The 141096-nt window shown below is 49.6% G+C and overlaps 13 protein-coding genes and 2 non-coding genes across 15 annotated transcripts in view; 5 read left to right on the top strand and 10 right to left on the bottom strand.

Annotated features, from left to right (window-relative positions):
• Positions 1–687, bottom strand: part of EI90DRAFT_2914615 (Alpha/Beta hydrolase protein) — a gene marked incomplete at both ends in the record, with an annotated part of 2059 nt that extends 1372 nt beyond the window's left edge. Inside the window, 2 exons of the mRNA XM_039054528.1 lie at positions 67–242; positions 333–687. Of these exons, the coding sequence (XP_038918277.1) occupies positions 67–242; positions 333–687 (531 nt within the window). The remainder of the gene's footprint in view (positions 1–66; positions 243–332) is intronic.
• A 4226-nt stretch (positions 688–4913) lies between these two features.
• Positions 4914–6640, bottom strand: EI90DRAFT_3050209 (uncharacterized protein; the record flags this gene model as incomplete). Its single annotated transcript, XM_039059746.1, has 2 exons — positions 6556–6640; positions 4914–5047 (listed from the first exon to the last, which is right to left on the bottom strand). Coding segments are annotated over exons 1-2 (160 nt in total), but the record flags the coding sequence as incomplete, so codon positions are not given.
• Positions 6641–27047: 20407 nt separating this feature from the next.
• On the top strand, positions 27048–27931 carry EI90DRAFT_3050198 (uncharacterized protein; the record flags this gene model as incomplete). Its single annotated transcript, XM_039059745.1, is given in 5 exon segments — positions 27048–27088; positions 27140–27582; positions 27595–27700; positions 27724–27726; positions 27760–27931. A coding segment is annotated over 1 exon segment (281 nt), but the record flags the coding sequence as incomplete, so codon positions are not given.
• Positions 27932–28341: 410 nt separating this feature from the next.
• EI90DRAFT_461697 (uncharacterized protein) lies at positions 28342–29222 on the bottom strand. Its single transcript, XM_039067652.1, has 2 exons — positions 28868–29222; positions 28342–28708 (listed from the first exon to the last, which is right to left on the bottom strand). The coding sequence occupies exons 1-2, from the start codon at positions 29076–29078 to the stop codon at positions 28428–28430; spliced, it is 492 nt and encodes a 163-aa protein (XP_038918274.1). The 5' UTR covers positions 29079–29222; the 3' UTR covers positions 28342–28427.
• A 1210-nt stretch (positions 29223–30432) lies between these two features.
• Positions 30433–30505, bottom strand: EI90DRAFT_t105. Its single transcript has one exon. It is a non-coding gene; the product is annotated as a tRNA-Tyr (tRNA).
• A 19441-nt stretch (positions 30506–49946) lies between these two features.
• EI90DRAFT_t104 lies at positions 49947–50020 on the bottom strand. The gene has a single exon. It is a non-coding gene; the product is annotated as a tRNA-Met (tRNA).
• Positions 50021–67217: 17197 nt separating this feature from the next.
• On the top strand, positions 67218–67967 carry EI90DRAFT_3121263 (uncharacterized protein; the record flags this gene model as incomplete). Its single annotated transcript, XM_039063381.1, has 1 exon — positions 67218–67967. The coding sequence occupies one exon, from the start codon at positions 67218–67220 to the stop codon at positions 67965–67967; it is 750 nt and encodes a 249-aa protein (XP_038918273.1).
• An 8530-nt stretch (positions 67968–76497) lies between these two features.
• EI90DRAFT_2970197 (uncharacterized protein) lies at positions 76498–77534 on the top strand. Its single transcript, XM_039055679.1, has 3 exons — positions 76498–76516; positions 76595–76781; positions 76833–77534. The coding sequence occupies exon 3, from the start codon at positions 76917–76919 to the stop codon at positions 77172–77174; it is 258 nt and encodes an 85-aa protein (XP_038918271.1). The 5' UTR covers positions 76498–76516; positions 76595–76781; positions 76833–76916; the 3' UTR covers positions 77175–77534.
• EI90DRAFT_2870617 (Carboxylesterase) lies at positions 76598–76879 on the top strand (the record flags this gene model as incomplete). The annotated part of the gene is made up of 2 exons (XM_039053851.1): positions 76598–76781; positions 76833–76879. Coding segments are annotated over 2 exons (231 nt in total), but the record flags the coding sequence as incomplete, so codon positions are not given.
• Positions 77535–77767: 233 nt separating the features above from the next.
• EI90DRAFT_3288217 (uncharacterized protein) lies at positions 77768–80654 on the bottom strand. Its single transcript, XM_039067099.1, has 9 exons — positions 79994–80654; positions 79752–79934; positions 79497–79683; positions 79328–79448; positions 78922–79268; positions 78636–78830; positions 78409–78540; positions 78220–78333; positions 77768–78135 (listed from the first exon to the last, which is right to left on the bottom strand). Exons 1-9 carry the CDS (start codon positions 80291–80293, stop codon positions 77993–77995), a joined length of 1722 nt encoding a protein of 573 aa, XP_038918270.1. The 5' UTR covers positions 80294–80654; the 3' UTR covers positions 77768–77992.
• Positions 80655–81552: 898 nt separating this feature from the next.
• EI90DRAFT_2915191 (Carboxylesterase family-domain-containing protein) lies at positions 81553–83200 on the bottom strand (the record flags this gene model as incomplete). Its single annotated transcript, XM_039054538.1, has 6 exons — positions 81553–81725; positions 81819–82201; positions 82264–82384; positions 82433–82616; positions 82696–82881; positions 82940–83200. 6 exons carry the CDS (start codon positions 83198–83200, stop codon positions 81553–81555), a joined length of 1308 nt encoding a protein of 435 aa, XP_038918269.1.
• Positions 83201–83775: 575 nt separating this feature from the next.
• On the bottom strand, positions 83776–84802 carry EI90DRAFT_3050177 (uncharacterized protein). Its single transcript, XM_039059744.1, has 3 exons — positions 84582–84802; positions 84318–84503; positions 83776–84257 (listed from the first exon to the last, which is right to left on the bottom strand). The coding sequence occupies exons 2-3, from the start codon at positions 84417–84419 to the stop codon at positions 84189–84191; spliced, it is 171 nt and encodes a 56-aa protein (XP_038918268.1). The 5' UTR covers positions 84420–84503; positions 84582–84802; the 3' UTR covers positions 83776–84188.
• Positions 84803–85870: 1068 nt separating this feature from the next.
• EI90DRAFT_3050158 (Alpha/Beta hydrolase protein) lies at positions 85871–88484 on the bottom strand. The gene is made up of 9 exons (XM_039059743.1): positions 88361–88484; positions 88106–88300; positions 87840–88026; positions 87665–87785; positions 87239–87588; positions 86879–87085; positions 86647–86778; positions 86400–86513; positions 85871–86283 (listed from the first exon to the last, which is right to left on the bottom strand). The coding sequence occupies exons 2-9, from the start codon at positions 88190–88192 to the stop codon at positions 86138–86140; spliced, it is 1344 nt and encodes a 447-aa protein (XP_038918267.1). The 5' UTR covers positions 88193–88300; positions 88361–88484; the 3' UTR covers positions 85871–86137.
• A 2474-nt stretch (positions 88485–90958) lies between these two features.
• Positions 90959–91844, bottom strand: EI90DRAFT_3050150 (uncharacterized protein). Its single transcript, XM_039059742.1, has 3 exons — positions 91804–91844; positions 91196–91752; positions 90959–91140 (listed from the first exon to the last, which is right to left on the bottom strand). The coding sequence occupies exon 2, from the start codon at positions 91635–91637 to the stop codon at positions 91341–91343; it is 297 nt and encodes a 98-aa protein (XP_038918266.1). The 5' UTR covers positions 91638–91752; positions 91804–91844; the 3' UTR covers positions 90959–91140; positions 91196–91340.
• Positions 91845–105577: 13733 nt separating this feature from the next.
• Positions 105578–106215, top strand: EI90DRAFT_3014995 (uncharacterized protein; the record flags this gene model as incomplete). The annotated part of the gene is made up of 2 exons (XM_039056849.1): positions 105578–105776; positions 105824–106215. 2 exons carry the CDS (start codon positions 105578–105580, stop codon positions 106213–106215), a joined length of 591 nt encoding a protein of 196 aa, XP_038918265.1.
• Positions 106216–141096: the final 34881 nt, after the last annotated feature.

The following is a 141096-nucleotide window of genomic DNA, read 5'->3' as shown; positions in this document are numbered from 1 at the left end:
AACATCGCCACAACAGGGTTGCATGTCAGAAAATAGGGCTGAGTGTGCTGGAAGTACTACTTAAACCAGAAAAACACTCTGCCCGACGATCACCGATCCATTATACAGTTGTGATGCACCAAGAGTAAAAGCTCCTCCATGGATCCAAACCATTACAGGAAGTTTTGAGCCGAGGGCCAGGTTTGAAGGTCGGAAGATGTTGATAAAAAGGCAATCTTCTGACAAGTCAGAAGTTGTTAGACCTGTAGTGGTTGAAAAGGAAGTTGTTGTTATGCCTGTGGTCTAAAAAAAAAGTCATCCACGAGATCTGGGGGGAATCAAAACGAGAGGACATACGCTGGTCGGTTGCAGACAGGCTTTTCCGTACCTGGTGGCGTCTATCTTGTGAGTCGTATTCAGTTTCGGTGGTTGTGGCTTCGCAAACCTCAACCCGCCCAATGGAGGTTGAGCATAGGGGATGCCCAGGAAATAATCCTGGCCGAATTGAGACATGCTCAGACCTGTGATGAGACCCTGTGCTAGTTGGACCTGAGGCCCGATCAGGTTGGTGGGAGCTGGGACACCATTTCCCCAGCGAAGTACAGGCAATGACGGCTGCCCACCCGTATACAATGAAGGATGACGGACGGACGGCAGCGAAAACACCGAATAGAAGAGCGAAAGAACCACGACGAGAACGTTTCTCATCTGCACCTTCGTAGTCACCATTGTCAGCCCTGATATGACTTAGCTTCTGGAGACTGCTGCTGATGAACAACACACTGCGGTGTGGCAAAGCCTTTTCGCTTTCGCTGACTGCAAGTTCACGCTGTGATCCTAGGCTCTTCCGACGGAGAGGCGTAGGCAAAAGTAGCCAACACGGATGGAAACCAGATGGGAAAGCCCCTGGCCTTCTCATAGAGGTGATGAAGAAGAGAGCAGATTGTGACAACGGTGACCGATAGCCGATCAAGGAGTCGCGGTGGAATTCCCTGGATCAGGCTGGGTAGTAGGGAAAGAATATGCCCAACCGAGTGCAACGCTCTCAATCCAATCCTACCGCATCATGCCTCTCACCCCTGGAAACGCAGGGTCCAAGACCCTTGAAGACGCAAGTAGTGATTTCACCTAGTACTCGTGGCTCAATCAATATAAGTGGGTTGTTAGCCAACTTCGTGTACTGAGGAAATTTTACGGGAGAAGTTTTCAGGTGCCCGTAGTTTTTTTCAATTGCAACATTACAGTCAGGTCGGCCTTGCCCGTCGTTCGCTTACTCCATGCATCCTCGTACGTTGAGTAATGCTTTGTCAATCACTGTAAGGCTCTCTGCTGTGACTCTCTGTTGTCCGGCCTTCCTGGCTCCCATTCTTAGGAACCAATGAATTTGAATCTCAGCGTTTGGAAGCTGTTGGGATACAAGTCATGATCCCGGCCGACAGCAATGTGCTGTGCTAGCACTCAACATCCCACTAGCCTTCCCGACGCAACTGCGCGCCCTGTAGCACAGCCTATTAGTTAAACATAATGTATCATAGCGTCTGCCTTACCTCGGTGAGTGTAGCTGCCAAGCTACGTCCATATCGGGCTGGTTATAACTGTTGAAATCTTGGTTTTCTTGGGAGTTATAGTGCGCTGTGGCCAACTCACAATGTGATGTTGAGCTAGCGGCGCTATATTTCCTTTCTTGGTATTCCTGCTACCAAAGTCAGTGCGCCATTGAGGCGACTGCTTATAAAAGCAGTGAAGAATTTTTCACTTTCGTCTCCCTCAGTTCAACAACGATTGACTGAGGTGAGACTACGCTTTTACCACATGTTGTGTTGTCACTCATGTATCTTCATATGCCCTAGCGTAAAATGCTAGGTAATTAGTTCTAATCTATTAGTTCAACAATGATTGACTGAGCGTAAAACGCTAGCGTAAATTGCTAACATCCTAATAATAACAATCAACACTCCCACCAGAGTGCAAAATACGTCCTCCATGACTCGTTGTTCTACATTACGAGTCTGAGTTCGACAACGCCCTCTTTGCTCCCCGGACTGTCAGATTTCTAGCGACGTTGTACACGTCGCACATCAGCAAAAAATTGTTATGCTCCTGAGTGCTCCGGAGTATGGAGAGCACTGGGAGAATCAGGAGGAGATTGGCTGGTCCAGGAACAGCTCATTTCCTCTGGAGTTGGCCAGGTACTCCAGGGCACTCCCAGGAGGGCATGGAGCATTACTTTGTGCACAAACATATCCAGTAAATACAATTTAAATGCTTCAAAATGTATAGGGGTGAGAAGCTTCTGGGAGCTCCTGGAGCATTTGAAAATGAAAAGGAAAAAAAGAAGGAAGATTCCCCATGAATACCTCCTACCACAAGACTAACACAACAAGACACTACTTAACATTTAGATCAAACACTATACTATACATCAAGGACACTGAGACTCACCAATACACAGTCAAAATTTATGGCCTGATATATGATTAATCTGGCAACTTAATCACTTTTGGGCTTGCAGAATGTGGAGGAGGGGGAAATGGGGGAGAATGAGGGTGGAAATGAGGGTGGAAATGAGGGGGGGAATGAGGGGGGGAATGAGGGGGGGAATGAGGGGGGGAATGAGGGGGGAATGAGGAGGGGAATGAGGGGGGAATATAGAGGGAAATGAGGAAGATTTGAAAAATAGGGACTTCTAAAAAGTGAAAAAAATAATTAGGGAAAAAATAAAAAAAAAAAAAATTCAGGAACTGTAGTGCCTTTGAAGTGCTTTCAGGATATATAATTATTTGTGAAATTGAGGAAGAAATGATGGAGAAAAATGGAAAATACTTTCGGAGACCTGAGAAATAATGAGAACTGAATTGATGGGAAAGTCTGAAAATTGAATAGGAAAGTGAGGGGAAGCCTTGTAGCATTGTTATTTTCTGCTGTTCTAATTTTTCCTGATTCTTCTTGGTCTCACTCCCAGCTGCTCCTGGATACTCCTGGAAGCTCCTGGGAGGGTCCAGGAGCAGCTAATGGAAAATACTTTTGGAGACCCAAGAAATAATGAGAACTGAATTGATGGGAAAGTCTGAAAATTGAATAGGAAAGTGAGGGGAAGCCTTGCAGCATTGTTATTTTCTGCTGCTCTGATTTTCCCGATTCTTCTTGGTCTCATTCCCAGCTGCTCCTCAATACTCCTGAAAGCTCCTGGGAGGGTCCAGGAGCAGCTGGGAGTGAGACCAAGAACAATCAGGAAAAATCAGAACAGCAGAAAATAACAATGCTACAAGGCTTCCCCTCACTTTCCTATTCAATTTTCAGACTTTCCATCAATTCAGTTCTCATTATTTCTCGGGTCTCCGAAAGTATTTTCCATTTTTCTCCATCATTTCTTCCTCAATTTCATAAATAATTATATGTCCTGAAAGCACTTTAAAGGCACTATAGTTCCTGAATTTTTTTTTTGATTTTTTCCCTAAATTTTTTTTTCAACTTTTTAGAGACCAAAATTTTCCTCCCACTGCTCCTGGCACATTGCATACTCCTCACCACTCCCAGCTGCTCCTGAACCCCCTCCCAGGAGAACACTATTGGCTCCAGGAGTGCCCAATCTGCTGTTTTGTCTCCCACATGCTCCAGCCACTCCTGATGCTCCAGAGCATAACGGACTTTTGCTGATGCAGTGGTGGTACATATTGATCTCTCTTATGGCCTCACGGTAATGCAGGCATCCATTAGATGAAACCATGGCGTAGTACCAGGCAGGACCAAACTTTATTGGGAGTTACATGAGGAATTGTCGATACACAAGAACTTGCTCTTCTATAATTACTATGATATAATGCTCATTGTGTCTTCTTGTTCTATCTCCTACTCTGCCTCCTCTTCGTCTTGCTCGTATTCCTGGTCCATCATTGTGGTACGTCTACATGGGGCCGGGCAGTTCACGCATTCGAGTAGCGAAATGGTTCCAGCAAACACAGAATGGATGCCATTGGTGTTGCCGAACGGTCGAGGAGTCCATCTGTATGTCACATCACGATCCCAACACGTAGATTATCTTGGGCGCTGCAGGGCCTCAAGCCAAACTGAATTAGGTTCTTGTGTATATGTAGGGGTGGGTGCAAATTTGGACCAAAGTGGCTTGGCGCCCATTTAACCAACACTCTTGTATGTAGCCAATGTGTCATATCCATGCATATCCGATCCCGACCCGACTCCCGGACCTCCTTCACCACCTCTGGAGTCCTACCCTACCACTGTCCATTCCGATATTCACCTTCGGTCCTGACACCACACGTCCTCTCACCCCCCATGCCACCTCCACTCCTCTGTCCTTCTCCTGTCCTATCTCCGTCCACTCCGATACTCACCTCGGACCAAACACCACTCCTCTCGCCACCCTCCTCCTACTCCTCCTCCCACTCCCCCACTCCCTCCTCACAACACCTCCACCCTTCCATCATCCTCCTACCCTTTCCTGTCCACTCCGATACTCACCTTCAGACCTGACAACTCTCCTTTCCGCCACTCCTTCCCTCTGCTCTTTTCCCTCTGGTCCTCTTCTGCCGACCTCCTGCCAAGTTACGACCTTCCGCTGCTGTCCCGTACCTTGTACTCGGACACCGCTCGTACCTTTGCTCCAAGACTCCATCATAGCCCCTACCTCGGACTTTGACTCCACCTCAGCCTTAGTCCATTGCATTGGTGACCTCATACTACGTAAACACCATTGCCAATATTCCTCGGACTTTCAACCCCACCTCCATAACCTCCGTAAGCTCCGCAACCCCCAAGCTCCACAGATCATCTTTGGCACTTTTGCCGCTTGTAATGTATCTCTCACGTTTTCCCCTCATCCCTATTTGGACTGCTGCTTCTTCCCATTCTAGCCAGTTAGTCATCACCCCCACTTCTCCTCATCCTCCTGCCCCTCTGGGCCTCACCCTCCTTACTGTTAGAGATGGGCGGATTCAGATGACTCTGGAGTGGAATCGGAGACTTAGCGTGGAGGGACCTTGGCCTCAGCGACTCAAGCGGAGCGCTGTGCCATTGCTGTTTGTCCATTTGGTCCTTAATTTCACAGTAGGTGGGGGTCGGCAACAAGGTTGTGACCTTGTGACACTTACATAAGCGAAACTTGGCTCGATCGTGGCCGCGCTGTCCTCCCTCTCCCAAGACCTCATCTTTAGGTTGCAAACTATGTTAAAACTCAGGGAACAAGAACAAAATATTGATTGTCGGTTATCTACATGCAAAAATGACTGCATAAATGGGTCTTTGAGCCGTGTGTAATCAAGCACGATCACTCTCGATCTCCATCCAGCAGTTGCTGGAGCTGAGTACTTGCTGGCTATTCGTGTAAGCACTTTCTTCTGACCTTCAATATAAAGACACCAGCCTTCAGTATTTCCTAATCATCAGGATGAAGGTACCGATGAGTGTCAAGTTGCTGTTTGGCCGCTTTCTTGGATAGCCCGATGTAAGCCTACCCAAAGCAGCAAAAGATATTAGAAATGATAAGACTAAGTCGCGTAATCTCAGACTCTGACTAGAAATCTATGTATTATATGTACCTAAGTCGTGCAAGTCTGCGACGTGAGTAATACATGAGTTATAACATATAAAATAAAAGGTATTGTTCTCACCTCAGACTCTGACTAGAGATCTGAGGGAGAAAGTCCCAAAAAAAATTGCTCCCTTATATATGCGACATCACTGTGTGGCAACATCATCGCACAACGGAGTTTTGAGTTGGACAAAAGTGCCAAAGTGCCTCATAACGCCCCAAAGCGCTCGCCACACGACACCCACCAATTCCTTGATGTAAATAATGTTGATATTCTAATAAGAGAACTAGATGTCAAAGTCAAGTTAAGCGCGGGGTCGGTGAAACCCTGACACGTGATCCCTATTTGCGCCTATCGTGCATTTTGGGAAAGGTGAGTCCCAAATGTACCTTCAACCCCCTCCATTCTGCTCGAATTTTGGCATGCTGGTAGATGTGTTATGTGCCTAACATTTGGTCACTCAGATTTTTAAAATTCGGCTTAGTTCAAAAGATATTCCCTGTGCATGAGCATGTATTTTGTTGCATATCCCCATAGCTCTGTGATTACTGCATGTGACAGCCCCAAACTTCCGGGGAGTATCATAGCCACATTTGGATATTTTTACGTGCAGTCTTTACATGAGTATAGACATACATTGCACAGAGTTAGGGCTCATATCCATCTCAGCTTCAGAGCAGTGGAATGTACCTTTCCGCTACTTCAATTTGCTTCAAACTTGGCCTAATTGCTCTATGGGGGTGAATGCAGGTTTTGGTCAGTCAGATTTTCGAAAATCCCACTGATGCGTGAGAAAAGGTTGTGAATTTCCAACATACTGTAGTTATGTACAAACCCGCCTCAAAGTAAGTTCCCATACCACATATGCATTTTAATATTATTATCGGGCAATAATTATATAACACTTAGTAGAAGTTGTGTGGTTCAATGGAGTGGCTTTCGGGTGGGCGCAGTGGCCGTATTTTTAAATCACGTGCTACTTTTAATTTCTCGGACCTCTCCCTTCATTTGCCGACCCCCACAGTAGGTGAGCAGGAAGTCTCTAGGGGGCATTTCAGGTTGGTTTCGGACTGAACCCACGAGTATGTACAAGCGCCGATATATATAATGGAAGGGGCAAAAGCACAAGGAAACAAAGGGGAACCGAATCGGAACGAAGACGTCTGAACGGGGACAAAGGGAAGAAGGAGCAGAGCAGTACCGAAAGGTCATAAGGAAGGACCTGTGATACGTCCAAAAGGAGGTAGGGAGAGCAAGGCCCAGAGGGGCAGGAGGATGAGGAGAAGTGGGGATGATGACTAACTGGCTAGAATGGGAAGAAGCAGTAGTCCAAATAGGGATGAGGGGTAAACGCGAGAGATACATTACAAGCGGCGAAAGTGCCAAAGGCGATCCGCGAAGCTCGGGTTGTGGAGCTTACAGGGGTTACGGAAGCGGGGTTGAAAGTCCGAGGGATATTGGCAATGGTGTTTACGTAGTATGAGGTCACCAATGCAATGGACTAAGACTGAGGTGGAGTCAAAGTCCGAGGTCAGGACTATGACGGAGGCTCGGAGCGAAGATACGATCGGCATCCGAGTAGGAAGTACGGGACAGCGGCAGAAGGTCGTAACTTGGCGGAAGGGTGGCGGAGGAGTACCAGAGGGAGGAGAGAGGGGAAAGGTAAGGGGGAAGGGTAGGAGGATTACGGGAGGGTGGAGGCGTTGTGGAGGGGGAGTGGAGTAGGAGGAGGAGGAGTAGAGGTGGTGTGGGGGGTAAGGAGGAGGTGTGTTGCCAAGACCGAAGGTGAGTATCGGAACAGCAGCGGTAGGTTATGACTCTGGAGGTGAAGAGGGTGGAGGTCCAGAAGTCAGGTCGGGGTCGGGTATGCACGGATATGACAGAGTGGAGGTATGATCAGTGTCCAAGTTTGGGATATAGGATGGGAATGGGAGGTCATACCTTGGTGGAGATTAGTCAGGAGAGAGTGGAGGGTGGGGTCAGATCTGAAGGTGGAGATCGGAGCAGATGGGAATAGGTAGGACTCTGGAGGTGGTGGAAAGGGGTCCAGGAGTTGCATCAGGATTGGGTATGTATGGATATGACAGCTGGTGAGGGCAGGTGGAGTTGAATATGTTTCAGATTGGATCTTACAGCTAATGTACCTCATTTCCAATGGACACTGAATGCACTGAACAGTTGCTACAGCCAACATGAAGTTTGCATGGCATGATTACTGGACTCACAGTTTCAAACATATTCACAGTGGTTATCTATCCAAGACGTCTGTAATGTCCAGATGGCATGTTGGGATTTCCATCCAGGTGTCAGGATACTCTCACATTTGCCTGCTTTTCCTTTTCCTTTCCACTTTCCATTTTCTGTATTCTCTGCTTCTTCCATTGTTGTGGTTTGTCCAAGCTGTTGACTTGGTGGTGGTCAATTGGGAGGGATGTGTAGTGTGATTGACATCTGCCATGGCAGTGGACTGAGTGGGTTTCATGGAACCAAACAGATGTTTTCATTTGTTGGGGGAGGATAATGAGCCTGTATCTGCTGCTCCATCCATGGTAGATACTGGTCCTATGTTACGGGGATGGGGGAAATTTCCCATTCCTCGATCCATTCTTATAGTGGGATGACGAGGGTCGTGTCTAGTCTGTACCATAACGGGATATGTAATCGATGAGTGATCCCAGTCTTGCCTGGGAGCGGACGATCGAATTCCCATCGATCGCAGTTGGTGATGTAGTGAGCCATTAAGGGATTGATGATAGGTAGTCGGAGATACCAGGACAGACGGGTCAGCCACGGATACTTGGCGCTCCTCAATGGAGCGTACCGTGTGCGAGGTCGCGACTTGTGAGATGGGTGAGATCTTCGTATAGTTGCTATCGGGTACTTGGCGTTCGCAGTGCGAACGTACCGGTAGCGGGTTGATATCATAGGCATGCAATGAGGACTGACTAATAGGGCCTTCGGTGACTTGGCGTTCCCAAAGGGAACGTACCGTTGGTGGGGAAACATGATGACTTGCGAAGGAAGAAACAGACGGTGGATGGGCAGCTACTTGGCGTTTGCGTAGTGAACGTGCCGGCATCACGGGTAAGCAGGCCTCAGAGTATTCACGATCTCCATGATCGTGATGGGACGTCGTGTGTCGAGTACTGGGGGGAGAGCGTAGTGAGGAGGACCCATAGGGTACAGATTCCATAGGACGAAATACATGTTGAGAGTCTTTGACTCGCGACATCGAGTTCTCACAGCGAGGGCCGTTAGAGGACTCGATATAACCAGACATATAAGACATATTGAGAGCTGTACAATCACACGGGTTCAGTTGAGTCACAGGGAGGGTTGTTACAGAAGATGGTACACGAGACAGTTGTAGAGCAGTTGTTAGTTAGCGGGAACCGCCTTCGGCGGTTTCCGTACAAGACGCGTGACTATCTACAAATAGTAAGGTCGTGGGAAATCCTGCGAAACACAAATAACCTCGGCCAGCACCAAAACCCCAGTTGGGGAAAGCTTTGCACGAGGGGGGGGAAAGGGGTAGAACGGGTAAGGAGGATAGGGTATCGGGATAGAGGACGGAAGGGAGAAAGAGGGGAGGAATGATAATGAGGAGAAGTCTTTGACCATGTGATGGATATGGTCGTTGGAGACTCCGTATCCGTAACATCCTACATAGGAAATGTTTTTGATGACCCAATGTGTATGATTCATGGAGTTGTGTTTCCATTTAGCTTGCACATCAATATTCGAACCCAGTTGTGGAATTCTGGATTTATCAAAATGATGGTTAGAGTTGTGAAAGTGCAAATGCACTTTGAATCAAAGTAGAGTTTTGTCCTGTTTTTTTTTTTAGTTGCAGTGACTTTTCCATTGTACCTTTGATGACTGAACGAACCTTTGCACTATAAGCACCAATGTTGAGACTGAATTCTTGACCACTGGTTCCAGTTGCAGTCATGAATTGTCCTATGAAATGGGGTGTTGCTGTCATATCCATACAACTCCGGACCTCTGCTCCTGTTTCTGGACCCCCATCTCCTCCTCCAGAACTCCACTTCCTCCACCCCCTCTTCCCCCTGTTGGTTGTTGAAAGCCCACTCTACCTCTGGCTCCAACACAATGTCCAACATTACATCCGGTCCGACTCTGGTTTACTCTGGGTCCGATCCCAACCTCATACCTTCCAGACCAGAGTTTGCAATGCTCCATACCTCCGGCTCCAGACTCCTGTACTGGAACCCCATCGCACCTCCACCTCCAGAACTCCAGTCACATCTCCACCTCCAGACTTTGACCTCCTCCATCTTATCTCCTTGTACTCCTTATTACATTTCATTTATTACCTCTAGCCAATATTCCGGACTTAGACTTCTGACTCCGGACCTCCAGAACTTACTCCAGACCCTGCAGTCTCTACTGTATGGGGCCATTTAATCCTCTTGCTTATTTAGACAGCTGCTTCCTTTCCATATTAGTCAGCTGTCATTCCCCACAACCCCCTCCACTCCTTCCCCTCTTGGCCTTGCCCTTTTGGGAAGCACCATAGAGTTCCAACCCTTGGCCCTTGGGGTTGTCCCCTCATCCAGTCTCCCTTTGTCCTCCTTCCAGTTCCCTTTGTTCTCTGACTCCACTCCTGTATCGTTATATATACACTCTGTACATAGTTCCTGTACCCCCAGTCTGAAATTGACGACCATGATGACTGGATTGTCCCCCAAAGAGACTCCCCCTGCTAACCTGAAGTTAAGGACCACCTTAGACAACAAGCAGTGGCACAGCGCTCCACTTGAGTCGCTGAGGCCAAGGTCCCTCCACTCCTGAGTCCCTCAGGTGGGTGTGGGTGAACAGATACACTGTGCCATATAAATATAAAAAGCCTGGGAGGAGAGAAGGAGAAACAGAGACGCCTAGAGACCCTCAGCATCGATCAGGTAAGATGGAGCAGCCAATCAAAATGGTCCGAAACCTGGCTTCAGGGCAAACCGAGTCAATCAAATCTCGAAAAAGTAGTCCCTCAGCAATTATTTATTAGTTAGATTCAGGACGTGCAAGTACCAGCTTCTGTTTCACAGTCTGTCTGTCAGCCCCCAGCTTGGCATGCACCAGCGCTGCTCATGGCCTTGGTCCGAAGGCTCTATCCAAAACATTGTCTCTTGAACACTGTTGTCTCAAAGCCATTGATCGCCTTATCTGTCGTTACTTAGGGTGGCAGGGCACACCACCATTGTGTTAGAACTGGGCGAGGGCAGACGATTCCAGAGGGGAACTGGAGACTTAGCAAGGAGGGACCTTGGCCTCAGCAACTCAAGCAGAGCGCTGTGCCATTGCTGTTTGTCCATTTGGTCCTTAATTTCACAGTAGGCAAGCAGGAAGTCTCTAGGGGGCATTTCAGGTCGATTTTAGACTAAGCCTAAAACGAGTATGCACAAGCGCCGATATATATAATGGAGGGGGCAAAAACACAAGGAAACAAAGGGGATCTGAATCGGAATGAAGGTGTCCAAACGGGAACAAAGGGATGACAGAAGTGGAGTGGTACCAAAGGTCATAAGGCAGAACCTGTGGTACTGTCACGACCATGCATCCCAGCCCGTTAGCCACCCGTCCCGATGCTGCCTGAGCCCATTCCCGCTATGCGAGCGCGAGCACGAGCCCCGACCTCAGCCCTATCCTCCATGAGGACTCCCTGCTCACTTCCCCGCTTGCCCCTAGGCTCCCCTGCACCTGGCCGACTCCCCCACAGCCACACCGACCTCCCTGCCCTGAGTCCACCTCTGGCACCGACCTAGCGTGACTCCATGACATCGCCTACTCCGCTACGATACCATCGCCGCTATTGTGGCCCTATGCTCTTTCCTTTATTTATCTGTTATTGTTTGTTTTGACCCTCAGTCATTGCCAGCCGCTATGCGGCCAACCCCGCTCCTTCTTCTTGTTTGCTTCCGGACCCTTCGGCCTCCGGCCCGGGTCCGCTTCCATTCATTTCTTCCTCCTATATATATCCTGTATGATACTTTATTGTACCTTAGCTCTAATATTGATGTGACCACGACCCCTAAGTCCTGACCCCAACAAGGCAACCCCAGTGAGTCCGAAATGAGGGCCAAGAGACAGCTAGGGGGCACAGCACTCCCTTCAGAGTTGCTGAGGCCAAATGCCCTACCCCCGGGCCTTGTCTGAGGCATCGCAGCCATTGCAGCCAATAGCGGCCCGCATCGGCGACCTTTGGTGCCGACCCCGGATCAGTGTCTAACAGGTACGTCCGAAAGGAGGTAAGGAGGGCGAGGCCCAGAGGGGCAGGAGGATGAGGAGAAGTGGGGGTGATGACTAACTGGCTAGAATGGGAAGAAGCAGCAGTCCAAATAGGGATGAGGGAAAAACACAAGAGATACATTACAAGTGGCGAAAGTGCCGAAGATGATCCGTGGAGCTTGGGGGTTGTGGAGCTTACGGAGGTTACGGAGGCGGGGTTGAAAGTCTGAGGAATATTGGCAATAGTGTTTACGTAGTATGAGGTCACCAATGCGATGGACTAAGGCTGAGGTGGAGTCAAAGTTCAAGGTACAGAGGCTTGGAGCAAAGGTACGAGTGGTGCCCGAGTATGGAGTACGGGACAGCGGTGGAAGGTTGTAACTTGGCGGGAGGTCAGTGGAAGAGGACCAGAGGGAAGAGAGAGGAGAGAGGGAAGAGGGAAGGAGTGGCAGAAAGGAAAGTTGTCAGGTCCAAAGGTGAGTATCGGAGCGGACAGGAGAGGAGTAGGAGGATGATGGAAGGGTGGAGGTTTTGTGAGGAGGGAGCAGAGGAGTAGTAGGAGGAGTAGTAGGAGGGTGGCGGGAGGGGTGGTGTTCGGTCCAAGGTGGGTATCGGAGCGGATGGAGATAGGAGAGGAGAGGGACGGAGGAGTGGAGGCGGCATGGGAGGTAAGCGGAGGTGTGGTGTCAGGACCGAAGGTGAATATGGGAATGGACAGCGGTAGGGTAGGACTCCGGAGGTGGTGAAGGAGGAGGTCCGGGAGTTGGGTTGGGATCGGGTATGCATGGATATGACAGTATCCCCTTCTTAGGCCTGAACCCTTGAAGGCCTTAGAATAGGTCTCTGGATATACCTGCTACAATACCGGTGAAGGAGGTGATGGAACACAAGGAGCGTGATGAAGTATTGGTGTAACAGCAAAGACTTACATCAACCAGCTTGGGATCTTGGGGCAGTGTTCGATCAACGGGGAGAGGAAGGGAGGAGTGAAGTTCGACAGGACTTCGCGAGGAACTAGGTGGAATGAGGAGACTCAGAAGAGCGGAGTCGGGTCCGGGAATGGCAAGGACTCAATCGGGAATAGGAATGGGTACAATAGGAAGGGTTGGGTCACACAGATATAGGTAGTTGTCTGGCGAGTAAGAGCTGAAAGGTGAGTGAAGAGGTCGTGTAGACACGGTCTTCAAGGGGAGTTTCAGTCTTAACTTCCATGAAATTCCTAAGAGTAGAGGTCCGGGAGTCGTGGCGGAAAGTCCAGGGCAAGGTCTGTTCCAAGACCGGGCTTTGGTGGGTTGGGAGATCCTAAAGGAATGGAGGACTCCAAGGGGTAACACAAAGAGGCTGGATGGGCGGCTCGCTAGATGTGAGGGAGGGATCAAAGGTCCATGTGAAGATACGACAGAGGGCCGAGGCTGGCTCCATAGTATCCAAAGGAATGGAGTGAGGGAGTTCCCGTTTGCGACAACAATCTCAAGGCAGGATTGTGCTGTGCATGGTACAACTCAGTCACAGGAGGGATGATGAGATGAGATGAGTCCATGGAGTTCCGAAGAACTTGTGGGTCTGGAGCTTGCTCAGGAGGAGCAGAGGTCAATGTGGTGAGGCTTATGGCAAGGAGTGGAGGTGCTAACGTAGCAACTCATATGAACACTCAGCATGTCTGTCTTCCCGGGATGGGTACCGGAGTAGACAGAAGACAGATACCTAAGGAGGCCATAACCAGAGGACGGGGGAAGGTCAGAGAACAAACTCGGCATCCCTTTCGGAGTTGATAAGGGGAGGAACTCAAGGTTTGACAACACAAGAGTGGAGTTCCATGGTTGTGAGGGAGTCGGAGTTGTTCGGGGTACAAGCCGAAGGCTTGAGAAGGAGTACCGTGGACTGGTAAGAGAGGTCCAAAGGTCCAGAGTAGACACTTGGGGTACCGTCCAGGTAAGGTTTGTCGAAGGAAGGGAGTGTATCATAGATACAGGGTCGAGGGGTAGTCAATGTCAGGGAGGAGAGGTCGGTTGCCCACCTGAATGGGTCTTATGCATCGATGGAATCTCAATTGTCGGAGGTGATGGAGGTCCGAGGGTGTGCGAGGCACAGGGTGATGAAGGTGGAGGTTGGGTATGATGTTGAGTGTGTTTTCGGCATCAGAGACGGAGCTGACTCGAGGGTCTTTGAGCAGCTAGGGTTGTCTGTGGGGAAGATGTGAAAATACTTTTGGTGGAGACTGGTGTATATGTCAGAACCGTGCGAATCTTCACCGATGGTAGCTGTAGGCGACCGAGCATTGCCTGCTAGTGGAATAGGCATCCTACACACGACCGAGCTTTAGCGAGGAATAAACCCCACCGATCTCGAGGCCAAGGCTACTTAGGCGAGTGAGCCGGGATTTCGGCTTCAACGACTCGAGGAGGAGCGTTGCACCTCGTTCTCGATGCGGTCCCGATACTTCAGAAGGTCGGAGGTCTCACAGGGGACAGAGGTAAGCTTAGGGGGTGAATTCTAGTTGATTTCGAACTACAGTACAAGCATTAGTTACAAGCTGTATATAAGCGCCAGGGAACTGAATAGGGAATAAGTCGCCAGATCTCACGGAGATTGTGGGTGGAGAAAAGAAGGAGGAAAACAAACAAAGAGCACGTGTTCAAGACAGCGAAGGTCAAGCGTGACCTTTGCCGCGAGGTAACAAGGTGCGGCGAAACATGGGACAACAGGTCACAGCGCTCTGCACCGCTAGGTCGTTCAACGACAATCAAGAGAGGGGTTGTGGGGAGGTGGCGGGAAGTGGTTAGACGGCGACGGGCGGCGAGCGGAGTGTGCGGGGAGTGTTTGGGCGTGGGAGAGGGTCAGGGAGGAGGTCGTCTGGCCCCAGGGAACGCCAGGTCATGACAGTATAGCACTGAGGTAGATAGAGGCGGGGTCCATCCCCTTCTTAGGAATTAGACGTCCCAGCATCTGATCGACACAACAGGCTGGAGTCGGATCATCCAGAAGTGGAAGCTGAACATCATAGGAAGTGGAAGAGAGGTGTATGGAGTAACCAGAGGGTTCCGGAATACTTCCAAGGAACGATCATCCAGAGAACTCTCGGAGGTGAGCCCAAAGGCAGAGAGTAAGTGGAGTAGAGATGTGTGCGTGCCATGTGCAAAGGTTAAAAAGTTAACCAGTAGCAAGCTTTGGCGTAGCATACAAGGTTACCAATGGTGTAGGAGTCTTCCCCATGGTTAGAGGTAGACAGAGATAGAGTGCCAGCCATCGGAACAAGTCCGGAGGCGACAAGGAAAGGCGATGGTGAAGAGGAAAGAAAGCGTTCTCATACCTAGACAACGTCTACTCAGGTCCATTACTCAACAGAATCTCAGGGTGAGCAGACATCAGCCAGATACTTGAGCACAAGCTTATCCAATGGGGAGATGTAAAGACGTCAACAGATGGGATCCTAACTCAAAAGAGAGGACAGAGGGAACGGGTCAACCAGCGGAACTAGGTCCAGAGGCGACAGAAAGAGTATGGGGGAGTTGCGGTGGGGTGTCCGGTGTTTCGGAGGTACTGCTCATGATCTAGGCTCAACAGAGCACATAGGTGAGACAGCTATCCTAGCGGTGGAACACTGACCAAAGGCAATGAGGTGAGGTAGAGTCGGAATTGGAGTGTGAGGTGGTCAAACTGGGGTGTCTGAAGTGTCCGGGGTAATGTACTGCAGTACCAGTCGCTCAACGGAGCGAGGAGGTAGAGTACCAGTGTCCTAGGCAATAGACAAGGTCCATTTGACAAAGGCGATGTATGATACATCTTCGAAGTTGGTAAGGGGGTGTGTGTCAACCAGCGGTGTGAGGTCCGGAGGCAACGGAAGAGTAAGTAGAGGTGGGTGAGTTGGGTTGTGGAGTTCGGAGGTCCGGGCAAGGTGAGCTCAAGAACTACTGCTCAACAGAGTGCATAGGAGAGACAGGTTATGCCATGAGATGACCGAGACACTAGCCAAAACAGCCAGGGTGGCATAGAACGTCATCGAGAGAGAGGAGGACATGGTATCAACCAACAGTGTGAGGTCCAAAGGAAGATGGGGCCAGATGGGGTGGAAGCGGAGCATGGCTTGCTATCCTGGAGTAGGGTGCTTGGCATTACTGATGGAATTCCAGGCAGTGGGGAGTGCAATGGGGAATCGGGTGAGGCGCCTACCAACGGACGAAGTCCAAAGGCAAACTGGGGTGATATATCGCGGAATAGCCTGGGATGTTCAGAGTATGGACCAGGTAACTGCTCTTAAACCCCTCAACCAATGGGTCGAATTGTGGGCGAGTCAGTAGGTGTCCTAGAACTAAGAGACAGGGTCCAGCTATGGGTGACAAGGGGTTGTCCAGGGTGATTCGATCCAAAGTGAAGCGGATTGGGTAGGTCGATGGCCTGGGTACTGGTGTGCCAGCAGTGGGGAGGTCAAGGACAAAGTGTCCGAGATGGGGGTGTGGAGGTCCGGAAGGACCGAGAGGCAGGGGGGAAATGAGGGGCGAGGTGTGGGAGTGAAGGTGATAGAAGGCAGCTCCCAGGGACCTAAAAGTGGTGTCGGGGCGTGTGTCAAACGCGTCCGATGGTGCTGAAGGGTATGGACCAGACTGGTCTGTACAATGGAAGGCAGTTCCCATGCGACGCAGTGGATGGTGTGTGCTGCGAAGCGACAAGGGACTGAGGAAGAAGGAAGGTGGGGGGTGGATGGCTTACCTGAAGCCAAGATGGAGGGTGCAGTCGACTGTGGAAGGTGGAGGCAGTCGGGCGCCAGGTGCTCAATGTCAGAACTAGACAACAGCAATGGGGAGTCTAAAATACTGTTAGAACTGGGCGAGGGCAGATGATTCTGGAGGGGAACCGGAGACTTAGCAAGGAGGGACCTTGGCCTCAGCGACTCAAGCAGAGCGCTGTGCCATTGCTGTTTGTCCATTTGGTCCTTAATTTCACAGTAGGCGAGCAGGAAGTCTCTAGGGGGCATTTCAGGTCGATTTTAGACTAAGCCTAAAACGAGTATGCACAAGCGCCAATATATATAATGGAGGGGGCGAAAGCACAAGGAAACAAAGGGGATCCAAATCGGAACAAAGGCATCCGAACGGGAACAAAGGGATGTGTCAGGGCACACTCGCCTGACCCTGTGCCGCACCCCGCACCGTACTGCCCTACTCCGCTTTCCCCGCTATCACCCCCCATCCCTCCTTCCTCACTTTCCCCTCTTCTCTCTATTTCTATTCTACAGTCGACTTCCCTTTTCTCCATGTACCACTATGTACCTAACCCCGCTCCCCTGATCGCCGCACACGCTGCACACACTCCTCCCTACTGAGCAGCCACCTCTGAGATCTCCCGCAGAGACACCCGGGGAGATGCGGCTGTGTGCGGAGATGACGTGGCTTCTCCCACGTGACCCTGACCGCATGTATATAATAGCGCCTGGGGTGGGAACAGAAGAAGCAGCCTTCTTCTCAACTCCCACTTCAGGTAAGTACCATAGCTTTTCCCTTTCTAATGATAATACAACTTCCCACTTCAGCCTAAGTGGTCAGGGACGCTCACCCTGCGACGGGACCACCGCTATGCATAGCCGATACCTGTCCCGTCAAGTCCCTCACGCCAGGACCTCGCCGCTTTCGGAGCTGTCCCTGACAGGATGACAGAAGCGGAGCGGTACCAAAGGTCATAAGGCAGAACCTGTGGTACGTCTGAAAGGAGGTAAGTGTCATATCCGTGCATACCCGACCCCGACCTGACTTCTGGACCTCCACCCTCTTCACCTCCGGAGTCATAACCTACCGCTGCCGTTCCGATACTCACCTTCGGTCTTGGCAACACACCTCCTCCTTACCCCCCACACCACCTCTACTCCTCCTCCTCCTACTCCACTCCCCCTCCGCAACGCCTCCACCCTCCCGTAATCCTCCTACCCTTCCCCCTTACCTTTCCCCTCTCTCCTCCCTCTGGTACTCCTCTGCCACCCTTCCGCCAAGTTACGACCTTCCGCCGCTGTCCCATACTTCCTACTCGGACACCGATCGTATCTTCGCTCCAAGCCTCCATCATTGTCCCGACCTCGGACTTTGACTCCACCTCGGTCTTAGTCCATTGCATTGGTGACCTCATACTACATAAACACCATTGCCAATATCCCTCGGACTTTCAACCCCGCTTCCGTAACCCCTGTAAGCTCCACAACCCCCGAGCTTCGCAGATCGCCTTCAGCACTTTCGCCGCTTGTAATGTATCTCTCGCGTTTACCCCTCATCCCTATTTGGACTACTGCTTCTTCCCATTCTAGCCAGTTAGTCATCATCCCCACTTCTCCTCATCCTCCTGCCCCTCTGGGCCTTGCTCTCCCTACCTCCTTTTGGACGTATCACAGGTCCTTCCTTATGACCTTTTGGTACCGCTCCGCTCCTTCTTCCCTTTGTCCCCGTTCGGACGTCTTCGTTCCGATTCGGTTCCCCTTTGTTTCCTTGTGCTTTTGCCCCTTCCATTATATATATCGGCGCTTGTACATACTCATGGGTTCAGTCCGAAACCAACCTGAAATGCCCCCTAGAGACTTCCTGCTCACCTACTGTGAAATTAAGGACCAAATGGACAAACAGCAATGGCACAGCGCTCCACTTGAGTCGCTGAGGCCAAGGTCCCTCCATGCTAAGTCTCCGATTCCACTCCGGAGTCGTCTGAATCCGCCCATCTCTAACACACTCCAAGATCCTTTCCTGGTCCCAACCTTGGACTTTGACACCACTCCAGCTTAAGTCCATTGCATTGGTGACCTCTTTTCATGTAAACACCATTGCCAATATTCCTTGGACTTTTAATCCCACCTCCATAAGCTCTGCTACCTCCAAGCCTCATGGACCTACCTTGGCACCTTCACCATTTGTAGTGTATACTTTGCATTTCTCCCTCACCCTTATTTGGACTACTGCTTCTTTCTATTTTAGCCAGTTAGTCATCCACCCCACTTCCCCTCATCCTCCTGCCCCTCTGGGCCCTCACCCTCCTTACCTCCTTTTGGATGCACCATGGAGTCTAACCCTTGACCCTCAGTGCAGTTCCTAACCCATACTCCCCTTTGTCTCCATTCGGACACCTTTGTTCCATTTCAGAGCCCCTTTGTTTCTCATACTTCTGTCTCCCCTTTATATATAGACATTGTACATACCTGTTTGCTCCTCAGTCAGTAAATGACCTGAGCAACCTAAACCAACTAGAACTCGATGTGAACCAACTTGGATGCCCCCCAGAGACTTCACCCTTAGTATGTCTGAAATTAAGGACCAGCAGGACAAACAGCAATGGCACAGTGTCAGGGCACACTGTCATATCCCAGATCTTCCACCTCCCTCTGCTCTATCCCTACACAATGACCTCCACCAGCCCTCCCAATCTCTCTCTGCTACCTCCGGTCGATGCCAACAACCCTAGGACTACCTCCTCCTCCTCCTCCTCTCTCCCACTCTGCCACCCACCTATGTCCACATCACATCTGGACCTCTACCACTGTTAGAACTGGGTGAGGGCGGATGATTCCAGAGGGGAACCGGAGACTTAGCAAGGAGGGACCTTGGCCTCAGTGACTCAAGTGGAGTGCTGTGCCATTGCTGTTTGTCCATTTGGTCCTTAATTTCATAGGCAGCGAGCAGGAAGTCTCTAGGGGCATTTCAGGTTGATTTTAGACTAAGGGCCTAAATACAAGCGCTGGTATATAATGGAGAGGGCGGGAGCATGAGGAAACAAGAAAGATCTGAATCAGAACAATGGCATCCAAACGGGACAAAGGGAAGACGAAAGTGGAGCGGTACCGAAGGTCATAGGTCAGAACCTGTGGTATGTCCAAAAGGAGATAGGGAGGGCAAGGCCCAGAGGGGCAGGAGGGTGAGGGGAAGTGGGGATGATGACTAACTGGCTAGAATGGGAAGAAGCAGCAGTCCAAATAAGGATGAGGGGGAAATGCGAAAGATACATTACAAGCAGTGAAAGTGCCAAATATGATCCATGGAGCTCGGAGGTCACGGAGCTTACAGAGCTTATGGAGGCAGGGTTGAAAGTCCGAGGAATATTGGCAATGGTGTTTACGTAGTATGAGGTCACCAATGCAATGGACTTAAGCCAAGGTGGAGTCAAAGTCTGAGGTCGGAACTATGACGGAATCTCAGAGCAAAGGTACGAGTGATGTCCGAGTACAGGGTACGGGACAGTGGTGGAAGGTCGTAACTTGGCGGAGGTTCAGTGGGAGAGGGTGAGTATCAGAGTGGACGGGGGAAGGGTAGGAGAGTGACAGAAGGGTGGAGGTGTTGTGAGGGGTGAGAGGAGGAGTGGTGTCAGGTCCGAAGGTGAATATCGGAATGGACGGTGGTAGGGTAGGACTCTGGAGGTGGTGAAGATGGAGGTCTGGGAGTCAGATCGGGATCGGGTATGTACAGATATGACAACCACCATACCTCCACCTCCTCAGACCCCTTGTTTGAAGGAGATGGGCTTGCTCGTTGATGAATCCCAACTTGCCATTCCATCCTCCTTCCTACCTCCAGTACCTCCTTACCTCTGGTACCTCCTCATTCCTATCTTACCTCCAGTCTTGATAATCTTATTGTTTTATCATTTGATATTTTCTACAACCCCAATCTTCCGGACTACAACTTCTGGGCTCTGGACCTTTCCAGACGTCTTTCTCTGTAGTTCCCTGCTTGTTCATAGATGCTTTCAGACCTTGCCATTCAATTAGCTTTTATTTCTCTCACTCCACAAAACCTCAAACGTAATTCAAGCTTTTCGCCTATTTCTATTTGTCTTGTGGACTTCTTTCTATTTACTTCCCCTTCCCCTTGGTAACCTTTGTTTACCTTTGGATCCAATTGTTTCCACTATATGTACATGTGTACCCCTCTAGTATATAGTTCCCCCAGTTATAATATAAACAGTCTTCAGCCCTCCAAAACCTCTTCCAGGATGTCTATCACATCCCGCTCATCTGCTGCTCCTAAGAACTGAGTAACAGGCACTCCCAGAGACACCTTGGTATAACACCCAATGAATTGTGTGACGAATGATTGACCCTCGCTAACACCTCCTCCATTAAGTAGTGAGGGGGGGCCTCCAGCCCCCTTCTGCTGGCAGCCTCAGTTCCTCCATCACCAGCTCCCCTGACAAATTGGGGACAACGAGAATGTTGTAGGCAGGCACAGCTGGTACCATGGAAACAAGCCGATTATCGCGATTCTACCACCCATGTCAAGCACCCCACTTCCAAAACACATCTACCACTGTTCCAAATATCCCTTCCACGTTTTTCATATTTTTTCCGATTTTTTCAAGCCATTCCTGACCACGGACAACCATCAGTTTCCAAATTGGGCAACTGTCACCCGCATATTCCGCTGCTTCCTCCATATCTCCATCAATTCTCCACCGATCCGGACGAATTTGGTATCGTTGGAAAGCCCTTGTTAACACAAGTCGAACGATGTTAAGAGTGACGTATTTGGTTCAGCGGTTGAGTCGATCACCATGGTTCTTTATTTCCTTAACAACATCAATATTTCTTTGATATTACCTTTTTCTTATTTGTTCCTTGTGGATCTGTTTCTGTCCTAAACCCGTCGGATCATGCGGGTTTCCACACATACCTTTTTCATATTTATAGTTACCCTCTTCCGTGTATTTACAAAGAGGGCTCCCCCAACAGAGAGAGGTGCTCCCCAACAAACATGAAGTTTTAGAAGACGTTACCAGCACCCAGAGCGGTGAATATGAAGCCAAAGAGGCTCAAGATATAGTGCAGGGACAGAGTTCCCATCAGTTTGATTATCAGTGAGATTTACGAGATTATTATTTTTATCACATCACACCCAGACCATTTCTCCCCCCCCCCTTCCTCTTCATCCAAACCTCCCCTAAGCACTCCCAACTCTGTGGCCCCCTCTCTTTCTCGTTAGGGTGGTAGATCCCTTGCCCCCTTACAACATATTGGGCACAGCGCTCTGTTCCGAGTCACTGAAGCTGAGTCCCTTCAACACCCCATCACCCTTGGAGCTCTGCCCCACCTCCGGCCTGTCTCTGACCCACTGTCAGATGACCTGGAACACCGAGCTCCATCCGACAGCATTGCCTGGATAGCGATCGACCTATCCTCCAAGGAAAGATGTTCGTGACACACACCACACCACACCATGCTGCTCCCCTCCCTTTCCTCTTTTTTCCTTTCCTTTCCTTTCTTTCTTTCCCTCTATCTTTATATGGACAACCCCCCTTCTTCCTCACACCTGTAGTGCAGATGCATCCAACGCTGGGCACCCCACATAGGTACCACACCACCAGATGTGCTGTGCATTCCTACTTGTATCTCTCCTTTCTAATACTTGGGATCACCCATGGAACTGCCTGTGATAGCCTCACTCTACCCAAGGATGATGTGGCACTCCCCATGTGACCTGTTCTCACCTGTATATAAACTGAGCCAAAGCAGAACTGAAGAAGCAACCTTCTTTTCATTTCTGCTTCAGGAAAGTAGTCTAACTTAGTCTAGCTCTTCATTGTAATAACAACTCATTTCTGCTTCAGTCTAAGCCTGCAGGGACATCTGCCTGAGTGAGGGCTGCCCAATATACATTCCCATGACTCTGCCACTGTCTGGGCTGCTAGTGCCAGATGACACACTGCAACCCCCATCACTTCTGAGCTGTCCCTGACACACAGTGCTCTGCTTGAGTTGCTGAGGCCAAGGTCCCTCCTCACTAAGTCTCTGTTTCCACTCTGGAACCAGCTGAGACCCCCATCTCTAACACATTTTGTATTGTTTTTGTTAATTCCATGAACCTGTTGATCATTGCACCCTTAGCCCCTCCTTTCTTTTGGGAAGTGAGTAGGAGCATTCTTCACCCATCTCCATAGTAATCACTCCCACTTGCATTGCCAACCCTCCATTGAACAACCCAGAACCACATTAAGCTCCACCAGACTTCCATCCATGGCACATCTCTGACAGGCAACCACACACAAGGGGCAAACTATGTTGAATCACAGACTATAAGGACAGGACAGAAAGGGTTCCCCAGACCCATTTCTGTAACAATTACTGTTTACATGCAGCTGAGCTTATCAAAATCAAATGAGATATCAACACTGAAGACCTGACCAGTTGCAGATCCAAAAGCCACCAAAGATCCCAGTGAAGCCCAGGAAGATGGTTGATAATTAGGAGGTAGAGAGAAAATATATGATGAATCAACACAAAGCCATTGTCCATCCTTAACAACCACAGCAGACTTTGAAACCCCATTTTGGAACACAAAAGGGCCCAGGCCAGAATAACAAGAATGACCCTCAAGTGTCTTGAGGTGGCTCCCATTGTGAGGGTCCCACAGCCTGATGGTATGGTCATCTGATACTGATGCCAGGAGGAATCCATCTGGGGAGAAGGCCACAGATCTCACCTGATCAGAATGGCCCTCAAGTGTCTTGAGGTGGCTCCCACTGTGAGGGTCCCACAGCCTGATGGTATGATCACTTGATGCTGATGCCAGGAGGAATCCATCTGGAGAGAAGGCCACAGATCTCACCCAATCAGAATGGCTCTCAAGTGTTTTGAGGTGGCTCCCACTGTGAGGGTCCCACAGCCCAATAGAATAGTCACTTGATGCTGATGCCAGGAGGGTTCCATCTGGGGAGAAGGCCACAGATGTCGTGGAATGATAATGGTCCCCAAGTGTCTTGAGGTGACTCCCACTGTGAGGCTCCCACAGTCGGATGGTACCATCATCTGATGCTGATGCCAGGAGGAATCCATCTGGGGAGAAGGCCACAGATCCCACCCGATCAGAATGGCCCCCAAGTGTCTTGAGGTGGCTCCCACTGTGAGGGTCCCACAGCCTGATGGTATGATCATCTGATGCTGATGCCAGGAAGGATCCATCTGGGGAGAAGGCCACAGAGCTCACCCAACCAGAATGGCTCTCAAGTGTCTTGAGGTGGCTCCCACCATGGGGGTCCCACAGCCTGATGGTATGGTCACTTGATGTTGATGCCAGGAGGAAAACATCTGGGGCAAAGGCCACAGATCTCACCCAACCAGAATGGCTCTCAAGTGTCTTGAGGTGGCTCCCACTGTGAGGGTCCCACAGCCTGATGGTACAATCACCTGATGTTGATGCCAGGAATCCATCTGGGGAGAAGGCCACAGATGTCACACAATGAGAATGGCCCTCAAGTGTCTTGAGGTGGCTCCCACTGTGAGGGTTCCACAGCCTGATGGTATGATCACTTGATGCTGATGCCAGGAAGAATCCATCTGGGGAGAAGGCTACAGATCTCACCCAACCAGAATGGCCCTCAAGTGTCTTGAGGTGGCTCCCACTGTGTGGGTCCCACAGCCTGATGGAATGATCATCTGATGCTGATGCCAGGAAGAATCCATCTGGAGAGAAGGCCACGGATGTCAGGCAATGAGAATGGCCCTCAAGTGTCTTGAGGTGGCTCCCACTGTGAGGGTCCCACAGCCTGATGGTATGATCATCTGATGCTGATGCCAGGAGGATCCCATCTGGAGAGAAGGCCACAGACCTCACACAACAAGAATGGCCCTCAAGTGTCTTGAGATGCCTCCCACTGTGAGGGTCCCACAGCCTGATGGTACAATCACGTGATGCTGATGCCAGGAATCCATCTGGAGAGAAGGCCACAGATCTCATGCAATCAGAATGGCCCTCAAGTGTTTTGAGGTGGCTCCCATTGTGAGGATCCCACAGCCTAATGGTATAATCATCTGATGCTGATGCCAGGAGGTATCCATCTAGGGAGAAAGCCACAGAACCCACTCGGTCAGTGTGACCAATTAGAGTGGCAAGATGGGAAGGCCATTCTACCCTATGCCCAACATGAACAGTCACACTTGGACTAGGCACTTGTTGGAAGCCCTCTAACAGCTGGCTGTTGGTGGGAAGGGTTGGTAAGACAGACTGGCTGATGTGTGCTGAACTAGCTTCAATGATTTGTGCATTGGTCAAAATCATCTGGAAGGCTTCATGTAACACAGGGGCAATGTGTGCCAGGTGTGCTGTAGCCCTCTAGTTTGAGTCAGTATTATAATTAGGCAAAGAGTTAGATAACTAACCATCCAGGGAAGAATGTTGCGTAAATCTCTGGCAGCATCACCCACACAACCAATCATTCCCATCACCCCAATCCACCGCAGCAAAAGGCCCTTCCTACCACTCCCCCCTACACCAGTGAACTTCTCCAGTGCATCTCTAACTTTGTAATCTGCAATCTCAATCCGAAGCTTTCCTAGATGGAAGGTCCAAAAGCGGCATGCATATTGCACTTCTTCCCCCACCAGTGAAGTGAGCTTCACACCCAAATCCTTCACACCCACATTGAGTGAGTAACATGGCACAATTTCATCTACAGCAGGAACAAGCCCAGCAATGAGAAGGTTCATGCAGCGGAGAGCCATCCACCTCTCATGCTTCACAACATCAACTCTGAGCTGGGAGTCCTTGCACCGTTGTAAAATAAAATCAGGGAAGGAAGGATGGTAGACCTCAACTCTGCCTTCTGGCTGTGGAGGAAGTGGTATGATTGATTGGATGCGGGTAAGCATTGATGTGGAATTGGGAGCCATTGCAAAAGTGCCAAGTGCTTTTAGGGGTAATGGATTGTTGAGCAGAACAATGGTATGTAGAATATGGTAGAACTGGTCACGCATGCCAGGTCGAATTTTGGCAATGCAAGCAGACAAAACCGTTTCATACAGCTTGTCAAGTTCAGCATAAGGATCCACATCAACTCCATCAAAGTCATCTTTCAAGAGGGAGTCCAGTTGATACATTGGATCCTGAGCATCATCATCACCTATGAATTTGATAGCAGTAGCAGCCCAGATGAAGAGGCGGCCAGCTCTCCCTGCAAGGGCTAAAACCATGTCAGTTGTTGGCCATGGTTCTCGAACAGCATCTTTGAACCGTTCGCAAATGGACTTGAGTTCATGCTGAAGATATGACTCAATGTCCTGCGAAGCAATGTCCTTATCGACTTCATGAATCACAATCTTGTCCACATTCACCGCTCGGTTCAGATCCCCAATGAGGTGGGATTCTGGCCTGCTTGTCATGAGTATGCGGAGACCAGGGATGTCAGCACAGCCGAGAACAAGGCAGCGAAGTAATTCTTTCACTCCATCCACATCGTCTCGCTTGCATTCATCCAGGGCATCAATTACAAGGACAAGAGGCTCGGATAGGTTGAGGCCTCGAAGGGGTGCAAAGAGGAGTGAGGAGTATTGGGTGGAAGGTGAAGCATAGGGAAGATTCTCATCCTTCTTCATTGCCTCCGCGACAGCAGCACCGAATGCAGGAAGTTTCTTAGCAAAGTTTCGCACGATTGTTCCAAGGAAGAACTTCGCATGAGATAATTCGGCATCCTGACGGACAAAGAAGAAGCTAGAACCGAGAAGGCCGTGCTCCTCAGCGTACTCCGCAATGGTACGCGCGATAGTCGACTTGCCGATCCCCGCTAGACCATTAATCCAGAATACTGGTTTCCCTGTATCGCTAACCGGTCGTTTCAGCCACTGCTTGATATGATCAAGAATTTGGGCCCGTGTCCCAGGGAAACAGTTAGATGGGGCACCAGGGCGGTTGGTGTCATAGCCAGCACCGAGAACATGGGGAAGTTTGTTGAGATAGGACTCAAGCCGCTTTGCCTCCAAGTTTTCGTCGTGTGTCTGTACTCGGAAACAGTCAGAAAGGATGATTTCCATGGCCACAAACAGAAATTACCCTAAGGTGGTCAGGAAGTCGCTAACGGATTGGTCAGCCTAGGAGCTTGAGAGATCTGATGCAAACTGCGCCGTACCTTAATCTGTGTAAGGATAGTTTCCATTCTTAAATTGCCTTGGACTGCTTGCAAAGCCTAGGTTCACGTAATTAGTTTTAAATGCATAATTTAGGTATACCAGGAGAGTACCAACTTGAAAGGCGATCACAGCATTACGTATCTCCTCCCCAGCCAGACGAACAGCCCCTTCGATTTCGTCGCGATTCACCCATAGGGACGCAGAGTTCTGGTCGAGAAACAATTGCAATGGTGCAATAACTGCATTAAGCCGGCTGAATGAAACGGTCAGATTAGCCCGACTCCGATAGGCAACCAGAGATGTATACACACGCCGACAAAGCACCGACCGCCTCAGCCACCTCGGAAGGAATAGGATCCTTAGGGCCATAGCGTTTGAGAGGCTCAGATATTGAATCTTTAAAGAATTCAATATTCTTCTGAAGCTGACGAATCGCATCGGTATTCGCTCCCACTTTCTATAAGAGTTTGAACATGATGTCCCCACTAGCGCTTATGACAGAGCACACCTCTAATTGGCTAACTACTTCAAGGAAGCCACTGATCGCGCCTTTGAGGCCGGGAACAGGAACACTGTCCAGAGTCGCCTGCGCAATGGACAGCACGCTCTTAACACCATTCCAAATGGTACCAACACCTGTGGCGCCTTTAGTGTCACCCTCGGTGTTTCCCTTGACATCGTCCTCGATGTTTCCTTTGAGAGTTCGTTCATCGTCTCCCTTGGGGTTGACTCTGGTGTCGTCGCTGGGGTCGGCCGACGACGACGGCAAGGGTGTGGAAGAAGGCACCCTCGATGCTTGTTTGGTGTTTCCCTCAATGCTTCCCTTGACGCTCCCTTTGGTATGTTCCTCGATATCTCCTCTAGTGTTGCCGGACGAGGATGGCAAGGGAGAAGGCACCCTTGATGCTTGGCCACTTTGCGATGAAGTGTCTTTCTTCGGGAATATCTCCCTGAATTTCCCCTTGAATTTCCCCTTGAATTTCCCCTTGATTTCTTGAGCGCGCTTCATGTCGGATAGGTTGTGATGGGGATCGAGCAAGATTCCAGAGTTCAACACGGTGTCAGAGTGACTTTGGACAGTATGAATACCACAGCCCTGCAGCCGACTAATTAGGAAGTTCCTCACGGAATAAGCGCCGTTCTTGCAGTGGGTGTGAGCCCAAGTACAGATACTCGATAAGGTCCGACGAGCAATGATGGAGAGACTGCGGACAAACTGTTCATCACCTGCGAAGCTCTGAGGACTGCAGGCCCGCGGTGGCCCCGTATTGATCAACTGACTTCACGTAGGAGGACCGTTCCCTACTACCTAGATAGGTCTATCGCTTGGGCTCCCGTCGCTGTACAGGAAGACAACATGCAGTTTGCCTTCTTTTTGATTTATAATCTTTAGTTTTTTTCCTTCCCTGCGAACGGGACACAGCGTGCGAAGCGGAAACTAGCGCACTTGTCAAGTACAAGTCAGCTTATCAGTCCATACCTACACACTTAATCCAACCACTTGTGCATCGGTCCAACCTCAACCCACATCCATCTCTGCCAGATGCCTCGGATTTACCTAAATTCGGATTCGAATGGAACCAACACGTTTGAAGCTCGTTTTCCTGGTCCAGGCACACATACATATTGGAATGGAGGCATCGTGCCTTTGTGATTCATCAATCATGACGACTGTTCCTAGCCTCATCCGCCTCATCCACCCCTATTGACGCGATCCTCGGAGAATAGAGATCAGATCATTATCACACTCGATTCGTTGTATGTCTGTCTCTGTTCTCCAATCCATATACAATCGCCTAAGTCGTCCCGTCCTCACTCCCACTCGCACCTACAACAAGTTGCCTATAATTCCTATAATTCACTTCTTCCCTATCTTCAGCGTTCATCCAGCACACACGCACACACACACTCACAAAGGACACGTCCCCACGCCCGTCGAACCTCTTCAACACACTCCCTTTAACCCTCACCTTCCCTCCCGAAATGGGAACGACCCTAGTGTCCCGCCTAAGTGGGAAGGTAGAGGCTCGAGATTGTGAATACTGGAGAGAGATCATCATTGTGAATGCATCGAGCGCTGACGTTCATCGCTGATTTCTTGAGGGTGAGTTTTTCGTCAACTTTGAGCTCGAAGTAATCTGTATTTTGGCGTCCCAATGTCCAGTCGACTATTCACATTTTATCATCACCTCCGTATAGTCCTCAAACTCGTCCTTTCATTTCCCAATTCGGGGACTGACGCTGGTCCCTTTGATATGACGGATGCCACATTTTTCCAACGTTCGAGAATTCGATCGATCCCCAGATTTGAAACTGTAATTGAGTTGGGAGTAAGAGATAAGGTCATTGGAGAGTCTGGGCCTAGGGTGAGCAAAATAAAAAAAGCTGGTACTCATCTCGCTCAAAGCTTTCTGAGATCCACACTTAATTTCGCACTCCAAAGCCATGATGCCAAGTAGATCTTCTCGCGCCTGTAGAACTTCTACCTCCACGAAACTAGGGTGCTACCTCGAAGCGCGATTGTGGTGCGATATATCCTACTTTTCCAACCAATTGATTCACAAACGATGGTGCTTATGTAAACGTGACAAGCGATGTTTATGACAGAGGTCCTATGGTTCACCTGAATGGGTTGAACCCTTTTAAATATAAGGCTATGGTGCATAAGTATCTCAGACTCGTAGTAGAAGTCTTAATTTGCATGTACCTATGGTGCGTAAGTATCTGCACCAACAGTTAGACAGTTTTCGTAAAGAATAATAAAATCAATCTCACCTCAGACTCGTAGTAGAAGTCTGAGGGAGGGGGAGACCAGAAAGCTCCCTTATACGCGAGCTACATGACACAGTGGGAAGTAAATCATGGTAAAAAACATCGGGAAACTCAGGTGAAAATCGGAGTATCTTACGGTGGAATACCCTAGCAGAATACCTGAGGCCCCAGGGAAAATACCTGGAAGGTGCACATGCCCCTTAGTAAATTTGACCGAATACCTGGGTTCCCCAGATGTGATCGGTTGTGTCATATCCATCCCTGGCCATCGACTTCCAATCCCTCCGATCCCTCCGGTCTACCTCCGCTCCTTCTTCACTAACCTCGGAGCTCCCATATTCCACAATCCCCTCGGTACCCCTCAATGGTCACCACCCCCTCCTTTCAATTTATTACCTACGCCTCCCTAAGTACAGAGCCCCAAAGGCTTCCGGACAGCTCCGACATCCACTAGCGCATCCCCACCTCCGCTGGGCAATACACTCGCTTGCCCTGCAAAGCCCACCTTCGGGCCCATCCCTCCTTTCCGTTTCTGGGTTATTGCCTACCTTTCCGTTAATCCCGTAACCCAACTTGTCGGTAATATTCAATCAGCTAATGTCTAACCCTGTTAGCTCCACTCCGCTCGGCTCTGCCATTTGCAGACCTGCCCTTGTTGTAACTATATATATACTCAACCTGTACATAGGTTACACCTCAGTAATAAAATCGACTAGAGTTTACCCCCCTTCAGTTCTGGTTGCCAGTTTAGTAAGTTAGGGCACAGACATGTTACTTGGCACAGCACTCCTGGCATAAGTCACTGAGGCCGAAGCCCCCCGCCACGGAGACACTCCTTCGTCTCAACCTGGTCTCTGACAGGTTGATGATTTACTTGTGGTCCCAAGGTATTGTACTAAGGATGTACCAGGTGTTGTTGCATGTTCTTCTCTGAATAATTTATGAGGGGATACCCAAGTACTGACCCATGTTTTGTACTTTGTGTTGGAATTTGTACATGTGGTCTCAGGAACCTTAATGCATAAAATATGGACATTCTGGGAGTCGAACCGCAGAGCCCTGCATAGGTACCTAGAGTGTGTTACCATTACACTAAATGCCCGCATTAGGTGGAGGTGGTTTCTAACACACCCCCTTCACATTGGATTGAGCCCGTGATCCACATGTGACCCTAACCACCAGGCTTCCAACAGCCTGTGAGCTGTCACCCCCTGAATTCATATTCAGGCCGGACTTACTGCTAATCTCCTACATGTCCACATCATGTGGTCTGAAGCAGCCGGATTTGGGTCCTTAGTGCTCTGAGCTACACCCCCTGAAACTTTGTCAGGCCAGCTAACTTAATGCTTGACTTCACGTGCCCATCTCACATGGCAGCATGTCAGGGCAATAGCCCCAAACCCCGAGTCACATGTAAATTAGATACACATAGTCACGTGGGCAAGCGGGAACCTCCGGGTAACCGCTTACACACCACCGTAAAATACACTATCTTGTATCACTTACGGCCTTGTGTGCTGAGCAACCCTAAGACCTCACACTTTTTTAAGTGCTTGAGGTGTGTTTTACAACACAACCCACATCTCTATAATCTTAACATCTGACTTGGAAGTGCTTATGGCACCTAAACACGCCCGCAAGGGCAAGGTCGCATCTGCAGCGACACTAAAAAGAAATGAGCGGTTTATAAAGAAACCGCAATCTCCCATCAAGGGAGATTCAAACCAAAAGCCGTCATCAGACGATGATGAGGATCAACATGATCCGGCATTAGCAACCACTTCAGGGCTGGTCCCTGAAGGTTCTAGAAACTTACGTGGAGTAAGTGCAGGGCGAAATACCCCCAGAACTCCACAACATACCGATCTAACCCAAGCTGGGGAAGATCCATCACCTCCTCACGAGGTGATCGACTTGCGCGAAAAATGCGTAAGCGCTGAACGATCAGCCCAAAAAGCTGATCGGATAGAGTCGCAGGAAACTCCAGGGCCCCACTATCCCCTGGAGTCCCCTCTCACGTCCCCAAGTCAAGCCCCAAAGGCAGACAAAGGGAAACAAAGGGAAGAGCCCCTGCGACGGCTATCCGAAAAACTACTGGACTTGTTCCAGGTTCCGTCCGAATGGAGGACGGAAAGTGAAGATCAACTTCTTCTCAGGCTGAAAGCCCGAGAAGGTGCGAAAATACGCCCTGAGAGCAGGATCTCCCAGAGCGCGGAAGCTCCAAAAGAACTTCCGCTGTTTACACTCCCACACACCATGCCAGACAAGGCAAGGTCGCCAACTTCGGAGGAGGTCTCCGAGATAATGAAGAGGAGGCGAACTGAAATGAGGGAGTTCGCTGAGGAAGCCTTACATAAAAGTAAGGAGAAACCAGTGAACAGACCCTTCTATGAAAGGGAAGCACCCTCCACAACGGCCTCGCCTAAACAAAGCGAGCGTGGAGTGTTCACTCCAAGAACCCATTCTGGAACCCCCAGAAGCGGAAATGTCAACTGGGGAGAGTCGCTGCTCGCCCAACCAAACTTCCTCCTGGAAAACCAGGAATCACGCATAATAAACATGATAAACTCGATCCAAAAAAAGATCGAGGAAACGAACCATAATAGCACGGCTCGTCTAGAGATAACTCTAGAAAGAATGGCCAATGCAATCGACGCATTGACTGAAAAAATCAGCGAACAAACAGATTTGCTGAAGGAAATAAATTTCTCACAAAAAAGTGAGGAAACAAATAAACACCCCTGGACCACGGTCCAGGACATAAATAGAACTCGTGAAAAATTCACGAAAAGAACTACCAGTGAAGGCACACTGGAATATCATCAGCGACTCGACAGAGACGCTAAGGAGATCCTTCTCCCAAGGATAGGAGAAGACGATGCCGAAAGAAGGCATCGTTCAGAGATTAGAAGGAGAATTGGCACGTACCAAAGGTTCGGCCAAACATCCACTTATGACAGACCTCTCGAACAGAGAGGTAACTCATTCACACCCTCTCAAAACAATGAGAGAATACAAATACAACTTCAGGCAAATTCGCCTGAAACCAAAGAAACGCTGCGAGGAAGATTTCCCCCAGCAAAAACCCCCCAAAGGAGAGATCTCCATTGGATAGCGACCCCACAAAGGCAGGGGAGCAAGAAGAGTACCTGGAGAAATGGTACGAAAAGGCCATAAGAATGGCCGAAGTGAGAATACTCACTCCCTACCCAGAAGGAGTGAAGCCAGAAGCCCTAAAGAATGGGCTGGCATTTCCTGACAAGAAATGGTCAGGGGAGAACGACATGGAATCGTTCTGGCAGTGGTTCACAGAACTACTGGGATTCCTCGCCTTGCGAGGATGCAAAGGTCCCCAATTTGACGAAGTCCACCTGGACTGCTTGATTCGTGGATTAGGGGGGCCCGCGTTTGACCTCGGAATTAGACTCCGAGACGAAACTCTCCTCAGAGGAGACGAGGGCATGTTCCTCGAAGTTCTCAACATATTGATGAGAACCTTCATCAAAGCCTCCACCGCGTTGAACACGACAAAGAAATACTGCAACGTCAAATACGAAGCGGAAAAAGGCCTAAAACAGTTCTACGTAGAACTGTCAAAAGCAGTGTCCCAGATGGTGATGCCGCCAGACCAGGCATCTTTCAATGCCAGGTTCCTAAACTACATTCCCCTTGAATGGAAGAGGGAAATGATTGCTCATGATAGAATCAGAGCAGACTTCTCCTCAAATGAGGAGATGTTAAAAGCAATATCTCATGTAGACGAGATAATCGACGGGCTGAAGATGTCTTCAGCCTACAAATCAGGTTACTATACCCGAACAACTACCATGGCAACCATGAGCCGCGGCAGAGCCCTCCCATCAGGAAAGAAGGCGGAAGAGCTGAAACCCAGATGGAAAGAGGATACACCCTCGAAAAACTCGAGGAAAACTGACCAAAAGTCAGTTCCAATTTGCGGCAAATGCGGCAAAATAGGGCAAACAAAAGATTGCCCAAGACACAATATAACGAGCGATGAAAAACCAAGGTGCATAGCCGCCATGGAAATCGCGAACTCAATGGATGAAGAGTCGAAAGACTCATCAGATGAAAAACCAGAGAACAACTCTGGCAACTCCAAAGCATCAAGCTTCGAAGTAGAGGACCCATACGAAGGACCTCAATACTTACCCGACTCAGAGGGTGAGGAAGTTAACGTTGGGACCATAAGAATGGGCCCAATGTCAGTCATCGACCACGATGACATAAATTATAAAATCAAACTGGCGGTAGCACACCAGTTAGAAAACATGGCAGACGAAAAAGTTGCCGAAGCCTTGGTGGAAGCACCAAGAAAAGACACCTTGGGGAAATACACGAAAGTACCCAAGGAAAACAAGGACAAAGGGAAGAAGGACCAAAAGCCCATCGAAACCCAGTCCCCCTTGTTCAATGCGAAATTCCGCATCTCAAAAGACGCAGGAAAATACCCCACAAACAGACCGCTCTCAATGAAGAGAACGCTAACAGCTCACATAAAAATAGCAGGCATAAAAGCCTATGCGCTATTCGATAGTGGAGCCGAAACAGATGCTTTATTGCCGGACTTTGTCCACACGGTCCACATCCCAATTCTCCAATTGGAGAACCCAGTCATCCTTCAAATGGGGACGAAAGGAACAAGATCACAGATCCTGTTCGGAACCAACGTGGACGTTGAAATCAATGGCCATGTAGAAAAACACTACTTTGATGTAATAAACATCGACAGATACGACGCCATCTTCGGCGCCCCCTGGTTAAACAAAAACCAGGTAAGCTTAGAGTTCCGGTCCCACAAAGTGAGAATGGCGAACAAGGGCAACATAGACACCCTTGGAATAAGCGAAGACCGTGTGACAAGATCACACGGATGGAAAACTCGAGCAAGAGCCTGAGAACAACCAAAAAAGAAGCCCTCCTGACAGGGAGGCAGGAGTGAAACACACCTCAGGGTAATCACAAGAAAATACCCTGAAGGTTGGCCCAATCCTAGTCCGGAAGGACTAGAACTTCCAGACGTACCACACCTGGAAGGTCTCTCCATGAACAACCCCGAGTTCGAAATACTCAGGGAGTGGTGGAGAGAAAAATTTGAAACCGTAATGGCACCAGCGCCATTAGAAATGCCTCCCCTGAGGGAAGTGAACCATCGAATCCCGTTGAAGGATCTGAACAAGAAATTTCGGGAAAACACCCCGAGATGTCCCGCAGCACTGCAGGAAGCACTAGTGACCAAAATAGATCGCTATGTAAAAGCAGGATGGTGGTATCCCGCAAACAGCGAGCGAGCATGCCCGCTACTGTGCATCCGCAAAGCAGATGGATCTTTGCGCACGGTAATAGACACGAGGAACCGTAACTCAAACACGATCCTCGACGTCACACCAATGCCAGACATGTGACTGATCCAGGAATCAGTTGCCAGAGCAACATACCGATCTAAAATCGATATGTCGGCCGCATTCATGTCCAAAAAGTTCACCAACACACAACGTAGGTACTTCGCCTACGAGCTCGAGGCACTGGGTGTCCTCGAAGCGCTCATGAGATGGCAAGACGACCTCATGGGAGGCTGTGAATTCACAGTAATCACGGACCACAAAGCTTTGGAATATTTCAAAGCGAAAAACCACAACTCAGGGAGACACCTGAGATGGCAAGCCTTCTTTGCAAGCTTCAATTGCGAAATAAAATACGTGGAAGGCCACAAAAATAAAGTGGCAGATGCACTCTCACGATACTACGACTCGTCAACGGACGAGGATCTGCATTTCGATGACTATGTGTCAGCGGACATCCACCTGGACAAAAATGCAGAAGATATCATCCCCGACAGAATCGAGGAATACGAAGAACTGCTACTAAGCAGTACCCTGAGTAAAAACTCAGAGAAAAAGAGACTCGCAGCGATACGTGCGAGAAATACCCTAGAGGAAGCTCTAGGGGGGAGCGATAACCTAGAGGAAACTCTAGGGGGGAGTGCCGAAAATCTGGAAGAAATCATAACTCCAGAAGAGAACCTTCGAAAACAATTCGAAGAAGAAGACCTCATTGAGGCAATAAAATCTGGATACTTGAAAAGCCAGATCCACCGGGAAATCCTAGAGAACCCGGGGAATTTCAAAAACTTCTCCGTAAAAGACGGGCTGATAACCTGACTTGGAGAAGGAGGAACGACCCAAATAGTAGTCCCGAAAGGGAACTACGAAAGGAAGTCCATTCGGGGAATAATCCTCGAGAACATCCACGAAACACTTGGACACCTAGGATCCAAGAAAACAGTGGAAACCCTCTGTCGACACTTTTGGTGGAAGTTGATGAGAAAGGATACACACAAGTTCTGCAGATCTTGCGGAACTTGTCAAACGACAAAGAAAAGCACCAGGAGAAATCCCGGAATGCTCCACCCACTCCCGACCCCGGAGACACCATGGTCGTCAATAGCCATGGACTTCACAGGCCCATTCCCAACAAGCTTGGGATATGATTACCTCTGGGTAATCATCTGTAGGTTGACGTCTAACGTCCACCTAATTCCAATAAAAACAACAACGAACGCACTAGAACTAGCATTCGTATTTCTTCGTGAAGTTGTAAGACTCCATGGTCTACCACACTCGATCATATCAGATCGAGACTCAAAATTCACATCAAAATTCTGGTGCGAACTACACCGAATACTCAGTGTACAGTTGAAATTCACAACTGCATTCCACCCGCAAGGCGACAGCCAAGCGGAAAGAATGATACAAAAAGTAGTACAAATACTACGCGCGATGGTTAGACCAGACCAACGCGACTGGGCAGCGAAACTGTCGATGGCGGAATTCGCGATCAATGCGAGCTCGAACACATCGACAGGATTTGCCCCGTTCGAATTAATCTATGGCCATATGCCAAAGATGTGCCTAACAGCACCACTCTCGGACTACCCGGGAGTAAATGACTTCGCTCAAAAAGCGAAGGAAAACCTCATGGCAGCACATGACACGATAATACATAATCGCGCTGCTCAAACAATCCAGGCAAATAAGAAAAGACGCCCGGACCCGCCTTTGAAAAAAGGCGAGCTCGCATACTTATCCACGGATAAGCTGAACCTACCCAAAGGCAGGGCAGGAAAACTAAAGCCCTTATACATAGGGCCTTACGAAATTCTGGAAATATTTCCAGAAACATCAAACTAGGTCCTCAAGTTGCCACCACAACTTGAACAACGTGGAATCCACCCAAGATTCCATGTATCCCGGCTCGCACCCCACGAGCCGAATGACCAGGAAATCTTCCCAAATAGGGAAGTAAACATATTCTATGACTTTGGGGAAGACCCCGATCGTGAAGCAGTAGTTCGCGAAATCCTAAACCATGCGTGGGTTCACAACGAACTCTGGTTTAAGGTTAAATGGGAACTAGGGGACACCACATGGGAACCCCTAGGAAATTGCAACGACCTCGTCCACCTGGACGAGTACCTCACCTTACAAAATGTAAGGGAACCAGAAAAACTCCCTATCAAAGAAGACAGGGAACTCTCAGCATCACTATGCCCCCAAAAACGGGGGCGGAGGAAGTAAAGCCGAGGGACGATGGCCCACAGCCAAGAGCGTGGGAAAGTTCTGGGCAAGTAACTCGCCCGGACAGCCACACCATGTACTAGAGATCACATGGGCTAGGCGAGCAACTCGCCTAGACCATGTGAACCACAGGCTCACGTGCAAAAAGAACACACAACTGCAGCGAATCCCACGCACGCAAGAACGAAAACCCCTCCCACCACCACGAGTAACATAACAACGAAATGTCGTTCTCTGGGGGAGGCAACCCTCGGTTCAATCCAAACAAACCACCGGATATCGAAATACAACAACCTGGGGAGCAAGGCTCCCCGGAACAACAACAACACCAGGCGCAGATAAGCGCCATGGATTACATGATGCACGCAGCACAAATGAGTGCTGCGAACCAACAACCATCCACGTTGCTAACAGGCACCGCATACCCCCAGCCTCCCCAAAGAGGCTTCCAACCATACACGGTGCAAACTGCACCGATGGTGCAACAAGCGCCATTCCAGGGGCAGCATTTGCTGCTGCAGCCCCAGGCATACTCCCCAGGGAACTTCCCTGGCCAGATCAACCCCTGGATTAGCCAATTCGGCCCAGGTCCAACAACACCCCAGCCAAATGCAGGCTGGGAATCAGCCATCGCGTCAGTGGTAGCTGCTCAGACAGGTCAGCTCCGTGAGGAGCTGAAAGAGATGAAGTCCCTCGTAGGAGGGAGATGAGGGAGCGACAGCGGCTCCTCGTCCAGACCGTCCAAACGGGCACGGTCTGATAACTCGAGGGCATCAGAAGATGCCTGCGACCATTGCGCCCACTGGAGGCGCGAATACAACAGAGCATGAAGAGATGCTGAGGGCATCTTTGACTCTCTGAAAGACACAGAGAGAGAAGTCGATCTCCAAAAAAGGGAGATCGGATTACTGAAATGCGAGCTCAGAGAGGCATGCGCACTGGCAGACCTCGCTGCCAAACCCATCATGACGGGGGCCTCCCAGGTCAGGGGGAGGGGATACGGTTCCGGGCCTCATGAGGCACGACCCCACATGGGGACTAGCGCATCAAGGGGTGGGGCACCGACTATCCCACCACCCCATGGGCAGGCGACCCTGTCTGGGTTGCATAAGGGCCCGCCCTCAGAGGGGCAAACCCATGTCGAGGGGAAGAGGGAGAGCGGTAGGCAACCGATGGCAGACCCTAAAACGGGGACCACTGCCAGAGGCGGCGGGCCGCTGAGTACCTCAGCACCCTATGGGCAAGCTACCCTGCAGGGAAGTGTCCACATGCTATACGAGACCGCCGAACTCAATGAGTTCGGCAAAGTCGAAGCTCCAGTCGACATAACAATCGACCCCAACTTCCCCATGAGGAGAATAGCGGGGTCAGAAGTGGCGCATGACACCGCATACGCTTGGTGGACAAGCGTGAGTGGGAAAGAATTTGTACACTGGTATGAACAGGCTGAAGCCGCCTTCAAAAGCGGCAAGGTACATAGAACCCTTCGCAAAAAAGCAAAGGAAACCGAGAAATACTTCTTGGGACTCCCGAGTATTGCAAGACCCGCGGAGGAATATAATTCCCCAGAGAATAAGGGGAAAATCTCCTGGGAAAGTCTAGGCAAAGCTGCCTACTTAAAGTCCCAGTTCAAACCACTCAGGACTCCTGAGGAACATGCCGCAAGAACTGCGGAACAGGAAGTGAAAGCTTCCAAATACCGGGAAAGAGACACAAGTCTCTGTGCTGGACAACCAGCCCAACAACCATCCTTCCCCACGGGAAGAACGGTAGACCTACCGTACTCTACACCTGAGCCAAGCAGCTCAGGAACACAACAACCCACTCCCACCCAGGGAGCACCCACTTCGTTGAGCCCACAGCCCGACAATGTAGCCCAGGCTACATCATCGCATCCGACGCAGCAATCGGATGTCCAGATGAACAATCCGGAGGAAAACCCTCCTCCAGGGCAATGAATCCACCCTTGAAAGAAGGGAAAGTGACACGGTAATACGCCATCGAGGCGCCCGTGAAAACACCTTCCCCGAACTCGAGGCCCCGCACACAATACTGTATGCGAGGAACTGCAAGTAACAATTGCGGAAATCTCCACTCCGCCAAAAGACCCACATCCACCACCGCTCGTGTGTAAACACCACTTACACATGAACCCTCACAGAACAAGTGAGGAACACCAAAGACATACAACCTTTGGGTCGAAATTCATTTTCGATAAACTCCACTTTTTTTTCCTTTCTTTCTCCTTCTCTCCCTGCGATACCAATGTATCGCCGTTCACTTCAAAGTAATGGCCCACACTCATTCATTCCTTAAACCCCCTCTCTTCCTTTCACCGACATGTACAAAATTGCCCACTTTAAAGTGGCGACAACAAAAAACCACTCATTGATAATTCCAAACTCAATGTAAACCAACTATTAAAACTCTGTTTCATTTACTATCAACCTTGTATGCATTGCAAATGCAACGCAAGGGGGGAGAATGTCAGGGCAATAGCCCTGAACCCCGAGTCACATGTAAATTAGATACACATAGTCACGTGGGCAAGCGGGAACCTCCGGGTAACCGCATACACACCACCGTAAAATACACTATCTTGTATCACTTACGGCCTTGTGTGCTGAGCAACCCTAAGACCTCACACAGCAACCAGATTTGGGTGTGCTCAGTGACTTCTGCAGAATGTCCACCATGTTGGAATTTGTACACATGGTCTCAGGAACCTTAATGCATAAAATATGGACATTCTGGGAGTCGAACTGCAGAGCCCTGCATAGGTACCTAGAGTGTGTTACCATTACACTAAATGCCTGCATTAGGTGGAGGTGGTTTCTAACACTTTGGGGCAGAGCAGTGGTTTACTTATGTGAACTGCCATATCATACTGTGTGGCCCTTAGTTCCTTACTTTGGACAAACATTGTACTGGGGTACAATAGATGAATTATTTATTTATTTATTTCTGAATACTACTGTGGGACTGGTGATACAGCATAACACTAGTAGTGCAAAGTTTGTTTCAGGTAATGACACACCATAGTCTCTGGCAAAGCATCCAAGAAATGAATGAGTAGAGGAAGCAAGCAACATGAGGGTGAGGATATGAGTGTTGATGGGAGATCAATGAGTTGCACGAAAAGGAGTAATTCATGTTCACATATTCACAGCACCTGCATGTGTGTGGCTGCTGCAGATCCTCGTTATGACATGGGCTAGGAATGGGATGAGATTATACTTGAGCTTTGTCCAATAGTTTTTTGTTGAGGAATGGTGGGTCTTTGTCAGGGCATACCCGCCTGACCCAGCTCCACCCACCCTGACCCGGTATCCCGCTCACCTCTACCCCCCCACCCTCCATCATGTTTCCTCAACTCCTGTTCTTCTTTCTATCCTTTTGTTCTTTTATTCCTTCGTTCTTTCTTCTATCTTTATCTAACAGACAACCTTTCCTCATACCTATGTATTATTGACCCACCCACGACACGTGCACGACACACCCAGCCCCAGACGACCCAGACAGCCTCGCAGTGCAACCCAGCATGCATGCGTGCAGCACATGCCCTCGGGATCCCCCACAGGGACACCCGGATGACTGCAGCTGTATGCAGGGTGACGTGGCAAACCTCATGTGACCCAAGCTGCATGTACATAAAGGTACCTGGGGTGGGAACTGAAGAAGTAACCTTCTTCTCACAGTTCCCACTTCAGGTAAGTAGCATAGCCCCCCCTTTTAATAACAACTCACAGTTCCCACTTCAGTCTGAGTGGCCAGGGACCCTCGTCCCGGACCGGGCTTGCCAGTATGCATGCCCGCTCCACACCCCACGACGGCCTCAGTGCTGGGCATTACCCTTGGGCCGCCTCGACCCCAGACACGTCCCTGACAGTCTTGAGATCAACATGAAGTAGAGGCTGCAGTTTCCAGGCCATTTTCACTTTCCCATGGTCAATGGTGCATGGAGATAAGGTTGAAATCCAGGGAGATGGGAGTACAAGAAACAAAGGGGGTCCAAAATGGAACAAAGGTGTCCAAATGGAGACAAAGGGAAGTATGGGTTGGGAACTACACCAAGGGTCAAGGGTTAGACTCTATGGTGGGAGGTAGGGAGGGTGAAGGCCCAGAGGGGCAGGAGGCTGAGAGGGAATGGGGTGGATGTGTCAGAAGATGGGCAGATTTCTGTTGGAGTCAGGGTTGGAGGTTTTGGCAGAGGTCTGTTGGAGTGCACACATGCAGATGTGCAGGTGGAAATTAGTGGCATGTCCAGAAGTGCTGTTCAAGGTTAGCAGAGTGGGATTGTGGCCTCAGCAACTCAAGGGGAGCACTGTGCCCTGAGCTTGATGTCTGGGGGAGATCCCTTATTTACAGATTGAACTTACAGTGAACTTCAAGCAAAACTTGCAGGCAGCGCAGGCCTGTTGGAGGAGCACGAGCTCAGTGAGGACAAACTCAGAGGGGGGTAGCCCCCTTTGCAGAGGTGGGGACTGTTGGAGATCAACCTCAAAACATGTATTTACATATATTTGTGCCGACAATTCTATTTAGTGGTCTACTCTCATCTGGTCCAACCCCAGCCCTATTGCAGCCTCATCCTATGGTTTTCTAGGGACTCAGACCAGACAGGGGGTACTCTAGTTGATTCCAGACTAAGGTCCCTGAAAGTATTTACAGGATATAAATAGGCAGGAGGAAAACATAGAAGGGCCAGTCAGTCCAGCATGGTCCAGTGTGGAAATGAGTGGGGATTGTCAAACTGAATAAAGACAAGAGCCCAGGAAATGGGAGGCAAGAAATGAACTAAGTGGATCAAGTGCCAATATTGACAGGTTAAGTGAATGAATAAGAAGTGCATCAGCACACAGATCAAGTGCCAATATTGGCAAGTTAAGTGAATGAATAGATGAACAATATAGGCACTCAGCAAGGAATGAATGGTATGCTGCCAAGTGACAAAAATGGCCAGAGGAGGAAAGTGGAGGTCAGCATGTGGCACCAATACAAGTCTGCAAATAAGCCAGGTCGGTGCGGTGCCAACACAAATCTGTGAGACAGAGGTGGATCCATCAGTACTGTCACAAGGACAGCCTGATGACCAGCAGAGGTCCTGAGGGGAGTGGGAGTGTTGACCTGACCACAGGGTGTGGAGGGCAACCAGAAGCATCAGAGGTGCAATGTTAGAGACTCAAGGAAGGTGTCATATCCATCCATGGCCATCGACCTCCACTGCCTCCGATCCTTCCAGACCACCTCCGCTCCTTCTTCACTAACCTCGGAGCTCCCATATTCCACAATCACCTCCACCTCCCTCGATGGTCACCACCCCCTCTTTTCAATATATTACCTATGCCTCCCTAAGTATGGAGCCCCAAAGGCTTCCAGACAGCTCTGACGTCTGCTAGCACACTCCTGCCTCCGCTGGGCAATTCACTTGCTTGCCCTGCAAGCCCACCTTTGGGTCTATCCCTCCTTTCCATTTCTGGGTTATTGCCTGCCATTCCGCTAACCCCGTAACCTGACTTGTCGGTAATATTCAGTCAGCTAATGTTTAACTCCGTTAGCTCCACTCCACTTGGCCCCACCATTCATGGGCCTGCTCTTGCTGCAACTATATATACTTAACTTGTACATAGGTTACACCTCAGTGATAAAATCGACTAGAGTTGATCCCCCTTTAGTTCTCGTTGCCAGTAAGTAAATTAGGGCATGGACGTGTAACTTGGCACAGCGCTCCTGGCTTGAGTCGCTGAGGCTGAAGCCCTCCTCCGCCATGGAGACAAATCCTTCATCTCGATCTGGTCTCTAACAGAAGGTAGTCTCTTTCTGCTTCCACTGTGTTTCTTGCCACCCCTTCTGTGTTGCATGCATGGCAACTCTTCAGTAATTTTGTGGTGGAATTACAAGAAGCAGCAAATTCATCAATAGACTTTTCTGTCTTGCATTTTTTGCAGTGTTTTGTAGCTTTGCCAGAAGACATGGGGATGAGATGGGGTGTAACAGTGTAGGAGGGCACAGCAAGTCCCACACAAATGAGGCCAGAATCGCATTTTTCGAGGTTCCAACGAGCACCCTCAAGCATTCAACACAATTCCAACGCTCACAACACATTTCCACATTTTTTCCAATTTTTTCCATGCTTTTTTCTCAAGACTCATATTGCCATTTCCCCAAATTTCACGGTTATCCACCATTTCCCCCATATCTCCACCAATTTTCCACCAATTCACATGATTTTGAGCTCTAAGGACAGCGACGGATCAGGAGAAGAGGATGGAATGATGAGACGGGAGTTAAGATGACAGATACGTGGTGGAGAAGTGAGATTAATGGTTGATATTGACCTTATGGGCCTCAATTATTGATTTTATTGTTACCTTGTGGACACCTTTTTGCCTTATTGTTTCTTAGCCAAGCTCTTAACATTCTTCCTGTTTCCATTGCCACCATCCATCGGCTATTTTCCTTGTCTTTTGTTCTGATTTATCTTTTTTTTCTATATATATACTGTCATATCCATACAATCCTGACATCCACTCTGGGCTCCTGGAACTCTGAAACTGACTCCAGAGCCCCACTTCCCTTCCATCACCTTCTCCTTGCCAACTCCCAAGAGGCTATCCCACCTCTGGCTCCAACACCACCTTCAGTCCAACTCCGGACCATTCTGGGTCCAACCTCAACCTTGACACCTTCCAGATGAACATGCAACATCTACGCTCCCAACTCCAGACCTCTGCTCCAGAATCCTGTTTGCATCTCTATCTCTGGAACCTCCGGTCTTAGCTCCGACCTTGGACTTTGACCCCACCTCCACTTATACCCATTGTATTAGTTAGCCAATTCCATTTATTTACCTTTGCCAATATTCCAGAGTTTTACTTCTGAGTTCGGACTTTCTGGACTTACTTCAGACCTTGCAACTATTGCATTGTCCCATTCAATTCCGCTATTCTCCCTCATTCCTATTTTGGCTGCTGCTTCCTTCTATTCAGTCAGCTAGCCATTCCTGACTCCCATCCTCCTTCCTCCTTGGGCCTTGGCCCTTCACTCCTCCTTTGGGAAACACCATTGAGTCTGTTACAAAAATGGGGCTGGAGGCGCCCATTTTTGTCCATTCTTGATGCAGGAAAGTGGAAAGTGGAGGTGAGGTGGTTCATTAGGGTTTACAGATGGTTTCACAGATGTTGTAACATGAGGTTTAACAGATGTTAGCACAGCGGGTTTTTTGGTAATTGTTGATTGGTTAAACTCAATTACTATACAAATCACATGATACAGAACCCATAAGAGTCTAAAATGGGAAATTCCCATTTCCATAACTGTCAGGGCCCAGCCTCGGACTCGGAGGCTCCCTGACCTCAGCCCCCATCTAACCTGTCCTCACACTATGTGGGGCATGAGATGTATAGTAAAAGGAAAGATAATATATACACTTGCCTATGCAGGGCATGAGATGAGAAGAAGGGTAAAGGTCTCATCTCCCTGCATGGTTGCTATATAAAGGAATGGGTCACATGCCCACAACTATACAGCTCCTAGAGTTGTGTAGTGTGACCCGGAGGGAACATCCAGGTGGCAGTGCCCAGTAAGCATGGGAATGTTCTGGGTGAGTTGCTCGCCCAGAACTGTGGCTGTGACCCGTGGGAACATTCTGGGCGAGCTGCTTGCTCAGAAAGTTCCCACGCTATCCCATGCGCGCGCATGTACACAACACACAAAGGCAACAACAAGGCAACAGTCAAAGAACAAAAGGGGGTAAAGTAGGTGGGGAGTCGGGGGCACCCTAAGGCAGGGTGCTGAACCCTGACAATAACAGAGTCAAACCCTTGACCCTCAGTGTTGTTCCTCCTTCTTGTCTCCTTTCAGACTACCCTTGCTCCTTTTGATTCTGGACTCCTCCTTTATATACAATGTACCTAGTAACTTGTAGCCTCAGTCCAAAATTGACTTGATTCCCCCCTAAGAGACTTCCCTTCACTAGATCCGAAATTAGGGACCCCCAGGACAACCAGCAATGGCACAGCGCTCTGCCTGAATCGCTGGGGCCAAGGTCCCTCCATGCTAAGTCTCTGATTTCATTCCGGAATCATCCAAATCTGCTCAATCTAACATATACCCAGTTTGTGTTGTACTTACAGTTGTTGGACCCCTTTTCTGTGCTACAAAGACTGTGGTGTTGAGTGATCCCTCCATACACTAAAGAACCTTAGTTTGACTCCCTGATGACTGTCCAAGAAGGACCAGGGGTGAGTGCTAAGTTTAAGAGAATTTATTAGTATAGTGCTCTTGCACCAGGACTGTGTGCGGCCTTACCAGTAGTAAGATTTTCTTTGCCCCCCCTTTCTTTTCCTGTTTGCTGCTGGGTTATATCCCTAGCATGCTTACAATGGTGATAAAAGGATTAATTTCAGATTTTAGGCTATTAATGAAAACAATCTATGTGCAGGGGTCCCAAAATGACTTGTCATGCCACCCAATGTTTGATTTGGGGAGTCTGCTGACAGAGATATTTGGCTGCCCCATCTGGCGAAAGTTGCGTTGTAGGCAGGATAATCGCCCATGTGCAGAGCCGGCTCAGATACCCGTTTCCATGATTAGAAAACCACTTTCATTCACGCAGCAACATGGCACGGATTTGGTATCTAAAAATAGTGCTAATTCTTGCGATTCTGACGATACCAAAAACATCTCAATTGGTGGAGAATTGACAGAGTTATGTGTTGGGTAGGTTAGGCATGGCAGGTCACAAGCATGTGCAGGCATGGGAATCTCAAGCGGCAACCCAGAATTCCAGCCTCACTCATTCCTACAGCGTCTAATAAATCGGTGAAAATGCTCATTGGTCACATAATAGTTCTATTCAGTCACATTTCCAATTTCGGCTCTTAATTCCATAAATCCATTGAGAAATCGCTTATTTTCTTATATTTTCATATTTCACCATCATATTTCACTTATTGATTAATTTTCTTTTATTGTTACTGATAATTTTTCGATTATTTTGCCTAATAAGGTATGCAGGTGCCATATGGCACCAATATTCACCATCTATTATTTCTAAAAATAATTATTTCTTGTAATCCTGTACATACTGGATTTTTGAAAAGAAGTTCTCCCCTCCCCAATTTCTCTAAGGTGCTAGGATGCGCTAGAGAGGGTGTGAGTGTGTGGAATTCCAACAGCAGGAATAAGGGCAACAATCTAGCCTGCAACAAGTGGGTAGTGGATTTGTTGAGCCCGGACCTTGCAGAAATCCCAGAGAACCCACATGGAGTTTAAGGATCAAGAGTCAAGCAAAGTTTAGAGAGAGAGTAGAGGTTTAGGAGAGTTTGTGTCAGAAACTGTATTTGAGGTATTCACAGGAAGCGGAGCTGAGTACAGCGGCGTGAGTGGACACTTAGCTAATGAGCTACTCCATTGCAAGGCGTCATGGTGGTTGGGACTTCGGCTTCAATGACTTGGCTGGAGCATTGCACCACGCGTTCTAGGCTGTCCCATATTTCAAGTTAGCAGGAGGTACCTTGTGGCGATGTTGGCTTAAGTGGAGATGGAACTGAGAGGCGAACTTAAGATGAGAGTACTTGGGGGGGAATTCTAGTCGATATTCGAACTAAGGTACATCGACAGTAAACTACAAGTATAAATATGAAAGGAGAACAGAGAAGGGGCTGGTCAGTCTGGCGTGGGATGGGAGCAGGATGGTAAGTACGACAGAACTAAAAGAGCGATGAGGACCAGGGAAATGGAACAGAGGACGGCGAAGTTGGGAGGCAGAATGAATAGGCCAACAATCTAGGCGCCAATATGGTGGCGGATCAGAATGTCAATATACAAATAAATCAAATGTCAATAAAGGAATAACCAAGTGTCAATAAGGAATAAACCAAATGCCAATAAGGAGCAGATCAGCAGTGAACATATCAACCGCTAGTTAGTTCAGTGAATGAATAAGAATAGAACGGTATCGGCCGAATGGCTGAGGAACTCAAGTGGTGGCAGGAGAATGAAGGAGGCGCTGCTGCAGGGCCGTAGAACAGGAACCACTATTGGCGCCACTAAGTGATGGGCAATGGTGCGATTAATGGGCACAAGAATGGGGGTGCAGAAAGTGGTAGAAGGGTGGGGACTTTGCGGGGCCGTGACAGTTTGGCCCCACGAGCTTAGTCGGCATAGAGAGCCGCAAGCCCTCTTGCAGCGTCCACTCACTCCTCCGACTGACACGAGTCTGTACCATAAGTGGCTTTTTTAGTCTTGCTTTCACCTGCATCCTGATCCCTCAAAGAAGGGAAAACTGGGACCACACAGCAAGCTTGAGGCCAGCTTATGTTTTGCACTTGCCAGCGAGCTCAGCAAGTCACATCACTTAGGCACTGGCTATGGTGACTGTGGGCCCAATGCACCAATGAGAAACCTTCTTGTGGTGTTGTCCCTGTTGTTGAAAATCTTGTTTTTTCTTGGGAGTTATAGTGCACTGTGGCCAACTCACAATGTGATGTTGAGCTTGCAGTGCTGCATTTGGTTTCTTGGTATTCCTGCTACCAAAGTCAGTGCACCATTGAGGTGACTGCTTATAAAAGCAGTGAACAATTTTTCCCTTTCATCTCCCTCAGTTCAACTATGATTGACTGAGGTGAGACTGCACTTTTACTACATGTTTATTTCATCACTCATGTACTCTCATGTGCCCTAGCATAACACGTTAGGTAATTAGTTTCAATCCATACATCAGCAAAAGTCTGTTATGCTCCGGTGTAAGGTTGGTGTAGGTGCTGACATCTCCTAGTCCCTCAAGTCCGTCAAAGAGATAAGCTATATTTTGACAGGTGTGGAGGAAAGGAGTTAAACTCCATTCATCTCACACTTCATTATATAAATATGTAATTACATTATTGTACATTATTTATAGACCAAGAACAATCAGGAAAAATTAGAACAGCAGAAAATAATAATGCCCCAAGGCTTCCCCTCACTTTCCTATTCAATTTTCAGACTTTCAGTTCTCATTATTTCTCGGGCCTCCAAAAGTATTTTCCATTTTTCTCCATCATTTCTTCCTCAATTTTGCAAATAATTATATATCCTGAATGCACTTCAAAGGCACTACAGTTCCTGAAAAATTTTGATTTTTTCCCTAATTATTTTTTTCAACTTTTTAGAAGTCCCTATTTTTCAAAATTTCCTCATTTCCCTCTATGTTCCCCCCTGATTCTCCCCCATTTCCCCCCCTCCATATTCTGCAAGCCTGAAAGTGATTAAGTTGCCAGATTAATCATATATCATGCCATAAATTTTGATTGTGTATTAGTGAGTCTCTGTTAGAACTGGGTGAGGGTGGACGATTCCGGAGGGGAACTGGAGACTTAGCAAGGAGGGACCTTGGCCTCAGCGACTCAAGCGGAGCGCTGTGCCATTGCTGTTTGTCCATTTGGTCCTTAATTTCACAGTAGGCAAGCAGGAAGTCTCTAGGGGGCATTTCAGGTCGATTTTAGACTAAGCCTAAAATGAGTATGTACAAGTGCCGATATATATAATGGAGGGGGCGAAAGCACAAGGAAACAAAGGAGATCCGAATTGGAACGAAGGCATCTGAACAGGAACAAAGGGATGACAGAAGTGGAGCGGTACCGAAGGTCATAAGGCAGAACCTGTGATACGTCTGAAAGGAGGTAAGGAGGGCAAGGCCCAGAGGGGCAGGAGGAGGAGGAGAAGTGGGGATGATGACTAACTGGCTAGAATGGGAAGAAGCAGCAGTCCAAATAGGGATGAGGGGAAAACGTGAGAAATACATTACAAGCGGCAAAAGTGCCGAAGATGATCCGTGAAGCTCAGAGGTTGTGGAGCTTATGGAGCTTACAGAGGCAGGGTTGAAAGTCTGAGGAATATTGGCGATGGTGTTTATGTAGTATGAGGTCACCAATGCAACGGACCAAGACCGAGGTGGAGTCAAAGTCCGAGGTAGGGACTATGATGGAGGTGTCAGGGACAGCTCCGAAAGCGGTGAGGTCCCTGCACACGGGACTCGGTGGGATGAGTAGCAGCTGTGCGTAGCAGCGATCCCGTCATGGGGTGAGTGTCCCCGACCACTTAAGCTGAAGTGGGAAGTTGAGAAGAAGGCTGCTTCTTCTGTTCCCACCCCAGGCACTATTATATACATGCGGCTAGGGTCATGTGGAGGAAGCCACGTCATCTCCGCACACAGCTGCACCTCCCTGGGTGTCTCCGTGGAAGATCCCAGAGGTGGCTGCTCAGTAGGTGGGAGTGTGCACGGCGCATGTGGCGATTGGGGGGGTGGGGTTAGGTATGCAGTGGTACATAGAGAAAGGGAAATCGACCGTAGAATAGAAATAGAAATAGAGATAGAGAGAAAGGGGAAAGTGGGGGAGGAGAGATGGGGAGTGATAGCGGGGTAGTGCGGTACAGCGCAGGGTGTGGCACGGGGTCAGGCAGGCATGCCCTGACAGGAGGCTTGGAGCAAAGGTACGAGCAGTGTCTGAGTATGAAGTACAGGACAATGGTGGAAAGTCGTAACTTGGCGGGGGGTTGGAGAGGACCAGAGGGAAGAGAGAGGAGAGAGGGAAGAGGGAAGGAGTGGCGGAAGGGAGAGTTGTCAGGTCCGAAGGTGAGTATCGGAGCAGACGGGAGAAGAGTAGGAGGATGATGGAAGGGTGGAGGTGTTTGTGAGGAGGGAGCGGAGGAGTGGGAGGAGGAGTAGTAGGAGGGTGGTGAGAGGGGTGGTGTTTGGTTCGAAGTTGGTATCGGAGCAGATGGAGATAGGACAGGAGAGTGATGGAGGAGTAGAGGTGGCATGGGAGGTGAAAGGAGGTGTGGTGCCAGGACCGAAGGTGGTGAAGGAGGAGGTCCGGGAGTTGGGTCAGGATTGGGTATGCACAGATATGACAGTCTCTGTTGGAATTTGTACATGTGGTCTTTTTTTTAGGGAAACCTAAAAGTTGGACATACTGGGAATCGAACTCCAGTCTTCTGGATCATGAACTCAGCATGCACTGCCAACACACCATATGCCCTGTTAGGCTGAGGTGGTTATTTCAACAGTCTCAGTGTCTTTGATATATAGTATAGTGTTTGATCTAAATGTTAAGCACTGTCTTGTTGTGTTAGTCTTGTGGTAGGAGGCATTCATGGGGGATCTTCCCTCTTTTTTTCCTTTTCATTTTCAAATGCTCCAGGAGCTCCCAGAAGCTTCTCACACTGTCAGAGACTGTCAAGAACATGCAAGGAGGGCAGTGTCCCTGGACCTTTCCCTGGAAGGAGGCCAGAGGTAGAGAATGAGTGGAGGGACCACAGCCTCAGTGACTTGGAGAGGAGCGCTGTGCCTATGTTCGGTAACACTTAGGAGTCTGGTCCTTAACTTCAGAACAGGAGGGTGCAAACTCTGGGGGGTAGTCTAGTTGTTGATTTTGCACTGAGGTGCCATCAACTACAGTACAGGACTTATATACATAATAGAAGCCAAATGGGAACAAAGGGGAAAACCCAAGGGGGACTTACCCACTTGCCAGGTCAGCGAGCTCGTGAGAGAATTGCCTTATCAGGCATTGTGGAGTGGGTAGGTGAAGGGTGGAATTAGCGACAGCTACTAGAAGTGGGAAAACCTTTGCGGAGTGGGCAGAGGTCCTAGGAGGTCTGTCAGAGACCAGACTTGAGACGAAGGAATGTCTCCATAACGGAGGGCTTTGGCCTCAGCGACTTCTGCCAAGAGCGCTGTGCCTAGTGACACGTCCGTGCCCTAACTTACTGACTGGAAATTAGAACCTAGGGGGGTAACTCTAGTTGATTTTACTACTGGGGCGTAACCTATGTACAAGTGGGATATATATATGGTTACAGCGGAGACGGTTCCGCAATTGGCGGAGCCGAACGGAGCGGAGCTAACGGGGTTGAAACATTAGCCGACTGAATATTACCGACGATTCGGTTCACGGGGTTAGCGGAAAGGCAGGCGTTAACCCAGAAATGGAAAGGAGGGATAGGCCCGAAGGTGGGCTCTGCAGGGCAGGCAAGTGTATTGCCCAGCGGAGGCGGGAGTGCGCTAGCAGACGTCGGAGCTGTCCGGAAGTCTTCGGGGCTCCGTACTTAGGGAGGCGTAGGTAATAAATTGAAATGAGGGGGTGGTGACCATCGAGGGGTACCGAGAGGATTGCGGAATACGGGGGCTCCGAGGTTGGTGAGAGAGGAGCGGAGTTAGAATGGAGGGAACGGAGGGACCGGAAGTCGATGGCCGGGGATGGATATGACACTACTGATCAATTAGAACTTCAAGATCTACAGACCTTGAGGCACAGTCTAAATTGTCTCAATGGGTACCCAAAGAGGACGTTGAAAGAGGGCTTGTGGCTCTCTATGCCGACCAAGCTCGTGGGGCCAAACTCTCCAAAACCTCTACTTTCTCTCTTGACTTCGCTATGCTCGATCCTGAAACTCTGTGGTGGGTTCTCCCGGATTTCCGCAAGGTCCGGGCTCAGCGTCCACTACTCACTCATTGTGAGCTAGATCACTGCCCTTATTTCTACTGTTGGAATTCCACACACTCACACCCTCTCTAGCATGTCCTAGCACCTTAGAGAAAATGGGGGAGGGGAGAACTTCTTTTCCAGAATCCGGTATGTACAGGATATAAGGAACAATTATTTTTAGAAATAATAGATGGCAAATATTGGTGCCATATGGCACCTGGGTACCTTATTAGGCGAAATAATAAAAAAGGGTAACAGTATCAATAAAAGAATATCAATCAATAACTGAAATGATGGCAAAATATGAAAATAAAAGAAAATAAGCGATTTCTCAACGGATTTACGGAATTAAAGGCCAAAATTGGAAATGTGGCTGAATGGAACTATTACGCAGCCGATGAGCATTTTTACCAATTTATTAGACGCCGTGGGAACGAGTGAGGCTGGAATTCTGGGTTGCCGCTTGAGATTCCCACGCCCGCACATGCCCGTGACCTGCTGTGCCTAACTTCTCCAACACGGAACTCCGTCAAATGTCCACCGATTGGGACGTTCTTGGTATCGTCGGAATCGTACGAATTAGCACTATTTTTAGATACCAAATCTGTACTGAGTCGTCGCATGAATGAAAGTCGTTCCCTAATCGTAGAATCGGGTATCCGAGCCGAGTCGGTGTGTGGGCGATTATCCTGCCTACAATGTCGAAAATATGGTCCCAAATGATATGCAACCCTCCCCCAATCCTGACTCCCCCACTCTGAACAATAGCCTTCCTCCACCTTTGACACCTGCTAATTCCCTGAATGCCCCCGCTTCACAAATTACTGTGGAAGAAATTGCAACCATTGTTCAATGTCATGGGACTGGTTGTGAAAGAGTTTGGGTTTGTGTCAGGGCGTGGGAAAACGTTACCGTGACTTGCTGTCGGCGACCGTTAAGGTCCGCTGCTTCAGCGTAACAGCCCGTCAAGGGCGGGGATGACAATCGCAGCGGAAAGGGGTTTCAGCTTCAACGACTCGTTCATGAGCGTTGCGCCTCGTACTTGACGCGGCCCCGATATTTCAGGAGGCAGGAGGTGCGACTGGGTCAGACAGAGAGTGCAGGGGGTAACCCTAGTTGATTTTCGAACTAAAGTACGAGGTAGCGTACAACCGGTATTTAAGTATAACGGAATGAATAGAAATAAGTCGCCAGATCTCGCGGAGATTGCAGGCGGGGTTAAGAAGGAACGAAAACAAACAAAGAGTGTGGGAGAAGGACGGCCGTGCATGGCCGTCAAGATAAACAAGCGTGATAAGGAAAGGCTCGTAGGCCCGTGATGGGCCGTGGAAACAGGTAGCGATGACGGGGAAGGGTGATGGGCTTGTTCAGGCAGCGTCAGGTGGGCAGCGGAGTTGACGGGGTCGAAGCGGGGGAGGGAGAAGATGTGGGGAGTGATCACCTGACCGTGGGAATTGCCAGGTCGTGACAGTATCCCCCCCTTGGGACTGAACCCTTGAAGTCCCATGCGCGCGTGAGAAACCTGTGGCCTATGCTGGGTTTTGATTCCGACGGCGATCTGAACAAAGGGACTTAACTTTGCTATCGCAACCCAAGATGCCCCCTAAGGTCCGCGTGATGGACCTCTCGTCCTGGAAAATTGAAGACCTCCAGTACGACTCCAGCGATGAGCAGGAGCTCATGCTCCAAAAGCGCCAGGAACGCCACAGATGGCGCTGAGTTGAGGCTGATCACATGGAGGAATTGCGTCGCGCAGAAGAGGCTCGCTGCGAGGCAGAGCGGCTAGTGGCAGCTCGTCTCGCTGCTGAAGAGGAGGAGAAGAAGAAAAGGAAAACGGCTGAATCGGTGACGGGGAAGGTGAGTAGTCCTGGTCAACTGATCGGGGGCGCAGGGTGCTACTGATCATCCTGATCGTCTCGATCACAGCGTCCTGCAGCCAGTAATCGACCATCTACAGTGGGAGATGATCCCCCACCTTGCGATCATTGTGTCCAGCATAAGGTTGCCTGCGTCTTGGGTACGGGCAATCGCGGTGTTTGCGCCGAGTGCCAGAGGCTGAAGCAGAAGTGTCGACGCGGGGACTGGACGTCGCCCGTGGCGAAGCGCCCATGAGTGAAGGGGCCTAAGGAGGATGCGGAGGTTTTGCATGTGGACGATGACGAATCAGACGACGAGGGGGAGCATTCCACTGAGGATCACCTTGCGCGAATCCATGAGGCAATCATGGCCATGAACAAGACTCTGATGGGCCTGACCACTATAGCGGGCCGCCTATTCAAATACATCACTGATGCTGAGGAACGACGCCTAATGGACATGCAGTCGAGGAGGGAACACACGGAGGCTGAGGAACGGGGTGCAAGGTTGGGTGGGGAGAGAGCGGGGCAGGCTGAGACTAGTACCTCTGACTCTTATTCTACCCTGTTGTTAGACTCTGCTTTTACCGACTAACAATCCCATCCTCTGCTGTCAAGCGTGTTGTGGTCCTGGTTTCGCCGGATATCGTGCGTGGAAATCAGCAACGAGATCCGAGGCGTGTTCCAGCTCCGTAGCGGGGAGCCACTCGGTTTCCTCATCAGTACCCTCATACCCAAGCCAACGTACCAGGTACAGCAGCTTGCAGCTGCGCCGTCGGTCAGTCTTGGAGTCCAGGATCTCGGTGATCTCGTACTCGAGTTCGCCGTCGATCTCAACTGGCGGCAGCGGGGGCTGTTCCCGGTTGGGGATGGAATTGGGTATCGCGGGTTCGAGTTGGGAGACATGAAAGACTGGGTGCACAGCCTTCATGGTGTTGGGGAGGTGGAGTGTGCGTGAATGAGAACCTGGCTGCGCAATGATCTCGAATGGCCCAAGGTTCTTCTCGGCAAGTTTCGCCGACGGCCTAGTAGTGCGGAAATACTTGGCCTTGACGAACGCTGAGCTGCCGATGTCGAACGGCGGTGCAGGGAGCCGTCGAGCGTCTGCAGGGCCTTGGTAGCACTGCTGGGCATGGGTCATCTCTTCACAGAGGAACTGGTGGAGAGAGTCGAGATCGACCGAGTAATCTTGTGCTCGCGCCAAGGTCAGATCTCGCTCGGGGTGGACGGCAAGGTTTGATACCCCTTGTAGGCGAACTTGGCGAGGGGCAAGAGTTCGGACCAGTTGTCCTGCTGGTAGTTACAATAGACGCGGAGGTACTGCTCCAGGGTTTGGTTCATCCGCTCGGTTTGACCGTTGCCTTCAGGGTGGTATCCCAAGGTGAAGTGTAGCCGTATATCGAGGGCCTTGCCCAGGGAGCGGAAGAAGTGGGAGATGAACTCGGATCCCCTATCCGAGGTGATGTGGGAGGGAACACCGTGCTTGGAGAAGAGGTGGAGTAAGAACAGCTTTGCCAGATCCGGCGCCGTGACAGTGTCCATAGATGGTACGAAGACGCACTGTTTGGACAACCGGTCAATGATGACCAATATGGCGGTATAACCAGAAGAGGCGGGGAGGTGTTCTATGAAGTCCATGGAGATGGAGTGCCACAGGCGTTCGGGGATTGGGAGCTGTTTGAGCAGGCCGTACAGCTTGTGGCAGGGAGTTTTGGCGTGGGCACAAGCGGTGCAAGATGACACATAGTCTTTAACGAAGGTGCGCACACCCGGCCAAGTATACTCCCGGTGGACAAGATCCAAGGTACGGTTCCGTCCAAAGTGCCCAGAGAGTGGGTGGTCGTGCTTGTATCTCAGCACGCGGAGCCTGAGGTCGTTGGCATCTGGGACGTAGATCCGGTTGTCTAGCCTTATGAGGCTGTCTGCGTCCCTAGACCAGTGGGAATCCTCTGGTATCTCGGCGGTGAGGTAGTCCACAATGGCGGGGTCATGGGGGAGGGCGGTGATGATGTCCTTATGGATAGCGTTGATGTCAACGAGGGAACTTGCGCGGAGGACAGGTTCGGCGAGGTATGTAGCTCTTAGGGAGGACGCGAGCTGCTCCTGCGTAAACACCGGTCTGAAGTTTTGAGGGTTAACACGAGCGTAGTCCCTATCCCCCTCTTTTGGGTAGACATCCCACCGTCTAGTCAACGCGTCCGGTTTCACGCCCAATTTTCCCAGGCGGAAACGGACCACCATGTTGAATTGGGATAAGAACTCCGACCACCATGCCTGACGGCGGGTCAAGAGTTTAGTGGTGCAAAAATATTCCAGGTTCTTGTGGTTGGTGACCACGTCGATGGGTGTTCCCGAGCCCTCTAAGTAGTGCCGCCATCCTCAAAAGGCTTCATAGATGGCTAGAAGCTCCTTATCGTGGGTGTCATAATTGAGTTCCGGCGCCGTGAGCGTCCTTGACTGAAAGGCAACAGGGCGTATCTCATCATCCAGGCAGCAGATGGAGATGATGCCTGATATTGCATAATCGGAGGTGTCTGTCTCGATGATAATCGGCGTGTCGGGGACCCAATGGGTTAGGATGGGGGCAGAGGTAAAGGCCCACTTAAGGCATTGAAATGCCGCGTGGCAGTCGTCAGAGAACACCCAGGGGACTCCCTTGTGGGTGAGTCGGGTCAGCGGTACCACAATATCGGAATATTCGTGGATAAAACACCGATAGAAATTAGCGAATCCTAGGAAGGACTGAATGTCCTTTACCTTATGGGGTTCGGGCCAATCTTGGATGGCCTTAACCTTTTCCGCGGACATGGTTAGCCCATTGGGAGAAAGGACGTACCCGAGGTATTCCGTGGTGTCTGTGTGGAATTCGCACTTCTTCGGGTTTGCAAAGAGACCATGCTGTCGTAACCGGCGGAGGACTTCTCAGACATGCTCCTCGTGGGAGGCCTCGTCTTCTGAGTATACGGGAATGTCATCTAGGTAGACGACAACACAGACGTCGAGGAGGTCGGCAAAGATGGAATTGACAAACCGCTGGAACGCTGCAGGTGTGTTGGTGAGACTGAATGGCATGACTAGCCATTCGTAGGAGCCATAACGAGTGCGGAAGGAGGTCTTCCATTCATCACCCACGGTGATACACACAAGATGGTATGCATGCCGCAGATCGAGCTTGGTGTAAATTTTGGCTTGGCTCGGGGCGTCCAGTAGGTCTGCTATGCGTGGCAGCGGGTATCTATCCTTCTTGGTTATCCGGTTGAGGCCCCTAAAGTCTACACAAAGGTGGAGTGAACCATCCTTTTTGCGGACAAAGAGCACTGGCGTGGCATGTGCCGACGAAGACGGCCTAATAAAGCCGGTAGCTAGGTGCTCGTCGAGAAACGCTCGAAGGGCCTCAAGCTCGGTTGGGGATAGGGAATACAAGGTTCCCAACGGGGGGTGCGCACCTTCCTCTAGCTCGATCCTCAGGTCGAATTCACGATGTGGTGCCAGAGTGTTAGCCTTGCTTTTGCTAAACACGTCGGCATATTCGTGATAGGCCTTTGGTACGGCGTCGAGGTCGGCAGGCTCAGAGGTCGCGGTTGCACACAGCTCGCTTGCTCGAGACGGGATGCTCAGGCTGAAAGTTACGGAGCCATCGAGTTTTGCGGCCCAGGCAAACGCCACTGGGCTAACAAACTCGATGGAAGGGGCCTGGTGGTCGGGGTTACACGGCATGTTGGTGGTGGGGACCGGTGTGTCCGCTGGAGGGACTACACTCAGCGGGGTTACAGGAGAGCTCTGGGGGGTCGGCCTGGGTTGTTCAGACGTCCAGAAAGATATACTGCTCTTTGCCCAATCAATCAACGGATTGTAGCGGGCAAGCCAGTTGTGTCCCAGGACAATAGCACAAGAGCCATCCAATGGGGTGACATAGAATGTTGTCGGGGTAACATCGCCGGTGGCAAAGTGGACGGGGAGATTGATGGCGTGCGTTATCATGTGATTTGTCGTGCCGTCGAACAAGCGGAGCTGCATCGCAGGTACGGAGTAGGTCTGTAAATTGTGTTTATTAACAAGCTTAGTATCAATAAAACAATCGGAAGAACCTGAATCAATTAGAGCAGGAAAAACAAAAGAGGGATCACAGTTGGTAAGAGAAAATGAGGGTGGTCCATTAGCGGAAAACATTTTAGAATGGGGGACAGAAGCCCCGGAATTGGGAGACAAAGGAGAGCCGGGGGCATTCCCCCTTGAAGCGGGAAATCGACCATCACAGGAACCGAAAGAGAATTGGGGTCCGATAGGGCGGACACGTTCAAGCGTACCTCCCTCTTCGCACGAAGGGGTTGAGTACAACCCTCCAATCGTGTGGTGTCCGGAGGGTTGCCGGTTAGTTTTTTGCATCAGACAATGAGTCTGACTCCGGCTCTGGTGTCGTGGCCGGTTCTGGTGTGGCCTTAGCCGCACTTGACCCGGCCTTGGAGCACTCTTTAGCTACATGTCCCGGCTTACTGCAGAACATGCACAAGTTATTGTCGAAGCGTCGTTGACGCTCTTCCTTGGTCAGCCTGCCATCTTTCCCAAGTTTTGTGGTGAGGTCAGATCTAGGCTTACCGTCGGGGTGCTTGTCCTTTGGTTTATTGGTGGCGGATGTGGATGGTGTGGCGGGGGAAGGTGCAGCGGATCGGTGGGATTTGGCAGGGGGTGGTTTCTGGGAGCCTTTATCATAGGTGTCGGAGGCAGGTTTATGACGCCAATCGGTCTGGGTCTTTCGTTCCCAGTAGCGTGTATCAATTTCATTGGCGAGGTCCTGTAGGTCGTATAACAACGTTGGCTTACCAAACCGAGTGATTTCGTCTTTGATACGATCAGGCAGACCGCGGTAGAATAGGGCGCGGAGGGCTCCTTCACCCCAGTCGTCCAACTTACCCATGTAGCGGTTGAACTCGGTGACGTACTTCCCAATGGTCTGTCCATCCTTCATTGTTAGGTTGAACAAACGCTCTTCAGCTTCGCCGATGGGGTCATGCGGGCCAAAGTTACATTCGAGTTCTCCCACAAACCTTGGTCGTTCATCCACCGTGGTTCTCGACTGGGCTGGTGGCTGCGAAGGATATCGGGCTCAAACCAGTCCAGTGCCGCCCCCTTCAAGTATGAGACAGCGAATAGGACTTTGTCAGCCTTGGTTGGGAAGGCTTGGGCGTGGGTCATAAAGTTTACTTCACATTGGATGAAGAACGTACGGAGTTTGTTACGGTCAGAGCTGTCAAATGGTTCGGGTTCACGGACCTTCTTACAGGCCGGTTCAGGTCGAGGCGGCGGTGGGGGAGCTGGCAGTGGTGCTGGCAGCGGGATCATCTGGCGGATGTCGCGAGTGGTTCGAGCAAGATCACTGATTGCCTTGGTGAGTATGAAGGCCATACGTCCCTTCGGCAGGGCTTGCTCTGCTTGGTCAATGTCGATCTCTTTGATCTCATCGACCATCACCGGCGGATCGGCAGGTAGCTCCTCTTGTGGCGCTGGCTCAGGCTCTGGTTCGGGTTCTGGCACCGGCTCGATTGGTACCTGGGCCATTGACTCGGCCTCATCCACAAGTGAATCGCTGTCAACTTCGCTCGGTGTTCGTTGCCAGCGGTATTGACGGCATTTCACCGGCGTTGAGGACCATAAGCCTGCCTGGTCTGCTGTGAAGCTCTCGAAAATTGGTTCGTCTGACTCTTCCCTATCAAATAATACGCGCAAGGTGTACTGCGTGTATGGTGATGCGGAAGTACCAGCCACTGGTTGGCGGGTCTGAGAACGGGTTCTGGGTTTGCGAGACATTGTTTAACGTCAAGAGCGAGGGGAGTTCGAAAATACTGTCAGGGCGTGGGAAAACGTTACCGTGACTCACCGTCAGCGACCGTTAAGGTCCGCTGCTTCAGCGTAACAGCCCATCAAGGGCGGGGATGACAATCGTGGTGGAAAGGGGTTTCGGCTTCAATGACTCGTTCGTGAGCGTTGCGCCTCGTACTTGACGCAGCCCCGATATTTCAGGAGGCAGGAGGTGCGACTGGGTCAGACAGAGAGTGCAGGGGGTAACCCTAGTTGATTTTCGAACTAAAGTACGAGGTAGCGTACAACCGGTATTTAAGTATAACAGAATGAATAGAAATAAGTCGCCAGATCTCGCGGAGATTGCAGGCGGGGTTAAGAAGGAACGAAAACAAACAAAGAGTGTGGGAGAATGATGGCTGTGCACGGCCATCAAGATAAACAAGCGTGATAAGGAAAGGCTCGTAGGCCCATGACGGGCCGTGGAAACAGGTAGCGATGACGGGGAAGGGTGACGGGCTTGTTCAGGCGGCGTCAGGCGGGCAGCAGAGTTGACGGGGTCAAAGCGGGGGAGGGAGAAGATGTGGGGAGTGATCACCTGACCGTGGGAATTGCTGGGTCGTGACAGTTTGTACATCTGTCATGTACCTTCAAAGTATCTTTACCATTCTCCTTAGTTTCACCAAGCATGTCAAGGGCTCAGCTCATACATTCCTCCTGGATGGAGTTGTGGGTCACATGAGATTGTTTGCACCAATAAGTGCATAAAAAAGCATTGAATTCTCTTAGTTAGACTCATAAATGTAGCATATGAATTGATCTAAAATGGTATCCAAAAATAAGATTGGACAGCAGTTGTGCCACCCCCCCCTCCAACCTGGGGTTCGGCAATGGCCGAATTGACACCCCTTGACCTCAGCCCTATCCTCCTGTCAGGGACTGACCTGGGGTCAAGAGCGCCTGGGTATATCGCCCAGGGCTGAGGGTTCAGTAGGTATGATGCGGGTGTGCGTAACAATGGGCCCGAAGCAGATAAGGGTCCCTGGCCACTCAGGCTAAAGTGGGAAATGTGTTATTGTTATTATCAAGGGAAATGTAGGCTACTTGCCTAAAGTGGGAAATGTGAGAAGAAGGTTGCTTCTCAGTTCCCACTTAGGCTGTGTTTATATACATGTGGTTGAAGGCCACATGGGAAGCGCCATGTCATCTAAGCACACAGCCACACCCGTCCGGGTACCTCCATAAGAGGTCCTAGGGGATTGGGTATGTATGGATATGACATCCCCCAGAGTTTGCACCTCCTCATTCCAAAGTTAAGGACCCAACACTAGCATTACCGAACATTGGCACAACGCTGTAATGGGTCTATTGCCTAGACTCGAGACAGAGAGAAGGGGGAGTGTGCACGGGTGTGGTTCGTGAGGCTGGGTCTTGGTCCATGGGCGCTACTGAGTCTGCAAAAACCTCAAACAAACACTCACCTACGTCTCTCTTGGACGTCAAGGCTGAGTATTATGATGTGAGGGGTCTTAGACGTGAGCAACTAGCTCAGAGGGAGCGTTAGGGTCATGGATGGCGTCTTTGCCACTTGGATGCAACTTCTGCTTGTCCCTTCACGGGTCTATTCAATACTAACTTGTTATGTACAAGCTGTTATCTAGTTTATATATGTTTGAAATGGAATGAATGGACTGGGGGAATGTAAACGGGCCGTTAGGCAACCGTAAATGATGAATATCCAATTGGGAACAAAGAAAAAATAAAAGAAATATGAATGAATGGGGGATATATCATAACGGGTCCGAAATGGGAAATGTAAAAGTTAAGTCCGTAACGCTTCGCCACAGCGCCCGCCTATCCTCCCGTCAGCAACCTCCTCGTCTCCAGCTTTCCAACGAGCCCCTATTCGTCCCATTTGGTGCAGTAGTTGTTGAGATGTGGCCATTGACAGGTGCTGTCAAGACCACGTGAGACTCTACTCCGTGCTGAACCATCCAGGCATGGGATTGCCATTCTGGGAAATGCTCCGGGGGTGAAGAAGGAAGGTAGAGCATCACTATCGGGTGGAAAAATGGCTGGGTTGTATGTGTAGGTATGGAGATCTGGAGAGGGGGTGAAATTGGCGGCATGGTTGGGCATGGGAATTTTGCTTGGGGTTGTCGGGAATGATGGGGAAAATAGGGAAAAATAAGGAATGAGTTTGTGGAGTGTTGGATAGTGATAGAATGAACATCGGGAGCGTCAGAGGGTATGTGGTATATGTTGGTGGCCAAATTCCGCAGAATCCGACTTTTTGCGGTACACGGAGTTGTCCCCACAACAGCACTCCTCTCCAAGTTGCTGAGGCCACAGTCCCTCCACTCGTTCTCTACCTCCGGCCTCTCTTCTGGGGAAAGGTCCACACACACTTGTTCCCTCTTGCTGTGTTCTGACAGTTAGTGATGATGACGCTGCAAGCAGGAATATGCTACTGGACCAGAAAATGGAGGGTAGCACTCCAGCTCACTCCCCAAGAGCTAGGGAAGAAAGAGAAAGGGGGCTGAAAGGGTGTTGCAGTAGAACAGGTCTGTATATTCAACAGGAGGGGGGGGAATTTCAGGGAAAATATAACTCTGGTAACTCTTGCTTATCTTCTTTCCATGGTGTATTTCCCTCAAGGCCACAACAGCCCTTTACCGATCATGTGGCCACTCACAATGCCCAAGTACACAGACTTCAAAAGTAGTGGGAGGGGGGAAATCTCCGTTTTCATATCAATCGCTATGTGCATATACTGTCAGGGCACACCCGCCTCACCTGGCTCCACCTGGCTCCCCTCCACCCACTACCCCCTTCTCCCCCTTCCTATTCCCTCCTCCCTCCACTTTCCCCTCTTCCTATTTCTTCTCTGTATCATTCTCTATTCTTTCTATTTCTATTTACACAGACAACTTTCCTTGATCGATGTACTACCGACCCACCCACAACCCACACACAATGCACCCAGCCCCGGATGCTCCAGACGACCCCCAGGTGCACCCAGCACATGCACCTGCAGTGGATCCCTTCAGGATCCCCCATGGGGATGCCCAGGTGGCTGGGGCTGTGCATGGGGACGACATGGCAACTCTCATGTGACCCAAGCACCATGTATATAAACATACCTGGGGTGGGAACCAGAGAAGCAGTCTTCTTCTCACCATTCCCACTTCAGGTAAGTAGCTTAGTTTTCCTTCTAATGATAATAAACATGATTCCCACTTCAGGGACATTTGCCTGCACTGGACCCGTTGCCGTACGTGCCTGCTTCATACCCCACCGGGCCCTCAGCGCTGGGTGATATACCTGGACGCTCTCAACCCTGGACCGGTCCCTGACATATACTCATACTGCAAATATACAATAGTGGAAAAGACTCCGAAATATATGGTTCAGCTAAGCCAAGCCTTCACCAATAATGGCAATAAGGCTTGGTTACCATTGGCTTTGAATAAATTCCCATACAACAAAAGAAGAATGAAATGTTAAACACCAACTTCCTTATATCACTCCCAATATCGCATCAAAACTCCGTCCCTTTATTCCATTCGACTCTCCTCATCCATAGCTTTCTGACGATACCGATTTTGTGAAATTTGGTGGAGATTTGACTGAGAACAGGAATTCTCAGATGTGGAATACAAATCTTGATTATCCATGCACAGGGAAACTTGGACCAAATAATATGCCATAATTCCAAGACTCCTCCAATGACTTCTTTAGCATTTATATCATTTAACTAGCCTGTATTCTCTTGGAATTTCACTGAGACTAGCTCACACGTGAGCATCTGTATAGTTCATATTGTCCCATGACTCCCATCATGCCCGATAATCAGAATATCTCCACAACCACTGAACCAATTAGGGTGAAATTCAACACTGAGTCTTTGGGCATTTTTCTGGATTTAATGACCTCAAGATCGTCCTCTTCCATCAACCTTTGACCTTGTTCCCATGGTCACAGTCAAGTGCACAGACTTTGCACATGAAGACATCTCAGGTTGAATTTCTCCACCAAAGATCAACCAATTCCTTCGCGGAAAGGCTCTTTCGGTTCGTACGAAAACCCTCTTTCTTCTTTCTTATTACTCCCCCCTATAATTCTTTTTTCCTAATAATGTACAAGGGCAGGAGCCCAATTTTGATGTATTTACTGTTCATAAGGTTCCATGAAATTGAGCACACCTATTATGCACTCCTACAACACAATGATCTTTGGTCCCATTGTGGAGGATGACTTTGATCTGACCCCGACCAGTGGCAAAAAGTGCACGTTTGTCACCAAGGTAGACAGGATGAGGAGGATGTAAAGGTGAGTATGAAGAGAACCAATTGCAATTAGCACAGATATGTGATGATGCCCCAGAGTCTATAACCCATTCAGTCATCCATGCACAATTGCTCCCTGCAACCACCACCTGTTCTTCTACCAGAAAAAGGTCAATCTTGGCATCCTTATCCTTATCCTTCATGGCTTGTTTGTCATTCGATTTCGCTGGACATTGGCCTTCAGATCCACCACCTTCCACCCAACACTGTTCGAAGGTGTGTCCCAACCTCCATTTACAGTTAGTGTTTGTACAATGTGGGTATCTTCAGTCTTTTTAGATTTCTTCCCATCTGACTTATCTGACTCTTTGCTAGCAACCTTTCCAGATTTGGCAATCAGAGCAGTAGATGACCTAGGTTTGGACTTCTGTTTCTCTTCTCGGAGGATCTGAGCAATGAGCTTGTCACAGGCAATTGTGGATGCATCATCAAGATCCACCAATGTTATTGTCTTAAGGGTATCATACAACTCTGGTAGTGCTTCAGACACTATCATAGCAAACTTGGCATCAGTATAAGTATCACCAAGACTAGCCAGTCAGTCGCAAAGTCCCCACATCTCAATCAGCTGAGGCTCAAGAGGTTTGGAATTGTTTAGTTGGTAATGATGAAGTTGAGTCATCACTCTAGCAGTGTCAGAACATGGCAGGGAGGGGCATGTCTGGACCTTTCCCCAGAAGGGAGGCCAGAGGTAGAGAACGAGCAGAGGGACTGTGGCCTCAGCGACTTGGAGAGGAGCATTGTGCCAACATTCGGTAACACTAGTGTTGGGTCCTTAACTTCAGAATGAGGGGGTGCGAACTCTGGGGGGATCTAGTCATCATCGATTTTGCACTGAAGTGCCATCAACTACAGTACATGACTTATATACATAATACAAGACAAATAAGAACAAAGGGAAAACCCAAAATGGACTTACCCACTTGCCAGGTTGGTGAGCTCATGAGAGAATTGCCTTATCGAGCACTGTGGAGTGGGTAGATGAAGGGTGGGATTAGCGACAGCTATTGGATAGTGGGAAAACCTTTGTGGGGTTGGCAGAGGTCCATAGTAATATTGAGTAGGTGTCATATCCATCCCCAGCCATCGACTTCCGGTCCCTCCGATCCCTCTGGTCTAACCTCGCTCCTTTCCCACTAACCTCGGAGCTCCCGTATTCCGCAATCCTCTCGGTACCCCTCGATGGTCACCACCCCCTCATTTCAATTTATTACCTACGCCTCCCTAAGTATGGACCCCCAAAGACTTCCGGACAGCTCCGACGTCCGCTAGCGCACTCCCGCCTCCGCTGGGCAATGCACTTGCCTGCCCTGCAGAGCCCACCTTCGGGCCTATCCCTCCTTTCCATTTCTGGGTTATCGCCTGCCTTTCCACTAACCCTGCGACCCGACTTGTCGGTAATATTCAGTCGGCTAATGTTTAACCCCGTTAGCTCCGCTCTGTTCGGCTCTGCCAATTGCGGACCCGTCTTCGCTGTAACCATATATATATCCCACTTGTACATAGGTTACACTCCAGTAATAAAATCAACTAGAGTTACCCCCCTTCGGTTCTGATTGCCAGTCAGTAAGTTAGGGCACAGACGTGTCACTAGGCACAGCGCTCTTGGCAGAAGTCGCTGAGGCCAAAGCCCTCTGCTATGGAGACTCTCCCTCGTCTCGAATCTGGTCTCTGACAGTAGGTAGAAATATTAATAAACGTCTAAGATGAGGATAAGGGGTACCAGAGAAGGTACTGGAGAAGGTACCGGAGATCGGAGGCGGAGGTGGACCAGAGGTATACTGGAGGATATGGCAGAGGTGAGGGAGAGGACAAACCAGAGGTGAACCAGAATGGTGGTGGAGTAGATCAGAGGTTGGGCAGAGTTGGTATGGATATGACAAGCAGCATCTTGTGCACCGACTCCATTGTAACGTTTCAATAGGGCAACCCAGGCTTCTTTAGTGGAGTCTTTCCCTTCAATCATAGATAAAGGAGTGTCTTCAATGGTGAGTGCAATCTGGGTGAGAGCATTGCGGTTCTTATCCCATTCAATAACAGCAGGATCAAGGGAAGTGGCAGCTGCTTTGCCAGAAGAGCTAGAGGACGATGAGGAGGAAGATGAGGAAGGTCTGTCAGAGGTTTTGGAACTGGGATTGACAAATTCCCAGAGTGCTCTGTCGATGAGAATCATGTGGCAGCGAATAGACCACATTTGATAGTTACAACCATCATTCTTTAATTTCTCGATGTTGTAAATATTCTTAGAACTATCATTTGAGGTGGCCATAGCTGGGATCACAACCTAATGAAATAGGAGCTATCATGTGTAACTCAGTCTTGTAATGGAGAACTAATGTATTAAGATATTTCACCTATCATGCATAACTGTAACATGAAAATACAATGAGTTATGCGCAAACACAGATAGGAGGGAAATGGTATCACCTCAGTCTTGTAATGGAGAACTGAGGGAGGGAGAAAAATTACAGTGTCCAGCATAACTTATACAACTGGCACGAATATCGCTTAAAGCAATTGCCAGTGTCAACTGGCGATATAAGACAAAAGAAAAATTGGGAGCGTGTGGTATTGCAACTCTGAAACAAAAGGGATATAGTCGTTGTTAGTGTCAGGGCATGGGAAAACGTTACCGTGACTCGCCGTCAGCGACCGTTAAGGTCCGCTGCTTCGGCGTAACAGCCCATCAAGGGCGGGGATGACAATCGCGGCAGAAAGGGGTTTCGGCTTCAATGACTCGTTTGTGAGTGTTGTGCCTCGTACTTGACGCGGCCCCGATATTTCAGGAGGCAGGAGGTGCGACTGGGTCAGACAGAGAGTGCAGGGGGTAACCCTAGTTGATTTTCGAACTAAAGTACGAGGTAGCATACAACCGGTATTTAAGTATAACGGAATGAATAGGAATAAGTTGCCAGATCTCACGGAGATTGCGGGTGGGGTTAAGAAGGAACAAAAACAAACAAAGAGTGTGGGAGAAGGATGGCCGTGCACGGCCGTCAAGATAAACAAGCGTGATAAGGAAAGACTTGTAGGCCCGTGACGGGCTGTGGAAACAGGTAGCAGTGATGGGGAAGGGTGACGGGCTTGTTCAGGCAGCGTCAGGTGGGCAGCGGGGTTGACGGGGTCGAAGTGGGGGAGGGAGAAGATGTGGGGAGTGATCACCTGACCATGGGAATTGCTGGGTCGTGACAGTTAGCCACGATGATATTAAGTTAAAGAAAAAACTCCCCAATCCTCGCTGCAGCTCAGCTGTTGTCGATGAGCGTTGATATTCCAACAAACGATTTGTTCTTTAGCTTTTTGGGGCTCTAGTGGACTTGACAACCTCTGACTTGTCGGAAGATTGTCTTTTCATCAATATTGTCCAGCCTTCAAACCTGCCCTGTGGTACGAAACTTCCAGTGATGGTTTGGATTCATGGAGGGGCTTTTTACTTTGGTGCTTCACAACTGTTTAATGGCTCAGCGATTGTCGCCCAAAGTGTTCTCCTGGTACTGTACTCACATGACCAACAACTGCATGGGTTGGGAGCATGACAGAGATTTACCCTGGACATCGCAACTGCAAAGCTGATGTAATGCGTGACAGCCAACTGCCAAGGTCAGAAAAGCGTGACAAACCTAGTCTGGCAGTGCCCAGGTGATGGGCTTTCAGTCCTAAGTCCGAGGTAAATTGAGAATATTTGATATGAAAAAAAAATCTCGTGTTTTGCTGTCCACCTGTTCCAATTTTTCTGCTCGGTAAAAAATGGATGGATTTACTCTTGCCAACCATATTGCTTCCTGTGCTGAGGAAACCATCGCATACAACAATATCCCTACATTTCTCATCGGACCCTACTTCCCCCATGAAACCCTGACAATCAAAGAATTTATTTCATTCAAGCTTCCTCCCCTTCAAACCTGCATAAAGGGCCCAAGCTCATGCCTCAGCAACAAACCGCCATCTACAAATATTCTCTCAGAAACTGACATTCGCTTGGTGGATCATCCTAGCCAACATGATATGAAAAAGCTCATCGCAGAGTTTGACATAGATGACGAGAACTCACTTACCTCAGTTGAGATTGGTTCATATTGCATCCCAATTGTCATTCTTGAAATTTGGAGAGTTCACCTCCGGCTATGGGATCTTCAGAACAAAGGTGGACTCAGATGGATGGGGTGCCTAGCAATGCAATGGCCTAGTCAGCAGTGTGCAATAAGTGCAGCACAGCAGAGACTCACCTCATGCCAATGGAATGATGAGATCCGAGGGTTTTCAAGGATTGGAAGGAGTGCCGTTGGTGTCTTAATGCGATACCTTTCTACCTCATGCCTGGCCACAACTGACATTACTCACCACATCGAGATCTTACAAAGTGATGTGGAAAAAACGAACCTGACAGCCAGACTCATATCTCCACTTGAGGTACAACACCTTTGTCATATCCATCCCTGGCCATCGACTTCCGATCCTTCCAATCCCTCCGGTCTACCTCCACTCCTTCTTCACTAACCTCGGAGCTCCCGTATTCCGCAATCCCCTCAGTACCCCTCGATGGTCACCACCCCCTCCTTTCAATTTATTACCTATGCCTCCCTAAGTACGGAGCCCCGAAGGTTTCCGGACAGCTCTGACGTCCGCTAGCGCATTCCCACCTCCGCTGGGCAATACACTCGCTTGCCCTGCAGAGCCCACCTTCAGGCCTATCCCTCCTTTCCGCTTCTGGGTTATTGCCTGCCTTTCCGTTGAAGGAGAGAACAAAGGAAAGTCAGTTGGGAGGTTCAAACGAGACCACCACCAAGCTGTTCCCTGGTTCTTTAGTTAGGATGGGGAAGTGTACTAGTGTTATTTATTGTAAATAAAGTACCAATCCGAGTGTTTTGGCTAATTCTATTTTTATGGGTTAGTTTTAAAGTTCCTGGGAATTGACTTACAGATAAACCGAGCCCTGCGGAGCTGTTTCTTTATTGAAATTTCTTAATTTGTCTAGGTGTAATTCTGTGTAGCGTTGTTTAATTTGGATTTTAAACTTGAATTTAATCTTCTACTTGGTGAAGTTTCAAAGATTCTATTTAGTTAATGAATTTGGATTATGTCTGGAGTGTCCCTTGAGTTTGTTTTATTTTTGTCTTATTTTATTGCTTGTTTTAACAGTAGCAAAATAACTGTTTTGTGTTTACACTTTGAAATCTGGAGTGTTAACCAGCTCTCCTGTTGAAATATCTACTTAATATTTCTCTCCTTAATTGCTGCCTTTTACTACAGTGGCAATCTTAACTGTATATCACTTTTTCGCACTGGAGTGACAACCAGAAATGCTTGAGAAAAATAATACTCTATTTTCTTACTTCTCTAAGGGGGCGAAAAGTCGCAGAAAGGGTCTCCCTTTTATACTCCTTGGGTCGCCTTCCTTTTTCACGCTCTACCTTCTATTTACAGGATTTATTTACAGTGTATTTTTCCCAAACTGAATAAAAAGTGAAATTTTCACGCTATAGTTCCACTGCGCTTTGCTGCGCTGAACTGCGGCTCTACTGCAGTCAGACTGCGCCTGGAATCCTTATTGTCCTTCCTCGCCTAAGCTATTTTAATGGTTAATTGGAATTTGTCTGCGCCGCATTTGCCGCAGTTCCCTATTTCAAATTCCCCATATTTCCCATTAAGTTTGCTATGACTCGGTCATACTGAATTCAAACCTCGCATTACTATGCGTGCGACTGTGCTGAGACCTTCAGCTGATTTATTCCAATTTTATTTAGTGACATTTAGTTAAAATGAGACTGAAATGATAAATGAGTGAATTATTCAGGTTTAAAACTGAAAGAAAAAGTTGCTAGTAATCAAGAATTACTCAAACGAATGTGTTATAGCTCTCTACTTCATTAGAACATCGTTCCCTAAAATTCCCGCCATGGTCCGTCGTAGTTTAGTAGTTTTCGTGAATTTCGTTCATATTCCCTGATTCCCCTTTGTATTATCACATCCTAATCCTCCATATGTATTGTTCGTTGTTATAGTAGGTCGTCCTCGAAGATATCATATTTTTATGTATTTTATTTAGGGCTCTAGACCTCTTGAAGCTGTCTTCCCGCGTGTTTTCAGGTTTCTAACTTCATGTCCTTGTATCTCATTCATTTCTGGATGTTTTCTCACGTTCTTGGTATCATAAATTTTCATTTATTCCCACCTTTCCAATGGTACTAAGGTTGTGTCCTATTTCCCTGTATTCGTTGAGTTAGCAAAGTTTCGCGCGCACATTCGGTAATCACGTGCGTCGTTCCCATAGTTGTTCGTATGCGGGAGCCGTTTTCGTTTAGTTGTTCGGGATTTATGATATGCGCGGGTGTTTATTTCTTTCATATGGGCTTCTGTGATTTATTTCAGATTTTTCCCTCATGTTCTAAGGTTGTTTTGCACTTTCCGTGCTTTGTTTTGACCGGGCTCTTCCTTATTTGGACGGAAATTGGTCTTCGCGATCTGCCGAAGTGCGGATCTCGGTTCCGACGGCCGGTTCCCTGCGCATCGCCACCCTCACGTGTCATTACACATGATGCGGATTCCTATATTCCCGTCATGGGTATAACTTCACAACGGCTGGACCGTTTGGGCTGAGAATTTGCATAGCTATAGTTTCCTATTTTTCATAATTTCCGTGTAAATTTCGTTGTATGTTTTAATTATGGATCCTACGCAATCATCGTCTTGTCCCTGAGCTCGGACTTTTGATGTTGCTATTCCCGTTATTGGATTTCTCATTAACGCATGATCCTTTTATTATGGAAATTTGGGAGGATTAAGAGTAGATCCCTTCCTTTCTAATGGGCTATCAAGCTTGTCTCGGTCGTTACTAGTTAATCTTCGCGCTTGCTTTTTAGACATTGTCCTCGTTTTGCAGGAGTTTTAGTCATATCTCCGTCGTTTATGGGTAGTTTCCCCTGTAATTACTCTCATTGGTTCCGTTTGGGGGACATCTACATTTCCTATTATAAACACGACTTTGACTTTTGCATTAGTTCCTGAGGAATCTTTGTTCCGTGGTACTTCCATCCTTGCTACGTGTGCGGACATGGGAAAGTAGTTTCCGTGGAGGTTCTCTGATTATTTTTATAGTCAAATCTTGGTCGATTGTCCTAATTCTTGGTTTAATATTTGCTATAAATTCCCCCGAGAATTCCGTCTCGTTGATGGTAAGCTTGAAGTATTTTTGTTATTTTTCTTTCTTTCGATTTATCGTGTATAGTCATAATAATTCGTAAAAATTCGTAAAATTCGTTAAAATTCAGGTCCTTCTATGTTCTCATATCTATTTGTCGTATGAGGTTTTTGTGATTTATCTGGCATATTTCCATAATGGGTTTCCATAGTGTGGCCGTTATTTCTCCTACAACGCCTACACATCTGGTTCGACAATATATTCACCAGCACAAGCTCAGTGGAAAACCACAATAAAGCACTATTGTGGTTGTTCACTCGCCTAAAAGGGGCGAAATTCTACATAAGCCGGAAAAAATTCCAGCCATTTGCCCCAATCCTAGACGTTCTAGGAAGCCATGTGGACGAACAGGGCATCCACACTTAAGCGGATAAAATGGAAAAAATCCGCAACTGGCGAGAGCCAGTAGACCACACAGGAGTCCTAAGATTCCTGGGAATGGTAGAATATCTATCGATATTCATGCCAAATGTCAGTGGTTACACAGGATCACTGCAAACAATCTGCTCAAACAAGCAGACATTCAGGTGGACACCACTCCACCAGAAATGCTTTGATGAGATCAAACATCTAGCATGCAGGGCTCCAATCCTGAAGCCCGTCCAGTGGAACCCACCAGAAAGCCTCTCAGAAGAAGAGAGGACCAAACTCCACGTCTGGGTCATAACAGACACATGCCCAGCGGGCATGGGTGCATTAATTGGACAAGGCGAAAGGTGGCAGACTTGCCGCCCGGCCGCATTCATGTCCAAAAAGTTCACCAACACACAACATAGGTACTTCGCCTACAAGCTCGAGGCACTGCGTGTCCTCGAAGCACTCATGAGATGGCAAGACGACCTCATGGGAGGCCGTGAATTCACAGTAATCACGGACCACAAAGCTTTGGAATATTTCAAAGCGAAAAACCACAACTCAGGTAGACACCTGAGATGGCAAGCCTTTTTCGCAAGCTTCAATTGCGAAATAAAATACATGGAAGGCCACAAGAACAAAGTGGCAGATGCACTCTCACGATACTACGACTCGTCAACAGACGAGGATCTGCATTTCAATGACTATGTGTCGGTGGACATCCACCTGGACAAAAATGCAGAAGACATTATCCCTGACAGAATCGAGGAATACGAAGAACTGCTACTAAGCAGTACCCTGAGTAAAAACTCAGAGAGAAAGAGACTCGCAGCGATACATGTGAGAAATACCCTAGAGGAAGCTCTAGGGGGGAGTGCCCAAAATCTGGAAGAAATCATAATTCCAGAAGAGAACCTTCAAAAACAATTCGAAGAAAAAGACCTCATTGAGGCAATAAAATCTGGATACTCGAAAAGCCAGATCCACCGGGAAATCCTAGAGAACCCGGGGAATTTCAAAAACTTCTCTGTAAAAGATGGGCTGATAACCCGACTTGGAGAAGGAGGGACGACCCAAATAGTAGTTCCGAAAGGGAACTATGAAAGGAAGTCCATTCGAGGAATAATCCTCGAGAACATCCACGAAACACTTGGACACCTAGGATCCAAGAAAACAGTGGAAACCCTCCGTCGACACTTCTGGTGGAAGTCGATGAGGAAGGATACCCACAAGTTCTGCAGGTCTTGCGGAACTTGTCAAACGACAAAGAAAAGCACCAGGAGAAATCCCAGAATGCTTCACCCACTCCCGACCCCGGAGACACCATGGTCGTCAATAGCCATGGACTTCACAGGTCCATTCCCAACAAGCTTGGGATATGATTACCTCTGGGTAATCATTTGTAGGTTGACGTCCAACATCCAATAAAGACAACAACGAACGCACTAGAACTAGCATTGGTATTTCTTTGTGAAGTTGTAAGACTCCACAGTCTACCACACTCGATCATATCAGATCGAGACTCGAAATTCACATCAAAATTTTGGCACGAACTACACCGAATACTCGGTGTGCAGTTGAAATCCACAACTGCATTCCACCTGCAAGGCAATGGCCAAGCGGAAAGAATGATACAAAAAGTAGTACAAATACTATGCATGATGGTTAGACCAGATCAACGTGACTGGGCAGCGAAACTGTCGATGGCGGAATTCACGATCAATGCAAGCTCAAACACATCGACAGGATTTGCCCCGTTTGAATTAATCTACAGCCATATGCCAAAGATGTGCCTAACAGCACCACTCTCGGACTACCCAGGAGTAAATGACTTTTCCCAAAAAGCGAAGGAAAACCTCATGGCAGCACATGACGCAATAATACACAATCGTGCTGCTCAAACAATCCAGGCGAATAAGAAAAGACGCCCGGACCTGGCTTTGAGAAAAGGCGAGCTTGCATACTTATCCACGGATAAGCTGAACCTACCCAAAGGGAGGGCAGGAAAACTATAGCCCTTATACATAGGGCCTTACGAAATTCTGGAAACATTTCCAGAGATGTCAAACTACGTCCTCAAGTTGCCACCACAACTTGAACAATGCAGAATCCACCCAAGATTCCACATATCCCAGCTCATACCTCATGAGCCAAATGACCAGGAAATCTTCCCAAATAGGGAAGTAAACATATTCTACGATTTTGGGGAAGACCCCGATCGCAAAGCAGTAGTTTGCAAAATCCTAAACCACGCGTGGGTTCACAACAAACTCTGGTTTAAGGTCAAATGGGAACCCCTAGGAAATTGCAACGACCTCGTCCACCTGGATGAGTACCTCACCTTACAAAATGTAAGGGAACCAGAAAAACTCCCTATCAAAGAAGACAGGGGACTCTCGGCATCACTACACCCCCAAAAACAGAGGCAGAGGAAGTAAAGCCAAGGGACGATGGCCCACAGCCAAGAGCGTGGGAAAGTTCTGGGCAAGTAACTCGCCTAGACCACATGAACCACAGGCTCACGTGCAAAAGAACACACAACTGCGGTGAATCCCACACACGCAAGAATGAAAACCCCTCCCACCACCACAAGAAACATAATGACGAAATGTCATTCTCTGGGGGAGGCAACCCTCGGTTCAATCCAAACAAGCCACCGGATATTGAAATATGACAACCCGGGGAGCAAGGCTCCCTGGAACAACAACAACACCAGGTGCAGATAAGTGCCATGGACTACACAACGCACGCAGCACAAATGAGTGCCGCAAACCAACAACCATCCGCGTTGCTAACAGGCACTGCATACCCCCAGCCTCCTCAGAGGGGCTTCCAACCATACGCAGTGCAAACTGCACCGATGGCGCAACAAGCGCCATTCCAGGGGCAGCATTTGCTGCTGCAGCCCCAGGCATACTCCCCAGGGAACTTCCCTGGCCAGATCAACCCCTGGATTGGCCAATTCGGCCCAGGTCCAACAACACCCCAGCCAAATGCAGGCTGGGAATCAGCCATTGCGTCAGCGGTAGCTGCTCAGACAGGTCAGCTCTGCGAGGAGCTGAAAGAGATGAAGTCCCTCATAGGAGGGAGACGAGGGAGCGACAGCAGCTCCTTGTCCAGACCATCCAAACGGGCATGGTCTGATAACTCGAGGGCATCAGAAGACGCCTGCGACCATTGCGCCCACTGGAGGTGCGAATACAACAGAGCACGAAGAGATGCTGAGGGCATCTTTGACTCTCTGAAAGACACAGAGAGAGAAGTCGATCTCCAAAAAAGGGAGATTGAGTTACTGAAATGCAAGCTCAGAGAAGCACGTGCACTGGCAGACCTCGCTGCCAAACCCATCATGACGGGGGCCTCCCAGGTCAGGGGGAGGGGATACGGTTCCGGGCCTCATGAGGCATGACCCCACATGGGGACTAGCACATCAAGGGGTGGGGCACCGACTATCCCGCCACCCCGTGGGCAGGCGACCCTGTCCGGGTTGCATAAGGGCCCGCCCTCAGAAGGGCAAACCCATGTCGAGGGGAAGAGGGAGAGCGGTAGGCAACCGATGGCAGACCCTAAAACGGGGACCACTGCCAGAGGCGGTGGGTCGCTGAGTACCTCAGCACCCTATGGGCAAGCTACCCTGCAGGGAAGTGTCCACATGCTATACGAGACCGCCAAACTCAACAAGTTCAGCAAAGTTGAAGCTCCAGTCGACGTAACAATCGACCCCAACTTCCCCATGAGGAGAATAGCGGGGTCAGAAGCGGTGCACGACACCGCATATGCTTGGTGGACAAGCGTGAGTGGGAAAGAATTTGTACACTGGTACAAACAGGCCAAAGCTGCCTTCAAAAGCGGCAAGGTACACAGAACCCTTTGCGAAAAAGTGAAGGAAACTGAGAAATACTTCTTGGGACTCCCGAGTATCGCAAGACTTGCAGAGGAGTATAATTCCCTGGAGAATAAGGGAAAAATCTCCTGGGAAAGTCTAGGCAAAGCCGCCTATCTAAAGTCCCAGTTCAAACCACTCAGGACTCCTGAGGAACGTGCTGCAAGAACTGTGGAACAGGAAGCAAAAGCTTCCAAATACCGGGAAAGAGATGCAAGTCTCCGTGCTGGACAACCAGCCCAACGACCACCCTTCCCCACGGGAAGAACGGTAGACCTACCGTACTCTACACCTGAGCCAAGTAGCTCAGGAACACAACAACCCGCTCCCACCCAGGGAGCGCCCACTTTGTCAAGCCCACAGCCCGACAATGTAGCCCAGGCTACGTCATTGCATCCGATGCAGCAATTGGATGTCCAGATGAACAACCCGGAGGAAAACCCTCCTCCGGGGCAATGACTCCACCCTCGAGAAAAGGGAAAGTGACATGGTAATACACCATCGAGGCACCCATGAAAACACCTTCCCCCAACTCGAGGCCCCGCACACAATACTGTATGCAAGGAACCGCAAGTAACAATTGCAGAAATCTCCACTCCGTCAAAAAGACCCACATCCACCACCGCTCGTGTGTAAACACCACTTACACACGAACCCTCACGGAACAAGTGAGGAACACCAAAGACATACAACCTTTGGGTCAAAATTCATTTTCGACAAACTCCACCATTTTTTTTCCCTGCGATACCAATGTATCGCCGTTCACTTCAAAGTAATGGCCCACACTCATTTATTCCTTAAACCCTCTCTCTCTCCTTCACTGACATGTACAAAATCGCCCACTTTAAAGTGGCGACAACAAAACACTCATTGATAATTCCAAACTCAATGTAAATCAATTATTAAAAAACTTTGTTTTATTCACTATCAACCTTGTATGCGTCACAAATGCAATGCAAGGGGGGAGAATGTCAGGGCAATAGCCCTGAACCCCGAGCCACATGTAAATTAGATACATATAGTCATGTGGGCAAGCAGGAACCTCCGGGTAACTGCTTACACACCACCGTAAAATACACATACTTGTATCACTTACGGCCTTGTGTGCTGAGCTACCCAAAGACCTCACAAGTGCCCTGCCAATCAGAATGCGATTCAAGTTCATCCTAGCTCTAATTCAGCAATACATGAAGAACCATTCTCGGATGTCCTGGAGGATGACATAGAGGTGACATTGGAGGAAGTTTGCCAACATCTCAATGGTGAAACCTTACCCAATGGGCTTGCCAAGGTGGATGGTGGCCTTCAGTCAGGTTTAACTGCGGCTGAAGAGCATGATTCAGAGACCATCAGAGAAGTCAGTGTGGCAATTGAGTCCGAAGTTGATAGCAATGGGTTGGGACAGGGTAAACAGGTGAGATGGACGAGGGATCTAGAAAAAGAGATGGAAATGTACTGTTTTTGACTCTATAGTTGCTAATTTAGGAAATTTTGAATTGAAAATCTGCACAGCCATCCAATTCTACTCAAATGGCGTGACACCGGACAAATGAACCGCTAGGCCTGCGTGACGCGTGACAGGTTCTTGGTCGTGTGAGTACAGTATGAGTAGTAAGTAGTTCCTTCCAGCATCTCGGCCCCTCAGCTTCTGACATTTAACGTTGTTGTGACAATGTTTCGGACATTCAGAACGAACCCATCATCTATGTCTCTTTCAATTATCGTCCAAATGCCTTTGGCTTCCTCGGCGCCCCTGAACTGGCAGGCGAGTCTACGACCGGAACACTCAATGCTGGTTTACACAATATGATCAGTGCATTTAAATGGGTGCAGGAAAACATTGGCACTTTCGGAGGCAACAAGAATCGAGTGATAGGTATTGAATTCCGATCGATTCGCGGTTACAATCTGAATTTGGTCTGTCAAGTGTTTGGTGAATCGGCAGGTGCAATTGCAATTGGGACTCTCCTCGTTGCTGGAGGACATTATGTGAAACCTCACAACTTATTTCATGGTGCCATCATGGAGAGTGGGGCTCCAGCAGGGTAAATTTGAAGCATCCATACTTTGCTTTCTTTCTTCCCGATTTCCGAGTCCCTTGTCTAATTATCATTCCATTTCTATCGCTAGTCTCCCCGTTCCCACTGTATCTGATCTCGTGCCCTGGACAAATATCTTCACTACCACACCAGGCTGTCTTCCCTCCGATCCCTCGATCGTATCATGCCTTCGAAACCGGTTGAGGTGCTTTACCAAGCTTCGCTCGTAACGTTAAATGCGACGATGGACTTCGTACTTGTTTACAATCGAGTGGTGGACGGATTCTTTTTCCAGGAAGGGAAACATGTGGTGGAAGAGGTCAGAAAGGGGAATGTAGCAGATATGCCTATCATCATGGGGTGCAATCTCGACGAAGGAACATTATTCGTACCTCACGTTTAACACTGCGCACGAAATAGTGTATTCTTCTCAGAGGTTCGTGCATATGTGTTCCTTGACCATTTCTCTCCACAGTGGGAGAAAACACCAAATTGAAACGTCTCATCCTCCATAGTCTGCATATGGCCTACTTACACATTCGTTTCCGACTTTTTGCTTTTGTGCTTGTTCCGTCGTGGGGCCGCAGTAGGATTGTTATACGTTGGAAACCTTAGCGTAGCGATGCCAGAACAAACGATGCTCTTCAAAGACCTTCTGGCATACTGGTGATATGAATATAATGTTTGTAGTGTCTGAACGTCGAATGGGCTGGTGAGACAAGAGGCTGTCCATACATGTAGGTTAATCATTGAGAATCTAGCATACGGGCACCAGATCAGAGCCAACTCATGTCAACCCGAGTGTTTGCGAGAAATCTCACTTCGGCTCCAACTGGAATATAATATGGGCTGCAGGGAAATAGAAGAAATTCGTCAAGAGAATTTCCCATTGATCACAAGTTATGCGCAAGGACCTCAGAAGAGTATCAAACTCCAGAACGGAACTTGACATTAATCAATTCAGATCCCAAGTTGCATGCCAGACATTTCGACTTTCAACATCATGCACACGGTGGATCAGTCCAGTCAGAGGACAATTTGTACACCTTTAGAAATTAAACGCGTCCGTGAAGTCCTTCCTCTGGAAGAACTCTATTCCCTTCTTCCGGAAATCATCAGTGATGACATCGAAGTGCCCATTCCCAATCTGTAATATGTGGTGTTGCTCTCCGTACTTGGGCCAATTACGCACTATGTCAGCACACAAAAGCAACAGTAAATGGGTCAGTTCTCCTGGAAATGAATCGGAAGTGAAGGGGTAGGGGAAACGCTCACAGTACGGGCGGTTAGGATCCAGGGAATTTGCAAAGGCGACCCAGGCGCTGATCATGTACGATGAAGTCGTACCCAGAACTGGGTTCCAATCATAGATGGTGTGCATGCCAAATACTAGCAGCGCGATCGATGTCGAATGAGGATACGAAAAAATCAGAACCCTCGGTAAAACATTGGGAAGAGGCTCACCGGACGGAAGCTCACTCCCGTGAAAGGCACCTAAGTATACCGGTACTCCTGGAATCACCTGAGTATAAAGGTATGTCCATGCCGGATAATGTGCACCACGCCTGAGATACGCATCCAGGAGTGCACGCCGACCTATATAATTCCCCACATCAGGCAAAAACCGGCCCCATCGGTAAGCATTCATTGTTCCAAGAGTTCTCCCGACAGTCAGAGTAGACAATACACACCGCTGTGGAGGACAATGTCCCCGAACAAACTCGCAGCCCTCTTGAATTGATTATTTGGCCCAAAGAACCGATCGTTCTTACTCACTCCAACCGGATCATAGGGACTTCCAATTGCCGGAATATCGGGGTATAACTCCAGAAGGCCCTTGAAGAGCTTCGTTTGCTTCACACTAAGATTCCCAACGTAAAACCATTCTGCAGCGACAAGACAAACGGGATAGGAGCAACGTAAGTGTTTGGATAATACAACGTTTTTCTGGCGGAGAAATTTTCAAGAAACACGGACCTCTGAAAAAATTCACCATTTGATCGGTGTTGTTGAACGTATGGGGAACTAATAACGTCCCTTCGTCGAGATTACACCCGGTGATGATAGGCACATTCGCTACATAACCCCGTCTCACTGCTTCTGCCGCACGGATCCCCCCCTTGAAAAAGAACCCATCCACTACTCCGGTGAAAGCAAGTGCAGGGTCCGTCGTATTTAACGCCGCGAGTGAGGCTTGGTAAAGCACCTCAGAGGGTTTCGAACGAAGACATGATATGACTGAGGTATTGAAGGGAAGACAACCTGCTACTGCGACAAAGATATTTGTCCAGGGAAAGACGTCAGATACAAGGGGAATAGAGATACTGGTAATAAAATGAGACGAGAATCAGATGGAAAACTAGAGAAAGTCGAATGATGGTACCTTGATGGAGATCCGCTCTCCATAACGGCACCATGGAATAAATTGTGCTGTTTCACATATCGACCACCTCCAGCAAGGAGGAGAGATCCAATCCCAACCGCACCCGCCGACTCACCAAACACTGGACAGGTGTAAACCCCAAATCCATATTGCTAGAGCAAGAACTAACCTGTCACTAGGTCCTTGTTTCCTCCGAAAGCAGCAATGTTCTCCTGGACCCATTTCAAAGCGCCGACCATATCATGTAGGCCAGCATTGAGCGTTCCGGTGGTAGAAGCATGTGCCAGTTCAGGAGCAGCAAGGAAACCAAACGACATTAGACGGTAATTGAAGGACACATAGATGACAGATTCATTCTGAACAATCCAAACAGCATTACATATCAGAAAATTAGGGCTGAGATGGCGGAAGGAAGTACTCAAACCAGAAAAACGCTTTGCTTGACGATCACCGAGCCATTATATAGTTGCGATGCACCGAAAGTGTTGCCTCCTCCATAAATCCAAACCATCACAGGAAGTTTCGCACCATGGGGTAAGTTTGAGGGTCGGAGGACATTAATGAAAAGACAGTCTTCTGACATGTCAGAAGCCGTTAGATTCAGGGTCTAGAAACAGATCATCCGCAAAAGTTGAAGGGGAATCAATATGAGGACGAAGGACATACACTAAGCGGCTGTAAACATGCTTTTCCGTACTTGATGGCATCTACCGTATGACTCGGACGTGGTTTCAGTGGTTGGGGCTTCGCAAACCTCAGCTTGCCCAATGGAGGCTGAGCATACGGAATGCCCAAAAAATAATCCTGACGGAACTGGGGTGAACGAAGGCCTGTAACGAGTCCTTGAGCTAGTTGAACCCGAGGTGTGTGCAAGGAAGGATGATCGATGGGCGGCAATGAAAACACAGAATAGCACAGTGAGGAAATCACGAGGAAAGCGTTTCTCGCCGTCTTAGTAGCCCCCATTATCAGCCCTGATGTGATGTGGCTTGCCGAGGCCGCTGTCTATCGGTGGGGGGTATGGATAACAAATGAAAAACGGGGTCAAAGACCGCAGTTCTCTTTGACGAAGTGGAGCTAGAGGTCATGCTAAAAGCAGGCGAGGGAGTTGATAAGGATGCGGAGCCCATGGCAACACCCTATCGGTTAATGGGTTGGGTTGAACTGAGGTGCACGGAGGCGAATTTGGACGCTGTTTACTCCAGATGTCATTGAACCCCAGGGTAAGAGTTGTATATTGCGATTTTCGCCAAATGTAAGCATCATTCCCATTTAATCTGATGTGGCAGGGTCTTGGCTTTCGACATCCTGAACTGGTTCCTGTGCCTCTGGCCACGGATACAAATCTAGATTACATATATGAGAACCTAGAGCCAATGGTAATATCTCAACTCCAAATGAAATGCACTAGCAACGTCTTAAAATGACTCGATAAGAAAATCTCTGTCGTTTACGAGAGACACACAGAAGAGTGTCAAGCCCCAAAAAGGAACTTGACATTATTTAATCGAGACTGTCCGAGTCGCACGTCAGACATCTCGACTTTCAGGTGGATTAGTCCAGTCACAAAACAACAGGCACACCTTTTAGAAATTAAACGTGTCCGTAAAGTCCTTCTTCTGCAAGAATTCTATTCCCTTCTTTCGGAAATCATCAGTGATGACATCGAAGTGCCCATTCCCTATCTGCAACATGTGGCGTTGCTTTCCATACTTGGGCCAATTTGGCACTAGTCATCATACAAAAACAAATGAGTAATGGGTCAGTCCTTCTGGAGACAAATCTGAAGTGAAGGCGTTAGGAGAAATACTTACAAGATGGGCGGTTGGGATCGAAGGAATTCGCGAAGGCGACCCAGGCCTTCATCAAATATAACGAGGTTGTGCCCAGAACGGTGGTCCCATTCTGGACGGCATACAGGCCAAATACTGTCAACCGTGATTAACAGGTACAAAAAATCAGAATTGTCCTGCGATGAGGGGTTGGGAGAAGTCACTGCAAACTCACCAGCTGGAATCTCACTTCCGTGAAAAACACCATCGTACACTGGTTCTTCTGAAGTCACTTGAGTATACAGGTATGTCCATGCCGGGTAGAACACAAAGCGCCGAATATACGCATCCAACAATGCGCGTCGACCTATATAATTCCCCACATTAGACAAAAATTAACACCATTTGTTGTTGTTTCAAGCGTTCCCCTCAAAGATTCGATCGGAGTAGATGTCACGCACCGCTGTGGAAGACGACATCCCCAAATAAACTCGCGGCTCTCTTGTATTGATTATTGGGCCCAAAGAACCGATCGTCTTTACTTACCCCGACAGGATCATAGGGACTTCCGATTGCGGGAATATCGGGGTATAGCCCCAGAAGGCCCTTGAAAAGCCTCCTTTGTTCTGACGTCGCCACACTAAGGTTCCCGAGGTAGAAAAATTCCGCGCCAGACAAGGCAAACAGAAAGTAAGTGTCTACAGTACAGCATTCTCCACGGGAAGAATTGCAGGAAATGGTCAAGGAACACGAACCTCGGAAATAATTCACTATTTCGTCCGTAGTGTTGAACGTGTGGGGTACGAACAACGTCCCTTCGTCGAGATTGCACCCCGTGATGATAGGGACATCTGCTACATTTCCCCTTCTTACTTCTTCCGCGGCACGTTTCTCCTCCTCGAAAAAGAACCCATCCACCACATGGTTGAAAATAAATGCGGGGTCTGTCGTATTTAACGTCACGAGTGAAGCATGGTAAAGCACCTCGGAAGGTTTCGAACGAAGACATGATATGATCGAGGGATCTGAGGAAAGACAGCCTGCCGCTGCAGCAAATATATCGGTCCAGGGCAGGACATCGGACACAGTAAGAACGGGGGCACTAGGGATGGAATGGAATGATAATCAGATCAAGGACTGGGGAATCGGAGAAGAGATTTTTACCTTCCTGGAGCTCCACTCTCCATAATGGCGCCATGGAATAGATTGTGCTGTTTCACATAATGCCCACCTCCAGCGACAAGGAGAGATCCAATCCCAACTGCACCTGCCGACTGACCAAACACTTGATAGGCGTAAATTTCACGAAATTTCAAATTCCTACAGAACGTACCTGTCACTCGGTCTTTGTTTCCTCCAAAAGCAGCAATATTCTCCTGTACCCATTTCAATGCGCCAATCATATCATGCAAGCCGGCATTGAGTGTTCCGGTAGAAGCGTGTGCCAGTTGAGGAGCAGCGAGGAAACCAAAAGCATTTAGACGGTAATTGAAGGAGACGTAGATGATAGATTCATTCTGAATTAATCCAAACATCGTCACAACCGCCTTATATGTCAGAAAATGGGGCTAGGATGCTAGAAAGAAGCGTTCGTACCAGATGAACGCTTTGCTCGACGATCACCGAGCCATTGTATAGTTGCGACGCACCGAAAGCAAAACCTCCTCCATGAATCCAAACCATCACAGGAAGTTTCGCACCATGGGGCAAGTTCGAGGGTCGAAAGACATTGACAAAAAGACAATCTTCTGACAAGTCAGAAGCTGTTATGATCGGGGTGGTCTAAAATAAATCGTTGGCAAAAATCGGAAGGAAATCACTTAGAGAACAAGGGACATACATTAAGCGGTTGAAAACATGCTTTTCCGTACTGGGTAGCGTCTACCTTATGACTCGGATTCGGTCCCAGTGGTTGGGGCTTCGCAAACCTCAACTTGCCCAATGGAGGCTGAGCGTACGGAATGCCCAGGAAATAATCCTGACAGAATTGGGGCGCACTAAGACCTGTGACAAAACCCTGGGGAAGTTGGATTTGAGGGGATAGAACGTCGCGTTGCCAGTGAGAAGATGCGGGTAACAGCCACCACGCACCCGCGTACATGGAAGGATGACCGATGGACGACAGTGAAAACACAGAATGGCGCAGCAATGACAAAGTTACGAGGAGCGCGTTTCTTATCGACATCTTGGTAGTCCCCATCGTTAGTCCCGATGTAATAGAGCCCACTGCGTATGACTAGACAGCACTCCAGGGTATGGATGGCAAATGTTGCACGTTGGCAGTGCGACCGCAGCTGTCTCTGAAAAGTACCGGGGACTAAGACGCAGGCAAAAGCGGACAAGGAAATCAGCGAGCATAAGTAGGTTATTGCCGATGATAAGGACGCAAAACTCGTGGCGAATAGCCTCCCCTAAAGTAGAACTCCATTGGCAACTGGAGTATATTCACAGGAGTGAGGGACGTTGAATTCTGATGCCGCTCGCTCAGGTGTCATTGAACCCCAGGGTAAGATTTTGACATAAGCAAATGTCCAAGGACTACCATTTCCGTTCAATTTGGCGGCTTGATGTCACCCGGGCCGAAAATCAAATTGAAATGGGCGTTCCTGTGATATAATATTACAAAATCATATAGGCTGGGGTCCTGCTTAGTTCATGTGCCTGGACTCCCGTGTGTCTGACGTGTGCTCCGCGGCCGAAAGTGTGAGGTCGGGTGGCGTGTCATGCCTGGCATTGGGTCTTGGGTATTCATTTTGGACATTCATCTTGAGGCAGCGAGCACAATACTCTATCGTACACATTGATACTCGCCAGGTGACAGTTGTCCACATTGGTCATTTGCAAATCGATCAGGAAGGAACTTACCAGTCACTCGATCCTTGTTTCCTCCAAAAGCTCCGATGTTCTCTTGCGCCCATTTCAGTGCACTGATCATATGGTGTAAGCACCAAGGAAACCAAAGGCGTTTAGACGGTAATGTAGATGATAGATTCGTTCTGAATATTGTGACAATAGCGTCATATTTATGTCAGAAAATGGGGCTGAGATGCCGGAAGGAAGTACTCGTATGCCCAACGATCGCCGAGCCATTACATAGTTGCGACTGCACCGTAAAGAAAATTCCCTCCATAGATCCAAAAAGTCAGGCCCGGGACGAACTAAAAACGAATCATTCACAAAAGCTGGAAGGAAAATCGCTACGAGAACAAGGGACGCACATCAAGCGGTTGAAAACATGCTTTTCCGTACTTGGTGGCGTCCATCTTGTGATTTGGTTTTGGATTTAGTGGTCGGGGCTTTGCAAACCTCAATTTGCCCATGGAGGCTGAGCATAGAACATAATCCTGATCCTGACCGAATTGGGGCGCACTGAGACCGGTGACAAGGCCTTGAGCTAGTTAAACCTGAGGTCCGGCCAAGTTGGCGGGAGATGGGACATCGCGCAGTCAGTGACGCGCACCAGCGTACAAGGAGGGACAACTGACGTGTGGTAGTGAAAAAACAGAATAGCACAGTGAGGAAATTACGAGGAGAGCGTTTCTCATCGCTGTCTTAGTAGTCCCCATAGCTAGTCCTGATGTGATGTCGCTAATAGAGGCCACTGCGTATCAGTGGATAGCATTCTGTGTTAAAGAGTGGCGTATATTAAGCGTCTGGGCTTTCGCTGGTGCTGTGACCGGAGCTCTCCCCGACGAAGCAAAAGGGGACACAGAAGTCATTGCGGACTGTGACCCTAGCGTGGTGTGATTAGTCAGATTGCCGATACGGACGCGGAACCCGCGGCGAAAATTTATTGGTGGCGGGGATTCCGAGGAGTTGTTGTTGTTGATATCAGATTTGTTAGTACAGTATTTACCCCGCCGTCTCGTTAGCACGTGACAGAGAGGCATATCTCACTACATTAATGAGGGGACTTTTACAAACGCAGGGTGTCATCGGGTTAGTAGGGTCGGGGTGACGGTGTCCTCTGGGGGATTCGGAGGAGTGAGGCTCCATTGCTTACATATTATGTAAGCACCAAGGCTCTCTGCTGTCTCATTCCCTTATGTGACTCTCTGTTGTCCAGCGGTCCCCATTCTTAGGAATTTGGATGTCAGCGTTTTGGAAGTTGGCTCCCACTAGAGTTCAAAATACGTCTTCCATGACTCGTCGTTCTACGTCACGAGTCTGAGTTCGACAACATGTAAGAACGCACTCCTTGCTCCCGATTTCCAGCGACGCTGTCGATCGCACCATACATGTCTCTGTGGTGGTATTGATCTCTAGCCCCGCAGCCGGCCTCGTGGTAATGCACTGCAGCCATCCACTAGATGAAACCACGGCGTACTAAGCAAGACCAAACTATATCGGAAGTGATATGTCCATATAGGAGAAGAACTTCCTGTTGTGTAATATCTATAATGTAGTCCTCAAGGTTGTGTCTTCAGGGTGTGTCGTCTGTATAAGTTGTGATGCCGTCTATGCGTCCTGTCGCATCTCCTGTCCTCGTCGCTCTACTTCTTATCATATCTCCTACTCAGCCTCCTCTTTGGCTTGCTCGTACTCCTGGTCCATCGTTGCGGTACATCTGCACAACACAATATGGGGGAAGTTCACATGTACGGGTGATACATATGGATACGATGAACATTTGTGGCGGGTCGCGTTCTAGAAAACATCGAACGGATGCCATTGGTGTCATCGAACGGTCGAGGAGTCCGTCCGTATGTCACGTCATGATCCCAACGCATACATTATTTGGAATATAAACGTTCAGTCCCAATAATAATATCTAAATGTGATTACCTAGCGTATCAGGCGCTAGATACGATGTCAACGGCAAGAATATACTCAACCTTAGTTCCAGCAATGTGGAACTAAAAAAAAAAACCCCAATGAAAAAAAACTATCCATCGGTTATAAACTAAGCGCAGCGCATTCACGCAGCCTTGCCCAAGAAAAGGGGAGCACCTGAGTCCAAATTCAGATTAGGCCACCAACCAGGTCTTAGTCTCCTCAAAACCCATCGACGAGGAGACCAGTTGTAACAACCTGAGCCTCAAAAGTTAAACACATCCGTGAACTCTTTCCTCTGCAAGAACTCTATCCCTTCCTTTCGAAAATCATCCCTAATGAGATCGAAATGCCCATTCCCAATTCGTAACATGTTACGTTCCCATCCGTACCTAGGCCAAAATGGCAGCACTTGAAAGAGCCCGCCACGCACACATACCAAACACAAAAGAACAATGAGTCAGAAAGAAAAACTTTGTAAGAAAAGAAACAGAAGCGAAGAAGTGGGAACCGAGGGGCGTGCTCACAGAATGGGCGGTTAGGATCGAGAGAATTCGCAAAGGTGACCCAGGCGCTGATCATAACTAACGACGTTTTGCCCAGATCCGAGGTTGTATTCTGTATAGCATACAGTCCAAATACTGATTTATAGCCCACCCGCCCGATATTGATGCAAAGTTCAAAGTGAAGGGGGGGCATGTGAAAATTAATCAGAAACCTGCTATGGCAGCGATGAAGGGTAAGAGGGGGGGGGGGGTTGAACTGCAAACTCACCAGCCGGGAGCTCACTTCCGTGATAGACACCTTGGTACGCTGGTGTATCTGGAGTCACTTGGGTATAAAGGTATGTCCACGCTGGGTAGAAACCAAAGTGTTTAATATACGCATCCAACAATGCGCGTCGACCTGAATGATATAATTCCCCGCATTAGATAAGAAAAAATGAACGCCATTGGATGTATTCTACCCCCAAATTCGATCAGACTCGGAATAGATAGGTACGCACCACTGTGAAAGACAATATCCCCAAGCAAACTCGCAGCTCTCTTATACTGATTATTCGACCCGAAGAACCGATCGTCTTTACTCACCCCGACAGGCTCGTAGGGACTTCCGATCGCAGCAATATCGGGGTACAACTCCAGAAGGCCTTTGAAGAGCTTCGTTTGTTCTGGCGTCGCTACGCTAAGGTTTCCAACGTATAATAATCCTACTGCAGCCCCGCAACAGAACAAGCACAAAACCAAAAAGCCGGAAATGAATGTGTAAGTAAGCCATATGCAGACTATGGAGGATGAGACGTTGCACAATTTGATTTTTTCTCCCGCCGCGGAGAGAAATGGTCAAGGAACACACATGCACGAACCTCTGAAAAAATTCACTATTTCGTCCGCAGTGTTGAACGTATGAGGTACGAATAACGTTCCTTCGTCGAGATTGCACCCCGTGATGATAGGCACATCCGCTACATTCCCCTTTCTTACCTCTTCCGCCGCACGTTTCCCTTCCTGGAAAAAGAATCCGTCCACAACTCGATTATAAACGAGTGCGAGGCCCGTCGTCGCGTTCAACGTTACGAGCGAAGCTTGGTAAAGCACCTCAGACGGTTTCGAACGAAGGCATGATATGATGGAGGGATCGGAGGGAAGACAGCCTGCTGCAGTAGTGAAGATATTTGTCCAGGGTACGAGATCGGATACAGTAGGAACGGGGAGACTAGCGATGGAAATGGAATGATAATCAGACAAGGGACTTGAGAAAGGAAGCAAAGGTATGGATGATACAAATTTACCCTGCTGGAGCCCCGCTCTCCATGATGGCACCATGGAATAAGTTGTGATGTTTCACATAATGTCCTCCTCCAGCAACGAGGAGAGTCCCAATCGCAATCGCACCCGCCGACTCACCAAACACTTGACAGACTAAATTCAGATTATGGTAACCGCGAATCGATCAGAATTCATTACCTATCACTCGGTTCTTGTTTCCTCCGAAAGCACCAATGTTCTCCTGCACCCATTTCAATGCACTGATCATATCGTGTAAACCAGCATTGAGCGTTCCGGTCGTAGAGTCGCTTGCCAGTTCAGGTGCGCCAAGGAAGCCAAAGGCGTTTAGACGATAATTGAGGGAGACGTAGATGACAGGTTCGTTCTGAATGTTCGAGATATTGTCACAACAATGTTCAATATCAGAAGATGGGGGGGTTGAGATGCTGGAAGGAAGTAACTACCAAGAGAACGCTTTGGGCGACGATCGCCGAGCCGTTGAACAGTTGTGAAGCACCAAAGTAAAAAGCCCCTCCATGAATCCAAACCATCACTGGAAGTTTCGTACCGCGGGGCAGGTTTGAAGGCCGGATGATATTGATGAAAAGACAATCTTCCGACAAGTCAGAGGTTGTCAAGCCCGTCAGACCCCCGAAAAGCTAAAGAACGAAATTATTCGCAAGAGTTTGGGGAAGAAAACGAGGGGAAAAAATGCTAACCGGTTGCAAACACGCTTTTCCGTAAGCGGTGGCGTCTATTCTGTGACTCGGATTCACTTTCGGTGGTCGAGGCTGAGAAAACCTCAGCTCACCCAATGGAGGCTGAGCATAGGGAATCCCCAGGAAATAATCCTGGCGGAATTGGGGCACGCTAACACCTGTGACGAGGCCTTGAGCTAGTTGAACCTGGGGTCCAGTCAAGTTGGTGGGGCGTGCAACGTCGCGCCTCCAATGAGAAGATGCGAGGAACGGCCACCGCGTACTCGTATACAAGGAAGGATGACTGATGGGCGATAGTGAACACGCTGAACAACACAGGGACAACGCCACGAGAAGGTGTCTCATTGGTGCCTTGGTAGTCACCATTGCCAGAGCTGAAGTGATCTGACTTGTTGAACTCGCTGGCAAGCGCGAACCGTGATCGCTTTATAGTTGGCCTCAAGCTGGATGTGTGGTCCCAGTTTTCCCTTCTCTGAGAAAGCGAGGATCGAGATGCAGGTGAAAGCAAGACCAGAAAGCCACTTGTGATAAGGTTCTCGTATATGATATGTCCAATTTCACCAAACTAAGAGTATCCAACTCCATCCGAACTCGGTGGCTTGGGCGCCGCAAGCCAAACTGAATTATGTGTCTATGCGGGGTCGGGTCCAAATTTGGACTAAGTGCCTTGGCGTCCATTTAACCGAGGCTCATCCAGCCAATTGTAATGTGCCCCGCGATTCTCCACAAATTGTTGAGCCTTCGGACCAAGGCCACGAGCAGCGCTGGTGCTTGCCAACGCGGGGGGCTGACAGACAGACTGAAATAGAGGCTGATACTTGTGCATCCTGAATCCCATATTACAAAGTTTGGCCATCTGATATGACAACGACCAAACTACGCTCATTCAGGCGGAAAGGAGGACACGCAACCGAGCTCCTCAAGGCATGACACTCGTTGACCCAAAGGTATGCTCATTGAACACTTCCGGCGTGATCCACGTCCTACCCTGTTGAGCTACCACTGCCCAAACATTATCCGTGGACATGATGAGTTCATGAGCAGCTGAAATTATGATATCTGAGTTACCATCCGGCCCGACGGCCGCCGTTCTTCGTCTGAAAAATAACTTGCCATCATAGGAAAATTAAAGCCACCCTCGTATGGCCCGTCTTTATCAACAACCCCATATATCACAAACCGAACCATCGCCACATCTTTCCTATCCGGCAAAATAGCCCTCTTGCCCTTCACCTCTCCCAGGTGAACCATAGGACCTCTGTCATAAATGCCACTCGTAGCGTCCAGACCCTCGTTTGTATATTAATCGGTTGGGAAAGTAGGATATATCTCGCGCTTCAATAGTTTCGTGGAGGTACAAGTTCCACAGTCGCGCCAGAAGATCTACTCGGCATCATGGCTTTAGAGTGCAACATTCAGTATAAATCCCAGAAAGCTTTGAGCGAGATGAGTTCTTAAAAACAAGACGTGAGATTAGCAATTTCTTTGTTTGCTCACCTAACGATCAGAGAGCCCAAGACTCTCAAATGACCTTATCTCTTTACTCCCTCCCAACCCGATCGTAGTTTCACATCTGGCGATCGATCGTCGGAGAAATTCATATCAAAGGGAGCAGCGTCAGTCGCAGAATTCGGAAATGTTAAAAAAAACGTGGACTATACGGAGGTAATGATAAAATGTGAATAGTCGACCCATGACTCATGATGGGACATCGGAACGCCAAAACGCGAGCTCAAAGTTGACGAAAAACTCACCCTCAAGAAATCAGCGATGAACGTCAGCGCTCGACGCATTCACAACCATGGTCTTTCACAATCTCGAGCCTCTACCTTCCCACCTTTTTATAGGCGGGACACTGGGGTCGTTCCGAACGTGACCCAGGGAAAGTGAGGGTGTGTTGCGGAGGATCGATGGGCCTGGGGACGTGTTCTTTGTGGGTGCGTGTGTACGTGCGTGCTGGGATGAACGCTGAAGATAGGTAAGAAGTGGATTATAGGCAACTTGTTAGGTGCGAAGGCGAGGGTTATTTTGACGGGCGTGGGGAAGGCTGTTCTTTGTAGGTGCGGGTGGGGGTGTGTATGTGTGGGTTGGGGACGGGAGGACTTGGGCAATTGGATATGGATTGGAGAACAGAGACAGACATTCATACAACGAATCGAGCGTGATAAAGAAGAATCTGTTCTCTATTCTCCGAGGATCGCGTCAATGGGCTTTGCTGGGCTTTGGTTGGAGTGGATGACGCGGATAAGGCTACGTAGGAACAGTCGTCATGGTTGATGAATCACGAGGGCACGATGCCTCCATTCATTCACCAATGGGTTCCATTTGAATCCAAATTTAGGTTGATCCGAGGCGTCTGGCAGAGATGGATGTGGGTTGAGGTTAGACCGATGCACAGAGATTGAACAACGGTTGGATTAAGTGTGTAGGTATCGACTGACAACTTTACGTTGGGAACTTGACAAGCGCGCTAGTTTCCGCTTCGCACGCTGACCGATTCGCAGAGAAAATAAATTATAAAACAAAAAGGAAGGCAAACCGCATGTTGTCTTCCTGTGCAGCGACGGGAGCCGAAGCGATAGACATATTATTAATAAACCAACTAGAAAACGGTCCTTCTACGTGAAGTCAGTTGATCAATACAGGGCCACTACGGGGCTGCAGTCCCCAGAGCTTCGCAGGTGATGAACGGTTCGTCCGCGGTCTGTCCATTGCTCGTCGGATCGTATCGAGTACCTGTGCTTGGGCACACACCCACTGCAAGAACGAGCGCTTATTGCGTAAGGACTTTCCTAATCAGTCGGCTTCAGGGCTGTGTGCTCATACTGCCCAAAGTCACTGACACCGTGTTGAACTCTGGAATCTTGCTCGATCTTCATCACAACATATCCAACATGAAGCGCGCTAAAGAAATCAAGGGGAAAGTCAAGGGGAAATTCAGGGAGGTATTCCCGAAGAAAGACACTTCATCGCAAAGTGGTCAAGCTTCAAGGGCAGTGCCTTCTCCCTTGCCATCGCCGTCCGGCAACACCAGAGGAGATATGGAGGAATATACCAAAGGAAACGTCAAGGGCATAATTAAGGGGAATACCGACTTGAAACAAGCTTCGAGGGTGCCTTCTTCCACACCCTTGCCGCCGTCGTCGGCCGACCCTGGCGACGACACCAGAGTCAACCCCAAGGGAGACAATGAGCGAACTCTCAAAGGAAACCTCGAGGACGATGTCAAGGGAAATACCAAGGGTGACACTAAAGGCGCCACAAGCGTTGGTACCATTTGGAACGGTGTTAAGAGCGTACTGCGTATTGCGCAGGCGAGTCTGGATAGTGTTCCCGTTCCCGGCCTCAAAGGCGCGATCGGCGGTTTCCTTGAAGTAGTTAACCAATTAGAGGTGTGCTCTGCCATAAGCGCTAGTGGGGACGTCATGTTCAAACTCTTATAGAAAGTGGGAGCGAATACCGATGCGATTCGTCAGCTTCAGAAGAACATTGAATTCTTCAAAGATTCGATATCCGAGCCTCTCAAACGCTATGGCTCTAAGGATCCTATTCCTTCCGAGGTAGCTGAGGCGATCGATACTTTATCGACGTGTGTATACATCTCTGGTTGCCTATCGGAGTCGGGCTAAACTGACCGTTTCTTTCAGCCGGCTTAATGCAGCTATTGCACCATTGCAGTTGTTTCTCGACCAGAACTCTGCGTCCCTATGGGTGAATCGCGACGAAATCGAAGGGGCTGTTCGTCTGGCTGGGGAGGAGATGCATAATGCTGTGATCGCCTTTCTAGTCAGCACTCTCCTAGTATACATAAAGTTTAAAGCTAATTCCATGGACGTAGGCTTTGCAAGCAGTCCAAGGCAATTTAAGAATGGAAACTATCCTTACACAGATTGAGGTACGGCGCAGTTTGCATCAGATCTCTCAAGCTCCTAGGCTGACCAATCCGTTGGCGACTTCCTGGCCACCTTAAGGTAATTTCCGTTTGTGGCCATGGAAATCATCCTTTCTGACTGTTTCCGAGTACAGAAGCGCGACGAAAATTTGGAGGAGGCAAAGCAGCTTGAGTCCTATCTCAACAAACTTCCCCATGTTCTCGGCGCTGGCTATGACACCAACCGCCCCGGTGCCCCATCTAGCTGTTTCCCTGGGACACGGGCCAAAATTCTTGGTCATATCAAGCAGTGGCTGAACCGACCGATCAGCGATACAGGGAAACCAGTATTCTGGATTAATGGCCTAGCGGGGATCGGCAAGTCGACTATCGCGCGCACCATTGCGGAGTACACCGAGGAGCACGGCCTTCTCGGTTCTAGCTTCTTCTTTGTCCGTCAGCATGCCGAATTATCTCATGCGAAGTTCTTCCTTGGATCAATTGTGCGAAACATTGCCAAGAAACTTCCTGCATTCGGTGTGGCTGTCGCGGAGGCATTGAAGAAGGATGAGAATCTTCCCTATGCTTCACTTTCCACCCAATGCTCCTCACTCCTCTTTGCACCCCTTCGAGGCCTCAGTCTTTCTGAGCCTCTTGTCCTTGTAATTGATGCCCTGGATGAGTGTAAGCGAGATGATGTGGATGGAGTGAAAGAATTACTTGGCTGCCTTGTTCCCGGCTGCACTGACATCCCCGGTCTCCGCATACTCATGACAAGCAGGCCAGAACCCCACCTCATTGCGGATCTGAACCGAGCGGTGAATGTGGACAAAATTGTGATTCATGAAGTCGATAAGGACATCGCTTTGCAGGACATCGAGTCATATCTTCGGCATGAACTCAAGTCCATTTGCGAACGGTTCAGAGACGCCGTTCAGGAACCATGGCCAACAACTGTTATGATTTCGGCCCTTGCAGGGAGAGCTGGCCGCCTCTTCATCTGGGCTGCTACTGCTATCAAATTCATAGGTGACGATGATGTTCAGCATCCGATGTATCAATTGGACACCCTCTTGAAAGATGGCTTTGAAAGAGCTGATGTGGGTCCTTATGCTGAACTTGACAAGTTGTATGAAACGGTTTTGTCTGCTTGCATTGCTAAAATTCCACCTGATATATGTGACCAGTTCTACCGTATTCTACATACCATTGTTCTGCTCAACAATCCGTTACCCCTAAAAGCACTTGGCACTTTTGCAATGGTTTCTAATCCCACATCAATGCTCACCCGCATCCAATCCATCATACCGCTTCCTCCACAGCCAGAGGGCAGAGTTGAGGTCTACCATCCTTCCTTCCCTGATTTTATCCTACAACGGTGCAAGGACTCTCTGCTCAAAGTTGATGTGATGAAGCATGAGAGGTGGATGGCTCTCCGCTGCCTGAACCTTCTCATTGCTGGGCTTGTTCCTGCTGTGGATGAAATTGTGCCACGTTACTCGCTCAATGTGGGTGTGAAGGATCTAGGTGTGAAGCTCACTTCACTGGTGGGGGAAGAAGTGCAATATGCATGCCGCTTTTGGACCTTCCATCTAGGAAAGCTTCAGGTTGTGGATGATGAGATTAGAGAGGCACTGGAGAAGTTCACTGGTCTAGGGAGGAGTGGTGGGAAGGGCCTTTTGCTACGGTGGATTGGGGTGATGGGAATGATTGGTTGTGTGGGTGATGCTGCCAGAGATTTACGCCACATTCTTCCCTGGATGGTTTGTTATCATACTCTTTGCCTGATCATAATACTAATTTAAATTAGAGGGCTATGACACACCTGGCACACATTGCCACTGTATTGCATGAAGCCTTCCGGATGATTTTGACCAATGCACAAACCATTGAAGCTAGTTCAGCACACATCAGCCAGTCTGTCTTGCCAACCCTTCCCACCAACAGCATGCTGTTAGAGGGTTTTCAACAAGTACCTAGTCCAAGTGTAGCTATTCATGTTGGGCATAGGGTAGAATGGCCTTCCCATCTTGCCACTCTTATTGGTCACACTAGGCCAGTGGGTTCTGTGGCCTTCTCCCTAGATGGATCCCTCCTGGCATCAGCATCAGATGATCATACCATCAGGCTGTGGGACCCTCACAGTGGGAGTCACCTCAAGACACTTGAGGGCCATTCTGATTGGGTGAGATCTGTGGCCTTCTCCCCAGATGGATTGCTCCTGGCATCAGCATCAGATGATTGTACCATCAGGCTGTGGGACCCTCACAGTGGGAGCCACCTCAAGACACTTGAGGGCCATTCTCATTCAGTGAGATCTGTGGCCTTCTCCCCAGATGGATTGCTCCTGGCATCAGCATCAGATGATCGTACCATCAGGCTGTGGGATCCTCACAGTGGGAGCCACCTCAAGACACTTGAGGGCCATTCTCATTCAGTGAGATCTGTGGCCTTCTCCCCAGATGGATTGCTCCTGGCATCAGCATCAGATGATCGTACCATCAGGCTGTGGGATCCTCACAGTGGGAGTCACCTCAAGACACTTGAGGGCCATTCTGATTGGGTGAGATCTGTGGCCTTCTCCCCAGATGGATTGCTCCTGGCATCAGCATCAGATGATGATACCATCAGGCTGTGGGACCCTCACAGTGGGAGCCACCTCAAGACACTTGAGGGCCATTCTGATTTGGTGACATCTGTGGCCTTCTCCCCAGATGGATTGCTCCTGGCATCAGCATCAGATGATGATACCATCAGGCTGTGGGACCCTCACAGTGGGAGCCACCTCAAGACACTTGAGGGCTATTCTGATTGGGTGAGATCTGTGGCCTTCTCCCCAGATGGATTGCTCCTGGCATCAGCATCAGATGATGATACCATCAGGCTGTGGGACCCTCACAGTGGGAGCCACCTCAAGACACTTGAGGGCCATTCTGATTGGGTGAGATCTGTGGCCTTCTCCCCAGATGGATTGCTCCTGGCATCAGCATCAGATGATCGTACCATCAGGCTGTGGGATCCTCACAGTGGGAGCCACCTCAAGACACTTGAGGGCCATTCTCGTCAGGTGAGATCTGTGGCCTTCTCCCCAGATGGATTGCTCCTGGCATCAGCATCAGATGATCGTACCATCAGGCTGTGGGACCCTCACAGTGGGAGCCACCTCAAGACACTTGAGGGCCATTCTGATTGGGTGACATCTGTGGCCTTCTCCCCAGATGGATTGCTCCTGGCATCAGCATCAGATGATGATACCATCAGGCTGTGGGACCCTCACAGTGGGAGCCACCTCAAGACACTTGAGGGCTATTCTCATTGGGTGAGATCTGTGGCCTTCTCCCCAGATGGATTGCTCCTGGCATCAGCATCAGATGATGATACCATCAGGCTGTGGGACCCTCACAGTGGGAGCCACCTCAAGACACTGGACCATTCTTGTGGGGATTCTGGCCTGGGCCCTTTTGTGCTCCAAAATGGGGTTTCAAAGTCTGCTGTAGTTGTTAAGGATGGACAATGGCTTTGTGTTGATTCATTATATATTTTCTCTCTACCTCCTAATTATCAACCATCTACCTGGGCTTCACTGGGATCTTTGGTGGCTTTTGGATCTAAAACTGGTCAAGTCTTCAGTGTTGATATTTCATCTGATCTTGATAAGCTTGGCTGCATGTAATCTGACATGTGTTTGTTTTGTTGTTCTCACTTGGAAACCTAGCATGCAGTGGCCTTCATGTGTGGGTATTTCAGAATAATAATCTGTGCTGTAATCAGGCTACTGGGGGGAACAGGACAAAAAAGGAGTGTCAGGAAACACATGTAAATCCCCTTTTGGAGGTGGGAGGTGTCAGATGCTGGAAGCAGGCTAGTGGAGTGCAAGGGAATGACCCTGAGCCCTCATAACATGTCAGGATTGAGTGGGGATGTTATTGAGGGTTCCTGATGGTGGCTGATCCTTGGCAGCTGGTCTAGTGTAGCTGCCCATTGAGGGCTGAGAGAGCAAGCTGGAGGTAAAGCAGGATTTTGGCTTCAATGACTCAGCTGGAGTGTACCTCATTCTCATGTGTCAGGGTTCACATGTTAGTTTGTGATAAGAGAGTCTGTCACAACCCGACATATCCGTCACTTCTGTCAATGTGTCCTAGTGCCACTTGGCCCATCCCTCCCGCTATCATCATCATCTGTCCACCCATCCATCCACCCATCACCCTCATCCGCACTTCCTCCCTCGCGTGTGTACCTTCCAACCTAGGTTGCCTGCTTCATTGTTGTCTGCTTGCCAGCCAGACGGCTTGCTAGACAGCCAGATGGCCTTTTCTCTTTTGTCCGCTTGCGGACTATTGTTCCTCCTTTTGTTCCTTGCTTGCCTTTTTGTTGACCAAGTTTGCCGATATTAACTATTTGTTTCTTTCTTCATTCATTAATATCGCGCTTGATCCACCACTCCTTCCAGGCCAGTCCTATTTAGTTACTTGTGTTTATAATGCATGTAGGTTACACCAGATGTACCTCAGTTCGTATATCGACTTGGATTCCCTCTCTAGACTCTTCTCCTCATCATAAGGCTTCTGTCTGAAATTGGGACACCAACATAAGAACGAAGTGCAGTGCTCCACCCGAGTTGCTGAAGCTAAAGTCCTGCCCCTCTGACCTTACGAGCCCAGACGACCTTGCGCGCCTTGCGGGTCACCTGGATATGTGTCTGGCACGTTCCTGACAGTATATATGAACTCAAATCGCTCTTACGTTCTTTCCTTGCTCTATCATTGTTTCACTGAACTATGTCTAGAGCTTATCAGACCTGTTCGCAGATGCGCGCCGAACCTGGTTCTTCTAGGCTTCCAGGTCTCGGGATGCTTGAAGAACTTTTGCGCAGACATGATCTAGACCCTTCTGAATGTCCACCATTTCAAAGCTTTACAGCTGACCATGACGACCCTACCTCCTCCTCCACTCCTGCACCCTCCCGTCGATTTCGTCGTTCCATATTCCAAGACCATGGCGAGGTGGCTGCTGTTGAAAGAGATGTCGATCCGGACTGACAAGCTGATGACTATGACCCCGAAGCTTCTCGTAACCCTACTCCATGTCCTGATCCCACTAACCCTCTGGACCTGCCAGACGCCCCACCCAACCATGGTAACAGTGGTGGTGATGGTGATGGTGGTGGTGGTGATGACAGTGGTGATGATCCGCCTGAGGATCAGCTGCCAGATGACCTGGGTAGCTGTGTGTTGGGATGCTATTGCCACCCTGGCCCGTTCAACCACTGCCGCTCGCCAACCCCCAGACCCCAGCTGTAGGACGAAGCTTCGTGAGCCTCACCAATTTGATGGTACTGACCCTCAGAAACTCCGTACCTTCCTTGTTCAGTGCGAACTCAACTTCCAGAACTGCCCCCAAGCGTTTGTCAACAAGTGTACCAAAGTCATCTATGCCATGTCATTCCTCAAGGGGATTGCCCTGAGTTGGTTCGAGCCTGAACTTCTTCACAGTAACCCATGTCGCTGTCCACACTGGATGGATGACTATGAACTCTTCGTCCAAGAACTCGAAGAGAACTTCGGCCCGCATGACCCATTTGGTGATGCTGAACGACATCTGAGTACCCTGACTATGTCAGATAATCACAGAATCGCCAAGTACATCGTTGAGTTTAATCACAATGCTTCACAGTTACCCAGATATGGTGAGGTTGCCTTGAGGCACCATTTCTACAATGGGTTGCTGGATAGGATCAAGGATGAGATCACTCGTTATGGTAAGCCACGCTCGCTGCATGACATGCGCTCCCTTGCCCAAGATATTGATGGATGATATTGGGAGTGCAAGGGCGAGTTGTTGCACCGTCCAAGAGATCGAGCCACCTCACCCGACTCCTCCAAGCAGAACGTGAAATCGGGCAAGAACTCAAAGTACTCTAAGTCCTCCAATCCTCCTGACTCCACATCCGACCCTTCCACCTCCGCTGACCGCTCTACCAAGGACCCTAAAAAGTCCAAGGGAAAGCAACCCGACTCTGATTTGTCCTCGAAACTTGACAAGAGTGGCAAGCTCACCAAAGAAGAATGCCAGCGTCATTTCGAGAACAACCTCTGCCTCTTCTGTGGGTGCTCTGGGCATGTGGCCAAAGAGTGTCCTAAGTCCTCCTCCCGTGCGGCCAAAGCTAGGGCAGCCCAGGCTGAGGATGTCACGGATTCTGTGGTGGATTCGGATGAGGAACAAAACTAGATAGTGACCCTCCGGGCCCGTACGACCAGTTGGTCATGCTGACCCTCCTCGTACGTCTAGAGTCCTGCACTTGAACGTGTCTGGACTATCTGCTCCTCATTCACTTTCTGTTCCGTTCTCTTTTTCTCCTTGTTCTGATGATGGTCAATTTCTGACTTCAAGGGAGTGTGCTCCTGGCTCTGATCTGTTTTCTGCTTCAAGGGAGAATGCTCCCAGCTCTGCTCTGTTTCCTTCTTCTGGGGGGTCTGAACCCCGTAAAAATATGTCTTTTCCTTTTTCTCTTCCATCTGGAAACTTTCCTGCTCTTATTGACTCAGGATCTTCTGACACATTTGTAGATACATCCTTCGTCAATAAACATCACATCTCCACATACCCTGTCGCACCTCTGCAACTCCGACTATTTGACAGCTCCATGAACTCCATGATTACCCAAGCCGTCAATCTGCCCATCCGATTCGCCACTGGTGAGGTTACTCCGACGACATGCTATGTCACATCATTGGATGGCTCTTGCATTATCATCCTAGGACATGACTGGCTCACCCAACACAATCTGTTGATTGACTGGGTCTCGAGCAGTATAACTTTCCGGACGTTGTAACGGGTCTATCACCTAGACTCGAGACAGAGAGAAGGGGGAGGGTGGTAGTGTGCGTGGGTGTGGTTTGTGGGGCCGGGTATTGGTCGTGGGGCACTACCGAGTCTGCAAAAACCTCAAACAAACACTCACCTACGTCTCTCTTGGACGTCAAGGCTGAGTATTATGATGTGAGGGGTCTTAGACGTTATCAACTAGCTCAATGGGGGCGTTAGGGTCGTGGATGGCATCTTTGCCACTTGGATGTAACTTCTGCTTGTCCCTTCACAGGTCATTCAATACTAACTTGTTATGTACAAGCTGTTATCTATTTTATATGAGTTGGAAATGAAATGAATGGACTGGGGGAATGTAAACAGGCCGTTAGGCAACCGTAAATGATGAATATCCAATTGGGAACAAAGAAACAATAAAAGAAATATGAATGAATGGGGAAAATGTGACAACGGGTCCGAAATGGGAATTGTGAAAATTAACTCCGCAACAGTTCGCCACAGCGCCCGCCTATCCTCCCGTCAGCAACCTCCTCGTCTCCAGCTTTCCAACGAGCCCCTATTCGTCCCATTTGGTGCAGTAGTTCTTGAGATGTGGCCATTGACAGGTGCTGTCAAGACCATGTGAGAGTATACTCCGTGCTGAACCATCCGGGTATGGGATTGCCATTCTGGGAAATGCTCCGGGGGTGAAGAAGGGTGGTAGAGCATCACTATCCGGTGGAAAAACGGCTGGGTTGTGAGTGTGGGTATGTAGGTCTGGAGAGGGGGTGAAGTTGGCGGCATCGTTGGGCGTGGGAATTTGCTTGGGGTTGTCAGGAATGATGGGGAAAATAAGGAAAAATATGGAGTGAGTGTATGGAGTGTTATATAGTGATAGAATGAGTATCAGGAGCGTCAGCGGGTATGTACTGCATGTTGGTGACCAAATTCTGCAGAATCCGACTTTTTGCGGTACACGGAGTTGTCCCCACAACAACATCTGAGCAATCCAGTCCAACCACCCTGAGCTCTCCTCCTGTAGTTGTGGACCCAGTCCCAATGCAAGGGAATCCAACCTCCAACCCACAGTGTGCATCCGTCCGTCAGGCAATCACCATCGAGATTGTCAGTCCGGCTGTGTTCACCCGGACCGCCTGACTCAATGGATCTGTCACTTTCTGCCTGGAAAATCTGTCCACATTAGCAGAGTTGCGCTCGACATCCATCTTGTCTGACCCTGTTGACCTCTCAACTGTTCCTAAGGCTTGTCATGAGTTTGCAGATGTTTTCAGTAAGAGTAAAGCCAATACTCTCACGCCGCACTGTGAATATGACCTGAAGATCGAGTTGGAGGAAGGCTCCCATCCTCCCCTTGGCACCCTGTATTCCCTGTCCCAGTCTGAGCTTGAGGCTCTCCGTACATTCCTTGATGAGCACTTGGTGTCTGGTTTCATCCATCCTTCGTCTTCAACCCACACTGCACCAGTGCTCTTTGTCCACAAGAAAGACAGTTCTCTATGTCTTTGTGTGGACTTCAGGGGCCTCAACAAGATCACAAAGAAAGATAGGTATCCGCTGCCGCGTATCTCTGATCTCCTAGACGTTCCTAGCCATGCGAAGATCTACACCAAGCTCGACCTCTGCCATGCATACCATTTGGTGCGGATAGCAGCAGGTGATGAGTGGAAGACTTCGTTCCGCACATGCTATGGATCCTACAAGTGGCTTGTCATGCCATTTGGTCTGACCAACGCACCCGCAGCCTTCCAGTGGTTCGTCAATACCATCTTTACTGATCTGCTCGACACCTGCATGGTAATCTACTTGAACGATATCCTGGTTTATTCGGAAGATGAGACTCAGCATGAGGATCATGTCCAGGAAGTCCTAAGTAGGCTATGCAAGCATGGGTTATTTGCCAATCTGCAGAAGTGTGAATTCTCAACCGACACTATGGAGTATTTGGGCTACATCCTTTCACCGACTGGTTTGTCCATGTCACCTGAAAAGATTCAATCCATTCAGGATTGGCCTGAGTGTTAGAACTGGGCAAGGGCGGACAATTCCGGAGGGGAACTGGAGACTTAACAAGGAGGGACCTTGGCCTCAGCAACTCAAGCGGAGCGCTGTGCCATTGCTGTTTGTCCATTTGGTCCTTAATTTCACAGTAGGTGAGCAGGAAGTCTCTAGGGGGCATTTCAGGTCGATTTTAGACTAAGGGCTAAAATGAGTATGTACAAGTGCTGATATATAATGGAGGGGGTGAAAGCACAAGGAAACAAAGGGGATCCGAATCGGAACAAAGGTGTCTGAACAGGGACAAAGGGATGACAGAAGTGGAGCGGTACTGAAGGTCATAAGGCAGAACCTGTGGTACGTCCGAAAGGAGGTAAGGAGGGCGAGGCCCAGAGGGGCATGAGGATGAGGGGAAGTGGGGATGATGACTAACTGGCTAGAATGGGAAGAAGCAGCAGTCCAAATAGGGATGAGGGGAAAACGTGAGGGATACATTACAAGCGGTGAAAGTGCCAAAGGTGATCCACGGAGCTTGGAGGTTATGGAGGTTATGGAGGTGGGGTTGAAAGTCCGAGGAATATTGGCAATGGTGTTTACATAGTATGAGGTCACCAATGCAATGGACTAAGACCAAGGTGGAGTCAAAGTCTGAGGTAGGAACTATGATGGAGGCTCGGAGCAAAGGTATGATTGGTGTCCCTAGACGCTGGGATGTCTACCCCAAAGAAGGGGATAGGGACTATGCCCACGTCAATCTGCAGAATTTTCGCCCTGTCTTTACCACAGAACAGCTCTTGGCCTCCCTATGAGCCACCTGTCTAGCCACTCCAGTCCTCCAGGCCAGCTCTATGGTTGACGTCGAAGCTATCCACAAGGACTTTCTCACCACCCTGCCATCCGACCCCTCTATTGCCGAATATCTCTCTGATCCTATCCCTGCAGACTCTCATTGGTCCCTAGATGTGGACGGCCTGTTAAGGCTCGATAAGCGTATCTACGTACCGGACACAAACGATCTTCGTCTCAGGCTCTTGAGATACAAGCACGACCATCCACTCTCTGGACACTTTGGTCAGAACTGCACATTGGATCTGGTCCATCGAGAGTATACTTGGCCAGGTATCCGTTCATTCGTCAAGGACTATGTCTCATCCTGTACTGCCTGCGCCTGTGCCAAGGTTCCTCATCACAAGCCCTATGGCTTGCTGAAACAACTCCCCGTCCCCAGTCACCCATGGAACTCGATATCCATGGACTTCATTGAACAGCTTCCCCCGTCCTCTGGCTTCACGGCCATCCTGGTAGTCGTTGACCGTCTTTCTAAGCAATGTGTCTTTATTCCTATGCACGATACCATTGATGTGCCCAGTCTCGCCAAGTTGTTCCTCCTTCATGTATTCTCGAAACACAGCATACCCTCTCACATCACTTCGGATCGAGGATCCGAGTTCGTATCCCATTTCTTCTGCTCTCTAGGTAAGGCTCTTGACATCTGCCTTCACTTCACTTCAGGTTATCACCCAGAAGGGGATGGTCAGACCGAGTGGATGAACCAGATGTTAGAACAGTATCTTCGGGTGTATTGCAACTACCAGCAGGACAATTGGGCTGAGTTATTGCCCCTGGCTGAGTTCGTGTACAATAATGCCCCCAATGCTACTACTGGTGTCTCCCTGTTCTTTGCCAACAAGGGATACCATCTGACCCTCTCCATCCATCTGGAACGAGATTTGACTTCAGTACGTGCCCAAGAGTACTCAGTTGATCTCGATTCCTTACATCAGTTCCTATGTGAGGAAATGTCCTCAGCGCAATGGCGTTATCAGGGCCCTGTGGACGCTAGATGCTCACGCGCACCCGACTTCAAGGTTGGTACATTGGTCTTTGTTAAGGCTAATTATTTTAGATCCACCTGACCCTCAAAGAAACTCTCAGAAAAGAATCTCGGGCCCTTCGAGATCATCGCTGTGCCAGGAACCCACTCCCACACCATCCGCCTTCCTGAGACTATGAGAGCTGTGCACCCAGTCTTTCATGTGTCCCAACTCGAACCGGCCGTCCCCAACACCATTCCCAACTGCGTACAACCTCTGCCTCCACCCGTTGAGATTGACGGTGAACCTGAGTATGAGATTGCTGAAATACTAGATTCAAAGTTGGATTGTAGGCGTCGTAACTGTAAGTTACTGTACCTGGTACGTTGGCTCAGGTATGATGGGACAGACGAAGAGACTCCTTGGTTGCCGGCCACAGAGCTTGGCCATGCCTCTGACTTGGTTTCTGACTTCCATGCGCTGTATCCTAACAAGCTGGGCCCCCACTTTTCTTAGCGTACTCATGTGTCAGAACTGGCCATGTGTTTAATAGGGTATGGCACAAATGGAGGTATATACAAAACAAAAAAAAATGATGAAAAATCAGGGCAACGTGCCCACACCATGGGAAGTATACATGGGTGGGTCACCTGCTCCCCCACCGTCCGATTTCTCCTTCTTCTTCCTCGACCTCTCCTCCTGCATAATCTTGGTGACCTTGTTGGGCAATTGCCTCACAGCGTCAGTCAGCTCCTTGAGGGCATCAATGATCGCCTCACCCCACTTCTCCATGTCACCCCCATCCTCATCCTCCGTATCCTCTCCCTCATCCTCAGACACTTGTGCTGGCACCTTGGGTGAGATCACCCACTGTTTCTTCTGCTGCAAGGGCGTTGCAGTCCCCACTCAAATCGTGACCAGGTGGTATTTGTGTCAGGGCACACCCGCCTGACCCGGCTCCGCCCAGCCCAACCTGACCCGGTACCCCGCCAATCCACCCTTCCTTACCTCCTCCCCCTTTCCCTTCTTCCCCCCTCATCCTCCCCTCTTCTGTTTCTCCTTATCTTACTTCTTCTTTATTCTCCCTTCATTCCACACAGACGACTTTCTCTGTATCAATGTACCATTGACCCACCTGCAGCGTGCCCACCATGTACCCGGCCCGGGCACCTCGGGCGACCTCCTGCTGTGCCCAGCACGCGTGCCTGCACCGGATGCCCTCGGGATCTCCCACGGAGACACCCGGGTGGTTACGGCTGTGTGCGAGGGTGACGTGGCACCCATCATGTGATCCAAGCCGCATGTATATAAATGAACCTGAAGTGGGAACCAAAGAAGTAGCCTTCTTCTCAACCTTCCACTTCAGGTAAGTAGTACAATACCTCTCCTTTAATGATAATAACAACCTTCCACTTCAGTCTAAGTGGCCAGGGACCACTGTCCCGCATCGGGCCTGTCAGTACGCACGCCTGATCCGCCCCCCGCCAGGCTCTCGGTCCAGGACGCTACACCCGGACCCCCTCGACCCCAGATGAGTCCCTGACAGCAGAAGAAGGCTTCAACTTCATCTCCCCTGCCTCCCCTGCCTCCCCTGCCATGGTGACAGAAGAACAGTACGATGACCTCCTAGCCCGGTTCCAGGAACTGCAGGCTATTGTGGAGAACCAAATCCTTAACCATCCCCCACCCGCTCCTGCGTCTGCACCCACACCCACCCCCGCACCCGCTCCCACACCCGCCCCCAGACCCAAGCCACCTAAGGTCGCCCCCCCCACGCCTTTCTCGGGAGCCAGTGAGGACCTGGACCGTTTCAAAGCCGAATGTGGAATCTACTTCCACGTCTGCGCGTCCAAGTTCCCCACCGCCCTCTCCCAGATTCTCTTCATGTTGTCCTACATGAAGGGAGGGCCGGCAGGAGCATGGGCAACGCAACGCACGATCTCGCTGTTGACGGCAGGGTCCCCGGCACTGACCATGGATGAGTTCAATACGGAACTCGACGACATGTTCCAGGACCCAAATTGGGAAGCCACCGCCCGGCAGAAGCTGGCGGCCATTCGACAGGGGAGCGACTCCGTGGACAAGGTCATCCAGGAGTTCGAGATATTAGGGCCTGCCTCAAGACTGGGTGACGTAGGGCTGGTGGACCGCTTCGAGCAAGTGATCAACGCCCGGCTCCACGAGAGCATTTACCGTCTCCACCCTATGCCCACCACCTGGGCTGAATGGAAACGCGAGGCCACCCTCCTCGACAACCAGTGGCGACGTTTCCAGGCCACCCAGCCACGAGCACCCCCACCTAGACCCCCACTCCCACCAACCAGACCCCCTCTAGCCACCACCCCTCCCTACGCGTGGCCCACACCCACAGTGTTGGATTGACACTGGTCACAAATTGTCACATGGTCAGACACTGACGGGTCAAATTCGTATCAGATCACGTCAATTCCGCGTCAATTGCTGGTCAATCCCCGTGGGAACATGAAGCGAGCACGCATCGAGATGGCAACTGTCATGCCAGTGCCGACCCTCCCTCCCTCGAAAAGATTTGGTGTGGGTTGTAGTTAAATGTGAAGCTCTCCGAGCACCAGCCATCTTATTAGTTTTGTGAAATTAAAGTGTCCATGCAACTTGAACCCTGATGGTGCTTAAGGCTTAGTTTAAAATTTTAAATGTGAATAATCCTTCCACTTCCTACATCACGCTTCACCAATGGGTCTAGCACCTAGCCCCCTCTGGGAGTTCTTTCACAAATTGTCTGAGTTTTATGGGAATAATAAGACACACTATGCTGCTATATGCAAAGGGTGTATCGAATCACACATCACAGTGCTTGAAAATGAAGACACGGAAAAATTGATGTCGGGTGCTATATCCGAGAGATGTGGTGAGGTGGAACTCAGGGCAGCTGGTATGTCTAAACACAGCTTAGCGTCTCCTAATGCCAAATTATTCTAGCAAGCGAACTCCCTCCCAAAATCCAAGGATCTACTGCGAGGCTTGCACAACACCTAACAGTATGCACACATGCTTCTGCTGAAGGCCGTGAGGCCGGAATGGCCTGGAAACGTGCACGAGAGAAGCAGCCTTCACCCCTCCCTTGGCTATCTATCAGCACTGAAAATCCGTCAACTATCCACACCTCTCCATCTCCATCTCCGACCCCTCTGCTACTTGTCCCTCCCACAGACAACATTCCAACTCGCTGGAGAAGCTTCTCACAAATTCCACCTCACCCCCTAGATCTAGATCAGGCTGTACTTGACAACAATTGCTTCGCGCAATTGTGTCAGCTGGGTGGTCTTTTCTCTCAGTTGATGATCCAGAGGTCATCAAGCTGTTCTCTCTAGTGGGAATTAAACTCCCACCTCGGAAGCGCCTATCGGGAAAGGTCCTAGATGCTGAATACAATTCCCGTCAAGAAGCATTAACTCAAATGATGGAAGGTGCATATGCAACTGGGCAATGTGATGGATGGAAAGACACATCTAGGAATCACATTGTTGCATTCATGATCTCATGTATGGGAACGGTGAGTTACAATAATTTCTAGTGTTTTTTGTAATGACTATGTAACGCAATTTAGGTATGCTTGACACATGTTCATAATACCTCAAGTGAACGGAAGACAGCAGAAAGGTTGCTGGCACTCATCAAGGAAGAGAAGGACTACATTGAGGATAGACTCAAACTAAAGCTCATTGGCTGGGTTTCAGATGCTTCAGGAGAATCAAGGGCTGCACGCGTTCGGTTGCAGGAGCAGTTCCCACACTTGATTGTAGCGGACTGCTATGCACACCAAGTACATTTTGTGGGGATTACTTTGCAGTTGATTCATTGACTTATTTCTTGCACAGATGCAGCTTGTGCTTGGGGATTACATTAAAAAAAATGGGCAGATGTCACTGAGGCTGGCCGAGGCAAACGACGTTATTAACTGGTTCAACAATCACTCAATTGCACTTCATTTACTATATGCGGAGCAACGCCGCACTGCAGATCGAGCAAGGGCTCTTATTAGACCTTGTATCACTCGGTGGACATCCCACATAATGGCCATTGGCCGGCTAATCCAACTGGAAATTCCATTTAAAACCATTGCAGTGAGGAGTAGAAAGGAACTTGAAATGGCTGCTGGAACACGGCGTGACACAATCACAAAAGCGCAGCAGATTCTTGCAATAATTCAGGATGAACACTTCTGGGATGACTTGAAACAGTGAGTTAGAGTACTTTATCTCTCTTCTGCTACGAAATAACTCCTTTTTAGGATCAAGGAGCACATTGAGCCACTTGCCATTGCAGTCAATGTTTGTCAAGATTCCAACACTAGGGCCGATCAGGTAGTGCTTATTTTTGGTCGCCTCTGCAAGTACTACACCGATATTTCTGCTACGGCATTGGTCACTCCTGGCAACAACCCTTCACCAATCCAAGCTATTCTTGACAGTCTGGATTCCCGCTGGAAAAAAGTCGACCATGATGTTTTTATTGTAGCTGTCGCACTCAATCCATTTGTCAAGACTACACTCTTTACACCAATGGTCTCTATTGCACTCCTGGTCGCCATGATAGAAAGGCTATACTGCCGCGTGTTTGAGACAGATGCACCTGAGGCATTGGGCCCGCGCAGTATTGCATATCTCACGGATCCGCATGATGCCTTTGGTTATACTGGTGGTGACTGGAGTCAGAATAACCTACGCAAGCGGATTCCGGTAAGAATCCCCATGTTTTATATGTGTAATTTCTCAGGTCTTTTCTCCTTAGGACTTCAATCCACTCAAAGCATGGCGATGTGCACACATCACGGACCCAGTTGCAAAGCTTGCAACCCTCATTTTCTCTTTTGTTTGCAATTCTGCCAGTTGTGAGCGATTCTTTTCTATCACTGGTGACACCAAAGATCCTTCCCGAAACTGGCTGTCTGTTGAAAAAATGGTCAAAATCTCTGCTATCAAATTAGACCTCAATCGCGAGCACACAATTGAAGGGACACATCGGAAGCGCATACAATGTTCATTTGGCTATGCCCCATCAGCAAATGACTGCGACCCAACAGGGAGTCGCCTAGAGCCTGAGCTTGGGCACCCATCTTCAATTCCCGATGATGCCAATCATTCATACTTGTCATTCCGGGCCAACCTGCTGGACAATCTCAACGAGGACTCAGATGCTGGCCATCTCCCAGTATCCCATAACACACATGACTCTCGGCATGTAAGCACTTCCTAGATCCCACTCTATCATTGATATTTAACTCCATTCTAATTAGTGGACGAGTTTACAAGGTAAAATGATACGCAACATTTTTAACATGACCCTAGATGGGCCATGGAATCATTACTGGTTCCAGGGTGTACAGAATATGGCCCAAGAGCTGGAGATGCAGGATCTAGTTGTGAGAGATATGAATCTAGACCTGGACTCAAGTTTGAGCCAGGTCGCGGGATGGGGCCAATGAGTTCGGCCAATTCCGATACATTATAACTATATAGTCTTTCATCACATGTTTAGATACTCTCAAATGTATTGGATTTGACCAATATATCTAGTCCCTGTGACAATTGACCGCGATCAGATACAGTGTCTGTCACTTGACCATTTGACCAGGTGATCTGATAGCGTCAAGTCCAACCCTGCACACCCACCACCTCGTGACCTACGCCCACACCCGCACCCCCAACCCCCGCAACCCGTCCCACGTCAGGCACAGGTCCACAACCAATGGACCTCGACCGATCGAGGACTGACCAAAGACGGAAGGGGTTGTGCTACAATTGCAACGCCCCGGGACATGTCACACGAGAATGCCCGCACCCCAAGGTCCACCAAGTCTGACGCCTGCACCCGGAGGACCTACGAGCATTGATGGAAGGGCTGAAGAGGCAGTTGGGTGAGGGACCAGAGGCAGAAGAGGGAGAGACGGGGCCAGACCCCCAGGAAGAGGATTTTCAGGAAGGCGACCGGTGAGGGATGCGCCCCGGCCACCTGTAAAAGATAACCTGTGTAAATACCGCAACGTGCGCGAGTCAACGCCACTGCAGAAATTCCATCGAGTTATCGCAAAGAAAAAGAGGAAAAGTGCATCCTCTACCCACAGAAGTGAGAGACCCCGGAGCTAACACCCAAAGTAGTGGTGTCCCCACCTGCCATTTATGTCCTTTCCAAACAATCCCCCAGGTTACTCAACCTCATGGTGACGTTGACCGCCCTGACCTCTCTCGCCCCCGTATCAGTGTCAGCCCTCCTGGATTCAGGGGCCACCGGGAACTTTGTAAGCCCTGAGTTCGTCCGGAAGCACAGGCTCGAGACCACCCTGCTCCCACAGCCCATACCCGTCCGCAACGTCGATGGCACCCCGAACGAGAATGGGGCCATAACCGAAGAACTGGAAGCCCTCCTGACGTTCGGACAACATACAGAACGGGCCCGCTTTGCAGTTGCAAACCTGGGACGCCAATCCCTCATCATAGGGCACTCGTGGTTGCTGCATCACAACCCAGAGGTGGACTGGGCACGACAGAAGGTCGTCATGTCCCACTGCCCATCCTCCTGCAGGGGGCCGCAAGTGGGAGACGACCAAAACCTCATGGTAGAGCCCAGGGACGGGATCTACGCTGCGATCCTCCCCCCGGGGTGGGGACATGACCTGAGAGCAACCACGACGCCATCCCAGCGGATGGCCCAAGAGGCCCACGACCCGGGGGCAGAGCCCGTGCCGTTCGAGATGTTGGTACCAGAGCACTACCAGGACTTCCGGGACGTGTTCTCTAAGGAAGCCTTTGACCAGCTACCCCCCCGAAAGCCCTGGGACCATGCCATAGACCTGGTGCCAGACACGAAGCTACCCAGAGGAAAGACCTTCCCTCTCTCGCAACCCAAGCAGAAAGAACTGGATGAGTTCTTACGGGAAAACCTGCAGAACGGGCGTATACACCCATCCAAATCCCCGATGGGGGCGCCAGTCTTCTTTGTCAAGAAGAAGGATGGGTCGCTGTGCTTAGTCCAAGATTATCGGAAACTGAACGAAATCACGGTCAAGAACTCATACCCGCTCCCCCTCATCTCAGATGTTCTCGCCCGCCTTCGCAACGCCAAGTACTTTTCGGCCCTGGACCTACGTTGGGGGTTCAACAACGTCCGGATCAAAGATGGGGACGAGTGGAAGGCAGCATTCGCGACCAACCAGGGGTTATTCGAACCCATGGTGATGTTTTTCGGCCTGTGCAACTCCCCCGCGACCTTCCAGACCATGATGAACGACATCCTTCGGGATTTCATCGACCGGGAAGTTGTCATTTGCTACATGGACGACATCCTCATCTTCACCGCGACCCTAGAGGAACACCGGAGGGTAGTACGGGAGGTCCTGGAGATGCTGCGAAGGAGGAAGCTCTTCCTAAAGCCTGAGAAATGTAAATTCGAGCAGACACGGATTGAGTACTTGGGCCTCGTCATCTCTGAGGGCAACGTGGCGATGGATCCCGTGAAAGTCCGTGGAGTTCTTGACTGGCCGGTCCCGACCAAAGTGAAGGAGGTGCAGTCCTTCCTAGGGTTCGTGAACTTCTATCACCGGTTCATCAAGGACTTCTCAGAGAAAGCACACCCCCTCCACAAGCTAACCCGGAAAACCCAAGCCTGGAATTGGGGCCCAGATGAGGACGGTGCCTTCCTAGCCCTTAAAGAAGCCATCACTACTGCACCCGTCCTCTCCTTCCCTTCAGACTCCGGCCACTTCAAGCTCGAATGTGACGCTTCGAACTTCGCAACCGGTGCAGTCCTCTCCCAGCTCCAATCGGATGGGGAGTTCCACCCAGTAGCATTCATGTCCAAGAGCTTCACGGACGTAGAACACAACTACGAAGTGTACGACAAGGAAATGCTGGCGATCATCCGAGCCCTTGAAGAGTGGTGGCACTTCCTAGAAGGCGTTGAAGAGAAGGTTGAGATCTACACCGATCACCGCAACCTGAGCTATTTCCGGATGGCCCAGAGGCTGAATCGACGCCAGGCCAGATGGACCCTCTTCCTCTCCCACTTCCACTTCACCCTCGTCCACCATCCTGGGAAGCTCATGGGGAAGCCGGACGCACTCTCCCGTCGTGCTGACCACCCGAAGGGGAGAGACAACAACAAAGGGCTAACTCTTCTCCAACCCGCCTGGTTTGAAGCCCGCGCGACAGAGGCAGTTTCGATGGAAGGTGAAGAGGCGGGTATTCTGGGAAGGATACGTGAGGCAAAGGACCATGACGAGAAGGTAGTGAAGGCCATGCGAGAGCTGGGCGAAGGGACGTTAAGGTCGGATGAATGGGAGAAGCAGGGTGACCTGATCCTGTACCGGGGAAGGGTGTATGTCCCAAAAGATCCCCAACTCCGCCATGACCTGGTACGGCTACACCATGACTCATGGGCGATGGGGCACCCAGGGCGATGGAAAACCCTGGAACTGGAACTCATCTCCCGTGACTACTGGTGGCCCCAGATGGCTGAGTATGTCGGGCGATATGTACGCAGATGCGACACCTGCAATCGCGTCAAATCCTTCCCCTTGCGAAAGGTCGGGAAGCTTACCCCGAATAAGATCCCCACCCATCGTTGGCAGGTCATCTCAGTGGACATGATAGGGGAGCTCCCAGAGTCCAGAGGATATAATGCCATCCTGGTTGTAGTGGACCGGCTGTCCAAACACATCCACGCAGTCCCCACTGTGACGACTGTGGACTCGGAGGGTATCGCACGACTCTTCTTGGAGCATGTCTGGAGACACCATGGGCTCCCGGAGGAAATCCTCAGCGATAGGGGGAGCGCCTTTGTCTCCTGCTTCTCGAAGGAGCTTGCAGACCTCCTAGGTGTCAAGCTGACCCCTTCGACGCCCTACCACCCCCAGACGGACGGACAGACGGAACGGGTCAACCAAGAGATCGAGGCCTACCTCCGGGTGTTCGTCAACCACCGCCAAGACGACTGGGCGGACTGGCTCCCGCTAGCAGAATTCTCCTACAACAACCAGGTTCACTCCTCCACTCATCGAACCCCCTTTGAACTCGACACCGGCCAACACCCCAGGATGGGGACAGAACCCACGCGCACATCCGAGGTGGAAGCCGCCGATGCATTCTCATCAAGGATGATGAAAATGCAAGAGGAGGCAAAGGCAGCCCTAGAGCATGCAGTGGACGAGATGGCACGATATTACGACCGAGACCGCGACCCAGCCCCCAAGTATCGAGAGGGTGACCAAGTCTGGCTCAATGCCCACAACTACACAACCGACCGTCCGACCAAAAAACTGGACCACAAGTGGCTTGGCCCCTTCAGGATCACTCAAGTCATCTCCCCAGCTGCCGTTAAGCTCCAGCTCACCGCCCGACAGAAGGGAATCTACCCAGTTGTGTCCGTGACGAACGTCAGGCCACACCTCCCGGACAGTATCGCAGAAAGACCCGCTGACCCACGCCCAGGCCCGGAACTGGTAGAAGGAGAGGAAGAGTATGAGGTCGAGAAGATATTGAACTCTAAGTGGCTATGCCGGAAACTCTGGTATCTGGTAAAGTTCACTGGCTGGCTGAACTCTGAAAACCAATGGCTCCAGCAGGACCACCTAACCCATGCCCCTGACTGGATTGAAGAATTTCACAAGACGCACCCCCAAGCCCCAGGGAGAGAAAAGGAGAACCACCTGGCCGCTTCGAGGCGAAGCGGCTTAAGGGGGGGTGATGTCAGGGCACACCCACCTGACCCGGCTCCGCCCGGCCCAACCTGACCCGGTACCCCGCCAGTCCACCCTTCCTTACCTCCTCCCCCTTTCCCTTCTTCCCCCCTCATCCTTCCCTCTTCTGTTTCTCCTTATCTTACTTCTTCTTTATTCTCCCTTTATTCCACATGGACGACTTTCTCTGTATCAATGTACCATTGACCCACCTGCAGCGTGCCCACCATGTACCCGGCCTGGGCACCTTGGGCGACCTCCCGCTGTGCCCAGCACATGCGCCTGCACCGGATGCCCTCGGGATCTCCCACGGAGACAGCTGGGTGGTTACGGCTGTGTGCGAGGGTGATGTGGCACCCGTCATGTGATCCAAGCCGCATGTATATAAACGAACCTGAAGTGGGAACCGAAGAAGTAGCCTTCTTCTCAACCTTCCACTTCAGTCTAAGTGGCCAGGGACCACTGTCCCGCATTGGGCCTGTCAGTACGCACACCCGATCCGCCCCCCGCCAGGCTCTCAGTCCAGGATGCTACACCCGGACCCCCTCGACCCCGGACGAGTCCCTGACAATTTGGCCCTGGCGCACATGCAGTTCATGCATGCCTGATACCTGCCCTGCTCGCAGACCAGCTGGGACTTGATGCATCGACCACAGGGGGGCTTTTCCCTTGTGGCCTGTGGAGGGTCAACTGAGGCCTTGTGCTAAAAGAAAAACAAAAAAAAAAGAGTTTGTGTTAGCCTCAGGGATCTCGTGGCAGTAAGTGATTAAAGAAGCTGGCTACTCACCTTGCCTTTGGATGACCCAGCCGCTGAAGGAGCGGAGCTGGATCACCTTATGTAACCAGTTTCCTACATCCAATAACGATATTAGAGTTTGTGCTGATTTGCATACTGACCATGTTTTGGTTGCCAAATATATAATTGTTCACTGTCTAAACAACAACAAACACCCCCCAACGATCTCCCCTGACATATAAATCGTCTACAAATAAAATTATATATTGACTTTACTATGATTTCTAGTCAATATTACACCTAGATATACCACTTTTCAGTAGGATGTGATTTTCCTGATAATTTACTGAAGGAAAACTGCTAATAAAATAATTCCACAATAAATGTTACTCAATACAGGAGTGACCAAACTGCTCTTTCTATTGCTTAGAGTGCATGCTAGTTATCTAGCAGGTTCAGGATCGCTCACTTTTCTCCTGTGGTGTGATAACCAAATATTACTGAGAGATTATTCAATTAAGAAGTCCCTCCACCAAATTCTCACTAATTCTAACTATGACACTTTTGTTCAGCTGTGTCTAACTGACCCTAACTCACGCTTAGAGTGACGTGTTAGTTTTATATTAGCTAACAACTAATATTTGCTTTTATCTTTTGGAGCAAATGAACCAACCACTGGTGAGGAGAATTAAACTTATATTTCTACCCGAGGTTTGAGAGGGGGCAGAAGCGGCAGCCTTTTATGCTTTTCAGAGACCTCTCTACTCCCACGCCTCGCACTAGTTACATGTGCTACATTTGTATTATAGATAGTTCTAGAATGATATAGGGGCTTGGGCTGTCTAAGCTTAATAATGGACTTAGGACATGACTCAGCAATAAGTAATTCATTTCTTTGTCTTTTGGGCCGATCTTAGCGGGGCCTTGTAGCGCTGAAGCTATGCTCTACACTGCCTTAATTACAAACGGTTACCTTTAGAAATGACTCGGCTATAAAGGAACTTTCTAGACTGTTCTCTAATTCACCCCTTTTTGTGAAACCGCATCATTACTAATGTTCTAGAGCTTTCCCAATTAATTAACTGATCCGCGGACTTCTGAATCACTTCATGCTTATGATCCGAGATCCAGATCATCAATCATTCCTTTGTTCCGATTTATTTGAGCTTAAAATCAAAAAGTTTTGATGAATCATGGGAAAATATACAAGATCCGGTTTTTTAGCATTTTCTCCTCTTCTGATGCGATCAAAAACTGTCCGCCCGCGCCGGGAAATACTCTGTTATATGGTATTTGGTCCGCCAGACTTCTGGGCGCCAATATATTTCCCTTGAGTCACATTACTTTTTGTAAGAATTAGCAAATAAATATATATGAATTATAAGGTGTTTCGCCGTTTGAGCGATATCTCCGTCAGTTTTGAAGCTTTTAGAATAAAACAAAACCGTGGATAAAGTTAAGAAACAGTCCTTTTAGATGGTAAAAAGATTACAGTCAAAGGTTTACTGGTTCCCGAGATATTCACATTTCTTTCTCAATGTTCCTTCTTATTCTGTCGTCTATGTGCTATTTTCTTGTTGTAGGGATATATTCTTTGAATATTACACCTATGCCAGGTTCTAGGCATGCTTGTAGTAGATTAAATCTCATGCTACATGGGTGTAGATAATTTGTAATGATCTTCTAATGTCTGTCCAGTCTCATAAAGATCATGAGATCTGTTAAATGTCTGAACTTGTCACCTGTTTGTTGACTATTCTGATAGATCATTGTTTTATTCTTTGAATATTATTTCTCCTACACCGCCTGCACCTGTTGGCACTTTGCCTCTGCCTCCCACTCCCTGGCTTCCTCTTCCTCACGCTTTTTCTTTTCTTCAGCCACCCGCCTAGCTGCCTCAGCTGCTTTCTTGGCTGCCTTACACCTCACCCATTCGTTGAGCTTAGCCTGCATCATGGCAGGCTCGTCATCCGTCACCTCTTGGATATCCTCTTCCTCCCAGGATGCAATGTTGAGGAGGTCAAGATGTTTGGACATGAAAGGCAGGGTATTGAGTAGAGTTGTTGAGTAATGACTGGACTTAGTCAAATTGATGGAGAGAATGTTTGATTTCACATGTGGATTCAAAATTCGGAATTGGCCGAACGATTCCCACGTGCACCAATTGGGCCTCCAGGGGTGTCGGCCCTAAGAAGGGGATACTGTCACGACCCAACATATCTGTCACTTCTGTCAACGTATCCTAGTGCCACTTGGCCTGTCCCTCCTGCTATCATCATCATCTGTCCACCCATCCATCCACCTGTCACCCTCATCCGCACTTCCTCCCTCGCATGCGTACCGTCCAACCTAGGTTGCCCGCTTCATTGTTGTCCGCTCACCAGCCAGACGGCTTGCTAGACGGCCGGATGGCCTTTTCTCTTTTGTTCCTTGCTTGCCTTTTTGTTGACCAAGTTTGCCAATATTAACTATTTCTTTCTTTCTTCATTCATTAATATCGCACTTGATCCACCACTCCTTCTGGGCCAGTCCTATTTAGTTACTTGTGTTTATAATGCATGTAGGTTACACCGGATGTACCTCAGGACTTGGATTCCCTCTCTAGACTCTTCTCCTCATCGTAAGGCTTCTGTCTGAAATTGGGACACCAACGTAAGAACGAAGCGCAGCGCTCCACTGGAGTCACTGAAGCTAAAGTCCCACCCCTCTGACCTTACGAGCCTGGATGACCTTGCATGCCTTGCGGGTCACCCGGATACGCGTCTGGCATGTTCCTGACAGAGTCCTGAAAACCTAGTCATTGCTAAAGCTGAGGTTCTACCCTTCAGTGAACATAGAAGTTATATACACATGTATGACACAAGCAGACATGTGCTAGAGAGAGATAACCAGAAGCCAAGTCAGCTAATGGTAGACAACAAAACATGATAGGAGATAAAGGGGATGTCCAGATATAGGGGTGGCAGTGACATGCAGGAATGTGATGACATACAATATGATAGGGGATATACAGCCCATGCAGGCACAGCTACATACAATATTGAATAGGGGTATCAGAAGGCCACTTATGTGTTGTCCCCTGACACAATGTGGTCCTGATATTTCAGTTGTCAGAAGACTTGCAGTGGAGACTGGGGGACTATCCTGGTTGATATTTGAACTACTCCACAGGCAACGAGTTACAACTGTGTCAGGGTCATGCATGCTTGCAATGAAGGAGGCCCCATGTTATAAAAATGGACATTATGGTCCATGTGGTTTCTCTTTTATTTCTTTGCCAAACCCCATGCCTGTCAGAGACCAGATTCGAGACGAAGGAATGTCTCCATAACGGAGGGCTTTGGCCTCAGCGACTTCTGCCAAGAGCGCTGTGCCTAGTGACACGTCCGTGCCCTAACTTACTGACTGGCACTTAGAACCTAGGGGGGTAACTCTAGTTGATTTTTCTACTGAGGCGTAACCTATGTACAAGTGGGATATATATATGGTTACAGCGGGGACGGTTCCGCAATTGGCGGAGCTGACAGAGCGGAGCTAACGGGGTTTAACCATTAGCCGACTGAATATTACCGACGAGTCGGTTCACAGGGTTAGCGGAAAGGCAGGCGATAACCCAGAAACGGAAAGGAGGGATAGGCCCGAAGGTGGGCTCTGCAGGGCAGGCGAGTGTATTGCCCAGTGGAGGCGGGGGTGCGCTAGCAGACATCGGGGCTGTCTGGAAGTCTTCGGGGCTCCGTACTTAGGGAGGCATAGGTAATAAATTGAAATGAGGGGGTGGTGACCATCAAGGGGTACCGAGAGGTTTGCGGAATACGGGGGCTCCGAGGTTGGTGAGGGAGGAGCAGAGTTAGAATGGAGGGATCGGAGGGACCGGAAGTCGATGGCCAGGGATGGATATGACAATGCCAAGCTTTCCCACTGGGTTTTGGTGCTGGCTGGGGAATTGTTAAGTTTCAAGGGGCTTCCCTTGACCATTGTTACTTCTACTTTAGACAGAAACTAGTCATATGACATGTAAGGCAAATGCTGGAAATGTTTTCTCCATATCTAATGAATAACCCCCAAACCATCACTTTGTGATTGTAATTGCCACACCACTGTTCCACCACCTGTAAACCTGACTGTAATCTTCAAATTCCCCCATGTCTACATCCATCTTCTTGCAGTCTATGACAAAACTCCAAAGGCCTGGTGAGTGTTCCATCCCCGGATCTTCTGCAACCTGCTCCCACCAGCCTACCAGGTGTATGAGCTCCTGCACCAAACCTTCTTGCAGTATCCCACTGGGTACTGCAAACCTTCCTCTCTCCTTGGGAGGGAGATTGTAGGGTGTAGCCATATATGCACCCATTAAATGTTTGTCAGGGATGTGTCCGGGGTGGAGGAGGCCCAGGTGTAAGGCCCGACACTAGAAGCCTCATGGGAGCAGAGCAGGCATGGGTACTGGGAGGCCCAACTTGGGATGTGGTCCCTGGCCACTTAGACTGTCAACCACTCCACCAAATCCAACGATCTTGGACTCGTCAGAACCACCTCTACAACCTCTACAACTCCTACTATTACCCCAACTCACCAATCCTAATCCCTGATGCAGGGTGAAGTGTGCAATGGGGCTTGTTTGAGCCTGCACAGACTTGTCCCCACAACATTGCATGGGCTTCGAACCACCCCAGCTGTAGGAGGGTCAGGCTCTTGTTGTTGTCTTTCCCTTTCGGTTGGTCAGCATGGTGGGAGAGGGCATCTGGTTTCCCCATGAGCTTCCCTTGTTATGGAAATGGGATTTTCCCATTTTTAGCCTCTTATGGGCTCTGTATAGTACAAAGTCACATGACATGTAAATAATAACAACTTAACCAACTATTATCACCCAAAACACCCGATGTCCATGTTATTGTAAACCCCACTGTTACAACATTTGTTACATTAATTGTAACATCTTCTCAATGTCATGGCCCCCTCCTGCACCTGGACGCTATAGAAATGGGCCAATTAGGCCCCATTTTTATAACATCCCTGGCTGGTGGATGAGGGTGAAGTGGAAGCAGGACAGGAAAAGTGGCCACCATGCTTGGCAGCAATTCAGCTGCTGCATGGTGTGGAAGTATCCCAGGTTGCAGTGGTCAGTGTAGATGTCGACCTTTTCTTCTGCTCCTTCTACGAAGTGGCACCACTCTTCCAGCGCTCGGACTATCGCAAGCATCTCCTTATCATAGATTTCATAGTTGCATTCTGTCAGGGGACGACTCCTGGGTCCCCATGACCCTCCCCTATGGTCCACAGCCTGTAGTGTAACCAGCCCTGTCCAGGGCACAACTACTGTGGGTAAGGAGATGTTGTCAGGGCACGCTGCCGCCGCCGCCACCTCCTCCTTCTCCTTTTCATCTCATCCTCTCATTCTCTCTTCTTTCCTTCTTCTCTTTTCTATCTTTATACAGACAACCTCTCTTTCTTTCCTACACTTGTAGCACAGACGCATCCGATGCTGAGCACCCTGTAGGGGCACCGCAACGCCAGACACGCTGCACACTCCTACTTGTATTTCCCCTCCAACACTTGGGATCGACCGCGGAGCCACCCATGGTAACCTGGCTTCGTCTGGGGGTGACATGGCACCTCCATGTGACCAATTCACACATGTATATAAACTAAGCCGAAGCAGGACCAAAGAAGTAACCTTCTTCTCATTTCCCGCTTCAGGCAAGTACCCTAGTTTAGTCTAGCTTCCCACCCTAATAACAATATTCAGCCTAAGGAGCCACACAGGGACGTAAGCCCGAGTGAGGGCTGCCCACTATACCGTCTCACTGCCCCGCCACCGTCTGGGCTGCTAGTGCCGAGCGCTACGCTGCTACCTCTGCCTTCCTTGAGCCATCCCTGACAGATGTATAGATAAAGGCAATGTAGAATACACTTGCCTACTGTGGGTGAAAGGAAGCTAACTTCTCATCTTCCCACAGTGGCCACAATATCAGCAAAACTTCCGGGGATACCCAGAAGTCACATGAAGGGGTAGGAACCGGGCCCGGAGCATGCGGTGCACGGAGCATGTGTGCGTGTGGGAAGCGTGGCAGGTGGAAGCAGGTCCGGATGTGGGTCCGGGTCCAGGCTAGTCAGGGTGTGTGCCCTGACACATTCTACTTCAGTGAAGCTCTTGGACATGAGGGCTATGGGGTGGAACTTGCTGTTGGCTTGGAGCTGGGATAGGATGGCACTGGTGGCGAAGTTAGAGGCATCACACTCGAGTTTGTAGTGGCCAGAATCAGCAGGAAAAGCACGGATGGGGGTGGAGGTGATGGCTTTCTTAAGAGCATTGAAGGCACATTCCTCATTCTCCCCCCATGCCTAGGCTTTCGCTTTGCGAGTCAGCATGTGGAGTGGGCATGCTGTCTCAGAGAAGTCCTTGATGAAGCAGCAATAGAAGTTCACGAAGCCCAAGAAGGACTGTACTTCTTTCACTTTCATCAGCCTTGGCCAGTCAAGGACTCCTTGGACCTTCACTGGGTCCATGGCAATGCTGCGTTCAGAGATGACAAGTCCGAGGTACTCAATGCAGCACCACTCAAATTTGCACTTCTCTGGTTTGAGGAAGAGTTTCCTTTTCTGTAATGTTTCCAGCACCTCCCACACAACCTTCCGGTGTTCCTCCAGAGTGGGCATAAAAATCAAGATGTCATCCATATAGCAGATAACAACTTCTCAGTCAATGAAGTCTTGGAGGATGTCGTTCATCATGGTTTGGAAGGTTGTGGGGGAGTTGCACAGCCTGAAGAACATCACCATGGGTTCGAACAGGCCCCGGTTAGTTGCAAACACCACCTTCCACTCATTGCCATCTTTGATCCACACATTGTTGAACCCCCAATGCAGATCCAGCACCAAGAAATACTTTGCATTTCGAAGGCATGTGAGGACATCAGAGATGAGTGGGAGGGGGTATGAGTTCTTGACCATTATTTTGTTGAGCTTTCGGTAGTCTTGGACTAGATGTAGGAGGTACTCTCCAAAAGTGTAATCCTGCATCATGAAATCATGAGCAGTCATGACATGTCACAAAATTTCATGACCCCTCATGACATGTCATGACAATTGAATTGAATCAGACATTTTTTACATTGAAAATTTTGGATTTCATGACAGTTTGTGACAAATTGTCACAAACTGTCACCAAATTTCATGAACCATCATGTGCTGACAAGGTTCATGACTGCTGGTGACACAATATGACATGATGCCCCATGGAGGTTCATGAACCTTCATGACCTGTCATGACCTGTCATGAAGGTTCATGGAGTGTCATGGAGTGTCATATGTTTATTTTGACCTTTCCCCATCATGTAAAATGCTATGATGTCCTATGATGCATCATGGACATTCATAATGCTCCATGAAATGTATGATGAGTCATCAGCATGCATGAATATGCATGAGATGTCACAAGCACTTATGAACATGTCATGTCACAGACCTTATTTGTGACAGCACTGATTGATCAACCTCCAACTCATGGACTTGTGTTGGCACTTGCACTGAACTCTGCTTTTCCTCCAGCCACCTTTGCTGCTTGGTGTCAGAAATTGTTATAGGAATGGACCTAGAATCTTATGGTCCGTGACTATGAACAATCAAACCCTTGGTCCCTGCACCTTTATTTCACTGTCAAACCCCATGCCAAGCTTTCCCACTGGGTTTTGGTGCTGGCTGGGGAATTTGTTGAGTTTCAAGGGACTTCCCTTGACCATTGTGACTTTTATATTAGATAGTTAGAAGTCATATGATGTGTAAGGCAGATGCCGAAAAATGTTTTCTCATTATCGAATACATAACCCAAAAACCTTGTACCGCAATTGTAACATCCTCACCATTGTGCCACCACTGTAAACTCAACCTGTAACCCTGGAACCATGTCCACCTCCCTATTCCTCCTCTCCATGACAAAACCGCAACGAGGTGGGCATTCCCACGCCCAACCTCCTGCTGCCCACTCCCACCAGTCCACCGGGTGGTCGAGTGGTTACTCCCATCCAACCAGAAGTTCCCTATCAGGAACTGTAACCTATCCCACCTCCTCAGGAGAAGGATACGGTCCAGGCAGCTCCAGGATGCCTGGCCACGCACCTGCGGGTCCCACTTCCCACGGTCACCCACTACCGTGCACTGGACCACCAGCCCGCTTTCCCCAACAACTCCCACTACCGGTACGCTCCCATGAGCGCCAAGTCACCGATAGCCACCAACTGGGTGACTCCCTTTGGGAGTCCCAGTATCCCTCACTACCGGTACGCTCCATTGAGCGCCAAGTCACCGCTAGCTGCACACTCCCAGCACACCCGCTACCGGCACGCTCCCAGGAGCGCCAAGTCCCCGTTAGCAGACAGCCAGGTGGCTCCCTCAAGGAGCCCACATCATACTCGCTACCGGTACGCTCCCAGGAGCGCCAAGTTACCGTTGGCCGACACACAGGTTACACTGCCAGACACTCATCCCATTCCGCTCTCCCTCCGATGGCTACGCAGCCACCTCCATTAGTGAGCCGAACGGCTCAGGTTGGGTTCCCCGGAACCCATGCCCGTAACAGAAATGGTGTTTGGGGGTATTCATGGGAAGTGGAGCAGAGTATGGTGGCATGAGTGATCACTTAGCTGATAGGTTACTCCATTTCAAGGTGTCAGGGGGTTGGGATGTTGGTTTCAATGACTCAGTGGAAGCATTGTGCCACACACTCTAGGCTATCCTGTATTTCAGGTGTAGTGGAGGGAACCTTGCAGTGATGTAGGCTCAAGTGAAGATGAAGTCATCTACAATGCATAAATATGAAAGGGAGAACAGAAGAGGGGCCAGTCAGTCTGGTGCCTGAACAGGAGGCAGAGTGGTGAACACAACAAACTAAATGAGGGATGAGAACCAAGGAGACAGAGAGTGAGAGAATGGAATGAACAATTAAACAAAGAGGCAAAGTAGGGAGGCAACCTGAGAGAACTGACAACCTGGGTGCCAATATAGTAGCAGATTGTCAGGGGACGACTCCCAGGTCCCCATGACCCTCCCCTATGGTCCACAGTCTCTGGTGTAACCAGCCCTATCCAGGGCACAACTACTGTGGGTAAGGAGATGAGAAGGAAGTGTCAGGGACAGCTCTGAAAGTGGCGAGGTCCCTGTGCGTGGGACTCGGTGGGATGAATAGCGGCTGTGCATAGCAGTGTAGGTGGGATAATCGCTCACCTGCAGAGCTGGCTTGGATACCCGCTTCTACGACTATAAAATGACTTTCATTCACGTGACGACTCGGTACAAATTTGGTATCTAGAAATAGTGCTAATTCGTACGATTCCGACGATATCAAGAACGTCCTAATTGGTGGAGATTTGATGGAGTTCCGTGTTGGAGAAGTTAGGCACAGCAGGTCATGGGCATGTGTGGGCATGGGAATCTCAAGTGGCAACCCAGAATTCCAGCCTCACTCGTTCCCACGGCGTCTAATAAATTGGTAAAAATGCTTATCGGCTGTGTGAGATTTATCTCCGGCTTCATTTCCAATTTCGGCTCTTAATTCCATAAATCCGCTGAGAAATCGCTTATTTCCTTATATTTTCATATTTTGCCATCATTTCAGATATTGATTGATATTCTTTTATTGTTACTGTTACCCTTTTTTTAATTATTTCGCCTAATAAGGTATCCAGGTGCCATATGGTACCAATATTCCTCATCTATTCTTTCTAAAAATAATTATTAGATATAATCCTGTACATACTGGATTTTGAAAGGAAGTTCTCCCCTCCCCCAAAATTCTCTAAGGTGCTAGGACGTGCTAGAGAGGGTGTGAGTGTGTGGAATTCCAACAGTAGGAATAAGTAGCTCACAACAAGTGAGTAGTGGACACTAAGCCCGGACCTTGCGGAAATCCCAGAGAACCCACTGCAGAGTTAAGGATCGAGTGTAGCGAAGTTCAGTCAAGAAAGTAGAAGTTTAGGGAGTTGGCCCCATGAGCTTAGTCGGCATAGAGAGCCACGAGCCCTCTTTCAGCGGCAATCCTGTTGTGGGGTGAGCGTCCCCGACCACTTAGTCTGAAGTGGGAAGTTGAGAAGAAGGCTGCTTCTTCTGTTCCCACCCCAGGCACTATTATACACATGCAGCTAGGGTCATGTGGAGGAAGCCATGTCATCTCCGCACACAGCTGCACCTCCCTGGGTGTCTCTGCAGGAGATCCCAGAGGTGGCTGCTCAGTAGGTGGGAGTGTGCACGGCGTGTGTGGTGACCAGGGGGGGCAGGGTTAGGTATGTAGTGGTACATGGAGAAGGGGAAATTGACCATAGAATAGAAATAGAGAGAAAGGGGGAAAATAGAGAAGGAGAGATGGGGAGTGGTAGTGCAGTAGTGCAGTATGGCGCAGGGCATGGGGCGGGGTCAGGTGGGTGTGCCCTGACAGGAAGCTAACTTCTCATCTTCCCACAGTGGCCACCATATCAGGAAAACTTCCAGGAATATCTGGAAGTCACATGAAGGCAGGATCCAGGGCTGGAGCATGTGGTGCATGGAGCATGTGGTGCAGGAATGCACACAGGAAGTGTAGCAGGTCCGGACATGGGTCCGGGTCCAGGCTAGTCAGGGTGTGTGCCCTGACACAGATCAAAGGTGCCACTAAAGTTAAGTGAATGGGCAGGAACAGGACATGTGGGTGCTTGGAAATAAATGAATAGCATGTAGCCAAGTGATCAGGAAAGTTAGAGTGGTGATGGGAAGGGAGAAGGTGCTGATGTGGGATCATGGATGGGGTCAACTATTGGCACTGCTGAGTGACAAATTATGGAGAGGACTGACAGGGAAAGATAGGTGGTGGGGAAGTGGGAGAGTGGTAACAGATGGGCACCTTTGGCAGGGCCATGACACTTGGCAGCACACTATTCATTTCTTGCTAAGTACCTAATACATTTATCTATTCATTCACCTTAACTCACCAATATTGGCACTTGATCCACTTTATCTTGGCACCTAGGTTGTCAGTCCCATTCAGTTGTTCTTCCCACACTGATAACCCTCACCACTCACTTGTTTACTTATTCATTCTTCACTTCCCATTACCTGGGTTCTTGTCCTTGATTCAATTTAACAATCCCCACTCATTTCTGCACTGGACCAACTGGCCCTTCCCATGCTTATTTATACCTTGTAAATACTTTGAGGGACCTTAGTCTGAAATCAACTAGCGCAACCCCCCTGTCTGGACAGAGTCTCAACTTCTGCAAAAAGGGGGCTCCCCCCTCTGAGTCTGTCCCCACTGAGTTTTGCCCTATCTCCAACAGGTCTGCTCCATCCAAGTTTGCTTGAAGTCCACCATAAGTCCCTGCTCCACAAATAAGGGATCTCCCCCAGATGTCAAGCTCAGGGCACAGCACTCCCCTTGAGTTGCTGAGGCTGCAATCCCATTCTGCCAACACTAAACAGCACTTCCAGACACACCACTTGCTTCCACCTGCACCTCTGCACATGCACACTCTGACAGATGGTATTCATGACTTTCTTGTATGATGCTTTCATATCACTTTCAACTTAAGGGTAACATGTAATTAACCATTATGCCCCCAATTGTCATTGTTGTACCAAGAATCCTAATTTATGATCAATCACAATGATTCTTGGGAAGACTCATAGTGATTCATGAAGGTCCATGAGGGTCCATGAGGGTCCATGATCCTTTATGAAGCCCCATGAAGGCTCAGGACACTTCATGACACTTCATAGACAGGCATGTAACCACTCAAAACCTGCCTGGAAGAACCACTTAAGTCATGAGCAATCATGACCCCCCATGCAGGTTCATGACTCCTCATGAAATTCCATGATGGTTTGTCATGAACCAGCATGACTGGGTATGACACTTCATGCTGCTTCATGAAGTTTGGTGACCATTCATGAAATGTCATGACTTCCATGACAGTTCATGAACCACCATTACACTTTTTGCAAGTTACTGAGATGTAGGGACCCATCCTTCTTCTTGATGAAGAACATGGGGGTGCCCATCAGTGACTTTGACAGGTGTATGCATCTGTTCCACAGGTTCTTGCATAGGAACTCATCTAGTTCCTTCTGTTCTGGTTGGGTAGGGGGAACATCTTGCCTCTGGGGAGCTTGGCATCAGGAGTTAGGTCGATGGCATGATCCCAGGGCTTCCAAGGGGGTAGGACATCAAAGGCTTCTTTTGAGAACACGTCCTGGAAGTCCCTGTAGTGCTCAGGTATCAGCTCCTCTGGCATTAGTGGTTTCACCTGTGCATCCTGGGCTTCCTCTGCCAGGCATTGAGACAGCATTGTCATTGCCCTTAGGTTGTGTCCCCACCCTGGTGGGATCATGGCAGTGTAGATTCCATCTCCGGGTTCTACTTCAAGGGCTTGCCTGGTCTCCACCCACAGCGACTGGCAAGAGGAGGGGCAGCAGGACATGATGACCTTTTGCCATGCCCAGTCAACCTCTGGGTTGTGGTGTAACAACCACGAGTGCCTGATGATGAGGGATTGCTGCCCTAGGTTCACCATGGTGAAGTGGGCCCACTCTGAGTGTTGGCCAAACATCAACAGGGTCTCTAGCTCTTCGGTGATGGCCCCATTCTCATTGGGTGTCCTGTCTACATTGCACACTGGGATGGGTTGGGGAAGGGGGGTCATCTTGAGCCCATGTTTCCAGATGAAGTCTGGGCTCACAAAGTTCCCGGTCACGCTGGAGTCTAGCAGTGCTGACATGGCGACTGTGGCAAGGGATGGTAGAGTGGTGTAGGAGAAATAATGGTCACCCCATGAAAACCCATTATGGAAATATGCCAGATAAATCACAAAAACCCCCATATGACAACTTGATATGAGAAAATAAAAGAACCTGAATGTTAACGAAATATTACGACTACATACAATAAATTGGAAGAAGGAAAATTAATAAAAATACTTCAAGCTTAGCACCAACAAGATGGAATGTTTGGGAGAATTTATAGCGAATATGAAACAAGGAACTAGGTCAATCGAGCAAGATTTGACTATAAAATCAACCAGAGAACCTCCATGAAAACTACTTTCCCATGCCTGCACCTGTAGCTGAGGTTGGAAGTACCACAGAACAAGGATTCCTTAGGAACCAATGCAAAATTCAAAGTTGTATTTATAATGAGAAATGTAGATGTCTTCCAAACGGACCCAATGAAAGTAATTTCAGGAAAAACTACCCATAGATGATGGAGATATGACTGAAATCCATGGAAAACGAGGACAATGTTCAAAAGGAAAGTGCAAAGAACAACCAGTAACGACCGAGACGAGCTTGATGGCCCATTAAAAAGGAAGGGATCTATTCTTAATCCACCCAAATTTTCATAATACAAGGTTCATGCATCAATGAGATATTCATTAATGGGATGAGTGAAATTAAAGTCATGGCTCAGGGAAAAGTTGATGTTCACACAAGATCCATATTTAAAACACATAACGAAATTTACATGGAAAGTATGATAAATTAGAAACTATCGTTATGCAAAGTTTCAGCCCAAACGGTCTAGCCATTGTGAAGTTACACCAACAACAGGAATATAGAAATCCGCACTATGCTTAAAGACACATGAGGGTGGCAATGTGAAGGGAACTGGCCATTGGAACTGAGATCTGCACTTTGGCAGATTGCAAAGACCAAGTTCTGTCCAAATAAAGAAGACCCTGGTCAAAACAAAGCATGGAAAGTACAAAAACACCTTAGATCATGAGGGAAAAATCTGAAATAAATCATGGAAGCCCATATTGAGGATACAAACACCCATGCATACAATAAATTCTGAACAATTAAACAGAAACAGCGCCCGCATACAAACAAGTATGGGAACAACACATGTGATTACCGAATGTGCATGCAAACTTTTGCTAACTTGACAAATACCGAGAGTTAGAGTACAACTTTAGTACCATTAGAAAGGTTGGAATAAATGAAGATTTATGATGCTGAGCACGTGAAAACCATCCAGAAATGAATGAGATACAAGGACATGAAGTTAGTAACCTGAATACATGCAGGAAGACAACTTCTAGAGGTCCCAAGCCTCAAATAAAATACATAAAAATATGATATCTTTGAGGACGACCTATTATAACAATGAACAATACATACAAAGGACTAGGATGCAATAATACAAATGGGAACCAGGGGAGATGGATGAAAACCACAAAAAACCACAAAACTACGACAGACCATGGCAGGAATTTTAGGGAATGTGTCACGACTGACAAATCCCGGGGCTCTGTCAGTGGCGAATCAATGCCGACAGGCGATTCCGCTGACCCGAACCCATCCTTACCACCCCCAACCCGATGTCTGTTCTATCGACCATGCACCGCTTCCACACCTTCCACAACCTCTGTCCATTTCTGGTTGTCCTTGACACCTTGGGTCAGGTCAACACTCCCCTCCGTATCTTGCTGGCCATCATGCTGTCCTTTTGTGACAGCACTGACAGACCACCCTCTGTTGCGGACTTGTGTCGGCATCGCACCGACCCTGCATCATGATTTGCAGACTTGTATCGGTGCCGCACGCTGACCTCCACTTTTCCTCTGGCCATTTGTCACTTGGCAGCTTATCATTCATTCCTTGCCAAGTGCCATTTATTGTTTGCTTCCCTGCCAATATCGGCATTTGATCCACTCTTTATTGGCACTAGGTTATTGATCTCATTCAGTTATTCATCAATAACCCTTGCCACTTATTGTTTATTGATGTCAGGGCCCGGCCTCCATCCAGGGGCGGCCCTACCTCAGAGCTGGACACTCGCGGTGTCCCAGGCAGCCAGGTGCTGGATCCTATCCCAAGCTCCTCAAACTCACTAAGTGGGGATTGAGTTGTCATGTATTATGGAAGGTAGCTACAACTTGCCTAAGCGGGGATTGAGTTGAGAAGAAGGGTAAGTTTCCCTATTCCCCGCTTGGCTGCTATAAAAGGAAATGTACTGTACAGTTCGTAGCGTGACTATGGGTAGAAGCCGAGCATGTTCCCGCGATGCAGAAAAGGTGTCACATGGGTTAAGGCGAGTTGCTTGCCTTGACCCACGTGATTTTTCCTGCGGGTTTGCATGCGGGCTGTAGTTGTGAAAGATGGGAGGATGAAGGAAGTGGGGGGAGGTTAGGGAAGGTGGTTCTGGGGTTGTATGGTCAGGTGTGGTTGCCCTGACATCACCCCCCCTCTATGCCACTTCACCTCGGAGCGGCTGGGTGTCTTGGCTGGCGGGTTCTATTGGACCTTTCTTGTCTCGGGGCATCGGGGTGGGATCGATGGAACTCTTCTATGAGCTCTTGAGAGTGCTCTAAGTTTTTGTGGGGGAGCCATTCATTTTCCGAGTTTGGCCAGCCCAAGAATTTAACAAAATACCAGAGTTTTCCGTACCTGTACTTGGAGTTTAGGATCTTTTCTACTTCATATTCTTCTTCTCCATCAATAACTTCTGGGCCGGGGTGGGGGTCTGCTGTGCGCTTGGCGATCTCATCTGGGAGGTAGGGGCGGATGTTGGTGACCGAGACTACAGGGTGGACGCCCTTCAGCTGGGTGGGGAGCTGCAGCTTCACGGCTGCTGGGGACACCACCTTGGTGATGTGGAAGGGGCCAATCCATTTGTGGTCCAGCTTCTTAGTTGGTCAGTTGGTTGTGTAGTTTCGGGAGCTGAGCCAGACCTTCTGCCCTTCTTTGTACTCTGGGGCAGCCTTCCGGTTCCTGTCATAGTACCGGGCCATCTCGTCTGCCGCATGTGTCATATCCATCCCCAGCCATCGACTTCCGTGCTCTCCGACCCCTCCGTTCTAACTCCGCTCCCCCCTCACCAACCTCGGAGCCCCCGTATTCCGCAAACCTCTCGGTACCCCTCGATGGTCACCACCCCCTCATTTCAATTTATTACCTACGCCTCCCTAAGTACGGAGCCCCGAAGACTTCCGGACAGCTCCGACGTCCGCTAGCGCACTCCCACCTCCGCTGGGCAATACACTCGCCTGCCCTGCAGAGCCCACCTTCGGGCCTATCCCTCCTTTCCGTTTCTGGGTTAACGCCTGCCTTTCCGCTAACCCCGCGAACCGACTTGTCGGTAATATTCAGTCGGCTAATGTCTTAACCCCGTTAGCTCCACTCCGTTCGGCTCCGCCAATTGCGGAACCGTCTCCGCTGTAACCATATATATACACTACTTGTACATAGGTTATGCCCCAGCAGATAAATCAACTAGAGTTACCCCCACTAGGTTCTAAGTGCCAGTCAGTAAGTTAGGGCACAGACGTGTCACTAGGCACAGCGCTCTTGGTAGAAGTCGCTGAGGCCAAAGCCCTCCGTTACAGAGACATCCCTTCGTCTCAAGTCTGGTCTCTGACAGCATGCTCTAGTGCTGCCTTTGCCTCTTCCTGCATTTTCATCATCTGGGAGGCAAAGGCATCTGCTGCTTCAACATCAGAGGAGCGGGTCGGCTCAGTCCCCATCCGGGGGTGTTGTCCTGAGTCAAGCTCAAATGGGGTCCGGCGGGTGGCTGAGTGGACCCGGTTGTTGTATGCAAACTCAGCTAGTGGGAGCCAGTCAGTCCAATCATCCTGCCGGTGGTTGACAAAGACGCGGAGGTAGGCTTCGATCTCTTGGTTCACGCGTTCTGTCTGCCCATCCGTCTGCAGGTGGTATGGGGTGGATGGGGTGAGCTTGATCCCTAGGAGTGCTGCCAGCTCGCTGGAGAATTTGGACACAAAGGCTGTGCCTCAGTCGCTCAGGATCTCCTCCGGAAGGCCATGGTGCCGCCAGACGTGTTCCAGGAACAGCTGGGCTATGCCTGCAGAGTCCACTGTGGTGACGGTGGGAACAGTGTGGATCCTCTTGGAGAGGCGGTCTACTACCACCAGGATCGCATTGTAGCCCTTTGACTCTGGGAGCTCGCCTATGGTGTCCACCGAGATTATCTGCCATCGGTGGGAGGGCACTTTGTTTGGGATGAGCTTCCCGACCTTCCGGGAGGGGAAGGATTTTGCCTGTTGGCAGGTGTCGCAGCCTGAGACATAACTAGCTACATATCGTGACAGTCCTGGCCACCAGTAGTTCCGGGAGATCAGTTCCAGAGTCTTCCATCTGCCTGGGTGTCCTGCTGGGACCGAGTCATGGTGCAACTTCACCAGGTCATGGCGGAGCTGAGGGTCCCTGGGGACGTATACTCGCCCCCGGTAAAGGATCAAGTCCCCATCTCTATCCCATTCGTCTGGGCGCAGAGAACCTTTTCCTAGTTCTCTTAAGGCCTTCACCACTGCCTCATCATGTTCCTTCCCTTCTCGAATCCTCTTCAACATGTCCGTCTCCTCTCCTCCCATCAACACCCCCTCCATCACCCGGACTTCAAACCACTCCGGGTGCAGTAGGGCTATGCCTGTATTGTCCCCTTCTCCTCGGGGGTGGTCTGCTCTGCACGACAGAGCGTCCGGCTTCCCCATGAGCTTCCCTGGGCGATGGGTTAGCACGAAGTCGAAGTGGGAGAGGTAGAGGGACCAGCGTGCTTGTCGCCGGTTCAACCTCTGGGCCGTTTGGAAGTATGAGAGATTTTTGTGGTCCGTGAAGATGGCAAACTTCTCTGGGGCCCCTTCTAGGAAGTGGCGCCATTCCTCAAGTGCTCGTATTATGGCAAGCATCTCCTTGTCATAGATCTCGTAGTTCCTTTCTACCTCCGAGAAGCTCTTAGACATGAAGGCCACCGGGTGGTAGTCTCCATCCGACTGAAGCTGTGAGAGGACTGCCCCCGTCGCAAAGTTGGAGGCGTCACACTCTAGGCGGAAAGGGGCAGTGTTGGAGGGGAAGGTGAGCACCGGGGCCGACGTGACTGCTCGCTTCAGGTCCTCAAAGGCAGTCTGTTCTACTAGGCCCCAGGCCCAAGGCTGGGTCTTCCGGGTGAGTCGGTGAAGGGGCTTTGCCTTTTCTGAGAAGTCCCGGATAAAGCGGCGGTAGAAGTTGACGAAGCCTAAGAAGGATTGAACCTCCTTGACCTTCGTGGGGACCGGCCAGTCAGTTACTCCCTTCACCTTCACTGGGTCCATCGCAATGTGTCCTTCAGAGATGACAAGGCCCAGGTAGTTGATGGTGTTCTTCTCGAACCTGCACTTCTCGGGCTTGAGGAAGAGCTTCCACCTCTTCAGGGTGGCCAGAACCTCTCGCACGGCCTTCCGGTGCTCTTCAAGAGTGGGGGAGAAGACTAGGATGTCATCCATGTAGCAGATGACATCCCCTCGGTCGATGAACTCCCGCAGGATGTCATTCATCATTGTCTGGAAGGTGGCAGGGGAGTTGCAGAGGCCGAAGAACATCACTGTAGGCTCAAACAGCCCTCGGTTGGTGGCAAAGGCCGCCTTCCACTCATCCCCCTCCTTGATCCGGACATTGTTAAACCCCCATCGTAGGTCTAGGGTTGAGAACCACTTAGCGCCCCGGAGGCGGGTGAGGACATCGGATATCAGGGGGAGTGGGTAGGAGTTTTTAACCGTGACCTCGTTCAGCTTGCGGTAGTCTTGGACTAACCTCAGGGACCCATCCTTTTTCTTCACAAAGAACACAGGGGCCCCTGTCGGGGACTTAGATGGTCTGATCCGCCCGTTTGCGAGGTTCTCCCTGAGGAAGGCATCCAGCTCTTTCTGCTCCGCTGGTGAGAGTGGGAACGTCCTCCCTCGGGGGAGCTTGGCATCTGGGGCGAGGTCGATGGCATGGTCCCAAGGCTTCCGGGGGGGGGAGTTCGTTGAAAGCTTCCTTGGAGAATACATCCTGGAAGTCTCGGTAGTGCTCTGGCACCAGTTCCTCGAAGGGGCCTTCTACCGGGGGGCCTTCCTGTGCATCCTGGGCCATTCGCTGAGAGGGGGTGGATGTGGCTCGGAGCTTATGGCCCCACTCTGGTGGGATCATGGCCGCATAGACTCCATCTCCGGGTTCGAGGGCGAAGTCGGGTTCCCCCTGGGTTCCCTGCTTCGGCACTGGGTTCCGGCCATAGCAGGCTGGTGGGCACCAGGACAGGGTGACCCTCTGCTTGACCCAGTCTACTTCTGGGTTGTGGTGGAGGAGCCATGAATGGCCAATTATCACTGTCTGGCGGCCCAGGTTAGCAACTGCAAACCAGGCCTGCTCCGTGTGTCGGCCGAATCGGAGGAGCACTTCTACCTCCTCTGTGATGGATCCGTTCTCGTTCAGGGTTCCATCCACGTTATGGATGGGGACCGGTTGCACCAGAGGCGAAGTCTCTAGGTTGTGCTTCTGGACGAAGTCGCGTCCGATAAACATTCCAGTGGCCCCTGAGTCCAGTAGAGCAGAGGTGGTGACTGAGCGGAGTGAAGTGGTGGACGTCAGTTCCACTGAGAGGTTGAGCAAGCGGGGGGAGTGCTTAGACAGGACGTAAATTGCAGGGGCTGGGACGGCAACCTTGCATGGGGGTTCACCCCCTTCTGGCTTTCTTGGTGTGGCTTTTCTCTTTTTTGCAATTACCCGGAGCAGCTTAGATTGCATGGCCCGTCTGGGGCAGCTGCGGTATTTACAGGTGGGTACATTGCTCTCATCAGGCAACCGGGGCACACTCTTCACCGGTCGCCCTCTAGAAAATCCCCTGTTGGATCTTCTTCCGCTTCCTCTGGTTCTGGGGGAGGGGCCTCCACTGTGTGATGGCCTCTCAGCGAGTCAATGATCGCTCGAAGGTCCTCTGGGGCCAGCCAGGATGGGGTTCTGGGGCTTTCTTCTTGGAACGCCCCACGGATCTGGCGAGGTCTCGGCCTTGGGCAGTCGCGGGCTATGTGCCCCGGTTGGTTACAGTTGAAACAGAGCCCACTGCATCTCTGCTCAGTGCGGGGGGAGCGTGTGCGGTCCAGATCCATTGCCTGAGGGTCTGGCTTCGGGGTTGCAGCAGGAGCAGTGATGGATGGTGCCAGGGGAGGGGTGGAGCGAGAGAGGAATGGGGAGGGTTTTGCTGCCATGGTGCGAGGTTGGGTGGCTTGGAAACGTCGCCACTGGTTGTCGAGGACGGAGGCCTCACGCTTCCATTCGGCCCAGGTTGCAGGCATCGGGCGGAGGCGGTAGATGCTCTCTCGGAGGCGTGGGTGGAGGGCCTGCTCAAAACGGTCCACCAGGGCAACATCTCCCATCCGTGACACAGGTCCGTGGAGTTCAAACTGCTGGATCAGTTTGTCCACCGACTCGCTGCCTTGCCGAAGTGAGGCCAGCTTCTGCCGAGCTGTGGCCTGGCGGTTGGGGTCAGCAAACATGGAGTCTAGTTCTTGGGCAAAGTCATTGAAAGCGATCCTTGGGGAACCAGGGGCAAGGAGGGAGTTGATGCACTGGGTAGCCCATGGGCCAGCAGCACCTCCCTTCATGTACGACAGGACGAACAGAACTTGGCTGTGTTCATCTGGGAACTCGGCATGGCGCATGCTCATGTAGAGCCCGCATTCTGCCTTGAAGCGGTCCAGGTCATCTTGCGACCCGGAGAAGGGAGTGGGGGTAGCTACTTTGGGTGGCTTGCGAGTCGGAGCAGCAGCAGCAGCAGGGGGGGGGGGCAGGCTGCCTTTGGGTAGCCAGCTGGGTCTGGAGGTCTTGGAGCTGGCGGGTCAGCTCTAGTATCTGTTCTTCTAGCAACATCAGGGGGTGTGGAAGTAGGTTGAACCCTTCTTCTGCTGTCAGGGCCCGGCCTCTGTCCAGGGGCGGCCCTACCTCAGAGCTGGACACTCGCGGTGTCCCAGGCAGCCAGGTGCTGGATCCTATCCCAAGCTCCTCAAACTCACTAAGCGGGGATTGAGTTGTCATGTATTATGGAAGGTAGCTACAACTTGCCTAAGCGGGGATTGAGTTAAGAAGAAGGGTAAGTTTCCCTATTCCCCGCTTGGCTGCTATAAAAGGAAATGTACTGTACAGTTCGTAGCGTGACTATGGGTAGAAGCCGAGCATGTTCCCGTGATGCAGAAAAGGTGTCACATGGGTTAAGGCGAGTTGCTCGCCTTGACCCACGTGATTTTTCCCACGGGTTTGCATGCGGGCTGTAGTTGTGAAAGATGGGAGGATGAAGGAAGTGGTGTCAGGGGACGACTCCCGGGTCCCCATGACCCTCCCCTATGGTCCACAGCCTCTGGTCTGGCCAACCCTATCCAGGGCACAATCCTACTGTGGGTAAGGAGATGAATAGATAAAGAGGCAAGTATGTACACTTGCCTACTGTGGGTAAGGAGATGAGAAGGAAGCTAACTTCTCATCTTCCCACAGTGGCCACAATATCAGCAAAACTTCCGGGGATACCCGGAAGTCACATGAAGGGGTGGAAACCGGGTCCGGAGCATGCGGGTCCGGGTCCGGGCTAGTCAGGGTGTGTGCCCTGACAAGTGGGGGGAGGTTAGGGAAGGTGGTTCTGGGGTTGTATGGTCAGGTGTGGTTGCCCTGACAATTGATCTGTTCCTTGTTTCCAGTTCCCGGGCTCTTGTCCTTATTGTCATATCCATGCATACCCGACCCCGACCCGACTTCCGGACCTCCACCCTCTTCACCTCTGGAGTGATAACCACCGCTGCCGTTCCGATACTCACCTTCGTTCCTGGCAACACACCTCCTTCTACCCCCCCACGCCACCTCTACTCCTCCCTTCCTCTCCTACCCTATCTCTGTCCGCTCCAATACTCACCTCGGACTGAACATCGCCCCTCTTGCCACCCTCCCATCACCCTCCTACACTTTCCCCGTCCACTCTGATACTCACCTTCGGACCTGACAACCCTCCTCTCTGCCACTCCTTCCCCCTTACCTTTCCCCTCTCTCCTCCCTCTGTTACTCCTCCACCACCCTTCTGCCAAGTTACGACCTTCCACCGCTGTCCCGTACTTCCTACTCGGACACCGCTCGTACCTTCGCTCCGAGCCTCCGTCATAGTCCCTACCTCGGACTTTGACTCCACCTTGGTCTTAGTCCATTGCATTGGTGACCTCATACTACGTAAACACCATTGCCAATATCCCTCGGACTTTCAACCCCGCCTCTGTAACCTCCGTAACCTCCGCAACCCCCGAGCTTCGCAGACCGCCTTTGGCACTTTCGCCGCTTGTAATGTATTTCTTGCGTTTACCCCTCATCCCTATTTGGACTACTGCTTCTTCCCATTCTAGCCAGTTAGTCATCACCCCCACTTCTCCTCATCCTCCTGCCCCTCTGGGCCTTGCCCTCCCTACCTCCTTTCGGAAGTATCACAGGTCCTACCTTATGACCTTCAGTACCACTCTGCTTCTTCTACCCTTTGTTCCTGTTCAGACGTCTTCGCTCCGATTCGGTTCCCCTTTGTTTTCTTGTGCTTTTGCCCCTTCCATTATATATATCGGCACTTGTACATACTCGTTTTGGTTCAGTCCGAAATCGACCTGAAATGCCCCCTAGAGACTTCCTGCTCACCTACTGTGAAATTAAGGACCAAATGGACAAACAGCAATGGCACAGCGCTCCGCTTGAGTCGCTGAGGCCAAGGTCCCTCCACGCTAAGTCTCCGATTCCACTCCAGAGTCGTCTGTATCAGCCCCGTTCTAACACTTATTTAGTTTGACAATCCCCGCTTATCTCCGTGCTGGACCGTGCCGGACTGACCGGCCTTTCTATATTCCCTCTTGCCTATTTATATACCTTGTAAATACTTTCAGGGACCCCAGTCTGAAATCAACTAGAGTACCCCCCCTGTCTGGTCTGAGTCTCTCCTTCTGCAAAGGGGGCTTCCCCCCCTCTGAGTCCGTGCTTGCGGAGTCTGCACTCCTCCTACAGGTCTGCTCCGCCTGCAAGTCTTGTTTGAAGTCCGCTGTGAGTGTCAATCCGTAAATACGGGATCTCCCCCAAACGTCAAGGTCAGGGCACAGCGCTCCACCTGAGTCGCTGAGGCTGCGATCCCACTCTGCTAACCTTGAACAGCGCTTCCAGACGCGCCACATATTTCCGCCTGCATATCCGCATGTGCGCTCCAACAGACCTCTGCATCACCTCCGACCTCAACTCAGACAGAACCCAATCCGTCTTCTATCTGCCTTCTGACAGTGTTCCAACTCTGACAGTCTGCCCAACTCCGACAATATCCCAGTCTCTGACAGCAATCCAGATCTCTGACAGAATGATACAGTATACTAATAAGGCAGAGAGCTCTAACACATTCATTTGATCAATTCTTATCTATTAGCAACTTTTTCTTTGGTTCTAAACCTGAACAATTCACTCATTTATCATTTCAAGTCTCATTTCAACTAAAATGTTACTGGATAAAAATAGAATGAATCAGCTGAAGGTCTCAGTGCAGCCATACGCACAGTAATGTGAAGTTTGAATTCAGAATGACCAAGTCATAGCAAACTTGATGGTAAATAAGAGGAATTTGAAATAGAAAACTGTGACAAATGCAGTGCAGTCAAGTTCTAATTAAATCATGAAAATAGCTTAGGTGAGGAAGGACAATAAGGATTCTAGGCACAGTCTGACTGCAGCAGAGCCACAGTTCAGTGCAGCTGAGCGCAGTAGAACTATAGCGTGAAAAATTCACTTTTATTCAGTTTGAGGAAAATACACTGTAAATAAATCCTGTAAATACAAGGTAGAGCATGAAAAAGGAAGGCAACCCAAGGAGTATAAAAGGGAGACCCTTTCTGCGACTTTTCACCCCCCTCAGAGAAGTAAGAAAATAGAGTATTATTTTTCTCAAGCATTTCTGGTTGTCACTCAGTGCGAAAAAGTGATATACAGTTAAGATTGCCACTGTAGTAAAAGGCAGCAAAATATTAAGTAGATATTTCAACAGGAGAGCTGGTTAACACTCCAGATTTCAAAGTGTAAACACAAAACAGTTATTTTGCTACTGTTAAAACAAGCAATAAAAATAAGATAAAAATAAGACAAGGTCAAGGGACACTTCAGACACAATCTAAACCCATTAAATGAGTAGAATCTTTGAAAATTCACCAAGTAAAACATTTAATTCATGTTAAAATCCAAATTAAACAATCCTACACAGAATTACACCCAGATAAATTGAGAAATTACAATAGAGGAACAGCTCCACAGGGCTTTGTTTATCTGTAAGTCATTTCTCAGAGACTTTTAGACTAACCCATAAAATCAAATTAGCCAAAACACTTGGATTGGTACTATAATTACAACAAATTTTACTAGTACACTTCCCCATCCTAACTAAAGAACCAGGGAACAGCTTGGTGGTGGTCTCGTTTGAACCTCCCAACTGACCTTCCTTCGTTCTCTCCTTCAGCAGCCAGCTTCACCTTCATGTTGAGGGAATGTGGGGATTGTTTAGCAAGCACATAGATGGCAGGCGAGGAGATGGCCACCTTAGGGGGTAGACTGGTGGTTTTCATGACTTTTGTCATATCTGTGCATACCTGACCCCGACCTGACTCCCAGACCTCCTCCTTCACCACCTCCAGAGTCCTACCCTACCACTGTCTGCTCCGATATTCACCTTCGGTCCTGGCACCACACCTCCTCTCACCTCCCATGCCACCTCCACTCCTCCTTCCCTCTCCTCTCCTATCTGTCAGAGACCAGACTTGAGACGAAGGGATGTCTCCATAATGGAGGGCTTTGGCCTCAGCGACTTCTGCCAAGAGCGCTGTGCCTAGTGACACGTCCGTGCCCTAACTTACTGACTGGCACTTAGAACCTAGTGGGGGTAACTCTAGTTGATTTATCTGCTGGGGCGTAACCTATGTACAAGTAGTGTATATATATGGTTACAGCGGAGACGGTTCCGCAATTGGCGGAGCCGAACGGAGCGGAGCTAATGGGGTTAAGACATTAGCTGACTGAATATTACCGACGAGTCGGTTCGTGGGGTTAGCGGAAAGGCAGGCGTTAACCCAGAAACGGAAAGGAGGGATAGGCCCGAAGGTGGGCTCTGCAGGGCAGGCGAGTGTATTGCCCAGTGGAGGCGGGAGTGCGCTAGCGGACGTCGGAGCTGTCCGGAAGTCTTCGGGGCTCCGTACTTAGGGAGGCGTAGGTAATAAATTGAAATGAGGGGGTGGTGACCATCGAGGGGTACCGAGAGGTTTGCAGAATACGGGGGCTCCGAGGTTGGTGAGGGGGGAGCGGAGTTAGAACGGAGGGGTCGGAGAGCACGGAAGTCGATGGCTGGGGATGGATATGACACTATCTCCGTCCGCTCCGATACCCACCTCGGACTGAACACCACCCCTCTCGCCATCCTTCTACTACCCCTCCTCCCACTCCTCCGCTTCCTCCCCACAACACCTCCATCCTTCCGTCACCCTCCTACTCTTCTCCCATCCGCTCCGATACCCACTTTCGGACCTGACACCTTTCCTCTCCTCCACACCTTTCCTCCATCCTCCATCCTCTCTCTTCCCTCTGGCCCTCTTCTGTCGATCCCCTGCCAAGTTACGACCTTCTGCCACTGTCCTGTACTTCGTACTCGGACACCGATCGTATCTTTGCTCCGAGCCTCCATCATAGTTCCTACCTCAGACTTTGACTCCACCTCGGTCTTAGTCCATTGCATTGGTGACCTCATACTATGTAAACACCATTGCCAATATTCCTTGGACTTTCAACCCCGCCTCCGTAACCTCTGTAACCTCTGAGCTCCACAGATCACCTTCAGCACTTTCGCCACTTGTAATGTATCCCTCACATTTTCCCCTCATCCCTATTTGGACTGCTGCTTCTTCCCATTCTAGCCAGTTAGTCATCATCCCCACTTCCCCTCATCCTCCTGCCCCTCTGGGCCTCGCCCTCCTTACCTCCTTTCGGACGTACCACAGGTTCTGCCTTATGACCTTCAGTACCGCTCCACTTCTGTCATCCCTTTGTCCCTGTTCAGACACCTTTGTTCCGATTCGGATCCCCTTTGTTTCCTTGTGCTTTCACCCCCTCCATTATATATATCGGCACTTGTACATACTCGTTTTAGCCCTTAGTCTAAAATCGACCTGAAATGCCCCCTAGAGACTTCCTGCTTGCCTACTGTGAAATTAAGGACCAAATGGACAAACAGCAATGGCACAGCACTCCGCTTGAGTCACTGAGGCCAAGGTCCCTCCTTGCTAAGTCTCTGGTTCCCCTCTGGAATTGTCCACCCTCGCCCAGTTCTAACAACTTTTCTGGTCAAGGATGCAGTTTTCCTCTGTTTCTTAGCAATCACCTGGTGGAATTTAGACGGTGCAAGTGAGGAGGAAGGCAAGACCACAGTCAAGGGCTCACCACTCTCCAGCTGCTCCCTCACCAAAGGGGAAGAAGAAGGGGGTGGAAAGGGCACCTAGGGTTTCGGACTCACTGTGACCCTGGTCCCAACTAACTCAGCCTAAAAAATCTCAACACTAGGTGGACCTCCCTGGAAGACAAGCTAGCAGTACTGTCTGCAAAGCACTGTCCCCAAGACTTCAAGCACTAAGACACCACCCCAGGCACATGGACCTAGTACTTAGGAGGGGAGAATCTCTGTATCATACTAGATACATTTTGTATATAAACCATGGTCATCCGAACTAAAGTCCGAGCAATCCAACGGTGTTAGGGATGGACAGAAAAGGATGGAACAACACAGAACAAAGCAAACAACAGAAAACATGAAAATATATAGAAACAGCCACACAATCGATAAACTCCGACGATCTCCACAACGGCTGCACCAAATCTCCCGATCTTGGACTCGTTCTACTCATCTTGATGGTAGCTTTCCAGCGATACCAAGTGCATCCGGATCGGAGAAGAACCGGGGGAGTTATGGTGAAAATACTATGAAAGCGGCCCAGTAACATTGTCAGAGCCTGTCATATCCATCCATGGCCATTGACTTCCACTACCTCTGATCTCTCTGGACTACCTCCGCTCCTTCTTCACTAACCTTGGAGCTCCCGTGTTCCGCAATCACCTCAGTATCCCTCGATGGTCACCACCCCCTCTTTTCAATTTATTACCTACGCCTCCCTAAGTATGGAGCCCCAAAGGCTTCTGGACAGCTCTGACATCCGCTAGCGTACTCCTGCCTCCACTGGGCAATACACTTGCTTGCCCTGCAAGCCCACCTTCGGGCCTATCCCTCCTTTCCGTTTCTGGGTTATCGCCTACCATTCTGTTAACCCCATAACCTGACTTGTTGGTAATACTCAATCAGCTAATGTTTAACCCTGTTAGCTCCGCTCCACTTGGCCCCACCATTTGCAGACCCACCCTCATTGTAACTATATATACTCAACTTGTACATAGGTTACACCTCAGTAATAAAATCGACTAAAGTTTACCCCCCTTCAGTTCTGGTTGCCAGTTAGTAAAGTTAGGGCATGGACGTGTTACTTGGCACAGCGCTCCTGGCATAAGTCACTGAGGCTGAAGCCCTCTGCCATGGAGACATTCCTTCGTCTCGACCTAGTCTCTGACAGAGCCCGCACATCAGTTTGCATGTAAGGATCTCCCCAGGAAACTAGTCGATATCAAAGCTAGGGAGCTAGCCTAGCTGGCATAGGAGCCTTATATACATGAGTTCTGCTAACTCATGAGAGCATGGCTACACTGGGAATACATGGTAACCGATAGAAGTATGACATCGGATAGGAGGATGGATGATGTGGATGGACAGGCGATAGTGGGTAAGGGGTGAGTGATGTGATAGCAATAATAGTGCAATGAATAGTACCTGCATTCTAACTATGTAAATATCTCACACAATCTCGGCTAACAGTTACATCATTGATATTGCTTAGAGTAAAGGGGGGCCAGATACCTGGCTGTCCCCTGACAAACATGTCT

The sequence above is a fragment of the Cantharellus anzutake genome, assembly GCF_015039405.1.
Source record: "Cantharellus anzutake strain C23 chromosome Unknown EI90scaffold_15, whole genome shotgun sequence".
In the NCBI taxonomy this organism is placed as follows: domain Eukaryota; kingdom Fungi; phylum Basidiomycota; class Agaricomycetes; order Cantharellales; family Hydnaceae; genus Cantharellus; species Cantharellus anzutake.
This window is presented reverse-complemented; position numbering and strand designations above follow the sequence as displayed.

What these genes read in the sequence shown, in the direction of transcription:
- EI90DRAFT_461697 (XM_039067652.1), bottom strand. Translation starts at nt 29,078, where the DNA reads ATGGCTTTGGAGTGCGAAATTAAGTGTGGATCTCAGAAAGCTTTGAGC. An exon ending in TATCAAAGGGACCAGCGTCA is followed by an intron (nt 28,709 to 28,867) that starts GTCCCCGAATTG and finishes GATGAACGTCAG; the next exon opens with CGCTCGATGCATTCACAATG.
- EI90DRAFT_2970197 (XM_039055679.1), top strand. Translation starts at nt 76,917, where the DNA reads ATGGTGCCATCATGGAGAGTGGGGCTCCAGCAGGGTAAATTTGAAGCA.
- EI90DRAFT_3288217 (XM_039067099.1), bottom strand. Translation starts at nt 80,293, where the DNA reads ATGGGGGCTACTAAGACGGCGAGAAACGCTTTCCTCGTGATTTCCTCA. An exon ending in GGACATTGTCCTCCACAGCG is followed by an intron (nt 78,541 to 78,635) that starts GTGTGTATTGTC and finishes GGAATTATATAG; the next exon opens with GTCGGCGTGCACTCCTGGAT. An exon ending in CGGGAGTGAGCTTCCGTCCG is followed by an intron (nt 78,334 to 78,408) that starts GTGAGCCTCTTC and finishes TCGCGCTGCTAG; the next exon opens with TATTTGGCATGCACACCATC.
- EI90DRAFT_3050177 (XM_039059744.1), bottom strand. Translation starts at nt 84,419, where the DNA reads ATGGGCAAATTGAGGTTTGCAAAGCCCCGACCACTAAATCCAAAACCA. An exon ending in CATGTTTTCAACCGCTTGAT is followed by an intron (nt 84,258 to 84,317) that starts GTGCGTCCCTTG and finishes ATTCGTTTTTAG; the next exon opens with TTCGTCCCGGGCCTGACTTT.
- EI90DRAFT_3050158 (XM_039059743.1), bottom strand. Translation starts at nt 88,192, where the DNA reads ATGGTTTGGATTCATGGAGGGGCTTTTTACTTTGGTGCTTCACAACTG. An exon ending in AAACAAGAACCGAGTGATAG is followed by an intron (nt 87,786 to 87,839) that starts GTAATGAATTCT and finishes TAGTCTGTCAAG; the next exon opens with TGTTTGGTGAGTCGGCGGGT. An exon ending in CGATCCTAACCGCCCATTCT is followed by an intron (nt 86,284 to 86,399) that starts GTGAGCACGCCC and finishes GGCTCTTTCAAG; the next exon opens with TGCTGCCATTTTGGCCTAGG.
- EI90DRAFT_3050150 (XM_039059742.1), bottom strand. Translation starts at nt 91,637, where the DNA reads ATGGTACCAACGCTTGTGGCGCCTTTAGTGTCACCCTTGGTATTTCCC.